The 144,179-nt window shown below is 45.9% G+C and overlaps 1 protein-coding gene across 2 annotated transcripts; it reads left to right on the top strand.

Moving 5' to 3' along the window:
• The first annotated feature begins 57,020 nt into the window (after positions 1-57,020).
• On the top strand, positions 57,021-140,268 carry LOC119175529 (uncharacterized). 2 transcript variants are annotated; one of them, XM_037426450.2, is made up of 10 exons: positions 57,021-57,958; positions 68,535-68,619; positions 81,994-82,179; positions 83,123-83,223; positions 97,821-97,972; positions 100,618-100,644; positions 119,770-119,796; positions 125,576-125,646; positions 128,413-128,523; positions 139,984-140,268. In XM_037426450.2, exons 2-10 carry the CDS (start codon positions 68,565-68,567, stop codon positions 140,184-140,186), a joined length of 933 nt encoding a protein of 310 aa, XP_037282347.1. In that variant the 5' UTR covers positions 57,021-57,958; positions 68,535-68,564; the 3' UTR covers positions 140,187-140,268. The 2 variants fall into 2 exon arrangements, with proteins under 2 accessions (XP_037282347.1, XP_075734224.1); XM_075878109.1 differs by lacking the exons at positions 125,576-125,646; positions 128,413-128,523 and having other exon boundaries at positions 139,984-140,207.
• Positions 140,269-144,179: the final 3,911 nt, after the last annotated feature.

Genomic DNA, 144,179 nt, shown 5'->3' with positions numbered 1-144,179 from the left:
TGTCATTGTAGATACGGCAACAACAATTGTCTGGACAATGAAATAGCTGTTGAAGCCGAAAACGGTGCAGTGGTGGATTCTCAATTAGGGGATCCCAGTTCTGAAGTCGGCAAAATACTTTTGTCGTGGCAGCTGTGGTCCAGCGTGGATTGATGCAGCCCCGAGCGCATCGAAGAGGCGTCGCTTCTGCCCTGCGAAGCCCCATTGTTTGTAAGATCTGTGATGCTGTAGGCATCTTTACTCGACTGAAAAAAACTTGCTGTAAAGAATGTACATGACTGTTCAAAAATCATGTTGTGCGTAAAAAAATTCTACATATCTTTAGCGTCATTTCAGATAATTTCACTCAACAAAATGTAACAACACAGTCAACTTCCCTCCGCATTTATTACATGACAATTCCCGTGGTATGTAGGATCTGCCTAATCTCTCCCCCTCTCTCTGCATTGAAACAGCGAAACACTTTTAATTTTAGCATTGGCTGTAGCCTCCAGAATTCAGTAACAACTGAGATTACAAGCAGTTTACACAAAATCAGCTTATGCATCGTTATTTCAGGCCACTGTCGATTTTTCTAAAGTGAGCTACCCAGCTCACGTTATTCAGTGTTTGGTGAAATCATCATGCTCACAGCCCTATTTTTTATGCACAAGGACATTTACCGGCCTCATACGGCATACAAACTAAATTAGCTGATAGACTGCAGACAAAATAGCTACCCACTGACTGCATTCCACTTTTTTGATGTGCACAATTTGAGACGTCTCTCGTAGTTTAAACATTGCTTATAGAAGACAATTTGGCAGGCACAAGTAAAGGTAGGAATCGTTTGGTTATGTTAATATACGTTTGCCGTTTCTGTGTTTAAGACGTGAAGTAAGCACAAAAAGCGTTGAATATCACATACTTTAAGGATCAGAAGTGATGCAGTTTTACTGTTACCTGGTACTTGATTAGGTTTTCGAGCTGAGCTAAAACTTTATACTTTGTAGAAAATTTCTCAATGCAGCTCACGCATGTGTCATATTGCCTCCAGTGAGATTGAGGTGCATAACGGGAATATTTCCATGCGCCAGCGTCTGAAGCAGCACAACTGTGAGGTGTAAATATCTGAACATTTTATGTTAGTTTTCTACTGCACATAAGTTTTCTAGCGGGAAGTGCTTGAAGAGGGCCATTCACATTATCACACGAAGCTTTTTGAATTCGGTACTGTACTGTTGAAGTACAATACGAGTATAATCCCAATGTGCACGTTTTTTCCCGCTAAATTCCACTGCCAAGATTCTGCTGACACCGCAAACTCTGTAGTTCCAGCGATGGCCACAAAGAGATAAAAAATTAACCACGCCGAGTATTATGGAGATGCTCGTAAAGTGGAGATACTCATTTTTTAGCGGCAGGATAAGGAAGTTTGCGCTATCCCAGTTGGGGCGCTGAATGAGGCAAAATTTTTAATTCATGCCATAACGTATCAGGAGATCATTAAAAACATAGTTACAATGTCGTTTTTTATATAAAAGTAGTGAAGATCTGCTTTCTGTCTTACTTCTAATAATAATACAAGAGCTTGATTGCTATATTGAGATTATCCGGATGCTCGAAAAACAGCTGTCCATTGGGATAAATGCGTTTAGGTCGGCCGGTTGATTCGACTTGTACCATGGTACTTTTTCTATCGGCATTACACAGCTCCGTTTTGCGTCGTTTTAAATCAGCTTTGATATATCAATGCTAGTTTGTGTGTCATATTTCACACGTCACTACAGCAAAATGGGTGTGTTTAAAGTCTGTAAATCATACCAGATGCGGCGCGTCACCGACATTATAAATGACGTCAGGCTGCGCAGTTTCTGGCGTGAATATTTAACGCTGGCAAATTGCTCAGGGACTACCTACGAATATTTGATAATCATGCTAAAAATCGGCGTGTGCACCGGTGATTGATTGATATGTGGGGTTTAACGTCCCAAAACCACCATATGATTATGAGAGACGCCGTAGTGGAGGGCTCCGGAAATTTTGACCACCTGGGGTTCTTTAACGTGCACCCAAATCTGAGCACACGGGCCTACAACTTTTCCGCCTCGCGTGTGCACCGGTGAATCAATATACACTGCTTTTTGTTTAAACATTGTCTTTTTCTGAAAGCTTGTTTGTGAAGCTTCTTATGTTTGCACCTTGTCCGGTGGCGTGGCTTGTACACTTCTCCGGTGATTGAAACAATGCTCAATCGTTGGCGCACCGCCCCTTAACGCGTCCTCTCCGGTCATTCAACCATTGCTCACTAAATGTCGTGCTGCAACTCAAGGCGTTGGCTTTCTGGTCATTTGAAGAATGCTCTCTAGATGTCACACCGCTGCTCAAATTTGCAGAGTTACTCTATACGCTACCTTTTGGTGGCATAGTTGCGCCACAAATGGAACCCGTTCCTCGCGCCCTCATTCGCCCAGCGCGTTCACGTGCGCAAAAAGCGGCTGTTTTAGGGAAAGCCTACTTTACGGTCACGCGGGTTCTGGCGACCGCCGCACCACTGGCACCACCTCCACAGCTGCCCGAGCCGTCTGGCGAAGAGATCACGCTGAGTACTACCACATAACACCTATATACTACTAACACCTACTTTGTTGGTGTTTTGATTGTGTCTTGTGTTGCCCTTTTTTGCAACGCCGTAACTCAGGGCTGCGTGGTTGCCCCGATCACAGAATGCCACAACTACGCATAGATTTGCTCGAAATAATCGTTTGCTTGTGCCATTTGTAAAACACGGAAGGACAGCTCTAGCAATTGCTTTATTTAGTCACCTGATTAATCTTTAGAGTGGCTAAAAACTGCGTGAAACGAGTGATTTGCGGAACATAAGTTGTCGCAAATTGTGTACACGATTCTTGACAAATTATGTCAAGGATTTCTTGTTTGCTATTTCAAACAAAAAATGTCTCCCTAAGCGGACTTCCAACGTTAGTGAATAAGAAATTACGCACCTGTCTCATGACCTTAAGCTGGCGAGTTGCAATGTCGAATACGTCATAATGAAAGTTCTGCTACACTTTGAAATACCGCAACCAGCGAAGAAACAGCGTATTTATACTCAATATTCACAGCAGTCCCAGGGACTCCCGACAGCAGTTTCAGACGATACTCAAAAAGTCCGTTGACCTGGCCGGTACCCACCCCCTTGTTGCCGTCGGCGACTTCAACGCCCCTTGTGGGCTATGGGGGTACGTCTACGACTTGAGCAAGGGCCGAAGACTGTTGGAGAACGCCAACGAAATGGATTTCACACTCGTCCCGGAGAAGGCATTCCCGACCATAATTGGCAACTCAGTGACACGAGACACCATCCCCGATCTGGCGTTTGTGAAAAACGTTGAGGGAGCAGAGTGAAATAAAACTGCCATGGATTTTGACAGCGACCTTTACGTACTCAAGACCCGCTTCGACATCAACCGAAGTAATTCTAAAGAGTTCGCCCTCACAGATTGGGATCATTTTCATGAGCTTTGTTGTAACGACATTTCATCCACCCCCGGAGACTTGGCAGCCTGGTGCGAACGAATCAAGAGCGACGCGGAGTAATCCACAAAGAAAATTTCCACCGACCTGTAGGTAGACATAATAAATAGCAGGCTAGCTCATCTGAGTGAAGTCAAGCAGGCGTTGCTACTCCGATTAAAGGCACAGAGATTCAACCGAAGGTTAGGGAGAAAAATCTCGGAGCTCAACAAGACTATTGAAGACCACTGTCGAACCCTCTGCAAGCAGCAATAGGACGAGGTATGTTACTCGATGGTTGATCATATGCGCAATGGCAAGTCCTGGGGCTTGCTCAAATAATTATTCAACGAGGGCAACACAAGGTAGAATCAGTGAGACACTCTCGCCAGAGCCCTCCACGAAGCAACCAGGTCGTGTTTCGGTGATGAGCTGGCTGCCAAGCTCATGACAGAGTACCTGCCCTGGATGCACGGAGACGAGGAGGTCCGATTTCCCGAGTACGTCGGCCCAGACCGTCCTTAATTGGACGAAGACATCACCATGGCGGAAGTCAGGCAAGTCATTTTTGCACTCGATGGCAAGTCAATGCTAGGTCCCGATGGCATCACCAATACGATGATGCGGAAAATTGATGATGATTTGATCGAATACCTCACAGAGAAGATCATTGAGACGCGAAAAAACGGCAGCATCCCAGAAAAATGAAAGACCACCACGACCATCCTGATTCCCAAACCAGACAAGACTCTGAATATTGATAACCGCCGACCCATCTCTCTTACGTCCTGCGTAGGGAAAGTGGCGGAGCACGTCGTCCTCAACCAATTAAGCTGATATCTGAAAGAAAACACTGTCTATACTTACAACAAGATTTCCTTCTGAGCCGGCTTGTCAACGCAGGACGCCATGAAGATAATCAAGTATCAAATAATAGACGTCAGTACCACGAACAACAGGGTCTTGCTCGGACTCTACATCGAAAAAGCGTTTGACAATGCTTTCCACTTATACATCCTGTCTTCTGTCGTGGACCTCGAGCTGGGCCCCAAACTATAACTACGTCCGTTCGATCATGACCGGGAGGAAAGCGAAACTGTGGATTGGTGGCTATATCTCTGACGAGGTGCTGCTGGGCCCATGGGGTACACCACAAGGCTCAGTCATTTCGCCCACTCTGTTCAACATCTGCATAGTCAGCCTTTAAAAAAAACTGGCCCAAGTCGAAGGTATCAACCACACCATCTACGCTGACGACATCACAATCTGGTGCCCCGGTGGTAGTAAAGGGCAATTAGAAAGTGACATGCAAAAGACCGTAGACGTAACGAAACAGTACTTCCTACCTACCGGACTCAGGTGCTTCTCGATACATTCCGAACTCCTGTGTTACAGAAAAGAAAAAAAGGGGCATACCTAAAGGTGGGAAGCCGGTCTCGTAAAGTGACATTCACCTGTTCACTCGAAGCAGTGACTCAATACCTAGGGTTGACACCACAAGTGCCCTGGGTATGTTTATAGAATCACGTGGCGGCAATGGCACTGCGTTGCGCAAGATTACTGAAAAGACCGCCACGCTTTTCGCCTCACTTGACGAGTCATGAACAGACGTCGGGGCCTCAAGGAGGACAACCTGCTTTGGCCCATCAACGCCCTTGTGCTGTGTCACTTCACTTACACAGTGGCTATGCACAACTGGCTCAGAAGAGATCTCGACAAGATTAATGCCCTCATGAGAAAAATCAGGGACCTCCTTCGGCTCGGCATACACAACACCATGGAGGAGATAACTGAGGCTCAAGAACGGGCCCAGTTAGCTCGGCTCTCTACCACGCTGGCCGGAAGGCAAATACTAGAGGAACTTGGACTCGCTCCCATGAAGAATTTGGCTAGTAACACAAAATCACCCACAGAAATAAGGGAGAAGCTAGTAGTGCATCCATTACCCCACAATGTCCATCCAGTGCACAACGCTGGTCGTCGCAAGGCAAAAGTGGCGACGATACTTCAGCAAATTTACAAGAACAAGATCAAGGCAAGCTTCGTAGATGCCGCCGAGTACCGAAATGGCAAGGCTTTTGCGGTTTCCGTTGTGGACACGCAGAGCAAGATCATCAACTGTGCCATGATTTGGACGACGGACCCCGAGGTGGCCGAGCAAAAGGCCATTGCACTCGTCATGCAAGATGGTCGAAGAGACAGCGTGTATAGCGACTCCAAACAGCCATCAGGGCATTTGAGAAAGGCCGGATAGCACAGCGAGTAGTTAATATTTTGAGAGGCGCCAGAAACAGTGACAGCGCCACACTAACATTTTATGGTTCCCTGCTCACGTCGGGCCAGTTGAGGGGGTTCCTCTGAACGTTAACGAGTCTGCCCACGAGGCTGCGGGTGGCTTCACTGACCGCGCTTCCCTCGGATCGGCTGACTCTCCTCCTGGACACATGGACGCTCCTAGCACGCACAAGGAGGTAACGAAATTCTTTTATTTAGAGAGAAGGCTTTTCCTGCCACCTCATACCAAGCTAAACAGATTGCAGGTGGTCACGCTCAGACTCCTGCAAACCATCCCTTAACCCAATCCTGCATTCCTTAATGATATCTATCCGGAAATTTACACAAATAGTTCTTGCGCGGCTTATGGCAACGATAGTTATAGCGCGAGAACAAAACGACGTCACAGAGACAAGAAGGACACGAAGGTGTCGTCGTTTTGTTCTCGTGCTATAACTATCGTCATGCCATACCAACTAGCCCAAGCTACCACACGCTTATGGCGAAGTTGCTACTTTGCCTCCCGTGCTCTGGGAGAGCGGGTCACTGGGCTCGGCGTTTAACAACGAAACGTGGGACACGCTCCTGTGAAGTCTCGCCTTCGAAAATTAAATTCTGGCCGTCGAGCGTGCCCGTGAACGAGCCGACAGGCTAGACCTGTTGGTCCCATCGTGGGGTAAGCCAGGTGTGCGTTTCATCGCGTTTTTTCGGACGAAATAACAGTTCATTCATTCACTCACTTCCATCGAACAAGCTATAGTACTAGTAATATCTAAGACCGTTATTTATTCTAGTTTTCCATTTTTTTGCGAAGTAATAATCATTGCGCCCGCGACAGGTTATGAATGAGCGAGAAAATGCAGGGTATTGCGTCGTATCTTACATTCGGAAGGTGTCAGTGATGTCCGAAATGAGAGGCTGACGCAAGGTTCGGTTTTAAAAAGTTACTCTACATTATATCGAAGTTACAAATGAATCCATGGTCACTACATGCAGAAGGAAACGCAGGAGCTCACTCGGATCCGTCCGACGCCACTCGTGTCTCGGCTCCTTCTCCTCTCTCTGGCTATGCGTTGCTACGCGTTCCTGGCTCACGTGCTAAGTTTTGTTCTTTTTTAGTGTTCGTGAAATCAACGCCGTATGGGAGCAGAGCGAGTGGACATGCTCTGGGCTCGTTTGGCGTTTTTAAAGATGATAGTCTTTTACACACGATAGTCTTTCTTGGGGACCTTCGACAAAAAATTTTGGTTTGTCTGTCTGTCTGTACATTTGTCTGTTTATCCGCCCTTACCTATACCTCAAAGGGCACCAAACGGCCAACCCTTTCCGCAGCGCCCACCAATATCGCTCAAGATTCAGCGTTCATACGTGTGCGATTGTCAATTAAAAATCAAATATTGCGCCGATGATAATTTGAGGCACCATAACAACACGTCAATGTTTTGTATGTGTGCATTTATTGATTTATTTATTTACAAATACTGCAGGCCCTGTTCGGGCCCAAGCAGGAGGGGGTAACAAATGTCACTGACGAAACACAATATAAAAATATAAGAAAATACAATAGTAGGTACGAAAATAAAAAAATTCTCAACATCAGGGAAAATATAATTAATACATAGCAACAATGGCATTCATACCGAAATACAAAAAAACTAAGCACTAATGAGGAACATAATATATTGCATATTGCATATATATTGCATATACTAGAGAAGGCACACAAAGACCGTAGCGTTTATCACGCTGCGTGGACAGTGCAACGTACGCGATGCTCAAAAAGGTAATTGCTTCCAATGCTTCGCTAAGACGACATGGTGGTGGCACCTGCCCGTCGCTTTGCGTTCTCCACCTTATCACCTCCGAGCCAGGGCGCATCTTTCTCCGCGGGCGCGCACGCCTTCCTTCGTTTTCGAACTGCCAGATGGCGCTCGTGTTTAACGTTCCTTGATGCGCTCGTTCGCCTCCACTACACGCTCGAGGCACTAACGCAGGGCCTTCAGAATACCATTCACCAATTTTCTTGCGCATAACAACAAATAAACGTTTTGTTCACTCTCTCAAGACGCAAGACTATCGTCTTTCGACGACAATTGTAGTGTAACATGCAGATTTGAGGCCAATCTTTCACCGTATGATTACTGTTTGTACGGACGCCGAGATGCTGCCGGTGAACTCGGTCGTGTGAACGCGAGTGCTGCTGACAGAAGAGATGACTTTCCTGCATGACATGGACGTCTCAGCGGGCGGGATGACAGACCTATGCGCAACTCTGCTACCTAAAGGTAGCATATAGAGTAACATTACAAAATGGCGCCCACTGTTTTCGGCACGTGCGCTTCTTTTTCTTCGCCGGGAGCTCACGCATTGAACATTCTCCTTTAGCGCTCGGCCGCATGAACAACTCAAGCCAAGGCAGAAGAGCAGAGAGCTCGCAACGCAGCAGAAGCTCAGGCTCACTGCCAAGACAGTGTGGCGACAGCCCGGGATATATAACGTTGTCACGTTTATAGATGATGGTAGGAGAAGTGCACGGAATATTTGCGGGTTACCCGATCATCTCCAAGCAAGCTCCTCTAACATTATTCACTTTGTTGATTTGCCAATTATATTGTGCATGCGCTACAGAACTGTACTGACATTTTTCTACAATATATTTTTTGTTCTCACATTTCCTGAAAATATGTCTACTGGTAAACATTGTACCACAGATAATATCACCACAGCATATTTTACCTATTTATGCACAAAACGAGTCTGCTTCAAAATGCCCTTATAAATGCAGTGCATGGTAGAGCGAAGTGAACTTGCACTATGGATACGCATTTGTACATTTTCAAGCGAATGCTGGTATGAAATCACAAGAGTCGCGTGCGCCATAGTTGTCCGTCACCGCCACCACCAGTGCCCGTAACCTTTATAGCACAAAACAGAAAAATAGGTAAATAAAAGCAACAAGGACCCTTTGGTACTCAAACTCGGGTCTCCTGCATGGAATCCCAGAGTTCTGCCACTGATCTACGCCGAGGCTTCGAACTCCTTTGCAAACTGAGCTTAGGAGAGCTTCTTGTTGAGAAATGAATGGCATAAATGTACGTATTAAAGCGTTTTAGAACAGCGAAAAAAGAACCACGCGTTACACAATGCATGCTTATTGTGCAACGAGTGGGTCGTGAAGTGGTTCAACCCATTACCATAGCGTCACAGCTTGAGGACATTGCAGAAAATTCCTTGGAAGTGTGTAGCGCGTATCACGGTTCGCCGAAGAATGTGGAAGGGTGGCATGGTGAATGCCTTCCTGCTGCACAAAAGCTATCATAATTTATGGCATAGTGGGTACCGCGCAAGTGTGCTTGTAGCATTTACCCAACGAGCGTTCAAAATAGGCTCTGAAAGGCCACTCTTCCATCTTTCGCTGTGACTGTGCTGCTTACTCCGCGCAGGCCTGGTGTTTTTTTTTTTTTTGTAAGTTCACAGCTAAGCATACCCGATTCCCATAAAAAATATAGTCTATCCTGTTGGGCAACATCTGCCAAGATCTAGATCGTCGCGGAGCATGAGAAGCGCAGTGCTCGCGGTGCCGAACGCAAACGCCTGTGCAGGCAAAGTGATACCGAACTCCAGGCCGGAGACGGTCTGGAGTTAGGTCTGGAGATGGTCTGGAGCTAGCTTTGTCCTCTGAAGCATGTCACAAAGACAAATCAACAAAAAACAGTGTTATGTCCACGCTACCTTTCAAATCAACCACACCCGTCAGCAATAAATTAGCCATATTGCCCCAGTGCATTGCTTTGATTGTTTAGGCAGCACTATCTCTAGGTCGGATACGTTAGTCCACAACGCCACCGCTACCCACATTTCTGTTGCACTGTGAAAGGTACAGTTTCTCTTCACTTGATGGAAGTACAGGTGTTCTGTGGTTTCTTGTTCCAGTTCTAATTAACCTCCTTAGCGAAATCACTATTACATCGTAATTTTGCTTGCAATTTTTTAGCGAAGAAATGCATACGCGTGACTATGAGACAGTGGCAAAAATATGCAACTAGTTAGTGTACATTGTTTGTGAACTGCTTCGTACTGTGGCATAATGACAACTGTAAAAGTGGCAAATGAGTGAAGTCTTGATAAGGGTTTCTATTTTCAGTGTTGGACTAACGTAGATACCTCTGTAAATGTTTAATTAGTAGCCTGGTTGCTGCAGAGTAGTAAATTAGCCGATGAGATACTGCTGTGAGCATCTTGCAGAGGGCTTTCGGATGCTTTGCACCTACCATACAAAAGCCATCATACAAAGGTCAGGCGGAAAATAGATGGTTACCTTTCGGACTCACAAACGGCACTATTGTTTGGTGCACAACCGATATTTCTGTACGTGAATTGATGAAAGCTTAGTTGGTATCATACAAATCCAACTTACCCTAGCAACAAATAACTGAGCTGAGCGGGCTTATCCACACTTAGTTTCATTTCCCTCATGAACTCAACCTATTGTGAAGGCACCGTTCACACTTTACTAGTATCGCTTTGATACGACATGAAAAAATTCTGTAAGTGTTACATACCCACATGCAGGGAATAATTTGGTCCTATTTAACTCACAAGCGTTTCCTTGAGTTTCTATATTCAAAGGGATCCTTCACAATCTCACTACATTTCTCTGAGGTGGCCATGATGAGGCTTATAAATTCTTTTTTGCAGAGCTCTGCGCTTGACTACAATATCACCCGAGCTTCTGTTGTTATTTAAGTGGCTGTTAACCTCCCTACTTTAAGACATCGTCTTCTTGATTTCCTGGCGTAAATAGTTTTCTCGCCAAAAGTGAAGCTTTCATCACTTGCAATGGCTGGCATACGTGCTGTGATTGAATGAATAAATTTGAAGTGATAACTAGAGGGTTTTATAAGTTGCAAGCATGTCGTGTCATGGTTGTCATTAAAACCTGTACTCAGTTGCACCTGAGCAGATAGCCGACTGTCCCTTTTCCATAACCGAATGACCCGCTATACTTTCGTGGAGTTTTGTCCTTGGGCTGTATTTTGAGCTCAATGAGATTGTTGTTGATAGTTTTTGCTGAAATGTTTAATGTAGTGAGACGCTACACTCATAAGCATTGTTCATTTGTAAATTTTTTTCATCAGTTATGCCTTATTATTTTCAATCCTCGACCATAAAATACTGCTTTTTTCATTATTATTTCTTATAATTTCGTTGAACATTCCGAGAGAAAACTGAAAAACAATTATTTTCGCACCACCTATAGGCAAGCTCATTAACCAAAGTTAATAAGTAATAGGTACCTGAAAATATTCTAACCGAATATTTTGAGCATTTGCTATCAAATGCATGAAAATTACATCATATCTCCATAAAGGCAACAGGAGGGGACGCGAAGCAGCAATGGGGGTGCACGTCAAGTTTGCGTTCGCGTTCACTCGGCGTATTCGTTTGTGTGTGCGGTTTGTACGAAGGCCTTGCTACCCTCGCCGCGTACTCGCGCTGTCTCTGTAGGGGAAGCGGTAGCTATACACCGACGCTTGGCTTCGACATCGGCGTTCCGGACCTCCGCGTTTTCAGCTCGACGCCGACGCTTTGCTTGCGCGTCTCCGGCCTGGAGTTCGGTATCACCTTGCCTGCGCAGGCGTTTACGTTCGGCACCGCGAGCACTGCGCTTCTTATGCTCCGCGACGATCTAGATCTCGGCAGATGTTGGAGTCCTGCTGCAACTGGCATTGACGCTACAACTTATCTGAACGGAAGTGAAGCGAGAATGACGCAAGCTGACGAAGCGCACGTGCTTAGATGAAATGGGGAAGGGAAGTAGGGAGTGGGTTCACATAAATTCCTAGAACTTATAAAGTAGCGACGTATGTGGTGTAGATAATATAAATACGAAAATGTTCAAGAATACTGGCAGTCATTCAAGCCCGATTCTTTTCCGCGTTTTCGTTAGTCACTCACAATAGGAGAAACTCCAGCAGACTGTAAAATTGGCAAAATAATCCCCAATTTCAAATCAGGCTAGAAAACTAACGCATTATTGACCCACACCATTGACACCAGTGCCATGAAAGATCTTCAAACGCATAATCGCGTCAAAAGTCGCACAGCATCTCATCACTAACGAATTTTTTTTCACTAATAAGCATGGTTTTAGGAAAGGTTTTCCGTGTGAAACACAATTACTAAAATTTACTAACGAGCTGCTGCAGAATACGGACGAAAATGTTCAGACAGATTGTGTGCTCTTAGACTTTTCAAAGGTATTTCACTCATTCACATTTAACCGCTAAAATCACTTCCCTTAATCTGCACTCATTACCAACATCTTAAGAAATTTTTTGTTTAGTCTCCATTATTTCACAGTTGCTAACAATCACTATTCTCCATTCAGCGATGTATTATCTTGTGTATTTCAAGGTAGCTTCCTTGGCTCCTTGTTGTGCCTCATTTACATTAATGACCTGCCATCTAACACTTCATTAAACACTAGACTGTTTGCAGATGACTGGAACATCTACCGCAAATACCACTCACCCGCAGATCAATCAGATCTTCAAAAGGATCTAGACGAAGTAAACGCTTGGTGCAAACTATGACAAATGTCGCTCAACACAGATAAGTACAAGGTAATGGCATAGGGCCACAAAAAGCCCAACTCATTCTTTAATTATTCACTGAATAGTACCTCAGTGCCCCCTGCCTGTTCCTACATATATATCGGTGTTCATTTCTTCGGTAATATCTGCTGGTGCATTCATATACAGAAAGTAAGAGCAAAAGCATTACGCACATTAGGTTATCCTAAATGAAATTTCCATGGAACTCCGGCAACTACGTGTAAACTCACATATCAAACATTCGTTCGCCTACAATCAGAGTGCGTACCACCCATTTGGTTACGCCATCAGGATTATTTAGTGAATTCTCTGGAAGCTATTCAAAATCGCACCGCACGTTTCATTTCCAGTAACTTCAAACATCACTCCAGCGTAGCAAGCATTAAACTATCGCTCTCTCTTCGTACCTTGCAATCACGCTGATTAATTTCCTTGCTTTGATTATTTCATAAGATTGTGTATAATGCCAATCAGTCGTCGCTGCCACTTGTATAACCTTTACGCACCTGACGCCATTTGAATAACTCATTAGGCTATCATCGCATTTCAGGCAGAACCATCGAACTTCATTCGTCCGCCTTGCCACAAGCAATTATTCATTGGAATGGTCTTCCGGAGCACATTGTTAGCGCTCGAAATGCAACCAAATTGAGGGCCGAGGTAACGGCAATAGTTTCTAATTATTATTTTATTTGCCTATTGTATAAGAGTTTTATTTGTTTTTTTATCTTCCTTTGTTTTTTTTAGTGTTCTGTACAACGTCAATAAGCATTTTACAAAGTTGTTCCCATACTCCACCTATTGTTATCTATACAAAGGTATCTCCCCCCTCCCCTCACGCAATACTCCAACGCAGGAGCCTGCGAGGTGACGCATAAATAAATAAATAAATGAATAAATAAACAATAAATAAAATCATACCTCCCCTTCTTCTGCCTTTCCCGACCTCTCCCCGGTTGGCGCCGCGTCGGTATTGGCCAGATGCCATCACGTGGAACCACCCGCGGCGCTTGTTTGTTATTAGTCGCTCTCGACTACCATCTTTGCTCTCGAAGCGCGGGCATGGTGAACAGCGCACTTGTTCTCACCGTCAGCGTCGGCCCCGTTGGTTGTGAGTGAAAAACTGTCTGTGCGTCTGTGAACGAAAACGGAAGTTACAGAGATCGCCGCGGGAGGCCGATACTTGTCCACGCATGCGCACGTGATCACATGAAAAAGCCATTCATTCGAAGAAAAAAAAAGTGCTCAAGGTCACGAGACGCGGTAGTTTCTTTGCCCCTACCACCCCTCCCTGCTTAGCTTCCAGCATAGAGTTTCCCGAAATTAACTAGAGGGCACTCTGGCGCTGCGATCGTCCAGTGACCATGGGAATGATGGGTAGTACACACATTTGCCTGGTCTTCGTACTTGTGGGCGACGAATCGTACTTGCGGCTTCGTTTGTTGCTGGTTACGGTTTTGTTTTGAAAGAAAGAACGAACCTTTTTGAACTTAGTGACTTGATTCGAAATGGTAAGCCTAAAAGAATAATGTTGTGAAGCGCAAACGGTGAACATTTGCTAATTTATGTTTTCGTGAAAAAAAAGCTCCAAGCCACACGAACACACACGGAGCCAGAAGCAGGCCAGAAAAACGAAAATTAGACAAATGTGTGTATACCCACCATTCCCGTGCTCGCTGAAGCGCCGTGTGTTGCGGCTCCCATAGACACTAGCGCCAGAGTTCCCTCTAGTGTATATTAAGAAACTCTATGGCTTCCAGTGCTTTCGCCGAGACGAGAGAAGGAATAGTGCAATTGCAGAATGCGACAAACCTTTGTAACTCCACTCGCATTGGACTGATTTGTAAAATTTTTGCGACGTTGAACTCGTGAGGCGATAAGCTCTTATAGTGAATTCATTACATGGTTACTTGAAAATGTGTTCCAGAACCTCTTTAACGCGTTTTGTTCGACTGGTGTCACGACGAAAATGAGCCCATTCGACGATTTGTAGGCGCACTTGGGAAGCCTCAAACTACGTTGACAAGGGCCTGGATAGTGCAGCCATTGCCACTAAAACACAGAGGAACTTTCAAACAGCTGTAGAAATAGACAACTATGCACATCTAGCGAAAAACATCATGCCTTTTCAGAGGTGTTGATGAAGCAAACAGGAAACGCTAGATATGGTGCTGCTATCTGTGAGGCATCGTGAGACTCTATGGCCTCCGAGATGGCGAGCGCACAGCGTGTATCTTGGACGCCATATGACTCTTGTTTTATATCAAAAACCTTAATGCACCATTCTCGCATGCGCGCGCTGGTACAATCTACTGTGTGCGTGTGTGTGTGCGTGCGTGTGTGTGTATGTACCAAAACATAGTATTAAGTATGCACTTATCGGTTGAAGGGCGCACTAGGGGCTGGATTTCACTATCGCGTTCAACTCCTAATGGCGAAGCTTAAGGTTTTTATTTTTTTATTTTTACGAATTCACGCTTGTCCTTTCATGCGCATTGGGCTGTGAAATACTTCTCATCCAAGAATAACGTTGCTGTTGGTTGCCATGGGTGGCTGATGCGCCTTCTGATGCCAGAACCAATCTTGTGATGTTCAAAGGCGCTTCATGACACCGCCCGTTAGCGCAACGATTTGCGACAAAAACCATCGTTGCAGCGAGTTGTATTTAGAAGTGTTTAAAGATTTAGAGAACTTTGTACTCCAATATGAGAGAGCACAAAGCCATCCCGGAAAATCAATTATTGATTGAAAAAACTGACTGCTTGCGCTGCACAACCTTTCACTGGCCATTCCGTAGATATAAACACTAGATATATTGACCTCCAAGGTAGTGCCGGTGGGAGGTTTCAGCTGCGTGTTGTTGAAATATAAAAATTCGCAATGTGCGCATTTACTGAAAGTTGACTGCAGCTATCTGTGTACAATCGGCGTCTGCGGTCTCTCATTGTCCATTAGCAGCGATTGGCGTGTTACAGCAGAAAAACCCCGTCCATCACTGCGTGCTTTGCGCCTCTCCAGGTTTCTCCGCTGCGCAACACCGCGATGGTCGCCAGCGTCAATGCCACCGCCAGTGTTAGTGTGAGCGCCAGCACAAGCATTCCATAAAGTAGACCCCTGACGCTCAAGCGCGCTCAAGCGAAATGCAGTGTGAGCGCCAGCACAAGCATTCCATAAAGTAGACCTCTGACGCTCAAGCGAACTGTATCCCCGCTACTTCGCATCCACACATGGTTCACTTTATGTGCAGATGGTGTCGATCCTGCCGTGTGTTCGCATATTTCAGAGCAAAATGCTTTCTCTGGCTCTGTTTCGTTGACCAATCACTCAACCTGCGATTCGAGTGCATCTATGCGAAGCGTGTTTGACCTACCAAGCGGTTAGTACGTTCATCATTCAGGAATTTCACGTGTACGTGCCATTCATGTGACGGTTTACAAGTTATTTCTCGTGAACGATTATATTCGCTATTGGAGCTCTCACGAAAGAATCACTTATGGTGGCACGCTAGTTGTCTGATTTCCTGGATCTTTTTTTCTGCAATATGTCAGATGTGTCTGGGATGCGAATTTGCGCAAATTGGAGCGTCTAACCACTGGATGAAACAACCACAGCTCTTCGAAGGTTTACACCATAAATGGTGTACGCCTTCTGATGCGCTATTGACGAGAAAGTATTAAATGCCTCACCAAACTCTATAAATTGATGTCGGCGATGCTGCCATCATGTGTGAACGCGAACTGTTGCTTCTACTGACACTCTTTGTGAGTGTTCTCTGCACATGTTGCCCGGACATCTTGCCCCCATTGAACTTAAGCAACCATCCCTATGCTCACAGGGCACGCACCATGTGCACAGAGGGTATTTTTGTTCCGGGCAGAGGCCATCGTGGCACGAGCACCTGGACGGACCCGGATCGTATGGGTCACGCGCTCACAGATAGCTGGCTGGCCATTTTGGTGCTCGAATGACTCTCAGCGTTACGGCCACACTCCATTTAGTTGTTGGCACAGGTTCATCCTTAATAAATGCATTTGTTTGACTCGTCTGTGTGCTTCAGCATCGCAACAATACTCCATACCCCATACAGCACTGCTGAGCTATCATGGGACAACGCTACACTCGTTTAGATAATTTAGGATGAGCCAGGCGGCTGATGCGAATGCTCTCCACGCGCTTCTCGGCAAGCAAGCGCTCTCTTCGCGAAAGAGCGTCTGCTACACAGTAGCAATGAAGGTGGCGCCACGTTTGAAACAAGAGGGCGAAGTAAATGAGCACGAGGAGAAATGAAAGCGGAGGAGGAGAGTTTCGCTACTGCGCGAAGTTCTAGAAGCTTTAGGTTTAGAGGCTGCCGCGCGAGCAAAGGAGAGGATAGAAAGCGACCGAAAGCTTACATAAAAAAGAAGAGTGCGCAGCTGCAACGCGGAGATTAAGAGAAGGCGTCAGAACACCTGCATAAAAAACGGAAGAAAAAAGAGAGTAGGCGCATGCGGCATGCAGCGCGGACGCCACTGGTTTAAGCTAGCTCATAAGATGCTTCGCACCTACAAGTGGTCAGCTCTGTAGATCAGCTGTCTCAATTTCAGCAAAACGCACAGCGCAATAACGACGAGAACGCAGGCATTGAATGCACACACTGATGATGTGACGCTGCGTGCATTTCCTTCTTGTATTATCGTCGTGTTTGCACCGTGTTTGCACTATCCACCTTGTTTCTCACTAATCTTCACCAACATGCTCAAGTTTTTTCTGTCTTAAACTCACGTCAGTTATCGGGCCGCACATCGAAACTCTTTTGGTACAAGGTTCGCGAAAATAAGCCGAGATGTAGACAAAGATTTGGTGTTGTAGGTCATTAGAACACAATGTCAGCGAACTTTTCACTCGAACGTTCGAAGCAAGCTCTTTCTATGGCTCATATAAAGTGACTGGACGCTGGTATTTGAGAAACATGACGACACTGATCTCCACGATGACATAAGTCTGCCCGCCCAATCTGAAACACAAAGATTTTGTTCCACAGCTGTTTGATTGGATAACAGGCATTGCATAACAAGACTGCATAACAGTCCTTACAAAAATAATGCTTTATTTCAGTCAAGTCGGTGTATGTACCAAACATACTTGTAAAAAAACACAGAAATATATATAAATTTATGCCCCGAGGACAGTAATGTGCAAACAGTCGATTGCATGTGGCCCATTAGTCGCGTGTTGAAGACACATTATGGCAACAGTGTGCTCTGTTTTCCATCGTCTTGTTCCCGTGTATGACCTGTGACCTAATGCTGCTGCACTAACTAGCTCAGACCCAGCCTCTGATTTATGGCCCAAGCTACAGATCGACATTAGATTGGCTCAGCAGGCTTCCAGGAGGGAGCGCCGCAGCATTTGATGCTGACAGGACTTAGAGGAAGTAGCTTGATGGGAGAGAAAATAGAAAAGTGCGTGGCCAAAAGATTAGCCATCGAATATGGCCGCAGCACTTGGATATATCTTACGTATAATTGTCACAGAATTTAAAAAAAATACTTGCAGTTCGTATGTGCGGAATCAATAGGTGCAAGTGCAGTTCAGAGAAACTGAGTCGTTTTCATTAGAGATAATCTTTTAGGGTTTTCAAAGGCGACCACAATTCTGTGCAATAACGCAGTCTCAATAGTTAAATCACTGGTTTACAGCATTGCTGATTCTATTCCTGCTGCAATATTGCACACTACTTTGGGGCCGCTTTGTCCAACTCCTGCAGAAACTGGTGACGAATTGAGCTGTATGCCATGCTTACTCAAGCGCATACCCAAGACTCGTGACAATAGGAATGCCTTTTTGAATAAGATTCTTGAAATGTATGCATCCGTACTAAGGTAGTGGGTGAATCGTTGTAATTAGGAGTGAAGGACTACTAAGAATAACGCATTTTGGCGTAAACCCTGCGGGAAAATTTCTGACGACGCTAGCTCCTGATCATGACGAACAGAACCGCACAGACAGAAAGGAATTCTTGGAACATTTGCTAGCGGATGATTTCCACCTGTTCACTGACTAATCGTTGAAGTTCACCATGAGTTCATTTGCAAAATTACACAGTTGGTATAACGACCAGAAATAATGACATCTGAAAGGTCACGCAGTTAGCACACGATGAGTGCTTTACTTAAATATTTCTTTACTTTTAAACGTTGTTTGAGAGGCCTAAATTGAGAAAAATGCTCGTCGTGGAATTCTGTGATGTACTTAAAATTTCGAAGTGCTTAAAATTGACACATCTGACTGAAAGTTCATTCAGATCTTATGCCCGAACTGTCTTAATAAATGATCTTAATAAATGATGTAGACTATTATTTTGTCAAGCATATTTAACCATTGAAAGATGGACACCTTCATCAAAGATCGTAAATTTCACAGTAGAGCACCAAGAGGATAATGATTACGTGAAGCTTGTTTTCATTTTCCGTTCAAGCCAATATACAGAGATAGTGGGCAGAGATAATTGTCATCAGTTTTTCCAGCAAACATGCTAAATATGTTGTGAAAACCTATTTTATCTTAAAATTCAGTAGAATCCCGATGATGTGTTCCTGACTGCTGCAGTCTCCCAGCCGTTGAGTCCAATAATTTATTTTCTTTATTATTCAATACAAGCCGCGAAGTTTGATGCGAGCAGGTGAGCTTGAAGCATTTGCCACTTTCCCCGCGTAGACTTCGCAAACCGAATTCTTTCCCTGCCCTCTTGGTATTAGAGCAACTAGAAGTCGGAATTTCGCACGACGCAAACGCGTGAACGCGCCATTTACATGCAATAGTACACACACATGACATATCCAAGCCATGCTGCTCACGCAAGTGGTGTTGTGTCATCTCGGCGTTGTCTGCAGTTTACTGCTTGTTTCTGCGGGGTTGATCTGCACGTTTAAAGAGGCTGGTGTGAATCATCACGCTGTAATAAACCCCCGATATACAGCGTAACCCCTCTGCAGCTGTTGTAAGTGACGATGTACCAAAAATATGGCAAGTGTGGTAAGGCCTGGGACTGACACGGCGCGAGAACGGCGAGAACACAAACGCAAACTAAATCGAGGTCGTTTAAGCTAGATTCACACGTGAGGGCAAAATCCCGCTGCTCCGTGGATCACCCAATAGTTTAGCAGAGGGGACGATGGACCTGAATAGTTTAGCAGAGGCGACGTCACATGCCCTCACCTGGAGCTACACTCACGGAATCTTCGTGCATAATCTCGACTCCTATGCTTATGCAGTGCGCTTATGTGGCTAAAAACCACTCGCCTCTTCCACTGTCACACGAAACACAATCACTCGTTGGCGCTAAACTAAAACACGTGGCTTTTAAGCCAGCAGCTTGCATCCTAGCCACGCCAATTCAGCCAATGTTGAGAGATTTGACGCTGAATCCTCTTGATAGAGGGAAGACGACCGTCAAATGGGCTGATCGAAATAGCGGTGACGCATACCCCATAATGGTGGTCTGCCCGCAGGGGCGCCTGCGCAAGTAGGCGTTTGGTGTGTAGCGACACCACGGACCCGAGCTAACGGGGGAGTTTTGACTCCCTCCCACGCCTAGCCGTGCGTGGCTTTGCCGTGTCCGGGGAAAAGGGGATCCTGGGGGTTGAGCCGACGCTGGGTGATTGGACCTTTAAGGCCCCCCGGCAGAGGCAACACACCCCTTTGGCCCCGGCTTCACGTAGACGGCACCCCTGGGCTGACCCACCCAGGGGAAATCGGCAGTCGCCTTTTCCTATCTCTCTCTCCCTACATCTTCGTCTTTCTTACTTTTTTAGCTTTCCTGTCTACTTCTCTCTTCTGTTTACTTCCAATTTTCCTGGCGGCAAGGGTTAACCCTGTGCAAATAGCCTACCTTGGTCTAGGCGCATTGGGTTATAGTGGCGTTGTACGGCTGGCGTCTGCAGGTTTCAGCATCCGCAAACTTGTAGCGTCCCCTCGTTGGGCTCCGTGGTGGGTGGCCGCCAACGCTGCTGAACAACATACAATTAGCATGCATAAAGCATTCCCTTTACTCAGTGATCGTGCCTCCTCAAAGCGGGTACGCACCGAAGACATCAATTTTTTCACCCGGCCAAGACAAATGTTTCCTCATTTCCACGTTATACACTGCGAAAAAACTAACAAGCAAGCCAGAACTGTATCCCCCTTCGTGGTTTCTAGATGCTTAACCGAAACTCTCGGTGCCGGGTACAAGGTTACCAAAATGGCCAGTGGAGATCTACTCCTTGAAATACGTGACAAAGACCAATTCGATAAACTGAACACCCTCACAACGTTTGGAGACACACCCATCAGTATTACGCCACACAGGTCTATGAACTCATCTCGCGGGGTCGTTTCGGACGCAGATTTGCTTGACCTGACCGAAGCTGAACTTCTTGAAGGATGGAAGAGCGAGAATGTGACAAACGTACAGCGTATTAAGATAAGAAGAGATCAAAAGGAAATACCAACAAAACACTTAGTACTGACCTTTGCTTCGAGCGATTTGCCGGAAACAATTCAGACTGGGTACACAAAGACATCTGTGAGGCCATATATTCCCAACCCACGCCGTTGCTTCCATTGTCAGAGATATGGCCACGGCTCGCAAAGCTGTCGTGGCCAGAAAACTTGTGCTATGTGTGGAGTCGTGGGCCATGCGTCCGACAACTGCGAAGCACCTGCACACTGTGTAAACTGTGGCGGTAATCATGCCGCGTACTCACGTTCTTGTTTTTTCTGGAAAAAAGAAAAAGAAATCATCACTTTAAAGATAAAAGAAAACATTACATTTAAAGAAGCAAGAAAAAGAGTCTCTCCATTTTATGGCCCTACATATGCTGATGCGGCGCGCCAGGGGGCAGTGTCGCACCAGCCCTCGCCACTCCTTCGGCCTGCGCAGAGCGAGCCATTGGCTGTGGCGCCTGCCCCCAAGGCGGCAGTAGTTGAGTCTACTCCGCCTACTATTGAACAGAGACCAGGGACTCCAGGGTCCTCGGGTCTCAAGGCCTCACCTCGCCAGGCGAGGCCCAAGCTTCGAAAAACCAGCTCGCATGAGCGGGCATCCGTGCCTCTGAGGAGGCAATGGATACGGCGGCACCTCTGGTGCCAAAAGAGCGGCGCGGCTCTCTGGAGCGCGCCAAGAAAACCAAAAAGCTAATAACAGGGCCTGATAATAGCCCTGTTACTTGAGCTCGACCTTTCAGCTTAAACAAGTCACTCCCTTAACGTACACACAGCACTACTTTACTTCCAATATGGAAACACAAATTATACATTGGAACGTCAGGGGCCTTCTCAGAAACCTTGACGACATCCATGAACTCCTACACGAACACTCACCAAAAGTGCTGTGTGTACAAGAAACACACCTTAATTCAAAACACACAAATTTTCTTCGCAAATACGTTATTTTTCGAAAGGACCGTGATGATGGCATGACATCAGCCGGAGGTGTTGCCATCATAGTGAATCAAGGAATTGCATGCACACACTTACAACTCCAAACACCCCTTGAGGAAGTGGCTGTTCGAGCGGTTCTCTTTGATAAGCTGATCACAATCTGCACTATTTACATTCCTCCTAGCTATCAGCTGCAAAAACGCGATTTACACTCTCTAATTGATGAACTTCCGGAGCCTTATGTTCTCCTTGGAGACTTTAATGCGCATAGCAGGCTATGGGGTGACTCTCGGTATGACGCGCGAGGTCGACTGATCGAACAGTTCCTTATCTCGTCGAGCGCGTGTCTCCTAAATCGAAAAGAACCAACCTATTAAAACCTCGCTAATAACACCTACTCCTCCATAGACCTGAGCATAGTATCTCCATCTCTTGTGCCTCTACTCCAGTGGAAAGTCGTCAGTAATCTGTACGGAAGTGACCACTTCCCCGTAGTTTTGAACACAACGACAGTAACTGAGTGTCCACCACGTGTTCCCAAGTGGCTCATAAACAGAGCCGACTGGGAACAGTTTCATACTATCGCTTGTCTAGGTTGGAATGACATCTGTACTCTGAACATTGATGGCGCTGTGAACTACTTCACAGCGTTTTTGATTGATGCTGCAACAAAATGCATCCCACAAACAAATGGACACCCTGGAAAACGAAGTGTGCCATGGTGGAACTCTGAATGCCGAAACGCGCGCAAACAGCAAAACAGAGCTTGGAGGCTGCTTCGGAACTCACCGACAGCCGAAAATCTTGAAACCTTCAAGAAAATAAAGTCTCAAGGCAGGAGAACGCGTCGGCAAGCCAGAAGAGAAAGCTGGCAGAAGTTTTTATCAGGGGTTAATTCATACACACAGGAGGCTAAAGTCTGGAGCATGGTCGATAGGATAGCAGGGAAACAAGTACACACACTTCCACTCGTAAACACTCAGGGTGATACCTTGGAAGATCAGGCAAACTTCCTCGGTGCACACTTCGAACAGGTATCCAGCTCATCCCACTATACTGACACCTTCCAAAAATACAGAACAAGAATTGAAAAGCAGAAACTCGAACACAAATCCACCAGATACGAGGCATATAACCAAGCTTTCAGTGTAGCTGAGCTCCGAACATCTCTAAACTCCTGCAGTACTTCTGCCCCAGGTTCTGACCGTGTGATGTATGAAATGTTAAAAAACCTACCAAACAAAACCCGAAAAACCTTTCTTTGTTTGTACAATGCTATCTGGTCTTCTGGCACTATTCCTACCTCCTGGAAAGAGGCTATTGTTATTCCCATTTTGAAAGAGGGCAAGGACCCTTCTTTACCCTCGAGTTATAGGCCTATAGCACTTACAAGCTGCTTGAGCAAAGTCTTTGAAAAAATGATAAACTGCCGACTTGTACATTTTCTTGAAACAAATAATTTGCTCGACCCATTTCAGTGCGGGTTTCGAGAAAGTAGATCCACCACAGACCACCTTGTTCGTATCGAGGCACAGATCAGAGACGCGTTCGTCCTTAAACAATATTTTCTCTCTGTGTTCCTCGATATCGAAAAGGCTTATGATACAACATGGCGTTTCGGAATTCTAAGAGACCTGTCCCACCTTGGTGTGCACGGAAGAATGTTTCATATAATCGAAAGTTACCTGTCAAACCGGACTTTCCGTGTCCGTCTGGGCAGTGTGCTCTCCCAAACATTTGTCCAGGAAACAGGCGTGCCACAAGGTGGTGTGCTTAGTTGCACACTTTTTATTATTAAAAGGAATTCTTTGCACTTGTCCATTCCCTGCAATATGTTCTATTGTACATATGTCGACGACGTCCAGCTTGGCTTCAAGTCATGCAACTTGGCCATGTGTGAGCGGCAGGTGCAGCTGGGTTTAAATAAGGTCTCCAAATGGGCAGATGAAAACGGATTTCGACTTAACCCACAAAAAAGCACGTGTGTCTTGTTCTCTCGAAAGAGAGGCATGCACTCGGAGCCTGACATTCAACTGAACGGGCAACAACTGTCCGTCAAAGCTGAGCATAAATTCTTAGGCTTAATCTTGGATAACAAGTTGACCTTCGTACCCCACATAAAGTACTTAAAAACAAAATGTTTAAAAGCCATGAATGTTATAAAAGTGTTGTCACGTACTACGTGGGGTAGTGACAGGAAATGCCTCATGAACCTGTATAGAAGCCTTATTCGCACCCGCTTAGATTATGGGGCCATTATTTATCAGTCAGCGACTCAAAGTGCTTTGAAGATGCTGGATCCCGTGCACCATTCGGGCATCCGCCTTTCTACGGGTGCTTTTCGCACCAGCCCCGTAGAAAGCCTTTACGTTGAGTCAAATGAGTGGTCGCTTCATCTGCAAAGAACCTACATGTCCTTTGTATATTTCCTTAAGGTGAAAGCAGACAAGAGGCACCCCTCAAACTCTACTATTAATGACTTGTCGAGCTACATTCTTTTTCAAAACAGGCCTTCAATGAGGCAGCCCTTCTCAGTTCGCCTGAAGGGTCTAGCTGAGGACACTGGAGTGTCACTCGAACACAGTTTAATGGCTCCTGTAGCATACCCACCACCGTGGCAGTGGCAGACTATAGATTGCGATGTGTCTTTTTTAGAAGTTACTAAACATGCGCCTATTGCCCATATTCGAACATACTTCTTGGAACTTCAACACAAATACACACGTCCTGAGTTTTTTACAGATGCCTCTAAGTCTAACTCCTCTGTGTCCTACGCTGCTGTTGGCCCTTCCTTTTCGGATGCTGGCCCTCTACATCCAGGCACAAGTATCTTCACAGCGGAAGCTTACGCGATACTTGTGGCAGCTAAACACATCAAACAATCACAAATACAAAAAGCAGTAATTTATACAGACTCCCTCAGTGTGGTAACGGCTCTGCACAGTCTTAAAAAACAAAAAAACCCTGTCCTAGTTTCACTTTACTCCATTTTATGCACCCTCCACACACTCAACAGACATGTTGTTGTGTGCTGGGTGCCAGGGCACCGTGAGATTCAAGGCAACGTGATGGCGGATCAGCTTGCTGCATCCGCCCACGAAAGCACTGCCATTACACCGACATCAATCCCGGCCCTTGATCTTAAGCCGTCTCTCAAACGAAAACTCGGGGACTACTGGCAGAGCAAGTGGGATACACACACACAAAACAAACTACACGTTATCAAGCCACACCTTGGCCATTGGCCACCAGTATCAAAATCACGTCTAACAGAGGTAATACTAACAAGACTCAGGATAGGACACATATACACGACACACACGCATCTTTTGTCCGGTGGTGATCCACCATTGTGTGACAGATGTGGAGAGGCATTGACAGTCCTTCACATATTAATCCAGTGCAAACACTTAGAAACTCTAAGAAAACGACATTTTTTATTACCCTACCGACAGCATATACCTTTACACCCTGCAATGTTCGTCGGTAGGGAACCGCTTTTTAGTCATAAATTATTGTTAGCGTTTTTCAAAGAAATTAATTTTCATATCATACACCCGGGCATTCCGTAGCACGACCTCTCTAGAGAGGTTTTTGCTGCGGCGGTTACACAAGAAAGCACTTGCCTCACGGCCCTTGGACGCAAGGGTATGAACCAGTGAGGCACTTGTGCTAATGCCATTCATATCCACCATCGTTTTTTATAATCACCAACTCTTGTCATCTATCCTCACCACACACACCTTTCACGGCATGGTCATGATTTTATTACTTGTATGTTTTTACCCGCCTTACCGCGAGGAATTTTAAGGCCTTTATACAGCCGCTTATCACAATCATTGTCCATATTCTTAGTAACATGAACTGGCGCTCTTTGGCCGTGAAACGGCCCTTGCGCCACAAAACTTCAAACATCATCATCATCATCATAATGGTGGTCTAGTGGCTAAGGTACAGGGCTGCTGACCCGCAGGTCGCGGGATTGAATCCCGGCTGCGGCGGCTGCATTTCCGATGGAGCCGGAAATGTTGTAGGCCCATGTGCTCAGATATGGGTGCACGTTAAAGAACCCCAGGTGGTCGAAATTTCCGGAGCCCTCCACTACGGCGTCTCTCATAATCATATGGTGGTTTTGGGACGTTAAAACCCACATATCAATCAATCAATCAATCAATAAATCAATCAATCAGCGGTGACGCATTTCAATCTGTGCCGCGACCGGAGGAGAGGGGAGGAAGTGGGGACGGCAAGTTTCGATGACGCGCACGTCACGTGATGCGCCATCCACTTCGAAATTTTCTCCCCCGTCCCCTTGTGTGGATCCACCTTTAGTCTCGCATCTGGCTCGCTTTAAAGTAAATAATATTAGTATTAAAAATGCACACTGAACGGAATTGTATGTTTAAATACTGCTATCGACTTTTATTGATCCATTAAAAGAACTGATTGCAAAAACTACGTGCCGTCTCTAATAGTTCTGGTGGTGTCCTGAAAGGCTTCGAAAAACCAATTTTTAATAATGCTTCTGTAAAACACGCGTCCCCATATAAACTACAAGGGGGAGAAGGATCCAGACACACAGCCCGTCTCCGTCCTCCTGGCTACGGGCCCGCGTCACCTCCTCCTTCTTAGGACACGTGCCAGTGAGAGGACAGGCATGCCACATTCAGTCTGATATTTCACCTCGTCACGGGGCGCGTGACTTTGTGAATTTTAGCAGTTGTGATGGTAAGTCCATGCGTTACACTTGGCAGTTCGAAACGCTTAAACCATATGAGGGGCCATTTAGTGTGTTCGCAGACAGCAGAGAAATTGACCCTGAGGGATTATACCTGGTCAATACGGGGCTAACAGCATCTTCTGGCTTTTTAGTGGTCGGGCTATTTGATCCTGCGCGGCCCTTCACACCCATGCCGAAACAAAAGAGACCCAGGAGCGTGTTTATTCGATGGTGACACTTAGCTCACAATGCTTGCCTCTAAATAGAGGGGGCGTGTTTTGAAACCTATGGGGGAAAAGGACAATCTATCATAGCCAAGGTAAAAGACTGGCATCATTATGCCATTATAAATTACATCATTTTCTTTTTGTTTTAGACGCAGGTTTTGCGCGTCTCTCTTTGGAAATTTCAATTTACCTAGAAGTTTATTGTGCCTCTATTTAAAAGCTTGAGGGCCTAAAACTGTGTTTTGCCTGCCTATTTTCGGCTCTTAAAACAAAATTTTTATCGCCCAAACGTCCAGTCTCTACTTATCACCATCGTTTTTTGGTGGAGTACTTGAAGCTACCTGGAGTCCCTGCGGTTCTTGGTCCCATTCATAGCAATGCTCGTGCTTTGTGCATCTATTATTTTACGCTTAAAAACGCTGGTGCCGAAAGAATCAGTTAGGAGTCCATATATGTTGACGACGAGTTTGTTCCCCATCTGCAAGATTTTTTATAGACGATAGTCTTTCTTGGGGACCTTCGACGGAAAACTTTGGGTCTGTCTGTCTGTCTGTACATTTCTCTGTTTATCCGCCCTAACGATACCTCAAACGGCACCAAACGGCCAACCCCATCTGGAGCGCCCACTAATATCGCTCAAGGTTTAGCGTTCATAGTTGTGTGATTGTCAATGAAAAAGCAAATATTGCACATATCTCAGGCGCCACAACAACGCTTCGATGTTTTGTATGTCTACCTTTATACTAGAATAGGCACACACAAGCAAATCTAAAGAATGTAGCGTTTAATCGCGCTGCGCTGACAGTGCAACGCGATGCTCAAAAAGGTGTTTCCAACGCTTTGCTACGACGTTACAGTGGTGGCACCTGCCCGTCGCTTTGCATTCTACACCTTATCACCTCTGAGACTGGTGCGCATCTTTCTCTGCGGGCTGCACGCCTTCGTTTTTGAAGATAACTGCCAGATGGCACATGTGTATAACGTGCCTCGATGCGCTCGTTCGCCTCCGCTACACGCTCGACGCACTCTAACGCAGTGCCTGCAGAATACCATTCACCGATTTTCTTGCGCAGAACCTCAAATAAACGTTTTGTTCACTCTCTGCAGACGCAAGAATGTCTTTCGAGGACATTTGTGGTGTAACATGCACATTTCGAACCAAGTTTGTTTCCTCAGCTCCACCATTTATTTTTCCTTTCAAGCTTGTGCCTGAGCGAGAAAACAAATGTGACTGAATAGATATTGAAAATGCTACTGTTGCACTATTCTAAGCCTTAAGATGTGCAAGCGCGCACACCCTGCTATTCCTTTCACCCTCTTTTCAGTATTGCTTTCTTGCTTTTGTTGACCCATTACGGACCATTGTACTTTACAAACTACGCTTCCTTATTCGTGAATAAAAATTACATTACACCATATCATGGTTTTCCTCATTGGAATTCGGATGCCAAGCAAGATTATGCTAACTTGGCATATTTACTTTGTCCTATTTTTTCTATTATATAAGTCGTTAAACTTTAGGAAAACGAGAGCAGGTCAAACGCACGTGGTCAGTACTATATTCCTAAACTTATTACAGGTTTCAAAGTCTAGACGTTGCAAAACGAATCACACGTGCTTCAGCACAAACAAAATAGCCCATTCACAGAGCTATAAGTGCACACAGTGCATAATTTTGCTGTAAGAGCTAATGAAATCTGGCTGTACTCTTCATAGTATAATGGGTCTTCCTGGGAGCACATACCTACGTAATGTTTTGCAGTGACTCAGAGATTGAAGCAGCTCATTTTTTTTCAAACAATACTGTTTTTCTCAGTTATCTGAAACCCACGTGGCTGCGACAGAAGTCCCTTTGAATATGCGAGAGACTGTTGAGGATTTCATTGTCGCTTTTGGTCCTGACATGGACACTTAGAAGGAGAAGGGAAATGATGATAGTATAAAGTGCGATCTCTGCCAACATTACAAAATATAGTACGATAGCGAGGAGAGATAAATAGTTTGTGTTTCCAAACCAGAGACAGTTTTGTTTCGTAAAAGCCATGGACAAAAGTATAGTTGCTATGCAGCTGAACGACGTCACAGTAGTTTATATTCACGTAAACAAGTAACCATTCAATGTTTGTAAAGAACAAAAAAAAAAATAAAAAATAGCGCCGTTCCCTACTCTCCTCAGCAGCTGTAGCAACGGCTTCGAAAGGGCTGAGCTCTAAACCAAGCTGTGAATAACTACAGACATTTCATGTCTGAGACAAAATAGTACAAGCGTGCATTTACACAGATGATAGAAATAGCCCCAGACAACGCAAAAGGGTCTGCAGCTGCACTGAATATTTTAGCAGACCCCCTACGTGTTGACTATTGCTAGTGAGCATGGCTCACTTGGCTTTGTTGTACCTAACAGAAGTATCAAGACATCTGTAGCCTCCACTGAGTTTGCTATTACACTCTATGCACACCGACATATTCACAAAGTTCGAAAAACAATGCTGGTATGCCAGAATATATTGAAAGTGTTGCAAGAAGCGTAACGTTACGCTTTCCATAAAGCGCTTGTGCTTCTATAAGGTGTATGGGTAGAGAAGATTTTGCCACCCTTTTGGTAAAGGCCTAGGGTAATCTTTATTCTTGATTCTCACCAACTTTTATATTGCTATCTCAAGGGACCGCCGTACTTTCTAAATCACATTGTCATATCTCCTGCAAAAACTTACAAAGCTCTATAAAAATATGCACGTGTTTTTTGTTCTTTGCACTGAAATAAACGAGCAAAATCTCAGTAAAATCCTACTCGTACTTCTTTCGTGATTCTTATGGAGTTAATGGTCCTACGACTTCTGTTATTGCAATGTGTGTATCATTGCAATAAGTGCATCCTGTGGTAATAAAGTTATGTGACGTCTGGTAATGTATAATGACAATCAGATGTGTTTGCATTTTCGCACAAGCGGGAGGCGCTTGTGTTGATTGGACTTAAACAACTGATTAGAAGTGCGATTGAATATTACAAAACAAGTCATTTTTCTCTTTGTTTGGCCTTTTATAAGGCATGTTAGCTTGTCTGTGTGGCTATTGCTGCTTTGGAAGTAAAATATTTCACTCAAATTAAAAACCGAGTTGGTGGTAATAACGTGATTGACCCACAAGAATAATAAATAAAGACCTTATCAAGTAACCTTGCCATTCACTACTGAATCGCCGGTAATTAAAATAGCTTGCATGACGGCGGCTCTGCGTGAATTTGGCATAGCTTTTTCTTTCGATAATACCGGGCCTTCCTTCACTGTCGCATCATCATCGCCATCGTTGTTATTATCACCAAAATTACTCTCGTTGTGCGCGATGTAGGTGAAAGGCTTTTTTTTCTGTTTTCTCAGGCGAAAGGTCCTGTGGATGCGCCGAATATCACCAAACACTGTCATCAATCAATCAATTATTAAATCAATCAATCACTTCTTTTACGTGGCCTGGAACAACCACAAGGTTTTTTGCAGGCTCATGCAAAAATAAAGCGATACAAATAAACAATAAACATAACTAAACCAATACAAGTATACAAATAAACAATACAATACAGACACTACTGAAAAAATCAAATGAAGAGTGTAAATGCACAGAAAAAGAAATCAGTGCAACATATGAGAAAAAAAAAAGCAAGAATCATTGGAAGTAATAGAAAAATAAAAGAGAATATTGAAATCTATCTAGAAACCTTGCTGACAGACGCAAAGGAAAGAATGTGCACATTGTGTAAAACTATGTTAAGACAGTGCAGAGCTGAGACAAAAACAATGACGGCGGACAGTGAAAAACATCAAGATCACAAAAGCAACCATTATGTAGGCTTCGTATTCTGTGAACAGTAGAATGTTGAAGGAAGTTGGCAGGTACATGAAATGGTCGATTCTCTTTCGTTAACTTACGCAGAATTTGAAAATTAACACAACTGAGAGCTAAAGGGCAGGATAGCATACCGTGAACGAGTTCGTAAACAAATTTAGGTCAGAGCGATTTTGTCGGCAGTAAGTGTGTAGCAATTAGAATAATCTTGCAGTGTTAGAATTATTTCCAGAGTTATTTCTAGCGAAACAATTATTGCAAATGCTTAGAATTTTTTCTGGAGCCGCCAAATGACGTCACTGCCAAACTTATCAATGTAATTCCAGATCACCGACGCATATTCGAATTGAGAAAGACATACGTTTGTGTACAATCTGTGTAGAACTGTAGCAGAACTGAATTTACGAGAGATTCTGCAACAGTGGTGTACAATCTGTGTAAAACTGTAGTAGAACTACATTCACGGCAGATTCTGCAAATGCAGCCGAGAGAACGAAGGCCACGCATGGTAGCACAATTAGCGCGTGAGCAGAAAAATTTAGCATGATATTAAAAAGAACACCGAGATATCTTATTCCTATACCATACATAGGGACATGGTATTGACAGAGTATGGAAATGACACAAGGGTTTTTTTTGCCAGATATACTGAATAATTCAATCTTTAAGGTATTCACACAAATTGTATTGTTATCACATCATTCGGAGAAAGAACACAAATATGACTGCAGTGAGTGATAGTCGCTAACTGAATGAATTTTCCTAAATATGTCAATGTAATCAGCCAACAAGAGAAAAGAAGAATAATGAATTGGGAAAGCACCTTTAGTGTAAATTACAAAAAAGAGTGGGCGTAATATTGACCCTTGAAGGACTTCACTAGTCACTTTGTACAAAGAAGACGTTTGGCGAGTAACGGGAACAGAACATAAACTTTTAAGCAGATAGCTGTGCAGGAGGTTCACAACAGATAAGTCAACGTCAAAGTTCGCAACTTTAAACAAAAACAGTGAATGGCTGACTATGTCAAAAGCCTTCCTCAGGTTAAAGTAGACTGCATCAACCTGTTCTCTGTGAGAAATAGGAGAAGTGATTTACGTCATGAAACTAGGAAGACTTGTGGTAGTTAGGTCACCAGGGAAAGGTTCACGTCGATAGGGATCTATGATCTATTGACGCTAACATACAAAATGTTGTGAAGAGCTAGCTTCGATGTGGCACACAGTAGAGAAATCTGGCGATAATTAAAAGCATCAGTTTTGCAGCCTGATGTAATTACTGGGAAATTCGAAAAGCCCGAAAGTTGCGGGATCAAATTCCGGCTGTGGCAGCTCCATTTTAAATAGAGGAAAAAATGCTGTACACTCTAAGTCAGGTGTCGGATAACAAATGGCGCCTAGGCGGCGCACTCCTGCGTACTGAATAAAATCTTGTCTATAGCAAGCCCAGCAATACAAAATACCCGTGACATCTGCGCGGTGCAGAAGTCACGCATAGAGCCGGTAAGAGCAGGCGCAAGAAGGAAAAAAAGAAAAAAAATGAGAAGAGCCGCCCTCTCCATCGCGCCAGCCTGGCGCCAGGAGCCGGCATCAACTTGCACAGAACCATTCAGTCACAAGTGCGAGCGTGGAAAAAAAAGATAAAAAAACGCCACCCCCCCTGCCGTCGCCACGCCAGCTTGACGCCCGGCGCCAGCTGATTTGATTGATTGATATGTGTGGTTTAGCGTCCCAAAACCACCATATGATTATGAGAGACGCCGTAGTGCAGGGCTCCGGAAATTTCGACCACCTGGGGTTCTTTAACGTGCACCCAAATCTGAGCACACGGGCCTAAAACATTTCCGCCTTCATCGGAAATGCAGCCGCCGCAGCCGGGACTGCCTGCGGGCGTGTAGTATAGCCAGGTGTGATGAGCGAAGAAAACGACAACGACGGAAGTGCGGGGCAAGGCGCGTTTAATGTGCGCGTGACTGTCAGCGAATCAGCTGATGACCAGTGGTGGCCCATAGAGGTGGCGTGCCATGATTGGGCCACGGGCGACCATCGCGTGGCAGTGGGCTTTGTGGCTGGGGACGAGCCGAAGCAGCGGCAGACTGGAGACAGCGGGCCGAAGCGTCGGACGCAGGCGATCGAGGTCCCGGCCAGGGAACGCGGCCGTCCACGCTGCTGCCGTCCAACCACCAGCTTGGGCGGCATTGCCGGCACGAGTGCTGCATCTCGGGGCGCGGCCTGGCCTGCTGTTCTCTTCCTTGCCGAGGGCATCGCGGATCTCGGCGAGGCGTCTCCACGGTCAGCCGTTCGACACGGCGATGAACGTGGCCTGGCTAATGGTCACGGTTGCGTCGAGCATCGCGTCTCGGCGCACGCTCTTCGCTGGACGGGCTGGCCATTCCCCGCATGGAGCATCGCGTCTCCGATGCGGGTTGACTGCTCCGTGGCCGCACCCATGCCATCAAGCGCCGGTGTCACCAGAGCGTCGCACTTCGGCAAGGGACGAGCGAGATGTTCTGCCAGGCGAGACGCGGGAGTGCGCACAGAGGAGCACGGAGCCGGGTGACCGAGGGTTCAGGGTGACCGAGGATCCAGGTGCCAGGGGAGTTGCTGGCTGAATATAGGATCGCCGAGCGGTGCCGAGCCGTACCGAGCGACGCGCCAGACTCGGACGTGGGCCACGAGCTCACGAGCTGTGCACCCGAGGGTACCTGGCTGTGCTCTGGCCAAGGCGAGGAACGCCGGTGAGTGAGCTGCCGCTCCGCAGCTGTAGTGAGCAGCATTTCAGCACGGCACAGACGGTGCTGTGCTGGCCAGAACCCGCACGTGGAACCGCTACGCCCGGAAGGTGATCAAAAGCTTGGAAACGAGGTCCGAGGTCGCGCTGGTCAAGGCATCTCCGCCACTGCAGATCGAGAGTTGAGGCCACGAAGGCAGACGAAACGGTGTGCTGCTCGAGAGGACGAGTTCCTGGCAGCGTTCCTGAGCCGGACGTGGGACCCGTACGTGTCGGCCAGGTCGAGCTCCGGTGTGTCTGTTCAAGGTCCAAGGCTGAGACCTGCTGAACGGCTCCTGCCTGGGTGCAGTGGCCGGGAGCAGGTTCGTGGCGAGGCCTACCGAGCGTGGTCCTCGTGAGCCGGGGCCTGACCCTGAACATCAGGAGTTGCGACCCTGACTGCTGGCCGCGACGTCTGACTAAACGGCGCTGCACACGGTAGCGCATCCGTGCGTCGTCAGCCGTTCCACCCATGCCATGAAATAAAAAGTTCATGTTAATCCTTTCTCGTCCGCTATCAACAAACATAGTGACGAACGTCCGTTAACCCCTACAATAAATGGCGAGCCTGCCAGGATTAAGCTCTCGCGTTACCTCTGAGAGCCTCACGTTGTTTGTGTGTGGCGGACGAGAATGGACGACAAGAGAAAGCTAGTTGAGCTAGGGAAGGAGATGGAACTGAGTGGAGAGGCTTTGCTGGCATGGGTGAGCGCGGAGGAAAAAGAAATGAGGGACCAGAGAGCTCGGAAACGAGGCCCGAGGCCGCGCTGGTCCAGGCTTCTCCGCCACCACTGCTCGAGAGTCGTGAGTCCACGGGACTGTTCTTCCTCATCACTGTGTATTGTGAGAAAAGTTGTTTGACTGAAACAACTTTCTTGTGCGGGGGGTTATTGTGATGAGCGAAGAAAACGACAACGACGGAAGTGCGGGGCAAGGCGCGTTTAATGTGCGCGTGACTGTCAGCGAATCAGCTGATGACCAGTGGTGGCCCATAGAGGTGGCGTGCCATGATTGGGCCACGGGCGACCATCGCGTGGCAGTGGGCTTTGTGGCTGGGGACGAGCCGGAGCAGCGGCAGACGGGAGACAGCGGGCCGAAGCGTCGGACGCAGGCGATCCAGGTTCCGGCCAGGGAACGCGGCCGTCCACGCTACAGCCGTCCAACCACCAGCTTGGGCGGCATTGCCGGCACGAGTGCTGCATCTCGGGGCGCGGCCTGGCCTGCTGTTCTCTTCCTTGCCGAGGGCATCGCGGATCTCGGCGAGGCGTCTCCGCGGTCAGCCGTTGAACACAGCGATGAACGTGGCCTGGCTAATGGTCACGGTTGCGTCGAGCATTGCGTCTCGGCGCACGCTCTTCGCTGGACGGGCTGGCCATTCCCCGCATGGAGCATCGCGTCTCCGATGCGGGTTGACGGCTCAGTAGTCGCACCCATGCCATCAAGCGCCAGTGTCACCAGAGCGTCGCACTTCGGCAAGGGACGAGCGAGACGTTCTGCTGGGCGAGACGCGGGAGTGCGCACAGAGGAGCACGGAGCCGGGTGAGGATTCAGGGTGGCCGAGGATTCAGATGCCAGGGGAGAGACTGGCTGAATCTAGGATCGCCGAGCGGTGCCGAGCGACGGGCCAGACTCGGACGTGGGCCACGAGCTCATGAGCTGCAGGGTGCACCCGAGGGTACCTGGTGGTGCCCTGGCCAAGAAGGAACGTGCGGAAAAGAGAGCTCGAGGGTGGAGGCCACGAAGGCAGACGAAGCAGTGCGCCGCTCGAGAGGACGAGTTCCTGGCAGCGTTCCTGAGCCGGACGTGAGACCCGTACGTGTCGGCCAGGTCGAGCTCCGGTGTGTCTGTTCAAGGTCCAAGGCCGAGACCTGCCGAACGGCTCCTGCCTGAGTGCAGTGGCCGGGAGCAGGTTCGTGGACGAGGCCTACCGGGTGTGGTCGTCATGAGCTGTGGCCTGATCCAGGACCTCCGGAGTTGCGACCCTGACTGCTGGGTTGGCCGCGACGTCCGACTAAACGGCGCTGCACATGGTAGCGTATCCGTGCGTCGTCAGCCGTTCCACCCATGCCATGAAATAAAAAGTTCATGTTAATGCTTTCTCGTCCGCTATCAACAAACATAGTGACGAACGTCCGTTTAACCATCACACCAGGATTTGACTAAGACTGTAGGCCAGTGTGCTAAAATTCGGGTGCGCATTAATAAACCCCAGGTGGCCATAATTTACGGAGCCCTGCACAACAGCGTCTCTCAGAATCATATGGTTGGTTTTGGACTGTAAACCCAACATATCAATGAACTGTCTAAGCATTTAGATAATTTTAAATATTATAGTCAGTATTTGGGCAATTATACTACCTGAAGAAGAAAAGGAGTCGTCGCTGTTGGAGTGAGTGAAAAAACAAAGGTTTAATAGCTCAGACGTAACAAACGCGTCGAGCCCGGCAAACGTTCCATTGTCGCCGCCCAGACACGAGCGCACTGCTGGAGCATACACATCGTTGTCTACTTTCCTCTAGTAAATATTACACATTATTTATTTCTACCATAAGATATGGTGGAAGGAATGCCATCTTCGCCACAAGATAAGGGCGGTTTTTATCGCTAATGCATGAATACATGAGCTTTTCATGCAAGGATAGACCACTAGATCCTCTAACTGCCCTGGGCTTTTGTACGATCTGACTCCAAGAGCCTGAAGTGTTATCAACAAGTGAAGTATGCGTGGCAAAACAGTCAGCGATGGCATGCACGTCGACACCATCCGAGTCCAGTACCCTGAAGGACTCCCCACTTTTGCAAGACTGTTTGCGTAGAGACTTCCAAAACTCCGCTGCCCCGTAAGAAAGATTCAATATTATAATAATAAATTTTATGGTTTAATTTGCCAAGATGCCGTAGTAGAGGACTCCGGAAAATTTAGTCACCTGTGGTTCAACATGCACCTAAATCGAAGCCCACGGGCATCGAGCATTTTCTCCTCCATCGAAAATACGGCGGTGGCGGCCGCGATATGATCCCGCGACATGTGATTTGGCAGCCGTATGACTTAGCCACTAGACCACCATGGCAAGCCGTTGAAAACTGTCATTGGCCCACATATCTTCCTGCCCTGTCCTTGCGCACTTGCTTTAGCTGAAACACACAAAGAAAATAAAACTCACATTTTTAGCAAATGGTGAAACAAACTAAAAGAATATAGTGAACTAACAATACACTCAACGTTTTTAGAGTTATCTTCATTTAAGAAACATGGAGTGGGTGGTTCCTGCAAGTTCCGTCACTTCATACGCGACATTGAGCATTCAAGTTCTCTTCTACAGTAGTTTGTCTATCCTTATATTTTCGCCGATTAAAGCTCACGAGATATCATAAAAGGGTTAACGAGGTATCACAGAAATGGCGCTAGTACTGCATGTCCTGTGTTTCTTCTTCGTAATGCCTTCTGTTATGCCACAGATATTTTCCTCGTTCGGGAGCACATCTCACGAGAACGAGCGCTGTTCCGACGAACTGTCTCCCCTCTCCCAGCGCCGCCTTCCGTGCAGAAAAACCGTGTAGTTCTGGGGAGAACGTCGCTTCCTCCACCGAACCACCTTGCAGTTCCGGGTATGGTTACGTCTCCCCCTCCAAGCCCGAGAACTGGTCTGAGAGAATGGACCAAAGACGTTATTTAAGGCCGAGCCGGCCCCATGTTAGAGGATTTGCCCCAGCCGACGTTGTCGTGCTAGCCGGCTCTGTACAAACGACAACCTGCTACAGTAAACACTCCCTTTTGTTGTTTTAAAAACGAATTGCCTCCCTGCTTCGCCTTCGGGCTAAGGCTTCAGCGAAGTCCGCTCGACTGCTCGCCGCTCTTCGCCACCGCTACCATCGCGACACAGCAAATTCCTAACAGTGGTTGGCAGCTTCGGGATACGATATCCTACGTTTGCCACGCCGGATCAGACCCCTGGAAGCTTGAGCACGACCGACCTGATATCAGCGTTTGGATACGCTGGTATACGCTACCCTGTTCTCATCGTTCGGCAAGCTGGGACAAGCAACCCCGGATCTCAACATTGGCAAGTTGGACCGGATCCCTGAATGCCTGACACTGTTTGACGGCAGCCACGAGTTGGACCATCGTCGGCTACATTGGTTGGGTGAGTGCCCAACGTTTACTGATCATTTCGCCAGACCTCTCTAGCACAGGCAGATGTTAGAAGAGTGTTTTGTTTTGTTTTGTTTGGGTGGTTATAATTTAATATTCACCTACTTTAAAACACGAGATTAGTTTAGAGTACGGTGAATATCAGTAGTAGAGCATCACGAGGGATGAGATCGCGATGGAGCAGTACCTGGTGCAGGACCTCCATGAAATTTGTGGAGCCATGGGGATTTCCGCCGGGTCCGCTAAAACAAAGGAAGCGATTCTCGAGGTGATGCGGGCAGAGAATGTGACGGCCGAGGAGGCGGACGAGTTTTGGGAGCTTGCCCCGCCGCGGTGGTCTAGTGGCTAAGGTACTCGGCTGCTGACCCGCAGGTCGCGGGTTCAAATCCCGGCTGCGGCTGCTGCATTTCCGATGGAGGCGGAAATGTCGAGGCCCGTGTACTCAGATTTGGGTGCACGTTAAAGAACCCCAGGTGGTCAAAATGTCCGGATCCCTCCACTACGGCGTCTCTCATAATCATATGGTGGTTTTGGGACGTTAAACCCCACAAATCAATCAGTTTTGAGAGCTCGTTTGTGAGCAAAAGCAAAAGGCCGAGAAAAGCCGCGAAGAGCTCGAAGCTCAAAGGCACGAACAGCAGAAGGCCGAAGAGCGAGATGCTAGAAGTCACGAACAGTGGCAAGCCGAGGAGAGTCGAAAATAGAGAGAACATTCTCTCAGAATGAAAGAGCTTGATCTTAAAATTCAAGCGCTTAAATGGGAGCGAGCGAAACACCAGCTCCATAACTTTTAGACAGGCGAGAACATCGCGTATTTTCTTGATGATTTTGAAGTTGTCTGCTGTAATGTTGGTGTTAGCCGCGACCTTTGGGTGGAGAAGCTCGCCACGCTGTTGCCGCGCAAGATCGCGCATGTTTTGAATTGCTTACCCTTCGAGGAAGCAGGAGACTTCAGTCATGCTAGATATGCCTTGATAAGATATTTTTTTCTTTCGAGTCCTGCTGACTGGGAAAGTTGGAGCGATAGAGACAGTGCTGAAGAGCGTCGAAGGGTGCTAAAGGTAGACGCCTGCCGAAAAGAGCGCGAGGATGAGGCGCGACGTGAAACGATGGAGGCTGAAGCCCGCCACGTGGCGCTTGATGATGTCGCTCACTGGAAAGGGTTAGATGATAAGGACAGAAGCAAAGCGCAAGACGCCGAAGCTCGTTGCTATGCGCAAGCCACTGAAGTGCGTCAGAGAAAGCGGGGTGCTGTGGAAAGTCACGAGGTATCTGACGTTGAGGCCCGTCACAAAATGCAGGACGCCGAAGTGCGTCTGACAGCCAGACGCTGAGGTACATCGCGAGGAGTTAGGGGCCGAGGCCCATCGCACTGCTAAGGACGCCGAAGCGCATCGTAGAGCGCTAGAGACGGAGCCGCTTCGCAGCGCACATGATCAAGATGCATCGCGTCAAAAAGAGCTTGACGACGAGTCGCATCGCAAGGCGCTAGAGGTTGACGCATGTCGACAAAATATTGAGCAGGATGCGGGAGATAAAGCGCTACAGAATAAAGCTCTTGAAAGAGAGCACGAGGCTGACTTCGAAGGGCAGAGAACAAGGGCTAACCACGACAGCGATAAACCCCCACCAATCGAAAGCTCTTCAGGAGCGTTAGTTGCATTTAAAGGCATCGGGACTCCCGTTCTGTCCCAAGCAGAGGCAGCTAGAAACGGGCCCGAGGATAAGCTAGATAACCAGTATGGAGTTTCGGGAGTACTTGTCAAAGGCAGCACACTTGGAAGTAAATGTGTCGAGGCTGCCAGTATTGCGAGAAGTCCCGACAGAAAGAGGCGTCGGCGTAAGCGTAACGTGGTCAAGACGACGGGTGCCAAGCGTGCTAAAGCTGCTGTTAGGTGCCATGACATCATCCGTCGAAACGCCATGTTCACGGCTAGGCGTAGGGTCGCGACAGGGCCCTCTGGGAAATGTTTGAAGCTCAGACCATCACGAGGATCGAGATTAGGCGGGAAGCGCGTCAAGAAAAACCGACCTTCAGGAAAATTCGGACGTCGAGATCTTCGCCTGGTCTCATCAATTTTGGTGCTGCGTAGAGGCAACCACGAGGGAAAGCATCGCGTACGCCTGAGTTGTAACAAAGGTTGTTGTTCCCCACCGTAGAGAAATGGTCACTGGTCGAACGGGCGGCGTAAACGACGCCTTGAAGATGCCACCTTGTTCGAGTTCAGCGGCTGCGGGTCAAAAGTCACTGCTACTCAGTTCTGCGAACAGGTTGATTCGTCTTCCTTTTGTCCAGACCGCAGCCCTCGAAACCTATGGAGTGCGCGACTCCCTAGAGTTCGTCTGCGCCATTATTCTGAGCCATTACTACTACACCGTCTTGCCATTACTATGAATGGACATTGTAATCAGCTTTGAAAATTGTTTTTCTAGTTTGTCGTAAGCCGTTCAGTAACGAATGTGTTTGAATTTTTGTGTTTTACTTTCCTTCTCATTAGAGAAGCAGGCATTGGTATGTTTGTTTCATTATTTTGTTTTCATAAAAATTAACAAGTTAACAGTCAGAGTGTTTTAGTTATAATTTATTTATAAAAGCCCCTGTTTAAAGTACCTTCTGTGTTTTGCATTACGTGTTAGTATGTACGTAAATGTAGGTCAACTTTTCACTTTGTTTTGTGTAACGCGCACAAGTTTAAATTTTAGTGTTACTTTCTTACTTTTTCAAGCGTGTTATCTCTTGTTTTGATGATCATTGGCGGAGCTCATTGAAGTGAGAGCTTGTAGGATGACGAACTTTGTTATGTTTAACAGTCTGACGCTTGCAAGCGACGCCAATGTGCGTGATTCATAATTGCTTGGTATTCTAAATTGTAGATTCGGGGCCAAATTGAGTTAAAACTCAGCAGCTTCGATCGTCCATAATCTGCCTAAATCATGACTGAGAATCGCTCAAAAAAAATTCTGTTTGGTTTAGCAGTGTCATGCACTGTAAAGGAGTGTCCACATTATGTATTGCTCCTCAGATACATTGCTCGTGATGCTATTTTTTCAGCTCAGTTAAATCTCGAGGAAATATTTTCGTTTCTGCTGGTCTGGCGATTTGATCAGCATTTGGAAGGTGCTTGCTTTGGCCGGAGTGGTTCGCCTTTGTGTTCGACTCCGTCGTTCCAGTGAACCTCTGCAGGCCTATGGAAGTCTCAACGGGCGGAGAGAGCGGAACGGCTACCGACAGTCAACTAGCATCCCTCCTTCCGAGCCGCGCTGACGGCTCGAAACTCCGGATGCATTGTCTGGTGGCGGGGGTCCTGTTATGCCACAGACATTTTCCTCGTTCGGGAGCACGTCTCACGAGAACGAGTGCTGTTCCGACGAACTGTCTCCCCCCTCACAGCGCCGCCTTCAGTGCAGAAGAACCGTGCAGTTCAGGGGATAACGTCGCTTCCTCCGCCGAACCACCTTGCAGTTCCGTGTATGGCTACGTCTCCCCCTCCGAGCCCGAGGACTGGTCTGAGAGAATAGACCAAAGACGTTATTCGCCACCGCTACCATCGCGACACAGCATATTCCTAACAGCGCTTACAATATTTACATTATTGTGTGCACATACAATACTATTTTTGTAAGCATATTACTATGATTTACACACCTGGCTGAACGCCCTACTTCAACGAAGTAATATAATAAATATTAGGCACAGGCCAAATTATCAGCACTTGTAGCCATCATCATGGCACAGAAAGAAAAAAAAATCCCAAAAAACACAGTCCCGCGCGCGGCATCGAGCGTGAGACCTCTGCGTCGTAAAAGTGAGGAGCCATCGCGGAGCACATCCTTTGCTGTTCAAACGGCAACCTACCTTTATCGACCACTCACCGCTACTGGCGAGCATCTCGGTGGTGGGGAATTGTGTTTCCAGCCTTACCAGCAAGATGACACAATGAGCGTGCGTTGCCACATCGGGTGACGGCGCCCGCTCTAATCTCCTATGCGTATTTTGCCCGGCTTAGAGAAGGGCAGCGACGCTCCCTCACGTGCCCTTATCTCCCGGAGGCGAGGAGGGGAAGGTTGTACGCCTTGGCTGGCCTCGGGCTTTACCTGGAACAATTCTGCTGTAGTTGCCGCGTACCCAAAGGTCACTGCAATCATGTCCACGTCACTGCAAAGGTGACTCTGGACATTACCTTCTGTACATAACTGTTACATGTTGTTTTTACATATACTTTTGAACTGTGGTAGCGGCTGTCTTAACTTGCTTCAATCATAAGGCATTAACGTGTCATATATAATTTTATGTTTCATTTGATATCAATTTGCATTATACATGAGAAAACTGTTGCTAAATCAAACCAACTTTCGTCTTTGGGTCTATGAACACAAAATTTGAATAGCAGATATGACAGCACTGGGTGCGGCCATGCAATCAGTCTCCTTGTTGGGAAGAGGCGAGAGGCCCAAGGGGCGTGGTTGCTTCACATCTTTTTGCGGCACCCAAACATACTACGCAATGATAAAAATGTCGCAGTTGTCAAACGTAGCCTAACATATCCTCTCAACCCGTTCACATGTGTGCAATGTGAAATTATTCACTCGTACAAAATCTTTAGAAATGTCACTTGCTAGGCCCTTGATGTGCACAACCACATGCATTTGTTCTCCTGAAACTACTGATCGAATAAGATGTGTGCAAGAGATTACAAATTATTTGGGACAATGACACAACCTAAGTATTCTTCCAACTTGAGTGTCGACGGAGTTTGTTCTGGGTTATATGGTCTTTCTTGCAAATAGGGTACAAGCACGACTAGGGCTGTCTCCGTTCATAGAACGTCTTCAGTTTGTATCAGACGCGAAATAATGACATTCATTTTCTGTCCATATTGATAAGTTATAGCTAATTAATTCATTGTGCCTGCATGCGTGAAAACGTTAATTTGAAAACAGCAGAAAAAACGATACACTGTACTTGCTGAGATGTTAGTTTAAAAGTGCACGTGACATCAGCAGCACATTCGATTAGTCATTCGTCTGTGACGTCGTGGGAGGGTGCTGCAGAAAACATCAGTGTTACGTTTTGTAGTGAATTACTAAATTATTTATATAATGTGCGATTTCGGAACAGAACCTAAACTGACCTGATTATTGTCCAGAAAAGCTTACTCCACCAGCAATAGGATCTTGTACAAAATTGTCACCAACTTTTTTGCATATCCGTGAGATGCTTTTTCACCACATGACCCAAACTTTTTCCCTCCTATTATTTTAATTCGTTGAAAAATAAGCATCCATTCGTTTAGTGTCATGTGTGAACGAGAACTGCAATAACGTGCTCATTAAAAAGATGACTTTTTGGCTGTGCGGTCAAGTTTGTCAGGCGTCGCCTCTTATTAGAACAGGTGATTCATTGTTCAGAAAGAAAAATATATAATATACATTTTGAATAGCAATCGGAGCATAGTGTTAGTTGAGGATGATTGGCTTTTAACAAGGAGTGTCTGTAACTTTATTCTTGACAAAGTGTTTTCAGAGGTAATCATAATAATGACCAAATTTATAGGCGAATGACTTTGTTGACTTTCTTGACGAACTAGGTGCGTTAGTTTTCATGAAAGTGCTTCTGCGAGAATAATTCTAGTGATTAAAAAGTTTATAGTATAGTGTCTGCTATACGAGTTTTATAAGCTTTTACTAGCGGGCCTTGACAGTAAAGTATAGAGAAATTAATTGATATGTGGGGTTTAACGTCCCAAAACCACCATATGATTATGAGAGACGCCGAAGTGGAGGGCTCCGGAAATTTCGACCACCTGGGGTTCTTTAACGTGCACCCAAATCTGAGCACACTGGCCTACAACATTTCCGCCTCCATCAGAAATGCAGCCGCCACAGCCGGGATTCGAACCCGCGACCTGCGGGTCAGCAGCCGAGTACCTTAGCCAATAGACCACCGCGGCGGGGCAATGTATAGAGAAATTGAAGACAGAACATATCTCTCAACGATGATACTGTTGGTGCGAAAGAAATCACGAAATAAACTATACAGAGAGCACACCATGTGGAAACACATGCAAAAACGCCGCATTGGTCCATCGTTTACGCATTTTTCACATTTTTAGTGACTGAGGAACTTAGCGGACAACATATTTTGTATTTGTGTTCAAGCACGAGCAAAATGGAACGTAGTGCTTGGTAAGATTGGCTAGTGAGAAACTTTGAAAGTGTGTTTTTTAAAGAAAACGAACCTGTCAAACATAGATGGTTTGTGTCCACGTGCTTAGATTTAGGTGTGCTTTAAAACCCCAGGGGGGGGGGGGGGGTGAAATTCCCACAGCGCTTCACAAGGGCGTCTGTCATAATCATATCATGGTTTTGAGACAATGAACCCCGTATATTATTATTTAAAACGGCTAATATTGAAGAATACTGTATACAGTGTATGAGTGAAGAACCGTTTTAGGTACATCTAAACAGTATGTAAACTGACGGTTGATGATTGATATATGAAGTTTAACGTCCCAAAACCACCATATGATTATGTTAGACGCCGTAGTGGAGGGCTCCGGAAATTTCGACCACCTGGGGTTCTTTAACTTGCGCCCAAATCTGAGCACTGTAATGGTTGAAGGAAGGAAGTAGGTCGCTGCTGATGGCATCCCGCTGCTGTCACCAGTTGTTGCGGGTCGGAAGGAAGGACGCTAGGAGGATACGAGAAACAAAACAGGGTTTATGTCACTATTTACATATATTTACAGAAAAGAAGAGATAGTGGTTTCACAAACCACGAGCGTGGTGGTTGAACGTTACATAGTTCAGAGCGACGTGCAGCACTCTGCGACGTCGTTTTAAGCCCTGTCGGGCTCCTCCTCTCCGAGTGGACCACCAATCACACACGCACAACAGGTGAGGGGGGCGAGCATGCCCGGTCCACGTGAACGTCACTGCACGGCAAGGTGGCACCAGCAGGGCTCTTCCTCGTCGTGTGTGTGCCGCTAGTCGAGAATTCCCACGATCCTGGCAGCATACTTCAAAGGGTCCGCCGCACAGCTCGCCCAATTAGCGGGGCGATCCGCGGCGGCCGCCGCGGTCTCCCCCAGGAAGACGCCGTCCCTGTTGTCTTCTCTATGGCGTCGCGGCGACACGACGTCTCATCCTCCGGCCAGCAGGGACAATGCCTGGCGGGCATAGGCAGTCGGCCGGTCGGCTACTTGACTGGGGATTAAAAGGGAGCGCCGCTCTCCTGTCAGCCCTGGCGCCGGCCACAGCAGCTTCCCTGTCGCCAGTGAATCACTGAGGTCATCAGGCACCACTGCTGCTTGAAAGGACGACAAAAGGGTCCGCATTTGAAGGACGGGAACTCACTTTTGCTTGCTGCTTGGTCTGGATAATTCCTCGAATCTTCGACAGCGTCTGTCGGACTGGGCGCCGAAGGGATTGAGAGCCTCACCAGTGGATCGGCTTACGCACAAAGGCGTCTGCTCAGACGAATTTCCAGGCCAAACTTAACAGCACACAGGCCTACAACATTTCCGCCTTTATCAGAAATGCAGCCGCCGCAGCTGGGATTTGAACCCGCGACCTGCGGGTCAGCAGCCGAGTACCTTAGCCACTAGACCACCGCGGCGGGGCGTAAACTGACGGTGAAGCCTTCATCGAAGCCCATGTGTGAGAAGTTGACGGCTCTTTAAAATCCTGGCTGTCTACGTAGCGCGGCGACAACTAAAAGCAAGTGAAAACTAAAACTAAAATATGGCATCCCAAATGCAAGTGGTAGTGACGATGTAAATATGACGAACTCGGCATGACATTGTCACTCTTTTAGGTAATGTTTTGTACGCACTTTCAAAAACTACGCATTAATTTATTTAGAGGTTTGCCAATAGTCGACAACAGATAATAAAGATAAAACGCATGACGAGTACACTAGTTGAAAAAAACTGATGAATAATCAATTCAAACCACTCGATAAGGAAAGCCACGAAAACATCACTTTGGCAACACTACACAGCGGAGCTTTTCTTTCATCAACGTGCCACATTCTTCGTCATTGACGACTATAAAGGCACGCGTGCCTCAAGTCAGCAAAACTAGTTGCCCATGACAGTAACGGTTATTACAGCTATCGTTAGCTAGTCTAACTTCTTTAGCGAACACAACTGATCTTGAAAAGACACGCGTGAAACTACCAATGTGCGCCCCTCGATATGTTCATGTTCGCCCCTCGTTAAACGCTTCCCAGCACATATATTTACAAACTGCGCGGATGATGAATAGCGAACCCTGTTTTATGACTCACCTTTTACTCACGTTAAACGTTTTACTCACGTTATGACTCACGTTAAAGAACCCCAGGTGGTTGAAATTTCCGGAGCCCTCCACTACGGCGTGCCCCGCCGCGGTGGTTTAGTGGCTAAGGTACTCGGCTGATGACCCGCAGGACGCGGGTTCAAATCCCGGCTGCGGCGGCTGCATTTCCGATGGAGGCGGACCCGTAAGCTCAGATTTGGGTGCACGTTAAAGAACCCCAGGTGGTCAAAATTTCCGGAGCCCTCCACTACGACGTCTCTCATAATCATATGGTGGTTTTGGGACCTTAAACCCCACAAATCAATCAAAAATCCACTACGGCGTCTAACATAATGATATGGTGGTTTTGGGACGTTAACCCATATATGCCTAAACTAAGGAAAATTAAGAAAACTAATTTATTTCCCCAAAATAATTGCTTCTACTTCTTCAGAAAACAGCATAAGGTTTTTATATGAGAAAAAAATTCTTCAGAACAGTAGTTTTGGAGCTGTCCTATATGTAGGACCCCAGTGTTTGACGCACCATGAACGAAAAACGTTAACACCTATCACTGTCATACGTCAGTTAATGCACACCCAATAACTGATGAACAATCGGCAAATATATCAGCAGCATCGAGAACAATTTGACTCGCTATTACTCATATTTTGTTTTTCGCGGTATGGCGCTCAGTTACACGCACGCGAAAGAGCCATTTTGTGGCTACAAGCGCACAGCTGTTTGTAACCCAGCGATCACCTAGAATTGCACGCGATGAGGACAGGGCATCATGAACACACCTTAAGTGGCGCTACCTTTTTTACAGAAAAAACATTCAAGTTACACTGAAAAGTTTCACCGTCTTACATATAGGACACCAGTCACATATGGGTTAAACCTCACGTAATATTCAAATAATCATTTCACTAAGTTTGAAAAGCGTCCGTGTTTTGGAAACGGGGACTCTGTAGCCAGACAAGTGACCTTCTTGCGTTCTATAACTACATTGAAGTCTTTCCGGCAAAAGCACAAACCTGCCCTTTTGCAAGATAAGCGTGCTCGCTCACGGCTGAAGAGGTGGCATCGATCAGAGCACACGTTTACAGGTGAATTCGCGCATTACACAAAGCGGGGCATGGAGTGCGCTCTTTGCACCATTTCAATATCTCGTTGATGACGCAGAGAACACGCTTACTCCATCTGATTGTGCCGACCAGAGTCCACATTGAATGGGTACAATAAGAGCATATAATCCGCATTTATAGCAGGACTGCAGAAAGTCGGGATCATTACGAATAAAGTAGTACTGACGGGCAATTTAAAAATTGTTGGATTGTTTTGATTGATTGATTGATTGATATGTGGGGTACGTTTAACGTCCTAAAACCATGACATGATTATGATAGACGCCGTAGTGGAGGACTCCGGAAATTTCGACCACCGGGGGTTCTTTAACGTGCACCCAAATCTGAGCACACAGGCCTACAGCATTTCCACCTCCATCAGAAATGCAGCCGCCGCAGCCGGGATTTGATCCCGCCACCACCGGGTCAGCAGCAGAGTACCTTAGCCACTAGACCACCGCGGTGGGGCAGTTGCTGAATTGTTGCTCAAAATAAATGTACAGTTGTCGAGAAAAGAAGAACGAAAATTGTGGTGCTTGGTAACACGTCAAATATATTTTTATTACCGCTACATTGAAAAGGCAAATTTGGTTTTGATATTGAGGTTGTGGCGTCTCAGTGACACTTCAGAGTAGTGTGACGCTACGGAAAAATAGTAAGTGGAGTGAAACATTTAAGGAGTGAAAGCTCGAACAATGTCCAAGGCGTGTTATGTTGCATCACGAATAAAAGTACGTACCAAGCTGCCGTTTTATTTACGTGTTCATTCGCCAAGAAGTTTGGCAGAAAAAGACGTGTTCCCGCACACATTTTATCAAAGGTGATTGTTGAAGATTTCCGGAAGACACCAGACATTTTCATCTGAATTATCATCAGGATGCCGGAACGCGCCGCAAAATTTTACCTTGTCTGGCATGAAAACATCACCTTTCATTGTGAAGTACGCATGCCTTGCATCAGGTCCACTGTTGCTGTCTGCTTTGAACGCCACTGCTGCCATCATATACTCTTGTTCTGGTTTCTTCGAGGTCTCGAGAGAACGTAACGTAGTAAAAGTTGGGGTAGGTAAGCAGCGTCTTGTTTCAGGGTACGCGCGCATCTCTGGAATCGATACCTTACGAACTGCGCATGCGCTGTTCTCTCACATGGTTGTGCTGTGTACGTGGGGTCGCTACGTACGCCCAACTAAACGTGTCTAATGACAGACACCATAGCAACGCCGTCAGAATACGGTGCCGTACTGTTATGTACAACGCTACAAATACTCATTAGTTAGGTGACAAAGAAAAAGATTGTCACATTTTTTACAAAAAAAAAAACAATACCGAATGAGTGCAATGGTAGCCAGGAGCACGAAAGTTTGTCTTTCGTGAGTAATCCGGGAAAGAAAACAATGTGGAGATGGCATTGCTTTGAAGGTGAGTTTTTAGAACAGGGTGTTCAAAACATTACTCTGAAAAACGGCCACCGCCGTGTTTGCTTCCTGGAGACGTCGTCTAGTTTTCTCTCTTTAAGTTATTGACTCATATCTCTTATACTTTAGAAGTCGAGCGTGGGAAACTACATATCAAAAAGCCAAACACCTTCAACATGCCTCGTTAAAAAAATAGGCAGTCAGCTACCACAATTTTTTCGCAGAATGCGTAAACAATAATATACATTCGAGGTACTCAAGAGTAAAATGGTGAAGGTAAAATGGTGAAGTAAATGGTGAAGTAAAATGGTGAAAGAAAATTGGTGAAGGGTATTCTGAAGGCGCTGCGTTAGAGTGCCTCGAGCGTGTAGCGGAGGCGAACGAGCGCATCGAGGCACGTTAGACACAAGCGCCATCTGGCAGTTATCTCCGAAAATGAAGGCGTGCAGCCCGCGGAGAAAGATGCGCGCCAGTCTCGGAGGTGATAAGGTGTGGAACGCAAAACGATGGGCAGGCGCCACCACCGTGACGTCTTGGCAAAGCGTTGGAAACAACTTTTTGAGCATCGCGTTGCGCTGTCAGCGCAGCGCGCTAAAGCACAACATTTCTTGTGGGGATCTGAGAAGCGCCCGCGACCATTTCGCGGGCATTCCGCCACACGGCCACACCCTTTTGCTTTTTTCTGCCCTGGTAACGGCGCGTGGCGATAGATGGCGCCACGTGCGGACGCGGCACGTGTTACGTGCGCACCGAGGGAGCTCGCTCTCCTCCGTGGTCGGCGCCGGGTAAGCACGTGTTTTCCTTCGTCTGCGTCCCCTTCGGGAATCACCGGACTGTAACCTGCCTGGGGTGACCTTTGGCACCTCGGCAGGCGTGTTTACTTGAGTGCTAGCTTCGGTACCGTACGCTAAGCCCACAGCGGTGCCTAGTGCTTGAAGTGGTCGTACCACACCGAGCCGCACTTGTCGTAGGCCTACGCGTACGAGGTTTGCCCTAACACTCACGACCAGGCCCAGTGGCCATCGTGAGAGTGCGCAGCATAGCCGCGAGGGACCTTTTCCCGACCGGCGTGTCAAAGCTCGCCATTGCCAGCTGCGACGTGCTTGCGGTTTCCCCTTATTGTGAACGTCCGCGTGCGGGGGTGCCTTTGCTCCCCGCGTCCCGGGAGCGGACGTTGTACTGTTGTTCGGGGTGCCGCCAAGGGCAAGAAAGTGTTGTGTATTTTTGTATTGGAACACGGTCTGTTTTGCCGCGCCGCGCTAAACGCCTTAAGCACGAGACAGACGTGCGATTTTCTCTGCGATTCGGCGTGCCGTGCGACTGCCGGAGTGGTGACGTATTGTGACGTTTCGTGACGTATCATCGCGTCGCACCGCCGCATAGCCGGTGCGGCGAGCATCAAACCGGCTAGAGGTCCGTTCGATTCGCCTGCACCACGTGAACCAGTTCACGAGGTGCTGCACCTTGCCATTCGTTTCAGCGGTGCAGCATTGACGACCGCTGAACCCTGCCATTCGTTTCGAAAGGTGCAGGATAGGTGCAGCACCGGTTCATGATTTTCTTGCACCTCCTTCGCTGACGGTGCCGGCTTGGTGCAGGCGCGCGTGCAGCTGAGCAGACGACGCAGCACTTAGACGTAGGTGGCTTAGGCGCCGTACCCGCCTCTACAAATGCGGTGTGTTTTGCCAAGATGTTTGCGCCTCATAAACTGTCCGCATGTTCGATTTGCCATCGGTCAGTGTTTGCTGAACGGTGTAAATTAAGCGAAAAGAAATAAGGCCTGCACCTTGTCGGCACATCGTCATTCGTTTCGGGTGTCGTGCTGTGCCTGCACCGCTGAACTCACGCTGCACAATTTCTGAACTTCGCGTGCACAGCCGTGAATTGGTTCCGACCGGTGCAGGTGAATCGAACGGACCTTAGATTTTTGTCGCACCATCGCATCGCCGCATGGCAACAGCCAATCAAAGCGCGAGCATACGAGTGGCGTCACGATGCTAGTGGCGCCATCTCCCTGTCGCCGCTTCCATCACCCTTGGTCGAAGGCTCCAGGTGAGTCGATGGAGTGGTGTGAGCGTGAATTTGCTAACATCGCCGACTGCGGCGGCGTGACAAACATCGAGTACATTTCCCTGGCGACGTGATATTATTACGGATTGAATAAAGTGATGCTTGAAGTGTGCCTTTTCTGCAAGACAACGCCCGTTTTGAAACCACTAGCGAGATCGGAGATCGTGAGCAGCGATGCAAGGTCATTTCGCAGGTAAACACAGCTACCAGCGTCTCTGCGCTGGCTCGCTTCGCTTCCACCTTTGCTCCTCACTTCGATGGCATCGATAAAGTAATAATGTATGCTAACGCATTACATACGAGCACAATGCTTGATAGTGTTGTCAAAAACAAGCGCTCGATGACGAGCTCGCGTGTGACCGGCGTAGGCGACGGCCGGCGCCCGCGATGCTAGGCCTACCTGTCGGAGTCGTGAATAATCAGCTGTTGCCGTGGTTACGACGTGCTTGTCGTTCACGAATGCGATTTATTAATTATTTTTGTGGAACGAAGCGTGGCTGTGCAATGTTGTTTGTTTTGAGCCTCATTACGAGGATACCAAGTCGTTCGACCCGGCATGCCGAGGCACCGCATGGGGGCGGAGCCTGCCGCGCTCCTTTGCCCTCGTGTGTGCCGAAACGTCGCATGCGGCACGCCGCACCATGCGATGCCGCACGCCGCATCGCACGGAAAATCGCACATCTGTCTCGCGCTTTATTAGTTGAGTGCGCGCGGAGCGGTGCGCTACACGCGAGTAGGTGGCGGAGTCGCGGCCCTGTGGCTCGCTAAGCGGGAACCCGCGGTGATCATTCGCTGCAGTTAGTAGCGGTGGCATCATACTGGCGCCCAACGTGCTATCAAAGGCTCGTTAAGCCTTTGATTAGTCTTAGGCGAGTCAGCCCACCTTTGCGAATCGGGCTCGCCGTGTTTATCCATGTTATAGCTGCTCCGCGTAAGTTCTGTCCTCTGACGCTTTTAGCAGATACCGCATTGCTCGAGAACAAGGCCAGTGCTCTCCTTGAGCATCACAATCGCGCACCCTCACTTGTCACAAGCACCGGTCGGGATGACACGAGGCGCTACGTAAGGACACGAGGCGCTACGCTACGATGACACGAGGCGCTACGCTACGTTCTGGAGAAGCTTCAAGCAATCCTCGATTTCCCCGCGCCCAAGGACGCGCGCGGCCTGCGCCGCTTTCTCGGAATGGCCAATTTTTACCGGTCGTTCATTCCGTCCTGTGCCCGAGTGCAGGCGCCCTTGACCAAGCTCTTGGGTAAGTCAGCTGAGTGGTGATGGGGACCTAAGCAGCAAGAGGCGTTTTGCCGTCTTTCTAGCGTCATTGCGGAGACGGCGCAGCTCAAGCTCCCCGACCTGACCAGACCGCTTGTTGTCCAGACTGACGCAAGTGATCTGGGATTAGGAGCAATTCTCCTACAGGAGTACGAGGGTGTGTTGCAGCCGTTGGCTTTTGCCAGCCGCTCGTTGATACCCGCGGAAAGGAATTATTCCGTGACCGAGAGGGAGTGTCTCGCCATCGTGTTTGCACTGCGGAAGTTTGAGGTCTACCTTGATGGGACAAAATTTGTGGTGCAAACAGATCACAGCGCGCTTAGCTGGCTGATGCGGCTCCGTGATCCTGCAGGCAGGCTAGCGCGCTGGGCTCTCCTAATACAGCATTATGACTTTTCAGTGCAGTATCGGAAGGGGAGCACTAACATGGTAGCTGACGCGCTATCTCGTGCCCCAGTGTCTACCAGGAGCATAGATCCCCGTGTGACAACCGCTAGTGGTGCCTTTGCGCAAGCGAGCGGCGCAGGCGAAACGGCGGCGGAGCCGCTGAGTGGAGAAAAAGGGTGAGTGCGCCGACGAGCGTACTCTTTTCACGGGCAAGGCAAGCAGCGCGCCGCGAAGTGGGCAAGAGGGGGAGCGAGAGAAAAGCGAACCCATGACGGCACTGCGACTGGAGGCGATTGCTGCAGTCCTGAGTGGGGACGATACCAGGCTCCCCTTTGGGAGAATGGGAATCGCTTTCAGCAGACAAGAGTTAATAACGGCTCAGCAAGATGATCCGTTTTGTCGCGAGTTGAGCGACGGTCTTAGGGAGATGGAGCGCCGAGACACTGCTGGTAGTGCGGCGGGTGCAGGGGGACGGGAACCGACGTGTGTCGCTGGGTCCCCAGCGGATAAATACTTGCTGGACCATGATGGACTCCTGATGAAATACATTGCCACCGATGAGGAGTAAGTGAACCCGTTTAAGGTGGTTGTGCCCAAAAGTCTGAGAGGCGCACTGTTGCGAGCCTCTCACGACAAGCCCATGGCTGGTCATCTGAGTGGCTCTAAAGTTTTTGCGATTCTGAGCAAGGTTTTGACTTGACTTGGCATGAAGCGTGACATTTTTCGCTATTGCCGTTTCTGCCATGTCTGTCGAGCGGTGAAATCAAGGGGTGGCAAGCCGCCCGGCTTGATGAAATCGATTGTCAGTGAGCGTCCGTGGCAAAGAGCCACCTGCGATCTAATGGGGCGTTCCACTGGAGTAAGCAGGGTTTCATACATCTGATGGTAGTCGTTGATCATTTTTCCAAATGGGTGGAGTTGTTTCCGCTGCTGAAAAAGACAGCGCGAGCGGTGCTAGAGAGGCTACAGGAAGTGTTTTGTCGGTTTGGTTTTCCGGAAAGATTGATCACGGACAACGCGTCGTATGTCACCGCTCGGGTGTTTGGTGATAGGTGCCGTTCCCTAAGAACAGATCACTGCACCACTTCGCCCTACCATCCCCAGTCCAATTTGACAGAGCGAACAAATCGTACGCTCAAACCGATGGGCGGCCTTTGCCGAAAATCAAAAGGACTTGGCAGACCATTTGAGTGAACTCGCGTTTGCAATCCTAACCTCCGAGAGTCGCTCTACTGGTTTCTCTCCCGCCTTCCTTAATTTCGGAAGGGATTTGGCAAATCTGGTGACCAGTGTCATGCAATGCCAGCTCGGGGACGAGGAAGAACCGGCAGACTGTTCTGCTTACACTTCAATACTTCGGGACAGGCTTTGTCGAGCTCTCAGTAAAGCGAGGTAGAGTTTGGCATCGGCCAGGGCCGAGCAAAAGGCCTAGTACGACCGAAAACGTCACCACGTTTCATTTAAGGTAGGTGACCTTGTCCTGAAGCGCAACCACGCTCTTTAAGACGCGAGCAAGGGTTTCTCAGCTTCGCTCGCTCCTAAGTGGCTTGGTCCGTACCGAGTAGAGAAAGCTTGGACTCCACTCGCGTACTTGCTGAAAGACCCGCTTTCGGGAAAACAGCCGTGCCCACATCGCAGACTTGAAAGCCTTTGCATCGAGGAAAGCCTTTGCGACGAGCCTGCGCCCAGTGGCTATTCGTGCGAGCAATGGCGCACACCCGGCGCGGCGGACCCCATTCGGACCACGCACCGGTGTAATCTGAGGAAGCGGTCACCTGAGTAATTTCGCGCCGGACGGCGGGCTTAATTCCGCAACCGAAGGCCTTCAGTTTTACTGTCTAGTATCAGTTAGCTAACTTCTTTACAGCCAGTGCTTGCAAAGAAGTCGTCTCCGCCCAGTTGCTGCTGATTTTCATTTGAGTGTTCTTGTTTACTTGACGTTTTTTTCGTGTTTACTTTTTTTTCGCCTCGCCGGAGGAGGGGATCTTGAATTGGTGCTTTAGCGTGAGGAGAGGGACAAAGGACACTTTGCACATTCCTTTGCGGCGCGCGTTTGGAGAGACCCGACCATCGGAGGTGTGTGTGCGTGTGTACGTGCGTGTGGCGACGAAAACTTAGGAAGCCACCGACCCCTACATCATCTTGGACTCTGGCAGTGTTCGGAGACCTGCGCTCGTTAGGCAGCCCGGTTGTGCCCTGCTCCCGACCGTCGCTGATAAGCTCTTCTGGCCTTCCTATCACGGCTCCTGCACGAGGCTAGCTGTCGCAGACGCTGTGCACGACTCGACCGACGCCAGGACGCCTCGCAGCCAGTAGATTTGGCGACCATGGTTCCAGCAGAAGGGCCAGCTGTGGCAACGGGGCCCATCGAACATCCACCGAGGCGGCGTTCGTCAGACTCGCGGGCCTGTCGTCAACATCGACGAGATGATGGTGAGCCCGTTCCTCGCATGAGGGCCTCAACCAGAACTCTCGACTTGCTCTCTCGCATCCACCCAGTCACTCAAACCAAACATTACGTGACACTTCCCCTCCGAGCCGTGGACGCTCTCTTGCGTGAGCACCATGAACTCCCGTTACCCCTCTTCCGCGGCGCCATGGTATTTCTCAAGTGGATAGTTGTGTTGTTATATTTTTTTCTTCAGCAGCAATTGCAGAGCGAGGCTAAGGCTAGCTGTTGCCCATTGCGGGACGTCTTTGCAAGCATGGGCGATGACCGGCTGCCTTTGCAGACGGGTATATATGGTGAATTAAGGAGAGGAGGATGTGGGGATCTGAGGTGCGCCCGCGACCAATTCGCGGGCATTCTGCCGCCACACGGCCACACCCTTTTGCTTTTTCTGCTCTGGCAACGGCGCGTGGCGATAGATGGCGCCACGTGTGGGCGCGGCACGCGTTACGTGCGCGCCGAGGAAGCTCGCTCTCCTCCGTGGTCGGCGCCGGGTAAGCACGTGTTTTCCTTCGTCTGCGTTCCCTTCGGGAATCACCGGACTGTAACCTGCCTGGGGTGACCTTTGGCACCTCGGCAGGCGTGTTTACTTGAGTGCTAGCTTCGGTACCGTACGCTAAGCCCACAGCGGTGCCTAGTGCTTGAAGTGGTCGTACCACACCGAGCCGCACTTGTCGTAGGCTTACGCGTACGAGGTTTGCCCTAACACTCGCGACCAGGCCCAGTGGCCATCGTGAGAGTGCGCAGCATAGCCGCGAGGGACATTTTCCCGACCGGCGTGTCAAAGCTCGCCATTGCCAGCTGCGACGTGCTCGCGGTTTGCCCTTATTGTGAACGTCCGCGTGCGGGTGCCTTTGCTCCCCGCGTCCCGGAAGCGGATGTTGTACTGTTTTTCGGAGTGCCACCAAGGGCAATAAAGTGTTGTGTATTTTTGTATTGGAACACTGTCTGTTTTGCCGCGCCGCGCTAAACTCCTTATTAGTTGAGCGTGCGCGGAGTGGTGCACTACACGCGAGTAGGTGGCGGAGTCGCGGCCCTGTGGCTCGCTAAGCGTGAACCCACGGTGATCATTCGCTGCAGTTGGTAGCGGGGTCACCATATGCTTAGAGTTACTTGTGTGTGACTCTTCTAGTATAAAGGTAGACATGCAAAACTTCGAAGTGTTGTTATTGTGCCTCAGATATGCACAATAATTCTTTTTAATTGACAATCGCACAACTGTGAACGCTAAAACTTGAGCAATATTGGTGGGCGCTGCGAAAGGGGTTTGCCGTTCAATACCGTTTGAGGTATCGTTAGGGCGGACAAACAGACAAATGTACAGACAGACAGACGAAAATGTTTCTGTCGAAGGTCCCCAAGAAAGACTATCGTCTTCAAAAAGAGAAGAGCCCACGTGCCCTCCGCAGGCGACAGTTTATGGTGGTGGCTTCCGGGACACCAACAGCTTCTTCCGGAGGCTTCAACCCTGCGCGCTCGATGTGCTATCCAGCTGTCTGTCTATTTGTCTGTTCACCCGTCCGTCCGTCCGTCCATCCGTCCGTCGGTTTGTCTGTTCGTCCGTCCCTCCGTTCATATATCCGTCTATCCATACGTCTGTCTGTCTGTGTGTCTGTCCATGCGTGCGTCCATCTTTTGAACACTCCAAGTACCACCATCTCGTATCTTTTCATCATATATTCATCCTATAAAAGTAACGTCATCTAGCGGACATTCCGAGAACTAAGCGAGAGGTGCCTGCCTACAACTCAAACATCAAGAACGCACGACCCATGGCTTATGGAGCTTCACCCCAAAAATTCGCAGTGTGCGCATTAACAAAAAGCTGTGGGTCGCAGTTTGCAATCAGCATCTTCTGCTTTTCGTTGTTCATTAGCAGCGATTAGCACGCACCACTATGAAACACCAGTTATTCACTGCGTTCTTGGCGCCTTCACAGGTCTCTATCTTGGGTAACGCTGCGATGACAGCCAGCGTCAAGGTCGCCTCAAGTGTAAGCGTTAGCGCCCGCTATTTCGCTTATACACAAGGTTCCGTTTGGCGGGAGATTGTGTCATTTTTTAGAGGCAAAGGCGTGGTCGTCCACCCTCTATGTATGTAGTAGCAGTGTAACCACCTCTCGTGTAGTCCTTAGATGGCCCGCTGGATGGCGGTACTTGTATACGATGAATATATGATGAAAAAATGTGAGATGGTGGTATTTGGAGTGTTCAATAGATGAACGGAAGGACGGACGAACAGACAGGCAGACAGACAGACTGACAGACAGACAGACAGGCAGGCAGGCAGACAGACGGATGAACGAACCAACGGACGGACAGAGAGACTGACAGACAGGCAGGTAAACATACAGACGGATCAACGGATGAACGAACAGACAGACAGACCGACAGAAAGACAGGCAGACAAGAAGACAGACAGACAGAAGGGCGGACAGACGCACGGAAGGACTGACGGACGCTTCGCCTCACTGATCATCATTCACTCCGTGGGTATGCTGTGATTTTTTTCCCTCCTCCAGGGTTTCAGGTCACGAATGGAGGGACAGATAGACGGGCTGACGGGGGACGTGAGCATGATACATTAATTGACTTTGTCTTATACACTTTTATTGTGTATTGTCGTGTTTAAATGGATACCCTTTAACAAACATGATATAATTTTATCAGGCCTTGGATGCACGAAAACAATGAAAACATTAAAATTACCTATCAAAACTCATCAGCTTAAAATGTATGTCGTAAGAGCTTCTAAGTCGAGGCAACTTGCGATAATGTTACTCGTGTGAAATACCTGTAAATAAGCAAAATTGTACTCTCAGCTGTTATCAAGAATATTAGTTTTTTATCTGAAACGCATTGTTTAGAAAGAACACTATGCTTGGAGAAAGCTAACAGACTAACCAAAATTTAGGTGATTGTGTAAATTTGATGGGATAACACAAAGCCTCACCATGACTGGCAAGAAGTTTGCTCATGATATTCAAATCATACTTCTCATCTATTCATTAAGCCAAATGATTGCTGTAGCTGTACAAGGTTCATATCAAGACAATAGGTTTTCATCCGACAATTAAAAAGTGTGTTACTAATAACCATGTGGATCTAAAAAAAACAGAAAAAAAACTGGACGCTCACGGCTGCAATACAGGCCGTTAATTCTTACCTACTGATAGAAGAAGCGGTTACCCGTTGTTAATTGGGTCTGCATTTTCTAATGGGCAAAAGCTGTCATTGAGGCCATCTCGCGTTAACATAGCCTAAAAGGTGATTTTGCATAAATTGTGTTAACGTACCTTATCAATTATCTTCGGGAAATTGTCTATAAAAGAGAAACCGTACCAATATTGGAATTCATTATTTATCAAGAGATAAGCCGTAAACTCTGCTTGCAAAGCGACTACGACTATTGTCACTACTACTTGGTCCCAATGACTGCGATGTCTGCTACAAAATCATTTGCGTAAGTTGTATTCCAAGTCCAACCTCTACGTTACATTTATGTGACACCATCACCGCCAGAGTCATCGCGTCTTAGCACAGCAACTCGAAGTTGAACACTCGATGTCGCTGTCGCCTTCATGTTGAACGTAAAGTCACTCCTATAGAATCGATTCCCGTGTCGTATGTTGTATGTGCAAGTGGATTGTTTGTGCAACCTGGTTGGCACTCTACATAGCACGAAGGTGTTTGGAGAGATGCCAGGGGGGCGGGGGTTCTACCCCGTGCTGGCAACAGCTGCAAAACAGGGCTGGTCGTGGGCCTTCGTGTGCCCGCTTTGTTGAAGGAAATAATTAGGCAAGTGGCACTACCTACATGCTATGCTCTCACCGCAAACTTACCGTTATAACTATTGACAAGACGAAATGGCTTGACTCGCTTGAGGAATTGTGTTTTGTGGAGCTAGCATTCCAAGAGATTATATTAGTTACAATTCTAAAGCATGACCGTGGTTAGCCTAGCTCGTTTGGTGTTCCAATTTTTCGCTATTTAAATAAGTGTACCAACTCCACCACAACAGTGTGCCTTTTCGGCGCTTTAAAAATGCATGTTCATTTGATTTTCACATTGACATTGCTCATCTTTTTCTACATTTTTAGTGTGATTGAAAGTACAGTTTCTTGATACTTCAGTCTCTATTCACTGCTGAGTGTATCTGTATTCACGAAAACTTATATCCACCCCTCTTCTATCTAGCTTACGACTTAGGTTGGCTAGTGTGCCCATGCGAAAGCTCACGTGCAAACACTCCGGTCTTATTTCACTGAACTTATTCACAACCACACCCATAAAAATAGTGGGTTATCATGAGCATTCAGCTCAATATGTCGGCAAAATTGTACATAAGCAGCTAAAAACAGCGCTGTCATAACTTGAAGTCAGCAAATGTGATTTGAACGCTCAATCATTGTGTCTGAAAGTAAGCTTTACTGGAAGGCTGCTTTCGTTTTTCATTTGAGCACAGAATTTTGAAGGGAACACGTCACATAGGCTTCAAATGAGTAGCTTTTAGATGCGACGAAGCTTATGGCAGAGTTAATTTCAGTGGTGTGTGGGGGGACCACCCTTACTGCACATGCGCAATGGCTGGCGCAAGCTATGCCCAAAAACTGCGAGAACGTGCTCGTGCGTTAGCGCATTCTGGTCTGTGCAGGGGGTTGGGTAAGACGCTGCGCCCTGTGCCCCTTACGCTCACTCAGAAATGATGTGATTGCGTCGCGGAACGAGATCCTGGAGCAACGCCTCCTAGAAAAACTATGCCTTGAACGTGGCTCTCTCTTCAATTCAGAGTTTGCTGGCAGCACAAAATCTTCATGGCCATGCCTCCTACCACGTGTTGCGACCATCTGCTGCGTGGGACCGCTCACCTCCGTTATGGTGGCTAGAAGGCCACCATACCTCCGTACCACTCTGTCACGTGACATCACAGCTGCTCGGAGGCAACTGTGAGAGCATTGCTGCGTTCGCAAGGGGGCGACCGCCACAGGCGTTCGCCACCGTACCGGAGGTGGAGGGTAAAATCTGAGGGTAGGGTGGCACGTTCGCGGCTCACGTTTCAGGCATAATTTTTCTATGAGGCGTTGCCTGGAGACGTGCGATGAGCGCACGTGTTGTCGCGTGGAGGGGCGACGAACCACCATGGCGTGCTCTAACAAGATTTCGGGACGAGTAACAGCAACAGAAACTACAGTGAATCCGTGGTGAGCTCCCAGTTGCAAGGACGCATTGACATCAGGCAAAGTGCTCGTGATAAACAGAAATTTGAGTCGGACTATGCTCTGAAGAATAATAATTGTAGTGGTTAACGTCCGAAAACCAACATATGAATATGAGAGACGCCGTAGCGGAGGGATCCGGCAATTTCGTCCAACTAGGGTTCGTTAACGTGCACCTAAATCTAAGCACACATACCTGAAACATTCTCACCTCCATCAATGATGCGGTTGCCACGGCCGGCATTTGAAACCTATGGGTCAGCACCCATGTGCTGCTTTACACGATATTCATGGTTGCCTTTAGTAAGAGATGGCGTATTTTTTATTTCGTAGCAATGGCAGGTACATAGAAATTTCCGCAGCAATTTTACCGTAAGGCTATGTTGTGACGGCGGTGTTCTCTGGGAAGTCCAAATAAATGATATGACCCGTCATGTCGTATGCTCTGTGTGCGAGTTAAGGCGCATCAAAGCTTCCATCGAGCACTGCTCATGCCGATAGGAAACGACCCAAACATTTCTGTATACACGAAAATGAATAGGCATACTAGCTCGAGTGCAAGCTGCATCCTTCCTGAAGATGGTGCTTTGACTTAGAGGGGCTGGTCGCCAGTAGTCGGGCGCGTATCCTTAGAGGCAATCAGCATACAATGAATGCCGTTGTGCGTGTTGAGTTTTTTCCCTAAGACTACTGTTGAAGCCATTGTTATAAGCAAAATAAAAAATAGCTTGCGAGAGCTGCAGGTTTTTGTTTCAGCCTCTTTTCCAGTTACCCCTGGTCGGACACTAAAATAGTGAGCTCTGTAGCGAAACCATGAGTTGACTGCACAACTCTTGCCTGCTAGTTCGTGCTACAAAAAAAAAATAAGGAAAGAAGGAAAATTTTAAAGGCTCGTCTTCCTTTATATGTTGAACGCTACAATATAATTAATCAGTAAAGAGTCATATGAAGATGAAACAAGCGTAAAAGCTACACGAAGGCCCCGTCGTGGTGGTCTAGTGGCTACGGTACTCGGCTGCTGACCCGGAGGTCACGGGATCAAGTCCCGACGGCGGCGGCTGCATTTCTGATGAAGGCGGAATTGCTGTAGGCCCATGTGCTCAAATTTGGGTGCACGTTAAAGAACTCCAGGTGGTCGAAATTTCCGGAGCCCTCCGCTACGGCGTCTCTCATAATCATAGGGTGGTTTTGGGACGTTAGGCCCCACATATTAATTTATGAAAATTGAACCATGCGAAGACAGCAAAAAACAACAACGCAAAAGCGCTGGCCATGCAACAGTATGTTTATACGTTGATTTCATCTTCCTATTACTATGAACCAACTGGCACACAAAACTACACGAGAGACACTGACGCCGAGCAAAGTAAAGGGGATTTTGTTTGTTCTAATAGCAATGCAAATGACAGGAAACAAAATGAACGAGTAGACCATTTGCTATAGTATACGACCGGAGCATACTACCTGAAGATGTGAAGGTAGTATGCAGTATTCCTTCAGGTAGTCTACGAAGGCTTATTTGTCATCTGTCAGCTCGCATTAAAATAACATGTTACATGATGCGCTGGCAGAGAAAAAGAGTGTTCCACACTCTCCACCGTGCATACTAGCGGCTCCATATCTGAAATCTTACTGAATAAATCACTTAGGAAAAAGAAAACCTTAAGGCTACTATTTTTGTTAGGCACAATAATATGGAGTACTAACAGATAATATGATGCAAGAAAAATATAAAGGTGGTCGTTAGTACTCTTTGTAAAATAAATTTGAATAACAAAAGGTCGACGATAATTTTAATTTGCTACGGCGCAGGCTAAATCTGCGACCTTCAAGTAACACGCCTGATGTTTTACCAACTGAGCAAGAGTGGCCCAAACCCATTTTTCGTTCCCTATTTTGTTTGCACATTCTTTTTAACCTCCATCTCTCTTTCCTGTCAGAGGATACCTTCTTGAGAGCTGAGAAGCCAATTTTTTGCTTTTATAATGAATAGATACAGCACTAGATATATATAATTGTAACTTTATTACACGTACCCGAAAACTCGCCAAACAATTTCTTGATGGCATAGCGTAGCACGTTAGTAGCGAAACCGGTCTTGTGTGTGTTGTGCCTACTTAAGGCTAAGGGAACAAAATGCGGTAAAACAATTCTAAATAGTGACTAGTTCTTTTGGGTAGGAGCACCGTAGAACCTAGCTTTGTCGTCGAATATCACTGCCCGCTGCCATGGTATATAAAACCTCTACAGTCTAACGACAAGTATGTTGCAATTACCATCCCGATAATAGTCCCAGGTAAGTATGATGCAGTACTCGAAACACAACAAATTTCACATTGAATAACAATTAATGGCATTATGTTTGAGAAATCTACACATTACACTATCACAATTTAGAAATATGTGCACAGTATTACAGGGAAGTTGTTGTGTCTGGTAGTTTGTCTTAAAACCATGAAGAAATGTTTTCGTTAGAGTTCGAGCCAACTATAGAAATCTGCTGTATTTCCTTCTCTAAACAAAACACACGTGTGTTGCGACTATGATTATGAAACGAAGTACAAGAACAAAACCTTTGTACAAGTCGACAATTTTAACACAGCATTATGGACAGACAAGATTACAGTTATATCTTGATATGCCCTATGACGGACTTCGTATTAGTGTAAACAACCAACAACCAATCAAGGAACATCATGCATAGGCCTTGCATGTGATAGCTTTAGATTAGCTACACTCGAAAAACGCCAGACAATACGTAAATAGTGACCAGAGGACAGAAATAGAGAAGCGCTAACGAAGAATCAAATAGATACGCGATATCATCATCATCATCATCATCATCATCATCGTCATCATCATCATCCTGACTACGTCCACTGGAGGACAAAGGCCTCTCCCATGTTCCGCCAGTTAACCCGGTCCTGTGCTTGCTGCTGCCAATTTATACCCGCAAACTTCTTAATCTCATCTGCCCACCTAACCTTCTGTCTCCCCCTAACCCGCTTCCCTACTCTGGGAATCCAGTTAGTTACCCTTAATGACCAGCGGTTATTCTGTCTACGCGCTACATGCCCGGCCCATGTCCATTTCCTCTTCTTTATTTCAACTATGATATCCTTAACCCCCGTTTGTCGCCTAATCCACTCTGCTCTCTTCTTGTCTCTTAAGGGGTCACCTACCATTTTTCTTTTCATTGCTCGCTGCGTCGTCCTCAATTTAAGCTGAACCCTCTTTGTAAGTCTCCAGGTTTCTGCTCCGTAGCTAAGTACCGACAAGATACAGCTGTTATATACCTTCCTCTTGAGGGATAGTGGCAATCTACCTGTCATAATTTGAGAGTGCTTGCCGAATGTGCTCCACCCCATTCTTATTCTTCTAGTTACTTCAATCTTGTGGTTCGGCTCTGCGGTTATTACCTGCCCTAAGTAAACGTAGTCTTTTACAACTTCAAGTGTACTGTTACCTATCTCGAAGCACTGCTCCTTTCTAAGGTTGTTGTACATTACTTTCGTTTTCTGCAGATTAATTTTAAGACCCACCTTTCTGCTCTCCTTGTCTAACTTCGTAATCATGAGTTGCAATTCGTCCCCTGATTTACTCAGCAATGCAATGTCATCGGCGAAGCGCAGGTTAGTAAGGTATTCTCCATTAACTCTTATCCCTAACTGTTTCCATTCTAGGCTTCTGAAAACCTCCTGTAAGCACGCGGTAAATAGCATTGGGGAGATTGAGTCCCGCTGCCTTACACCCTTCTTGATTGGTATTCTGTTGCTTTCTTTATGAAGCACTATGGTAGCAGTTGATCCCCTGTAGATTTCTTCCAGGATGTTTATATATACTTCATCTATGCCCTGATTGCGCAGTGTCTGCATGACGGCTGATATTTCTACTGGATCAAACGTCTTCTCGTAATCTATGAAGGCTATCTATAGTGGTTGGTTATACTCTGAGCATTTCTCTATTACCTGATTGATAGTATGAATGTGGTCAATTGTTGAGTAGCCTGTTCGAAATCCTGCTTGTTACTTGGTTGATTGAATTCTAATGTTTTATTTACTCTGTTAGCAATTACCTTTGTAAATAGCTTGTATACTACAGAGAGCAAGCTGATCGGCCTGTAATTCTTCAAGTCCTTGTCATCTCCTTTCTTATGTATTAAGATGATGTTAGCGTTCTTCCAAGACTCTGGTACTCTTCCCGTCAGGAGACACCTCGTAAACAGGGTGGCTAGTTTTTCTAACACAGTCTGTTCTCCATCTTTCAGCAGATCTGATGTTACCTGATCCTCACCAGCAGCTTTGCCTCTTTGCATGTTCTCCAAAGCTTTTCTGACTTCTTCTATCATTACTGTTGGGGTGTCATCTGGGTTACTGCTAGTTCTTATAGTATTAATGTCGTGGTTGTCTCGGCTACTGTACAGATCTCTGTAAAACTCCTCCGCTATTTTAACTATCCTATCTATATTGGTAGTTATTTTGCCTTCTTTGTCCCTTAGTGCATACATCCGACTTTTGCCTATCCCAAGTTTCCTTTTCGCTGCTTTGACGCTTCCTCCGTTTTTCAGAGCGTGTTCGATTCTCTACATGTTATACCTTCTTACATCGCATACCTTACGTCTATTAATCAACTTCGAAAGCTCTGCCATTTCTATTTTGTCTGTTGTACTTGACACTTTCATGATTTGACGCTTCTTAATTAGGCTCTTCGTTTCCTGGGAAAGCTTGCCAGTGTCCTGTCTAACTACCCTGCCTCCAACTTCCACTGCACACTCCGTAATAATACTCGTCAGATTATCATTCATTGTATCTACGCTAAGGTTGGTTTCCTCACTAAGAGCCGAGTACCTGTTCTGCAGCGACACTCTGAATTCCTATACTTTCCCTCTCAGTGCTAGCTCATTGATTGGCTTCTTGCGTATCAGTTTCTGTCGTTCCTTCTTCAAGTCTAGGCGAATTCGAGACCGTACCATTCTATGGTCACTGCATCGTACCTTGCCAACCACTTCCACATCCTGCACAATTCCTGGGTGTGCACTCATTATAAAGTCAATTTTGTTCTTATTTTCGCCGTTAGGGCTCCTCCATGTCCCCTTGCGGTTTTCTCGTTTTCGGTAGAAGGTATTCAAAATCCGTAAATTATTGCGTTCTGCGAATTTTACTAGTAGCTCTCCTCTGGCGTTTCTAGTACCGATGCCATAATATGCTACTGCGTGGTCTCCAGCCTGCTTCTTCCCTACCTTTGCATTAACGTCGCCCATCACTATAGTATACTGTGTTTTTACCTTACTCATTGCCGATTCTACGTCTTCATAGAAGCTTTCAACAGAAGCGTCATCATGGCTGAATGTAGGCGCGCAAGCCTGTACTACCTTCATCTTGTATCTTTTATTCCGTTTAATTACGATACCTACCAGCCTTTCAATAATGCTATAGTATTCATCTATGTTGCCAGCTATGTTTCTGTGAATTAGGAACCCCACTCCCAGTTCTGTTCTGTCTGCCAAGCCCCGATAGCAAAGGACGTGCCCATTCTGTAGCACCGTATAGGCCTCATCTGTCCTCCTAACCTCACTGAGCTCTATTATATACCATTTAACACCCTCTAGCTCCTCGAATAGTACAGCTTGACTTCCCTCACCAGATAAGGTTCTAGTGTTAAACGTTGCCAAGTTCAGATTCCAATGACGGCCTGTCCGGATCCAGAGATTCTTAGCACCCTCTGCTGCGTTGCAGATCTGACCGCCGCCGTGGTCAGTTGCTTCGCAGCTGCTGGGGACTGAGGGCCGTGAGTTATTTGACGTATGAATGTGGGAGGTAGTGGCCAGATACTGCACCAGGGTGGCCAATCGTTCTCCGCTGGGGGAGTGCGTTACCGGCGGTAGTCACCGGTGAGGCCGCACCCCAGGCCTCTTAATGCAGTTCCATCAACACGCCGATTTTTTTGTTAATCCGGTTGGGAACTGCGCGGCACCGGGATTAGAACCACGGACCTCTTGCATGCGAGGCGGATGCTCTAACCACTACGCCATCGCCGCACGCGTATATATATATATATATATATATATATATATATATATATATATATATATATATATATATATATATATATATATATATAAGGGAAAGAAGTGTATACCCAAGGGCTCGTTTTTCCATATTTAGACACAATATCAATGAGATCTAACAAACAATATTGCTAAGTTATGTATAGAAGAGTTATTAGAACCAATGTGAAGTAAATAGGAAGAAAGAAAAGTGGGTGAAAAAACTACTTGTCGTAAGCAGGCATCGAACCTACGACCTTCGAATAACGTGTTCGACGCTCTAACCACTGAGCTATCATGGTGGCTATTCCCTCAGCCACTTTATTGGGTTTATATTTGAATTTAAACGTGGGAGTGTCAGTCAGCGCCAGCTGTAGCCATGGCGGCGAGTGTGCAACACCCTTTTATGAGCCTGTGTGGCGCCACGTAGCACGTGAACTTATTACGAGCGGGCAGCTGACCAATAGTCCCACGTAAACAACCTAACGGCACCAAGCCTACCATTAGAAGACCCTCGTTAATGCATAAGGGAAAGAAGTGTATGCCTAAGAGCTCGTTTGTCTGTGTTTTGACACAATATAATAACTTCTTCTAATAACTTCCCCGATAGATTCCTTGGCATTACGGTCTGTTAGATCTCATTATATATATATATATATATATATATATATATATATATATATATATATATATATATATATATATATATATATATATATTATGTCACTTTATTTACTTTCGCTTTTGCAACGCGCGTGTGACAACTTAAACATAGTACGTTACTGACTGCCTTGTCATTCATCATGCTGCACAGTAGTGAAGATGCATTGATTTTTTTTCACTCCTGTCCGTTAACCATTAGCGTGGAAACTAATCTATGGGTATTACGTATGTGCAAGTACTATGGTAATGTGGCCACTGCGTAAAAGTTCTTTTTAAAGGGAAAAAATGTCACAATATGAATCATTTTTTCTCAACATATGAGCAAAACGAGACATTGTGAAATAAATTGTTTTTGCACTTGATTCGGTGGGCGGCTACGTAGTACTTATAGTTCACTCGGTGAGCCCCCATGTCGTCATCATAGGCGCACTCATTGCTTTCCACGCATTGAACTCAGACAGAATCTGCAGCTGTGTAGCTCCAAAACTCCTTGCAGATCTAACATCGCCAGTCTGTCATGGCGCTAATGCTGTGTTTTGTCGAACGTTTGCAGATCATTGGTTCATTGATTGACTAAAGCCTAAATTTGTTCTGATCAAACTTCTTCAGCATTTTGCCATTTTGATGCATGTTACACGACCATTTCGTGGCTGTCAGCTGTCAACCAGGTTTTTGAGGCGACGAATTTAATATTGTACTACATTCGGATTTCCTAGCGTTTATTTTAACATAGGTATTTGAGAAATACCCTTCAAAGATTTTTCAAATATGTCATTGAAAACTGCTTGACATGGGCATTTGTCTATTTGTGTTCACGTGCCTCTTAAGAACATTTTTGGGAACGCGAAAAACTTCGATGTAGCGCGAATGAAGCAAGTCCTGTCTTTAACAGTTAACAGTGCTTTTTTATGCTGTTTTCGTCCTAGGAAAGTTGGTATGATATTCTCCTAAAAGTTCAAACCTTTGTAAACAAAAATATCAAATTTGTGTAACTGTGTTCACCTGCTCAAAATTTTTAAGACAATTGTATGCCTGTTTGCCATGTTTTGCTTCTCTCACATGCCCGAATTAAAAAAAAAAAAATCTGCTTTGTCCTCTGGAACCAATTGAACGAATCCTCTGGTTGTGTTTAGCTAATAGTATGAAGTTAGAAAATTATCAGATGCGCTATTGTACTGACACCAGGGTATCTTCATGCATGAATGCGAAAATTTGGCTGAGCAGAACTTTGCCCTGTCTGGACGGGTGATGAAATCATTGGCACCACCTGCACGATTTTTCCCGTGTGAACGCGGCAAGAAATCATCAACTTTTCACATAACGAGGTGAACAACTGCCTGCACATATCGCTGAAAAGAAGAAAGAAATAAAAGCCCTTTTTTTATTAGCCACAAAGGTCAGCAACGTGAAAATGTTGTGCTTTGCTCTGTGTCTCCATTTACCCCTCCTTGCCTTAAAGGCGAGGCAGCTACAGCGTCAATGGAGGACAGTGAACTCAATACAAGTGTTTTAAATAAATGATTATTCATTTATATTACAAATAAGAAAAGATTAAATAACCAATATACAACATTCAGACTTAAAAAGTGCACAAAGCACTTCATGGCCATAGAGAAATTATTCGTCTAATTTCCATCAGTTTTATGACATGTCAAATGAAGGCCTCATAATAAACTAGGTGCCTTCAACCGTAGGTATTTTTGCTTAGCGGTAAACAAAAGAACTTGTTCCCTTCTGCCTTTGTATACAGCGCGTGGGTAACGTGAATGGGTCCTGACGTTTCATCACGCTTTGGAAAATAACAACGATACTGGACACATGAACAGAATCCAGCTGCAGTATTCAGAGACGTTGAAATAGTTTTTTATTCATTATCCTTTCTCTTTCAGTATATTATGATTCTAACTGCCCTCTTTTGTATACAGGTAATACATTTCAATTGGGTTTTATACGCGCGGCACCCGCGAAGCCGTTGTGCCAAAGCATTCACTGTGTGAATGTGACACCAATATGTTATTATCAGATTTTCAGTTCATATTTAATTCAAGTTCCGTTTCTATTGCTTCTATAGAAATAAAAAAATCGCTTGATCTGGACACTATTTTTTTTTTCAGGTAACATACATTCACTTAGAGCTGATTGCAATGCTACTGCATCTATTTATACTCCTTACGCTTCAAGTCTGCCATGTCGCTATTTGTAAGTTACGTGTTTTGTTATTAGTTATTCGCCCTAGTGTGTTTACGAAGATCGTCTGGTCATCTCACAAACCAAAACAGATCGTCGTATAAGAAAGAGTGCGTGATGTGAGATAAGCAGGGGACGAAAGCAGGGGACGAAGAAGAAATACATACGACGACACGAGCCATGTGTTTGTGTTCCTTTCTCGTCCCGTGCTTTACGTAAGTGCTTTCCTATCATCATGATCAACCACCGGCACCACCAATATTTATTAATAATTACCAAACTCAGCCCTTTTTAGAAACCCCGCGTCAATGACAGAACGAGCGTGACAATGGTGCGAGTGTTAACACTTAGATTGTTGATTGATATGTGGGGTTTAACGTCCCAAAACCACCATATGAGACGCCGTAGTGGAGGGCTCCGGAAATATCGACCACCTGAGGTTCTTTAACGTGCACTCAAATCTGAGCACACGGACCTACAACATTTCCGCCTCCTTCAGAAATGCAGCCGCCGCAGCCGGGATTCGATCCCGCGACATGCGGGTCAGCAGCCGAGTACCTTATCCACACGACCACCACGGTGGGGCAACACTTGGATTGTGTCGACTGCCGGGTCGTAATAACATGTTATGGTGTACGTAGTCCCGATATTATTATCGGGGGTTAAACGTTCAAAACAACCACCATATAGTTAAAAGATACGCCATAGCGGAGTAATGTGAAAATTTTGACCCTCTGGTGTTCTTTAACATGCGCTGACACGACACAGTATGCATGAGCCTCTGTGATTACGCTTCCATCTAATATGACTGCCGTAAACAGCATTGTACCCGCATCCTACGGGTCAGCAGCCGAGCACCTGGCAACTGTTCCGTAAATGTAGTTGTAGATGTAGATCCTAAACTTGTATATATATATATATATATATATATATATATATATATATATATATATATATATATATATATATATATATATATATATATATATATATTAAGGCATGGCAGGAGAAGCCGAAGAAGAGGAAGTGCTTAGCAGAATAAACGTGGCGTATGAGCCAGGCCACATCTCCCATTTATCATAGCGTCACACGAGTCGACAGGATGAAGACCTAGCAGCCACTTCATCAACCGTCCATCATCATCGAACACCTCAGCAAGACGCAGTGACCGAACGTGGACCACACAAGTGCATCCCAACTCTACACCATGACCAGCATAATGACAGCATCATCAACTGACCTTGACATCCCCAAGTACACCGGATCAGCGGACGACGGACCCGTACAGGACTGGTTCAACCTATTCGAGTTCCACGCCGCCACTGCATCCTGGCCGGAACGGGAGATGGTCATCAACTTTACCGACTACTTCTCCGGTGAGGCTTTTAAGTTACACCTCGCCCACATTTTTCTAAATGACGAGTCACGGAACAAGAATAAAGAGAAAGTGACCATCCGATTTCAAGAATACAATGACGACTATGCCAAAACTCGCTTATAACCAACCATCCACAGGTAATCGCACTCGGTTGTCACTTTCACAAGCAGTCTTCAAGCTTATGAACGCCCAGCATGAATCGACTACTCCCACAACACAGAGTGGAACATGAGTACACTGACAGGCGACCAATCGTACTTCGGGAAAAACACAACCATCGAGCGGGCCTCCCTTCTGCACGCAAGACGACACTTTCAAAGTCATCGCTTGAGCATGTGACACGAGACGTTGCTCAACTGTTTGATACTCTCCATTCTTCGTCTCGCATACACAGCCCGCCAACCGGTTTTACATCACGCGGCTCCTCAAGTGCTCTTAACGCTCACCGTCTGCCTCGTAAAGACATCATGTTCACAATAGATGTACCATCGACGCATCGGGAAAATACCCAACCACGCCATGACGACACGAAAAGGTGTTTTTCATCACAAGACTTTACTTATATGGCTCAGCAGACTGTGCAGTTCGAACCTATAATGCCACGTCACCTGTGGTATCCTCATCCAGTGCTCACAGCTCCAAGAATCGAAACAATGCAGAAATAATGCATACATCGAACCTCGCACGCAGCTGTCTGTCAGAAGCGTTCATACTGGACCACCTTACCGAAGCCTCTGAAGAGCATGCTAGCAATGATGGCGCATTACCAACTATGCCCGACAAGCAAGAGACCAGATCATCATGCATCAGCTGTATACAGGACACGTAAACTTGTGAAGGAAATGAATGCCCTATTCCAGAAGAGGCTCTACCACAGCCATCTGCTGAGCAACATCAGCAAAACAAGCACAGCCAAGTCCACAAACTTATGGGACAACGAGAGAGACTACTACAAAAGCATCGACGAACGTGAAATTCAGTGGATGCACACTCTCCAATCAAATAACATCGGAAAATAAGATCTCTAAACCAAAGACCTTTTAAACACACCAGGCACTTTTGCACAAAGAAAAGTTGCCAGAGACACTCCCTGCGCCTGCAAACACACCGACTGCAACACCACAAAAAAAAAAAAACGCCGAGAAAGACCTGGAAGCACTGCTTGCACGCCGCAAGCACTCAGGCACTCCGTCACAGTCTGTCAAGAAACACGCAAGCAAGAAGCACCGGGATTGCACCCTTCACGACAAAAAAATAACACCCCATTGACATCTGAGCTGCCGATGCAACAAGGCGTTCCAACCTTGCTCAGTCCCCGCAAGAGTCCAAGCAGTATTGTCATTATCCGTGTGTGGCCCACTCCGTGACTTACTCTGTCCGGAACGCAACAGTCAACCTCGCCCTTCAGAATTGTGATAGAATTCACCGGACTGCTCCCTCTGCCTTGAAGATTTAGTGAGATTGTGGAACTCCGTCGGGACGTGAAACTGTGAAATCGGGCATTAGTTTCTTTAATCTTTTCTCGAATTCGTTGTTGTTTGTAACCAGTGCCATCTTTCGGGGGGAGGGCGAATCATGTGACGTATGAAGGCATGGCAGGAGAAGCCGAAGAAAAGGAAGTGCTTAGTAGAATAAACATAGCGTCATTTTCCTAAATACGTAGTAATTTCGACGGACGCAATGCAAAATTTTCAGAAGGCTGGAGTAGGTATTTTTTCTCATCAGCTTAATTGGTCTTTTGCGCTCCGATTGCCTGACTTCACACCAATTTATCTCGCAGAATTCCTGGCTATTACATTGGCTCTTCGAAAACTAAATTATCAGCAATCAAAAGCTATTATTATTTCGGATGCTTTGTCTGTATGTACACATCTCACGTACGCAAAAAATTCCCCTCTTCTCAGGATATTTTGGTCTCTCGTACCGCATAGCCTATCGGAAGTTCGGTTTATTTGGGTCCCCGGGTATGCTGGAATTGAACTAAATGAAATTGCTGATTCGCTCGCTTCGGCATCTTTAAATTTCCCGGTGGTGCTAGTAGCTTCACAGTTTCCTTTTATTACTGCCGAACGATTCAAACGCCTGTTAATCTTAAAAATCAACGAAACGTCGCTTCTACAATCTGAAGAATTTCGCCACTTGCAATTCACATGGAACACCGCAAAATGCCTTTCTCGTCAATGTGAGGTGACCCTCACAAGCTTTCGATGTAGAGTTCCTCTGTTAAATTTTTATCTCAACAAATCAGGATTTTCATTAACTAACCTATGTGTAGTTTGCAATGAACCGGAAACAATAAATCACTTTCTTCTCACATGCCACCGCTTCGCCTCACTGCGCCGAATAATTCTTGAAAGACCGATTGGTATGCTCGGATTGCCAGTCAATACATCCACCCTATTATCGTTTGGAGCCAGTCAGTTGGGTGTGGGCCGCAGTGCTATTCTGTCAGCGCTACATAAATTCATTTAGGCAACCGGAAAGATACGCTGCTAGTGGTACTGCCAGATATATCCAATTCTTTCTCCCCCTTCCTCATTCTTGTTAATTTGTTTTATATAATCTGGTTTATCGCATTCTTCTGCAATTTTTCACGTTTTTTTTCAAAGGAACATTATTATTGTTCCTATCTAATTTCTCTTTATTTTTTAGCAAGCGTTGTAAAAAATGATCTATTATGAGGTACAGTGTGGCCAATCCCCCATGTGGGTATGAGCCAAGATCTCCTAGGAGACAAGACAAGACAAGACATAGCGTATGAGCCAGGCCACGTCTCCCATTCATCATAGCGTCACACGAGTCGACAGAATGAAGACCTAGCAGCCACTTCATCAACCGGCCATCATCATCGAACACCTCAGCAAGACGCATATATATATATATATATATATATATATATATATATATATATATATATATATATATATATATATATATATATATATATATATATATATATATATATATATATATATATATATATATATATATATATATATATATATATATATATATATATATATACTTCCCTAATTTGTTGACGAGGGTCTTACGAGGTTGTATACGACGAGGGACTATTGGTCAGCTGCCAGCTCGTAATAAGTTCACGTGCTACGTGACGCCAAACAGGCTAATAAAGAGTGGGCCACGCTTGCCGCCATGGCTAGTAGTGGCGCTGACTGACACTCCCACGCTTAAATTAGCATATACACCCAATAAAGTGGCTAGAGGGATGGCCGCCGTGGTAGCCCAGTGGTAGAGCATTGAACGCGTTATTCTGAAGTCGCAGGTTTGGTTCTTGCCCACGGCAAGTTATCTTTTGACCCACTTCTCTTTCTTTACATTACGATTCGGTCTCATAACTGCCCCTATACTTTCCTTGGCAGTATTGTCTCTTAGATCTCATTTATATATATATATCCGCATGTTTAGGATCAACATTTACATCTACATAGGTTCGGGATTCAATCCCGTTCACGGCAGTCATATTCAGAGGAAAGCGCAATCACAGAGGCCCATGTACACTGTGTCATGTCAGCGCATATTAAAGAACACCAGAAGGTTAAAAAGTTCCACAGTACTCCGCTATGGCGTATCTGACACTCCCACGTTTAAATTCACATAAATACCCAATGAAGTGGCTGGGGGGAAAGCTGTCATGGTAGCTCGGTGGTAGAGCTTCGAACGCGTTATTCGAAGGTCGCAGGTTCCGATCCTGCCCACGGCAACTTATCTTTTCACCCGCTTTTCTTTCTTCACATTTACATTACAATTGGCCTAATAACTTCCCCTATATTTTCCTTGGCATTATTGGCTGTTAGATCTCATTATTATTGTGTCTAAACACGAAAAAACGAGCTCTTAAGCATACACTTGTTTTACCTATATATATATTGAAATATTAGCTATTAGCGAGAAGAAATTAACAAAGATATTATTTTTGTAAATCATGCTTGAAACATTCTAGATCAATTACTTCCTCCTGAAGGAGCAGTAAATTATTGATATCAAAGAAAAATTTTCTCCAGCCTACATTGGTTAACTGAGAAACTTGTGGTATTGACATAATTGAGTAAGTCTGTTCGACTGTATAATGAAATCTTGCACGGCCTCGCTTACTTCGCCGTTGCTGTGCCGTAGGGTATGTGGACTTAATATAGTAAATTTGACGTTGTCGAAACTAATGCAAGGATTAGTAACGGTATTTCTAGTGATACCTTTCTTAATGTTCAAAACTTGCTAGAAGAGATCAGAAAGTGTTTCACTGTTCCCTCTTCACCACAAAATGAAAATTGCAGGGAGGGAGTCAAGTCTGCTCTAAACAAATAAACATTTAATGGAGGAATACGACAGCGTAATCGAGTGATTAAAACTTCCAGGCATTGGTTATGACATGAAGAAGTTTTCCAGGTGTCATTAGATGGTTGACGTCCAGAGAATTTTTTAAATATGTTGTAGAGTATTCTCGCATCATCATTGGCCTCCGCAATGTACACGCTACTATACAGGTTGTTTTAGGGAAAATATTGATAGCTGGTCTGTCTAACGCCACTTTCGCTAGTGCATCAGCTGCTTCATATAGAGTTATTCCTCTATTTCCTGGCACTCATACTAGTCGCACCTGAATTTAGTGATTCGGTACTACAAGTTGAATTCGCTTATTGCTTTTGAATCTCCGGATGCCATGAGTGCAGTGCAGATTGACGAGGATTTCATTATTATTATGGCGGAATTCATTGATGTTGGCAGTTTTCGATGGGCGAATACTACAGCCAAAAATTCTGCAGTAAAGATAGGTGTGAAATCTGGAATTCGGAGGAAAAGAGACCAGTCTAGGCCAAGGCAGAATATACCGATGCCACTCTTTGGGTGGGCCGTAGTCGCATCAGTGCAATCATCTTTTTCTTTTCATTTTGGGCTTCAGGCCGGCTTATTCTATAACGCTGCACAATGGTGAAGTCCTATTCACACGCGCTTTTAATGCCGAATGGTAATATAATCAGGTTTCAGTAACAGAAAATTTGAGGACCCTTAACCTTCGCCTTTAGGAGTTGAACGAGATAGCGCTATACTGTTCCTAGTGCGTACTTTACGCACTTATATATAAAACAATTTTAACCTTGCTGGGCACCCACTTCGTGGTAATAAAGATGCAGTAACGAGTTTGCATTATGTAGTGGGTGACTGGCTTTCATCTACGAAGTCATTATAAAAATCCCATGTTGCCTAGGCTATCGGTAATCTTTCTGTTATACCTCCGTCATTCAAAATCTGAACAGTAAATTTTAAAACCACTCGATTCTTGGCCAATCCCCCACAGTGGGTATGCGCCACTAACAATAGGAGAACAACAACAACAACAACCCATGTTCTGACACTCGATGTCAATGTACGCTTGTACCGCGCAATGTTACGGCAATATTATTTTATGTTGTATTGTGAAGCACGTATACAAGACGAGCGTGTGTGGTAAAGAATGAGTTTTATTCACTGCATTTCCAAGCCGAGCAAGTTACTTTCACGGCATTGACAAGCAGAGGCATGGCTGCGTGGTGGAACACCCGCTTGCCAGGCAAACAACACGCGTTTGATCCCCACGCAAAACAAGATTTTTATATATAATTTAAACTTTGCTGAATTTTCAGACGTGCAAACACAATAATTTTTCGCTCGAAAACATTGACGCCGACACCAGAATTTCCACGAAATGAGCTTTTTAAGCAATTGAATTAGGACAGTGAGAATTGGTCGGCGCAGGACACACCACAAGCTTGAAAATGTTCCCTACTTTTTGACTTCAATTAGTTTAGAAGAAGAAGGCGAATGGTTAGGTATACTCGAGTGCTTACGCGAGCACCAGCGAAAGCGCTGGAAAGTTTGACGGGTGCTGTATACACGATGCCGCGTTCCCCCGACGATTAAACTACTGACAGTTGAAGTTCTGTTCGTCTTAATTCATGTCCAGCGCGAATTGCTTGAAGTATGCTTTTTTTTCACTTTTCGGAGACAAGTTCACCCGTATAAAGGGCTTGTCTTTAAGAAACGGCTCAAAACAATCTGCCTTGTTGAACAAGCTGCAGGTAAAAGGAAATAGAGGCAATGTACTGGCTCTTACCCGGAAACAGCACGCAGTCTAGGACCGTGACCTGGACAGCTGGGATCGAGGCCACCCCTGTGTGGCCTACAGCGGTCGTGCTCCGCGCGCCGATAGCTCAAAAAAAAAAAAAACGCCACCACCCCAAACATATCATCAGTTGAAGCCCAGGAAACCTGGATAGCATAATGCGACCACGTCATCATTTCAGCCACTGACACAACAAGCTATGGCAAGTGTCCTAGAGGCCCATTTAAAGAAGCTGATAGGACGTTGTTCGAGAAGCGAGAGTAAACGCTAATAACTTAGGACATTCGTGTCTCCAGGTTCTTGATCACCATCACGAGCGTCATACGCAAGAAGGCCAAGAACTCCGTGCTCGTAAAAATGTCCTCCGGCAGGATGCACGAGCTCTTATCCCACTATGTGTCGGCTCTCGCATTTCACCTTACCAGAGCCAAAGAATTCATGCTTAGGAGGCTTCAGACAGTAGTGGCCCTTACACTGGTTTTTGTATCGTCATAGAACTAGTCACATTTACCATTTAGGGACGCATACACCTTATGAACAACACAGGCCTGAAGGCGTACATTTATTACAAATACACGCACAGAGTATTATGCCTTCAGGACAAGAACGTGGCAATTAACAAGAACGGTATGACCCATCAAACATGGTTCAGAAACGTCGCTCAGAGGCAACTGCGATTTATGACCCTGGAAATACGCACCGGCAATTCTAACGATGCTCGATGCCAGTAGCTGACGAAGATATTCTCTGCGCTCACACTGATGGGAGACCAGTATTAAATAGGTGGCATGTCGAAAAAGAGCCCCGGGCAGGGAGTTACAAAATAACTCAACTACTCTCGCACATGATTGGCCATGGTGTATCGCTGCGAGTGCTCACACGTGCGCCATTCCCGGGCTAAATATTTGGCAAAAACATCTTGGACAGCCCTCGCGCCCGTACTACTTCAACCTGGTTTAATTTATGTCTTCATTTGATATTGCGGCTACTTTCACAAGAAGGTAGTGAAAAACCGAAAGAACGTCTGCAAAGTGAATTACGTCCACGGGAGCGGCTGGATATGCGCGCTTTAACTATTGAAGTCACCGCGAAAACAAGCGCTGGTTACCTATTTTTCACGCGTTAAAGATCCATAGCTCTTTCGACTGCATATCAAGAACCGACAGTGGATCAAAAACTGTCACAAGCTCCTACGGCACCACATAAAATACCAACCCGGGACCATGTGTGGGCCTGGATGCCTAAACGCCGACAAAAAATTTGCGAGAAGCTTCTTCGACGGTATTTGAGTCGTATAGGGTACTTTGACGTCTTGGCGCACTCAACTAAAAGGTTGTCCCCGACGGGCCGCGGAATCACCCTCCGCGACACCTGCTGGTCATGTCACCAGGTTGCTCATGTCGTAGGGCTACGGTGAAGCTAAATCACTCTTAAAAAATGACATCAGAGCGTGTAAGGACCATTTCATCCTCTCTTAATTTGAAGAGAGATGTGAATGGTCGCAAAAGCAAACGCCAATCGAATTTTATTCAAACATTGAGTATGTAGCTATTGTTATTCTTTAGCGACGGAATGAACGTGCTGTCACCCTGTGTGCACCAAGTTATCTGCAACAGCAGCGCTGATCACGCCGCCTCTTTGATTAGGTCTGGGTCCGACATGTTGTGAATGATTCATGGCAATCACCGTTGAAGATGTGATATGCTTGCCCCGTAGCGCTAGGTTTGTCGTTCCCCAAGATGTCGTAGTCCCGAACTTTCAGCTTCGCTGTAAATCTTTAGGCCTTAGTGATTTTAACAGCGATCTTTCACTTCAGATCTGTTAGTGGCAGGAACTTTCTGTCAGAAAGCATCGTATTTCTATCAAAAGAATCGAACAATATTTGGGTTAGTACGCCCACACTTACAAAGTTCACAGATGGGCTAAGCGATGCGAAGTTTCCGTAGATTTATTTTAAGGTTCATATTGCAACAACCCCGGATAAAATTACGATATCATCACAATAATGTCACTCATTACTAACCACAAAATGTTATCAAATTCGTAAGCCCTGCTTCACGCTAAACCTTTGTATGCTCATTAAGATTGCGGAGAACTCTAGTAATTGCTTGCTTTATTATTGTTTCTTCCTATTGTGTACACTTTTAAAAACATGTAGGCTCTAAAGCTGGTATCGGGTTCATGCTTTTCAGAGCTGCCTAACCACGTGCTCGTAAAGCTCGTTTCAGGCATATTCTTATTTCAGGCACAAAAGCAATCAGCAACGCCCCACCCTGACGACGCCTCAATGCTGGAGAACTGCCTCGATTTTTAAGATAATTTATGTTGATATTATGCAAAGGGACGGAAATACAAAACTTCATTTGAAAGCTAACGCTAGTACCAGAGATAATGCTCCAAGGCTCGATGACTTATTTATGAAAGAAGCGCTTCCAATCACGATTGCCTTACTGACGGCTCACGCTCTAGTCACTGCTACTAATATGCCGCGTTGATTTATCTACTTTTCATTCGTGACTTTTCATTCTGTGGGCACAATTCCAGTCGAATGCAGAATTTTTTCTTCAGGCTGCAGACTGACACACTATTGTGAGTCATGAGTTCCTCTGCAACACTTGAAGCGGGGCTCAGCGCATCACAAGAACGAGTACAGCAAGTTGAGCGTACACCTCTCGCTGCACTCTGGCTTAGTAATTAGTTCAACGTGCTGTCTTAGCAGCAGAAGACAAACGCAGAGTGCACAACTTTCGACCAAATCAAGCCGATTTTGAAAGAAAATATTAGGTACAAACAAGCGCATTTCTCATGGCCTAAATGAACTTCTTACTTACCATTTTAACAATGTTACTCTTGAAGCAATGTTTAACAATGTTACTCTTCAAGCAAGAAGTACGCAGGTGTTTCTATTTCTTCTAACCTGTCCTGGAAAGCTGTCCTCGATCATAAGTAACGCTAAAGCCAAAGACGCAAATGTGTCTTCAATAACTGAAAAGAGATATAGCTCTCCTGCGTACGCTGTTTTCAAGGTGGTTTTGAAGTCACCAGAAATTATTATTGTTCCACCTTTCTTAAGTACCGGCACAATGGCAGCGGCGCAATCCGAATTTCGAACTGGAAAAAGTACATCAATTGCTATGAGCCGGTCCAGTTCTTGCGACACTGTCTCTCTTAGAGCATAAGGTATGAATCTTGCCTTACAGAAGTTTGGCATGGTTCCGTCCTTCAGCTGCAAGGTGGCTGGTGGCTCCTTGATCAGGCCGAGCTCCATGGAGAACACGTTGCTGTAGTTGCCGATGCTGTTGTTAACGACTTCTTTGGACTCTTGAATTGAACGTGGAGAGTCTTGTGGTGATGAGTGGAAAACTGGCATCCCCACTCTGTGAAACATGGAAATCAGGTCATGGTCACACAAATTATGTCCCGAGCAGTTGAGTAGATAGGGTCATTTACGAAAACAGTCCTGTGTTGGCACACGTGTTTTAATTTCCCTTGAGTGGAAGTGGTCCAGCAGACAGATGAGGCAGTATATCTACTACGATTGTAAGTTGCATACCACTCCACGTGAAATTGTGCTGTATAGGTAGCTGTAAGCGGCCTCGTTGAGCTCACGATGAGATTCATATGTGTGTCGTTTCACTGTCGTCATCTTTATTTTTGGATTCTTCGACAGTTGGAGCTTTTCTTTCAACATTTGTTTCCTGAGTGCAATGGAGCGTAGTCCACAGACAATGCGATCATTAGGCATGCGATCAAGCGACGTGATGGAGATGTGCTTGTCTGCTATTTGAAGAATAGGAACAGGAAACGTGCAAACACTATCGCCTGGAAGTGTGAGTGCTTGAAGAGCTTGTAGCTTTCCATTATCTTAGGCTTCTTTGGATCATAGTAATCATTGAAGCTCTAAATGGATTCCTTGTAGGTGAGCTCATTTCGTGCGCGTGGGGCTACACTACCAGCTAGCACCTCAACCATCTTGCTAGGCGAGGCCGAAACAAATAGTACTCACTTCTTATTGGCACCGTTACGCTGTTTTCCTCGAAATGCACTTCTACTCTGACGAGGTAAAACTTCACTCATCTTTAGTTTCGTCGTAATCCGGCAACTGCAAATGGGCTATCATGGCCTTTCTGAGGTCTTTTCACGGCAGGACCTTCGGCATTCCTCAGGTACCACGGGTGAAATACCTGAACTCTTCGCCACTATTACATAGTCGTTGGCTCAGCCACATCAAACATACGCAGACGACCGGTGACTTGGGCAAAAGAGTTGTGTGGTGCTTTTTGCAAGGTTATATTATAACCTTACCGAGGTACGTGGGTTCGGTGCCTTTTGCAGGCTTTTATTATAACTTAACCGAGGCAAGTGCGAGAGTTGAAAGGGTGCACATGTGGATAACTACTATAGCTTCATCGATCGACAGAAACACGAAAGGGGATAAGAGAAAGGGGAGTGGCAGAGTGTTGTTTGCAATAGCTTGAAGGGGTCGAGGAACACTTTTCATGTCACAAATCGAACACAAAACAACAAACGGGTGATGACAGTCACGCAATACGGAATAAAGCCCCTTTAGGAAGTCGCAACACTCTTTGATCTACGCCGTCTCACTCTCGCCGCGCTATCGACTTCCTCCCTTTTCACCCTTTCCTACGCGGAGACGGCACATCCGCAGCGCTGGATGGCTGCGAGGTGCACTGCCAGCTTGTCAGGTGACCCTGAAGTCACATGAAACGCGCGCAAACAAACTTTGCGTGCTTTTTAATCACCGCGCACGCCGTGAACCCTCCAGACTCCTCGCTCTGAATGTGCTTCAGAGATAAATTCCGAGCTTCGTTCTTCGAGGCGTTGCCTGACTGCTGGGCATTTCATTGGAGCGGCAGGTCAGAGAAAGGAGTAAAATCATTTTATATTACCCGAGACTAAACAAATGCCGTGCGTAGGAAGTATGCGGATTCAAAACATTAGGAGAAAGAACCTAGCATCTTCTAAGCACTCCGTTCATTGACAGGTAGCAATTTCCTTTTATATGCATTGATGTCTGTATGCAGTTGTATGGAGATTGTATGCATCTAGGCAGTACGTCGAGTTCAATAACGAGAATGTATAAATGTGAGTATAGCTTTTTCTAAGTCAGTCATTGTACAGACACCGATTATCAACAGGGACACGCGCCACCACCAGAAGATGACGTCACCACTAACCCCTGTAAACCTAACACGCCAAGGATGAGATGGTGCCTTTAAAAAAAGATCGGTCATCATGTCGAAACGTCGGCCAGCCAGCCAGCCAGTCTGAGGAACTTGTACTGTTCAACCTGATTATCCCACTATCCAATGTTATGTGGCTTTACCAGGCGAAACTCCACGAATTAGTGTCATCTATACATATTCGATTGAACACTTTAGGGTTTGATTTTTCTTTCAGACCATTCGCCTTACGCTGTCTAAACTTTAATACTGTGTTGATCCAGAATATATCATACAACATATTTTCTGCAGAGGGTCAAACACATCTTTATTTAGTGAACTGACCAAATCTCCAACTGGAAAGCCTTTTTTCATTTTGCTCTAACGACACCGAGCCATGATCTCACGATTCAGTTTTCTTATATGCAAAGTGAGACGTTCACGGGAGCATTCAGAAGATATGGTAATCAGCTTGAAATATCTATGTGAGAGAAGATCGTGGAAGTTCATTTTTGAAAATGGGATATATCATCAGATACTACTGAATCAATCAGCATGCAAAAGACAGCAACCTGTGAAACTGCAGTAGTGTGTAAATGTGTTTATTGAACTTCATTTTCTAGAAAATCTGATATTTCTTGACATTTTCTTGAAAATTCTAGGCTAAATTTGACAAGTATTTTCACCGTTTCATTCATCAGCGTGTCCAACTAATGAGAAACTAGGTGTTTGCGATGGTGGGGCTAATTTCCCGCAATTATACTGCCCTGGTGTGGATATAGAAGTGAATAAATGGACTTGCAAACCAAGAAAGAAAATAAGGTGTGTGTGCAGTGGTGAACTTCGCAGAAGTATGGATGGAAAATGCGTCCGTGAGGAGCAATGCGGTAAGCACAAAATTATCACGAAACCTTTCCAAATCTGAAACGCTTTGATAAATGCATGCCATTGTTAACATGTAATCTCCGGTTTTCCATCGCTTGTTGTTTATGTTGTGATATCCGAAGTGAACCGGAAGAACCATTTTCAGAGGAACATAATGCTTCCACCTTTAGGGATTCCAGTGAGTTCTGGAGTCACCAACACTCACTGGAAGTGAGTGGTGGAATTGTAAGCTCGTGTGGCATTTTCATGAATGCGTTTACCTAAAAAAAATACCATAATAACCTACGTGACGGATTTCTTGTAGGGGGCAGCATGCAAGATAGCATATGTAACTATGAAAGCACTCACACGTTATTCTTGCAGCCGTCGTAGCACAATTGTAGCCTAGTAAGTTTTCGTCTACAGCGAAAGCTGCTGTGAGATTACAACAGCCGCTATAATATTCACTCTCGACAACTGTTGTCACTTGAAAAAGCAAAAACAAAAACAAATAAGAAAGATATATTGAGGGCACATTGTGATTACTAGCAGCGCCATCTGCGTAAAGCCGCGCATTCTACGATAAATCCAGGGTGGTGCTTGAAACATTTTTTTGTTAACAGTTCCGACGCAGGCTTCACGACGGGAAGGATTCACGTTAGCATGTGCAATATATCATCATTTCAGAAGAGTAAAATAGCAATCAGGTGTCAAACATGATGAATATAAAATGAGGGGGGGGGGGATGGGTGACGAAATGGTTAGCTTGAATATTTTATGCACCTTTTGTTCGCATATGAATCGAGCAACTATTTTCACTCGCTGTAGGTAATATAACCGTGTGGTAATGTAACCATGTCACTGTAGGTATTATAGCTTGTATCGCTCATATTTCTTGCATTTGCTTATTCTCCAAAAAGTTGTAGCTTTGACAGTATCATGGGTTCTTTTTTTCAATTGTGACAGGAAAATACACCATGCTAAAGGCAAACACACACCAGTCAGGAGGGAAATATGGGGATACATCCCAGCTTCTACCAGTTGACAACTACGAAAGAACTATATCGGTATGTAAACCTCCAAACACTGCTGCGCCAAATGATCTTACTCTGCATGATTACATGTTTAGGCTGGTAAAAATGATGGTACGTGTGGAACTTCTTTCATCATTTGTGTTAATTTCTAAAATCAATGGTTTTAAAATGGGGCTTCACGAAGCTATTTTGGAGGCTCCGCGTCTCTAGCCCTCGAAACAAACAGCACCTTTTTTTCGGTACACTAAGCCTTCTGAGAATAGCTCTTGGTTTAATTTCATTTCCCTTTCTCCATAATATTGTCACGACGTCGAAACAGAGGTCTTGCGGCAGAAACTGAGACACCAGAAGCAGGTAGGTTCTTTTTAATAGAACGCGCAAGCGAGTTCTTCTTTTTCATCCATTTCATTGTACTTCATGGCACATGCACAACTGTCATTGTCTTTCTTTTCGACAATAACGTGACATTTGCCTCCCTCCGAAAAAGGCATCGTCCCGATGCGCAACCTAGGTGCTCTACCAGGCGTATGAAGTGGTCGCGTCAACTGGATAAATACGGTTTCATACGCACGACGTGTACGACTTCGGGTAAATGATTTTTACGCTTAGAACTACAGTAAGTGTCGGGAACAACTTCATAGTTCACGTCGTTTAAGCGTCGCGTGACGCTGTATGGGCCAAAGTATCGTCTTAGCAGTTTTTCCGACAGTCCACGTCGACGTATCGGAATCCAGACCCAGACCTTGTCGCCTGGTGTGTAGCTAATAAACTTGTGTCGGGGGTCCTACCGTTGTGCATCTTGATGCTGTTGATGACAGATGCGCACACGCGCGAGCTGTCTGGCTTCCTCGGCGCGCTGAGTTAACTCTTCGGCGTTCACATGGATGTCATCACACTCATGCGGCAACATGGTGTCCAACGTTGTCGTGACTTCGCGACCATAGATCAGATTGAACGGTGTCATTCCAGTGGTTTCTTGTCGAGCGGTATTATAGGCAAAGGTCACGTACGGCAATATCTGATCCCAGTTTTTATGTTTCGTGTCAACGTACATGCTGATAATGTCTGTGAGGGTCCTATTGAGGCGCTCTGTCAGTCCGTTTGTCTGCGGATGGTAAGCAGTTGTTCTCCGGTGAGCTGTACCGCTGAGTCTGAGAACCGACTCCAAAAGTTCTGCGGGGAAGGCAGGTCCTCTGTCTGTGATCACTGCTGTCGGAGCGCCATGCCGACGGACGATGTTTTCGATGAAGAACTGAGCGGCCTCTGCTGCTGTGCCGCGCTGCATAGCTTTAGTCTCAGGCATAACGGGAGAGGTAATCGGTGGCCACGATTATCCATCTGTTACCTGTTTTGGAAGTTGGAAAGGGGCCCAGGAAATCCATTCCAATCTGGGTGAACGGCTTCGCTGGTGCTAGGACTGGATGTAAAAGACCGGCTGGCTTGTTAGGAGGTGCTTTGCGTCTTTGGCAGTCGGTGCAAGTTCGCACGTGATGGTTAACATCAGCGGGTAACTTTGGCCAGTAGTACATGCATCGCAGTCGGCACAATGTTCGGGTGTAGCCTAGATGACCAGAAGTTGCTTCATCATGGCACGCTTCCATAATTTCTTTTCGAAGAGAGGCAGGCATGACGAGCAAGTGCGGGTTGCCGGTTGGTGAGAAGTTTTTCTTATAGAGAACATCGTTTCACAAGCAAAAAGATGGCAGTCCTCTGGCAAATAACCGCGGCACGTCCTTACGTCGTCCTTCTAAATATTCAATGAGTGGTAACAGCTCGTGGTCACTGCGCTACTCCTGTGCAATAGTGGCCGTGTTGACGACTCCCGAGAATGCCGCGTCGATGTTTTCGTCATCACGAGTGACAGTCTCCACTGGCGATCGTGAGAGACAGTCGGCGTCGGTGTGCCGCTTCCCAGATTTATAGACGATGGTCATGTCGAACTCTTGAAGTCTTAGGCTCCAGCGCGCCAAACGGCCAGATGGATCTTTAAGGTTGGTGAGCCAGCACAAAGAGTGATGGTCGCTAACAACCTTGACGGAGCGGCCGTACAAATATGGACGAAATTTGATGACCGCTTACACCACGGCGAGACACTCCTTCTCGGTAGTCGAGTAGTTCTCCTCCATGCGAGAGAGAGTTCTGCTGGCGTAGGCTATTACTCTTTCACAGCCGTCTTGCCACTGCACCAGAACGGCACCCAGACCTACATTGCTGGCGTCAGTGTGAAGTGCTGTAGGGGCTTCCTGGTCGAAGTGCGCGAGGACTGGAGGTGTTTGCAGGCGTTGTCGTAGTTCATTGAACGCCATTTGCTGTTGTTCACCCCAAAAGAAGGGGACATCCTCACGTGTGAATCGTAACAATGGCGCCGCAATAGACGAAAAGTCCTCAATAAATCGCCGGTAATAGGCACACAACCCTAAAAAGCGTCTCACGGCCTTTTTGTCACATGGTGCAGGAAATTGCGCTACGGCGTCTATTTTGTCCGGGTCAGGTCGAACACCCTCGTGACTGATGACGTGGCCTAGGAAGCTGAGTTCGTTAAAACCAAAATGACATTTTTCCGGTTTTAAAGTAAGGCCGGCCGAACGTATGGCTTGAAGGACGGTGAATAAACGGCTGAGATGTTCCTCGAATGTTGCTGAGAATACAATAACATCGTCCAGATAGACCAAGCATGTTTGCCACTTCAGGCCTGATAGTACGGTGTCCATGAGACGCTGAAGAGTGGCTGGCGCCGAGCACAACCCAAAAGGAAGCACCTTAAATTCGTATAGACCATCGGGCGTGACGAAGGCCGTTTTTTCACGATCTCTCTCGTCGACTTCTATCTGCCAGTAGCCGCTTCGGAGGTCCATTGAAGAGAAATAGCGCGCATGACGCAGCCGATCGAGTGAATCGTCTATGCGGGGCAGTGGATAGACGTCTTTCTTCGTGACTTGGTTCAACTTGCGATAATCAATACAGAAGCGCAAGCTGCCGTCTTTTTTCTTGACCAAAACCACGGGGGACGCCCAAGGACTTTTCGAAGGTTGTATGACGTCATCCGCGAGCATCTTGTGTACTTGCTTCTGAATCTCCTCGAGCTCTTTCGGAGACACATGGTAGGGGTTTTGCCGAATCAGTCGCGTGTTGTCTTCAGTAATGATGCGGTGCTTGGTCAATGGCGTTTGTTGTACCTTTGACGTACGCGAAAAGCAGTCTTCAAATTGGTGTATAAGTTCAAGCAGGCGCTTCCTATCAGAGGGCGGTAGCGTAGAGCAGATGTCCACCGACAAAGTTGTCAAGGCGGGGACAGCTGCGTCATCTGGTTGCAAGGTAAAACAATCCCCGGCTTGGTCTACATCGTCGTAGTAGGCAATTGCGGTACCTTTCTGGATTTGACGGCGCTCGTTGCTGAAGTTTGTGAGGAGCACTTCTTCCTGTCCACCAGTAAGCGCCAGGACGCCCCTTGCGATGGAAATGCCTTGCGTGAACAAAAGAGTGACTATGTGCTCCGCTATCACATCTTTATAGCTAGGACACCCACTGGACACCGACACAAGGCAGCAGGATCTCGGTGGGAGTGTCACATCGTCGGCTATTCGCAAACGGCCGCGTGGTTCTTCACTGCTGTTGTCGGCATAAGGATGAACGCAAAACGTCACCATACGTTGAGGGATTTTGATAACAGCGCCATGATCTTGAAGAAAATCCATGCCCAAAATTAACTCTTCACAGCAGTCTGGCAACAGGACGAAAGTGGCCACGAAGCTAGAATCTCCGATGCGAAGTCTAGTGGTGCATTTACCCGTGGGTGTCATCAGCTGACCACCAGCACTCCTTATGTGCGGCCCTGTCCACGGTGTCTTGACCTTTCTGAGGTGGTCTGCGAGCTCTTGTCGCATGATTGAGAAGTCGGCGCCAGTGTCGACCAGTGCTGTAACGTGATGTCCGTCAATGAGAACGCTCAGATCGGCACGTACAACTTCATCAGTATTATTATTCGTCGTCGTATTCATCGTCGTTGTCGTCATACCTTCTTGCGATGATTGGGGGAACTTTTCAGTGTGTCGACGATTGGCAACCTTGCCCCCCGAGGTCGCTTTAGTTAGTTTCCCCGGCGCGGGCTAGGCGAACGGCCTCTGGTGACGTCCGCGTAGCTCTGAGGGAAGCCACGGTGACGCACAGGTGATGGAGATCGCCAGCGACGCGGTGGGGTTGCTTGAGAAGGCGATAGTTGATCGGCATCATGGGCACGACGGTCTTCGGAGCGGAAAGAAGCGGGACGAGAAAAGTTCTCGAACCCAGAATCGCCGTGACGGCAATAGCGGGCAATGTGACCGGGTTCAACGCAGCGGTAGCAAATAGGTCGACGGTCGGCCATGTGCCACAAGTCAGTTCGGCGAACTGGTGGTCGTCTCGTAGAATCTCGTTGCCACCAAGGTACGGCAGTGGGTCGTGTCTGGAAGGGCGTCGCCACAAATGTCGGTGGAGGACGACGGACCACATCAGCGTAGCTCGCTGGATGTGGCTCAGGATTTGGCGTGGGTGGTGTAATGGCTTGCCTCAACTCCTGGCGGACTATTTCGGCAACAGATGCGACTGGAGGTTGGGCAGGAGGAACGCAGAGGGCTTGAAGTTCCTCACGCAGTATTTCCCTAATCATTTGTCGCAAGGAACTTTCGCATACGGCAGTGTTCTGAGCTGCAGCACTTACTGCCGTGTGGTTCTGCAGGCGGTCAAAGTGTCGGCGTCGTTGTTGCAGTGCGCGCTCGATGACTGTCGCCTCTCTTATGAATTCATCTACAGTTGTAGGTGGATTTCGTACGAGGCCCGCAAACACTTGTTCCTTAACACCCTGCATAAGGTGACGCACCTTCTTCGCCTCGGGCTTGTCAGGGTCAGCTCGTCGAAACAGACGTATCATACCCTCTGCGTACATGGCGGCTGTTTCATTGGGTTTTTGCACGCGTGCCTCAATCACTTGCTGTGCGCGATCCCGTCGGTTCAAGTTCAAAAATGTAGCGAGGAGCTTTCGACGGAAGTCTTCCCAAGATTGGAATGTAGCCTCGCGGTTCTCATACCACGTGCGAGCGCTATCTTCCAGTGCGAAATATGCACGGCCAAGTTTGTGCTGTTCGCTCCAGTGGTTGGATACAGCGACCCGTTCGAACTGTTCGAGCCAGTCCTCGACATCCTCGTACTCTTCCCCACGGAAAACTTCAGGAACGCGAGGATGTTCAAGAGTTACCTGCGAGGGAAGAGTGGTCTGCGATGGCGGGATAACCGTGGATGTCGTAGGAGCTGCCATGCTGGAAAGAGGCGGAACAGGTGCGGACTCTGGACTTAGGCCTAGTAGGCGCCGACTGAATCGGTGCACTGGAGTCGTGACGAGGGGCTGAGTCTCTGGACTAGGTGAAAGGGTCCGAGCAAGACTGTCCTGCATCAGGTTGTAGGCTCCAGCACCTCCACCAGTGTCACGACGTCGAAACAGAGGTCTTGCGGCAAAAACTGAGACACCAGAAGCAGGTAGGTTCTTTTTAATAGAACGCGCAAGCGAGTTCTTTTTTCATCCATTTCATTGTACTTCATGGCACATGCACAACTGTCATTGTCTTTCTTTTCGACAATAACTTGACAATATGGCCTTATGATCCCACCCAAATTCTCTCATTGCTAGGCGTCCCTGATGACCAGCACCTGCCTCCAAGGGGTCTCAGTGACATTGAAGGTCCGGCCAGGGGTTAAAGCAAAAAAGATTTAGGAGCCAAACACCTTCTAGGTTTTTCTTTTGTGTGCTTTGTTCGGCAGGGCACATGCAAGGATACCACTATACGCCATGACGATGAAAACGACGCTGATCGCGGAGAACAAGCGCATTCCAGACCACACATTCTGTCACGGATGAATACGTTGGTGAAGGCGCTATTTCTCGTGAAAGGCAAAATTAGAACACCGACAACCAGCTATGACTCCAGAGGCAAGAGCGCGGCCGGCGGTGGCTTAACGTCTATGCAGACGTGATGCTACCTGGAGGTGAGGGTTCGGGAAGCGGTGGCTGAACGGCAACGGCGAGGGTGTGGGAGTTCAGGATGTAGAAAGAGGCAGCTGAACTACATAAACACATTGTTTGTACTTTGAACACGTCTTGTCACTCATTCGCATGTGCGTGTGGCTAATGTCACGTATAATTTACGGTTAGAACAATCAGCAGTGCTTTGCCCACCAACCATGAACCATTTCATGGTGATGGAGGGGGGGAGATATTTTCATGATCTGGAGTGCGGGCAAGACAGCAAGTCACGATCTAGTGTCATCAAACAAATTTGGAAATGGTCAAGCACCCGCAGCGTGTGCTACCTCCTGGCTACGCCACTGTGTTGGATGACTTATTACATGGCAACGGAGGTGAGGTTGTTTTGCAATCCGTCGTCCCCCTCAATACGCCATTTTGGCTTGGATTAGAGTAAAATCTCTCCTGCGCAGCAGCACTACGTTACGTGACACGGCGAGCCACACGAGCCACCACTTCATTGAACCTAATGAATATTGCAGATCACTTAACACTAATCACAAAAAATATTTGTTGATCTCTAAAGGTGGTGCATTTGTTAATTTCCTTACATAAAATAACACTTTTCTAAGTGTTTATCTTACCGCTTACATCTAAATTCATCTAATATACGTTGTGTGGAAAATACATCGTAAGCAATTATTATTCGGACGTGACTTTTAGCAGTTTATGATCTCTCAACGTTTCCAGGCTAAATTTACTTACTCTTCCGTAGCGCAGGGAAGACCCCCTATGTGATCATTTTCCTCCAGTTCATAAACGACGGCGTATCAAAAAGACATGACCTTCTCATGCGTACCGCGGGAGTTTCATAACCACTTTTGACAGCGCGGAGCATGCGTTACTGCGTGTAATTGCGCGCGTCTCTCTAGCGCGCCCGCATAAAGCTCAAATATTTCGAGCTGCTGGTGCGGCTGATATGTGTTTTGTCAGAACAGGTTGGGTTCATGAATAAAGGGTTTCAATCCATGAGTGTTGAGTTAATTGCATCTCTGAATCATGTTGGATAGGCATAAGTTTAACTCCCGCCATGCCTTCGACTGCAATCATATCAAGCTGGCTCTTCCTTGTTTACTCTCCCATTGAGCGGCCAGACCGATGCACATGATTGCAATCATCCAACATATATAGATACCTTGTGCTAACGAGCTGAATTATAAAGCAATGTGAAGAATACCCTCTGCTGTGAGAAAATTAAGCTGTTTATGAATGTTACTGATTGGTTCTCGAGTTTTATGGCTATATACTATACTTCGAGGCAGTGCAACAAAGTCTTTGCTACGTCGTCGGTACCAAACCGACTGGTGGCCAAGGTGACACTTACGGTGGCGATGTTCTCAGAACTGCCAACGGCGACGGTTCCTTCTTGGAGGGTCACTGACTCCTTATCAGGGCGGTAAGAAGAAAGGCGTTGCTGCGTTGTCGGTGTAAAACCGGTCGTTGGTGAGCCCGCCCTCCTCGCTGTCAGAGGTTGGTTTCCGGCGTATGTCCGGCCGCCACTTAGCTCAGTGAAAGACTTCGTCCCGAATTCAGCATCCGGCTGTTCTACCGGTGGTTGCTTCAACAACTTCTCAGTCGAGGCAAACTCAGCAACGAGGTCTAGTGGTTACGTTTCTCGACTGAATCCCGGTCATGGCAGCCACATGTTCAATGGAGGCGAGAATGATTGGACACTGAACTTCGAATTGGGTGCCCGCTGAGGAACCTCAGGTGGCCGAAATTTTCAGAGTCCTCTGGCATGGTGTCTCTCATAATGATATCTTGGTTTCAGGGTGTCAATGACCAGCGTTTATTATTATATAACGGCGAATAAAGCTACGTTTACCGGAAAATAAAGGCTGCTCGAATATATAACATTTATTTGTTTCCTTGCACCTTGCGGCCAACGCCGTGACATAATGAACGCGATAGCCAGCACCAATACGGGGCATTCTCAATCACAATGCCACCACCGATCCACTGCCCCACAATACGAGCCGCCTAGTTCCTCGTACGTCAACTCCTTTCGTAGCTGAGGCACCATAAAATAGTGGTCACCCGTTTCATATTAAATGCGAAGTATTTCGTAGCAAACTGCAGGCACTTTTAGCATTTCTATCTATCTATCTATCTATCTATCTATCTATCTATCTATCTATCTATCTATCTATCTATCTATCTATCTATCTATCTATCTATCTATCTATCTATCTATCTATCTATCTATCTATCTATCTATCTATCTATCTATCTATCTATCTATCTATCTATCTATCTATCTATCTATCTATCTATCTATCTATCTATCTATCTATCTATCTATCTATCTATCTATCTATCTATCTATCTATCTATCTATCTATCTATCTATCTATCTATCTATCTATCTATCTAATAGGCCCCCTACGTCTGGGTGCTCACGCGATTGCTTCCTTAACTTGGGGTAGAGAAAAATTAGTAAATGAGAGCAAGAAAGTTTGACGAATATCTCTGGTTGGTCATTGTATGAGTAACACGGATATCTCATGCGTTATTGTCAAACCCTTTTCTTCAGACGCGAATTGCGGAACGTTCATTGTCATTCCATTGCCAAGTATATTGTTACGGAAAAAAAGAGACACCGTATCGACGAGGCTGTGGATGAAATATATTTCAACCAGCAGCAGTGGCGTGACCGGTTCACCAGAAACCGAGTGGAGATCCCTCTTCACCCTCTTCGTCCGGCACACATGCGCATCGTCCAACAAAATATCAACATGCATGTAGCATAATCCCCAACGGCAAAAGCGTCGTCTCGGCGCATCTAGATGTCAACGTCAGCGGGAGAGTGGTCAGGCTCGAAGCGGGCTACATGTACGATATCGGTGATCTGTGGGGCAGTTCAAGGTGATGAGGCAGCAGGGGCAATTTCAAACGTCACAAGAGTAACCTCACGAAGGACGGCATATGGACCTGTGTAGCGGGAAAAAAGTTTTTCCGACAAGCCGACTTGACAGGTCGGTGATCATAGCAGCACCAATGAACCGGGTAAGAAGTGCACGTCGCGGTACCATTGATCGTACAAACGCCACTCGTTCTCTTGAGAGGCCAGAAAGCGAGTGCGGGCGACTTCGCGTGCGTGGGCAGCCCGAGTGATAGCGTCAAGGACATATTCGCGGGTCGGTGTCGCGGTAGATGAAATAACTGTATCTAGGGGTAATGTAAGTTCTCGACCGAACAACAGCAAAAACGGGGAGTAAGCGGCAGTGTCACGGCGAGAAGAATTATATGCAAATGTCACGTATGGCAATGCAAGGTTCCAGTCAGAGTGGTTGGAAGAAACATACTTCGCAATCATGTCTATAAGTGTTCGATTCAGACGCTACATGAGTCAATTTGTCTGAGGGTGGTACGAGGTATAGTGAGATCGTGCCTCGTTTTAGATGACTGAAGGATATCGGCTATAACCTTTGATAGAAAGGTGCGGCCACGGTCTGTAAGCAGCTGGCATGGAGCTCCATGTTGCAAGATCACGTCCTTGAAGAGGAAGTCGGTGACGTCTGTGGCGTAGCTTGTTGGAAGTGCTCGTGTGATGGCGTAGCGCGTGGAATAGTCTGTGGCCACAGCTATTCACCTGTTGCCAGAAGAAGACAAGAGAAAAGGGCCCAGGAGGTCTAAGCCAACGCGGAAGAAAAGTTCTGACGAAATGTCAAGTTGTTGAAGGTGCCCGGCAGAAAGCGTCGATGGTGTTTTGCGGCGCTGATATTTATCACAAGCCGCAACGTATTTTCTGACTGAGCGTGAAAGCCCTGGCCAAAAGAAGCGTCGGCGAATCCGGTCGTAAGTGCGTGACACACCAAGGTGACCGGAAGTTGGAAGGTCATGGAGTTCGTGGAGAACTGCTCAGCGGAGGTCTTTTGGAATGACGAGCAGCTGGGCTGGTCCATCTGGGTAGACGTTCTGGTGGTATAGGACACCATCGCGGAGGACGAATGAGGGCTGGGACCTGTTGGAAAATGGTGATTCAAGATGTTCAAATATAGCGGACAAGGATGCATTATGGCGTTGCTCGTCACCGATGCGGGTCAGTTGCGAAACGGAGAAGACTTAAGTATCGGTGTTGGTGTCAGGGATGGTGCTCAGTTCATCGACCGTGTAGCGGGAGAGGCAGTCTGCGCCCTGATGTAGGCGTTCCGACTTGTACGTGACTGTATAGGTATGTTCTTGCAGTCGCAGAGCCCAGCGCCAAGCCGGCCAGTAGGATCCTTCAGTGACGAAAGCCAACATAGCGCATGGTGGTCCGTTGTTACAGGGAAACTTGTGCCATATAAATATGGGCGAAACTTCGTGACTGCCTAAACAAGAGCAAGACATTCACGCTCTGTTATTGAATAGTTGCTTTCGGCAGCTGTGAAAAGGCGGTTAGCGTAGGCGATAACTCGGTCGTGTCCCCGGTGGCGTTGGGTTAGGACGGCTCCAATCCCGTGACCACTTGCATCGGTTAGGACTTCTGTCGGAGTGGACGGGTCAAAGTGGGTCAATATAGGTGAAGTCATGAGGAGGGTGACGAGGTTTGAAAAAGCGGCAGCTTGAGCGGAGCCCCACGTAAAAGTCGTTTTCCTTCACAAGGTCCGTGAGTGGTTGAGTGATCGTTGCGAAATCTTTTACGAACCTTCTAAAATAGGAACAAAGTCCCACAAAGCTCTGGACGTCCTTGACAGTCTGGTGTACAGGAAAGCTCGTGACGGCACGCAATTTCTCCGGGTCAGGCTGCACACCTGATGATTCGACTAGGTGGCCCAACACCATAATCTGCTGGCGGTCGAATTGACAGTTCGACAAGTTTAGTTGTCGAGAACCGCTGACAAATGCTGGAGGTGTATCTCAAATGTAGGCGAATATACCGGAACATCATCCAGGTAGCACTGGCATGTTGACCACTTAAACCCTTGTAATAGCGAGTTCACCATACGCTCAAACGTAGCTGGGACGTTGCATAGCCCAAACGGCATCACCTTGAATTGGTATAGGCTGTCGGGAGCTACAAACGCAGTATTTTCTTGATCATTCTTGTCCATCGCAATCTGCCAATAGCCAGAACGAATTCGGGGCAAAGGATAAACGTCCTTTTTCGTGATTCGATTAAGATGGCGGCAATCAACGCAGAAGCGCCACGTGTCCTCTTTCTTTTGAACGAGCACAACAGGAGGTGCCCAAAGGCTCGAGGAGGGTTCAATAGTTCCTTTGTCTGGCATCTTGTTGACTTCTTCTTGGACTACCTTACGCTCTGTGGCAGACACCCGGTATGGTCGGCAGTGAACGGGAGGAGAATCAGCAGTATTAATGCGGTGCTTCGCGAGGGAAGTCTGACCGAGTGGACTGCTGGCGATGTCAAATATGTCGAGGTAGGAAGCCAGAAAATGGAATAGGGCGTCGGATCGCTCAGGTTTGAGTTTCGGGTCGATCATGGGGCGCAAAGCCGCATCGAGGCATGTGGTATCCTGAGGGCGACATGGAAGATCGGAGCATGCGTCTTCCGCAAAAGCAGTGACGTGAGCATCTAATAAGGGTCGAAGCGTAGCGACTGAAATTCCGTGTGGTAGTACTTGCTGCGTGAAACCGAAATCGATATTGGGCAGACATGTTCGGTTCAAGGCCAAGTTGCAATGGAGTGAGGTGCAGTGATGTCGCGCGCCAGGACAACATCAAGAATAGGCGTGACGACATAATCACGGTGAACAACGGGTGAACTTGTTGCGAATTTAATGAATTTGAAGGCTTTTGGCGGTATCCGACTGAAGTCTGTGGTACAGCGGCTTTTCGGCAGCTCGAGGTGAGAATCTGGAAGAGGAAGTTCTAGACAGAGAGTGACGTCGTAACAGTCAATAAGGGCAGATTGCGTCGATAAGAAGTCCATCTCGAAGATGAGGTCATGAGCGCAATTGCCGAGCATGGTAAATAAAACAGAAACATGGCGGCCGGCAAGGCTAATGCGAGCGGTACACATTCCAATGACAGCCACAGTTCCACCATCGGCGACACGGACGGCTTGTGTTGCGGCAGGCGTGAGTACTTTTTTTGAGGCGGTGACAGAGACGAGCACTCATTATTGACACCTGAACTCCAGTGTCAACTAAGGCCGGCAAAGAAAGACCGTACACAAGCCCTTCCAGCAAGTTCCTAGTAGTAGAGAGCGTCAACCGAGGATTTAGCAGCAATATAAATAAATAAACATTATATGTGCCCTCCTATGGCACAGGCTTACGTAAGGTTAACGTCAATTTTATACCTAAGCGGCAACCAATGAAGCTGGACTACGTATCACTATCCGGGGCTATCAACCTCGAATCACAAGTCGTACATTTCAGCGTACCCCTTCTGGTGTTAGTAATACCTATTTTGCTGTTGGAATCGTTGCGCATCCATAGACTGGTTGTATAAAATATATGCCACTGTTGGTTTTATTTTTTGTGTGAACAAAATTTTAATATTCGTTTAGCGTGAGTTAGGAACGTTTCACGCCAACCACACCAATCACCTAGTGTAATCTTTACAAGTGACTATATATATATATATATATATATATATATATATATATATATATATATATATATATATATATATATATATATATATATATATATATATATATATATACAGTTTTACATCAAATGATACCAGGTTTTTACACCTCCACATGCTTTGCGGGGTAATGATTGTCATGGTACGCGGGATCATCGGAAGTTTTTTTTTTTCATAAAACGATGAATAAAATTTGGTTTGTGGTCGCACGCGGTCGCACATTGTATAGCTATGCTCCAGGGAGATGCCTAAGAGCGGCGTCAGCAAAAGCCGGGTCGCAAACTTGAATGTGGTAGCTTGTTGATTTTTTATGCATGGCTGTCCGTAGTTTTGTGTAAACATGTTAGTTTTACTGACTGCGCACCTACAACTAGGGAGAATTTGACATATATACAATAGTGAGTCAGCTGATAATGGAGATCGATATTTAACAAAGTCTTCAATATAAGACAGGCTGATATTAGGAGATCAGAGTGTATCAAGGCAATCTAATTCTACCCTAATTTGCATTTATCTCATATAATAATTGTTTAATGAGACAAATTTGAAGTGTCGCAATGAAGCTACACGGGATGTCAAAATGCGATAGAACTATGTGTATACTCTGTGACTGGTGTATCACTGTGCAGCTTGCTAAGCCGTCAGTGTGTGTGCTGTAACACCAAATAAATCTTATGTGCATGTTTACGTATGCGACTTCGATGTTTTTTTGCGTAAATGTTTTAATCATATAGGCATTTTTGAATGTATGTCTATATGTACACTAAAAAGCAATAGCTATTTCTTGCTAAATATTAATATATATTCAAATTGAGCCCCCCGGAAAGCTCCGTCAACCTGGAAAGTAAATATTTCACTCTGCCTTGTCGTGGGAAATTTGTCGTGGAAAAATTATGAAGATTTCGTTGTTCCCGTGGCTTGTAAATATGTTATCTTCTTCTACTTTATACTTTGTTATACTCAAAGTAGTGCTCAAATTCTCGCATATAATACCATACTTCGTACAAACCTGGAGTGCGTCGGAGGTATAAGGAACACCCACTTGCAATATCTAATCGGCAAATTAGAGTCTTTGTAAAACAAGCAAGCGCGTTTCACTATAAGTAACTGTTTGCAGCAATGAAACATCTCAAAAATAAATGTCTATGTCGCATTCTATTGTAGAGCAGAAGAAAAATAAGCTTAAAAACATTTTTTACCACATTTTAATTAACCAAGTGCTTTCTCTTAAGAATAAATTTTAACAAAAAAGGATTTCGCCAGGTATCCAACAAAAAAATATGGTTGAACAACCTTTTGCACGATCTAACTTATGGCAATTATGATGCCTACAACTAGCTATTTTATGATGAAATCATCTCCCAAATATTAAAGTTGAAATATCTGGCCACGCTGTATCTAAGGACACTTTACACGAGTACTCTGAAAAAAGGGAGCATTGAAGCATTTACAAATATTTTTATTTCTTACGAACATTTTCACCTAATCATGTTTCAAAGATGCCTGAAAAAGCAGGGTGCATGATGTCTATTTTTTGTAATGTATAATGTGTTGCTGCACGACGATGTAAGTTAAGCAGCAGTGAATTACTAAAAATATATTTATTTATCTTTCCCAATTAGGATGTTTGCAACTTGACATGAATATCGTATACTACTTAATGTGCAGTATTGTACCTGTCTGTTTCAGTTCCAGGTGAAAAACCAGGAAAACACTCCAGCTCCCCATTAAAATATTCTCTCTCTCTTTGTTGCATTTTTTGAATGTTCACATGAGTTGTTACTACCCCACTCCCCTCCCCCCCTATATATTGGTAATTTCGACCCGTATATAGGGTAAATAAACGGAAACGAATGTGCGGGAGGAGGCTGCTACAGAAGGGTCAGCGGGCGGCGTATTTGAGACCTCTGAAGAAGAGTATATATGTGAAGAAGCCAACCAACAAATCGTGTTTTAGTTTTCTTTTCGATGAACCTTTGAACTTTTCTTCCAAGTAATTATAGCAAATATGAAACACTTCACCACGCTTGTTTTTCAGCTGCTTAAAAGCTTTTCCACTATAGAATTGTTGATGATGTCAGAAGAAACATGGGTACAGGGTGACTGTATATGCATGAAGTCTGTATTCCTTGCGGCTGGCATTGAAGGAGCCGAAAGGACGGTGGAATGTTACGCCTATCGCAAAATAAGGTCAGTACATCATGGTGCGCAAAGAATACATGTTTCGCATGCAGTTAACCTAGTAACAGCTTATCATATTAAGAGTCACGTTTGTCATAGTAACTTAATATATTCGAATGTTTTAACGTGACAGCCACCCTTAGCTAGTTTGACAAAAATACGCACCCCCAGCGATCACTGTCAGTGTACCTGGAACGTGCGCAATCTTTCCCATCGGAACTGAATAACTTGGATGCACGCAGGTGCCAACGTGAATGCTGACGTAAATGGAGGTAACTTCAAGGCAGCATGTACCGGCTTAAATGAGTATTCAATTGTCCAGCCTAACACAGTGGCGTTAACTTCTTTGGAGGGTGCCGCATGAACACGCATAGCGGCGTTTGTTGAGGTTACACCCCTCGGGTTGACACAGGCTGAATAGTTGCCGATGAAACACATCACTTACGACGAAACTCACAAAATGAGCCTTAGTGGACATTTTTATGGCGAGCCCAGCGCTTCTAGTGGAGAGTGCCTGAATCAAACATCACAACTTGCTTTCTCTGACGCTTTATCTCGATTGTTTGGCACGCACGGCATTCAAGTGATATCGTTTTTCATGAGGTTTCGCAGACGTGATGACATAAATGCTACAATAACAGGCGAGTGATTGCATTGTACCCTCGCTTTTTTGTTGTTATTGTGAGGAAGATTAGTGTTAGTATTAGGCAGTTTTAGAGTGGCGGTGGATCTAGCTTTGTAAAATTTTTAGGCGAGTGCCCCAGCCGCTATCCTGTTTTCTAATCGTATCAAACTAATGTCCTTTATAAAACTAGAAATCAGCGAGCTCTTGGTAAGTCGCGTGCAGAGTGACGACATTCTTTTTTGGCAGGTGGCTTGTGAGCTACTCCGCGTATAGAGTGTGCACTAGATCCCTATATCATCACACTAGACAAGTGTACGTTAGTGATAATACCTGAAGTGTCACGCATCACCAGTGGCATGCCAGGCAGTGAGCATTATAACAGTGGCGTGCAAAATGTACCCGTTAAAGAAGCGGTAGCGATGGTGAGTGCATTAATGACACTCAGCTTGAACAAATGCCTCAGCTGCACGAACGCGTCTTAAAAGTCCATTTCACCTCATCAAATGTGTCGCATGGCATGAAATTACTTTTCAAAGCAGAAAAAAAGCATATTTTTTAGAATAATGTGTATTCATTGACACGCTTTTTTTTAGAGGGTACTTCTGAAAAATCTACGCATATAGTCAATGACAGTTGGCTATAAGAGGAAGCTTTCCGCTCATAAAAATACAGAAGCTAGTCACATTTTTTGAATTCACTTCGACCTCATCTTTCAGGGATACTCGATCAACTGTAGAGTACTCTAAATGCAATCATTGTTCTTCAGCATTCTTTGCAAATTTGGTCAGATGGCTTTCCAAGTCAGGAAAACATGATCAGAGCTGCGAATTGGGGAAAAGGACAGCAACAACCCAATATTCATAATGTGAATATGTGGCCGCAGAGCCGACTGTTTAGTTCTAATGCTTCCGGGCAACTGAAAGTGTAGGCTTCTCATGGGGAACTCTCGTGAACCCTTGCAAAATTTTCAGCAAAATAGTGATATTGCCAAACATGAGGACTCATATTTCAGACAATATACATTCGATACACTCAATATGAGTGATTAACAATGTAAGGTAACAATACTAATGTGACAAATCCTAAAGCTGTGATGGTTTTTTCGTATTAAGGCCTCAAGTTTTCTCATTTCACTTCCCCGACTAATTTCGCTAATCAAAAGCTAATTATTTAAAATTTTCTAATAATTGAACTAATTGATGTCTTCAACCAGCTTGGATGGCTGGTAGTAAATAAAAGCAATGATGAAGACAGGAAGCAAATTCTGCATTCACCTCTTTTTTAAGGATATTGGAGACATTGATTGAAACACCCAGTTTAGGTTACCTTCACCGGTAATAGGGCGTAAGTTTTATCAAACATAGCAACACCGATCTGCCTGACGACTACAGGATTGAAAGAAAGTTTTTATTCCACGATGATGTTTCAACTAGGTAGTGACTAACTTGGGTACCTTTGAAAAAACAGGGAATGCTGGAGATAAATCCCGGCTCTGTAGCTATTACAAGCGAGGTGTTATTGTTTGCAATAGATGAGATAATATTGCGCATACCACTTACAGTGTGAAGAAAGTTTAATGCATATCAAGCGGCAGGCCAGTCCCTAAGCATTTGTAGGCCGATACAGCGCTCGGTCCGCGTGTTTGATACCCCAGGAGCCGAGTTTCACTGGCCCTTTTACATTAGCAGTTACAAATAATGATGGAATAAATGGTATAAAAGCGGGACAGTTTTTTTCGGTCGAAAGATGTCATATAAAGTTACAGTAAAGATATCTTTAAAATGTGACTGTTAAGCAAGTTTAACTAAATGTGCAAGATTTATATCCTTCTTGTTACCTTAAAAGCCTGGAGTAACACCATAAAGTTTTAAACATATACATCTGGTAAATCAACATAAAGTATGAATGCCTCAAATGTACCCAAGATTGATATTAAACACGGCATTATCCAATATAAACTTTTCGTTGAAATTGAATAATTTTATACTGTGCTTCACTACGTACAAAAAAATATTTTTGCTTATTTCAGTGGGGCTCCACCAAAGCTACAAGGCATGTATGTATACTTTCAATCATTCTTACTTTGAACAGACTTTTATATTGTGTATGGAAGTTACAACATTGTTAAGTGGTGCGCACATATACTTAACAAATAATGGAGGTATTCAATTTTTTACTTTTCTAAGCGTTCAGTACTCTACTGCGTGTTTACCACACAGTTTACCAAATACGACACCGCGAGCTCTTCTACCACTGTTTTTGCACAAAGTAACCATGTCGGCAGAAACTATTACGCCCCGCAAACCTCAAACACGCGATATTACTTTTCTTCTTGGTGCTACCGCGATTCTCGGCTTGTGATTGAGTGTGCCGTGATTTTCTGCATTCTTTGAGATTTTTCAGCTATTTAACTTTCAGCATGATGTGCTCTTGCAAAATTCTTCCAGCATCATCCTACCTAGCGTTTTCTTAAGACGAAAATGTTTTCGGCCTAACTCCACCTTGGCTGAGCTGACGTGTTACCATCACTGGTATGATGTTGCTAAACATACACTGAGTGATTGCAATAAAAGTCTCAAAAAAGTTTCGTAGCAAGGAGTAAGATCTACGACCCTTCACTACACAGAGCGCGGTGCGCATTGCCACAGTAAAATAGAGTACATTCATCAGGTTACTAGCCATTAACATAGAGCCTTTATGTTGCTGGTATTCAGGGCTGCGTGGCTTTAGTGTGTGATTGTGATCGCTGGTGATATAGCGTAGAAGTCGCACCTTAAAAGTCATCACCTCGTTTTTGTGGGATGCGAGCGTTTATCTTGTGAGGGGTGGTTTGTACGTCTCGTAGTTTCACCGCAAGTGTTCGTTTAAAGTTACAGAGCACATGAAGGTAACTTCGGTCACTGAGGGGCACGCATTTGCGAAAATAAGGCCACCCGCGGTGGTTCAGTGGCTACGGTACTTGGCTGCTGACCATCAGGTCGCGGGATCGAATCCTGGCACGGTGGCTGCACCTTTGATGGAGGCTAAAATGCTGTAGGTCCATGTGCTGAGCTTTGAATGTAACTTGAAGAACCCCAGGTAATTGAAATTTCCAAATCCCTTCACTATGGCGTCTCTCATAATCACATGGGGGTTTTGGGTCGTTAAACCCCACATATCTAACAATCATTTGGAAAGGAACACGCTGCTCACACATACAGATGTAACTCCGAAACTCATTCATTTCGTGCGTCCTTCAACGTGTTTGGGCAGCACGCTTTAAATGTCAAGCTGTGACAGTAGTTAGCTCACGCTCATCCAGTATATGTTTGCTTCGTGCGGCATTTTTGCTTGAGGAGCTCGCTGCATAGCTCCAGCTGCTTGGCGTTTTTTGCGTGACATTAGGATTTGTTGACATAGACATATTCATTCACCATTGTGAAAAAAGTGGGTACAATAAGCACGCAGCTGCCTCGGTGAATAACCCCGTCTCAGTAGATTAGTTGATAAGGTACTCGGCTGCTGACCCGCAGGTCGCGGGATCGAATCCCGGCTGCGGCGGCTGCATTTTCGATGAAGGCGGAAATGTTGTAGGCCCGTGCGCTCAAATTTGGTTGCTCGTAAACAAACCTAAGGTGGTAAAAATTTCCGGACCCCTCCACTACGGCAACTTTCATAATCTTATGGTGGTTTTGGGACGTTAAACCCTACATATAAATCAGTCAAATACCTCTGTGAAGGGATGTTCAATTCTCATGTAATTACGGATTGTATGGCAGCGTGATCACCCATGTTATTTGTCTCTATTAGCACAGCTCCTATTGCTGCGACTCAATGTTACGCAGAGGACAATTTCATCTCGCAGCAATCAATTGAACTCGTTACTACAACTGCTATTGTCCAGGATTTCTAGTTAGGAATTAGTGAACAGACCCTCCGTTAGGGTATACGTGATTGGCAAAATTTGGTTTCTCCGCAAGGACGAATCATGGGATCTGACTGTCATGAATTGCAATTTACGCAAAATATGGCCAGCAGTGAACTCCAATGGTGTTTCATCTCTTCGCGTTAACAGCAAAAGCTAATGGGGCCAATAGATTGCCTGATGATATCCTCGCATTGTCTGTTGTGCCAACGCGACGTAACATTCAGATAGTGGCATACACTGAGGTATGAAACGTGTTATGAGTTCTCTTGAGTTAGAATTCACTGAATAACTGCCGCAGCACTTGTCACTCTCTCTCCATCTCGTCACCTTTGCATAACTCCTAAACCGATGAAGCCGGCTAGAAGCGCGCGTGTAGACAGCATTACTTTTCCCATGCAACATACGATTCACGGCCTATGTCATATGTTAGGACGTTCCACGGGGCGTGGCTGCTTTGGAAAAGTCGACAACACAATTTCACTTCCCCTGTCCATATACTTTCTCTCGCAGTGGATTAGTAACCTTACTTATGATCGTGGTGTTTGATATATATGAGATCAAAAAACAGAAGCTTGTTCAAGTTTTGCTACAAGTTTTGCTACAATATTACCCCGGTAACAAACTATAGAGTGCACAAAAGATACGACCCTACATCAATGACGCGTCTTGCAAAGATATGTCTACAGCTGCCAGACAGAACTATTGACATCTAACTCAATATATATATATATATATATATATATATATATATATATATATATATATATATATATATATATATATATATATATATATGTATATATATATATTGGGAGTAATAATGCAATGGGCCAGTTAGTCTTCGTGAAGGTATGGGATATGGCACAACGGGAGCGTTGTCAACAAGAATAAATATATTTATTTCCCAACAGTTTCGGGAGAGGTCCTCCCTTCATCAGGGGATGAGTTATATATGATAACAGCCGTTGTGCCATATCCCATACCTATATATATATATATATATATATATATATATATATATATATATATATATATATATATATATATATATATATATTGTGACGCGCCAAGACCCGTAGAGACATGACAGAAACAGCGGGGCGGACAGACACGAGCGCATATCCTAAAATGAAGCGCGAACACACACTCATTCGTTCTCTTTGCCCTTTTCGGCTGGCTAGGGCTTGCCGGCTCACAACTCTAGGTGGAAATATTCCCCTACGATTAAAGCAGCGAATCGACGCCATACACAAGGGGACAGCAGGGCCCATAAGAAAAAAAAGGGAGAAACGATATAGTGCACAGGGCATATGCAGGTGCAAAAAAAAGTGTCTGTGGTTGGTCATAAGAAAAAAAAAACAATAACACAGTTCACAGTTGGATACCCAACGAACAACGTTCAAAAAGTAAATGTTTGCTGCCCGGCCACAATAAGCCGAGTATCCCCACGTAAGATAAGGTTTTAGGTGGACGACATGCACAATCTCTGATCGTGGTGAGTGGCACTGGGTTGTTGCCCAGCCTCCATTTGGAATAACTTCATAGTTGACCTCGTTCAACCACCGTAACACTTTGTAGGGTCTGAAGTACTTGCTCTGGAGTTTTTTACTGAGACCTCGCCGTCTAACAGGAGTCTAAACCCCCACTTGGTCGCCGGGTTGATAGGTGACTTGTCGGTGGTGGATATTGTACCTTCGGACGTGTTCACACTGCTGCAATCTTATGTGCACGTGAGCTAGTTGACGTGATTCTTCTGCACGCTGAATGTAATCCTCGGCATCAGGAGTTATCAGCTCGTGGTGGTCAATGTCACAAGGAATCATGGCGTCTAGCATGGTTTGCACGTCTCGACCGTAAATAAGGCGGAAGGGTGTGAACCTTGTCGCTTCCAGGGTTGCAGTGTTGTACGCAAACGTTACTTACGGCAATTATCGTCCCACGTTTTATGCTGCACATCCACGTACATAGAAATCATGTCCGCCAGCGTTTTGTTTAGCCATTCTTTCAAGCCGTTACTCTGGGGGTGGTATGCGGTTGTCTTACAGTGGGTCGTGTAACTAAGCTTGAAGATGTCGTCCAGCAGTTTTGCCGTGAACGCTGTCCCTCGGTCAGTGGTAATGAATGACGGGGCGTGGTGACGAAGCAAAACGTGGTGCATGAAAAAATAGGTGACTTCAGATGCTGCACCGCATGGCCGTGACTTCGTCTCAACGTAACACGTCATGTAATCAGTTGCGACAATGATCCATTTGTTTCCAGAGTGAGACAAGCGAAACGGTCTAAGGAGGTCCATCTCAACCTGGCTGAACGGCGTACGCGGTGGGTCGATGGGTTGTATGAGGCCTGCAGGCTTTAAAGGTGGTGACTTGCGATGCTGACTTCGCGGCATCTTTTCACGTAGCGTTTGACGCAAGCTGCGAGTTTCGGCCGGATAAATAGCTGCCGTACCCGGTCGAGCGTCCGTGAGTATCCCAGATGGCCGCATGTCCGCTCATCGTGGCAGGCTAATAGGATGTCATCACGAATGTCTTGAGGAACGACTAGAAGATAAAATCTGCTGCCGGTACCAGTGTTTTTCTTGTATAATATGCCGTGCCGTAAACAAAATGATGGCCACGTACGGGAAAGTTGTCGAGGAACCGACACGGTGCTGCCTTCTAAATGGTCGATGATGGGCCTTAACTCGGGGTCCGTGCGTTGCTCACTGAGGAAGTCCGCCCCACTGAGAGTCCCCAGGAAGGCACTGTTGTCTTCTACAGCTGTATGGTCGGATTCCAGAGGTGCTCGTGATAGTGTGTCGGGGTCTTTATGCTTTCTACCCGACTTGTATACGATGGTGACATTGAACTCCTGAAATCGCATACTCCATCGTGCTAATCGCCCAGAGGGGTCTCGGAGGTTAGGCAACCAGCATAAAGCGTGGTGATCAGTCATAACTTTAAATGGGTGCCAATGGTGATAAGCCTGTGCTTTGTAATCGCCCATATTACCGTGACACATTCCTTCTCTGACATTGAATAGTTGGTCTCGGCAGGTGATAGAGTGCTGCTCGGGTAGGCAATCACACGTTCGGTCCCATCTTCTGTTTGCACCAAGATATCTCCGAGACCAATGTTGCTTGTGTTAGTGCCCACCTTTGTGTCAGCGTCCTCAATGAAATGACCAAGTACAAAAGGAGTAGACAATAGATGTTGCAGTACTGCAAAGGCAGTCACTGGTTCTTCAGTCCACAGAAATGGGGTGTCGTCACGCGGAAGTCTGATGAGAGGCTCCGCATTCTTAGAGAAGTTTTCAATAAAGCGGCGATAGTATACGCAGAGCCCCAGAAATCGTGGATGACTTTTCTTGTCTGTCGGAGCTACAAAAGCAGCCGCAGTGGCAGTCTGGGATCGCAGTGGCAGTCTGGGAACGCCTGCAGCGTTAACAACGTGACTCAGGAACTTCAGTTCTTTGTAGCCGAAATTGCACTTCTCAGACTTGAGGGTATGGTCAGCGGATCGTATAGCTTCAAGAACACTCCGAAGGCGGCGAAGGGGGTCGTCGAAAGTTTCTGAAAAGACGACATCATCTAGAGAGACGAAGCAACTTTTACACTTGAGGCCAGTGAAAACGGAATCCATCATTCGTTGGAATGTGGCCGGAGCGGAAGAGAGGCTGAATGGGGGCACTCGGAATTCATACAGGCCACCAAGAGTTACAAAAGCCGTTTTTTCGTGGTCATGTTCAACGACTTCAATTTGCCAATAACCACTTTTGAGGTCGATTGAGGAAAAGTACTTTGCTCGCCTCAGCCTGTCAAGAGAATCATCCACTCAAGGCAACGGGTACACGTCTTTCTTTGAGACGTTATTCAGCTTCTTATAATCGACACAAAAGCGAAGTGTACCATCCTTCTTCTTTACAAGGACCACTGGCAATGACTATGGTCTGCTTGATGACTGTATTACACCGTATTTATTCATTTCCTTCACTTGCTTTTTAATCGCGTGTCTTTGGGTTGTTGAAACGCAATAAGGCTGTTGCCGTATAGGAAGCGCGTCGACGTAGGTGAGCATACGGTGTTTGGTAATCGATGTCTGACGGATTCTCGATGAGCGTGCAAAACAGGCATAGAAGTCTATCAACAAGTCGTTAAGCCTTCGTTTGATTTCGTCAGAAAGCGTTGGATGTATGGCGACGCCCCGGAGAGATGCTTCGGCATTATCACTTGCCTCGGAAGCAAAACTCTCTGTCACAATGGTTAATGTGTAAGTATAGGCGATGACAGTACCAGGGAAAAGGTGTCGGTGCTCGTAGCTGAAGTTTGTAACAAGAACCTCGCAGTCGCCACCCTGGTGGTCTATTAGTATTCGTTCTACGCAGACACCTTGGGAAATGAGTAGGGATCGATTGCTCTCCACCACCATTTCACTGTGTGCTCATTTGTTGCACGCCACTTGAACCATAACACATGAGCGCAGTGGTATCATCACAGCATCGTCATTTGCACGCCGACATACTCGATTGTGGCTGAGATTATGCTCTGGTGTGGCGCTGTTTGTTTAAAACGTGACGAGGCGTTGTCGAATGTCATTGATAGCACCGTGCTCCCTCAGGAAGTCCATGCTAATGATCAGGTCTTGAGAACACTGAAGGAGAACGCTCAAGCTGACAACGCAGGTAGAACCACGAATCTGTATTCGTGCTGTGCAAACGCCGAGTGGAGTGACGATGTGCCGGCCAGCAGTACGAATTGGCCTGAGGTTCCAAGGCATGGTCACTTTTTTCAGGAGAGCAGCCTGTTCATTTACTTAATATAGAAAACTCCGCTTCCGTATCAACTAAAGCGTTAACTTTGCGACCGTTAAGCAGCACTGGAATGTCTAATGAAATATTTGTGGAACCAGCTGGTGTCGTCGTGGTCGGGGAATCGTCAGTTTGCGGAAGCGTCAGTAGGAGGCCTTGAGCTTGTCCAGTATGAGCGGCCTCGGCCCTGGAGGTCACTGTGGTTATTTTTCCCGGCGTGCACTGGGTGACCAACCCTGCGTCACGCTCAAATAGATACGGCGATTAGGAGAAAATCGCCGCGGTGATGGGGAGCGTGACTGATGCAAGGATGACGAAGTTCCGCACTGTTGAGCCACATACTATTCAATTCCAAGGGGCCGCTGACTGAACCTGGGTGGTGGGGAGTTCGTCGAAAATCCGCGTAATCTAAAATGTCGGTAAGAACACTGTCGGTATAGATGCCCAGCTTTGCCACAGTGGAAGCAGAGAGGACGTTGATCTGGCACACGCCAGACGTCTCATTTCCGCGAGATAAGGCGAGGTGCGTTGCAACATGGCGCCGCTTGGACCGTCTGCAGCATGGCTGGGGCTACGGTGGTATGCGGAATTGCAGGTGTAACAGGTTGCCGCAAAGCTTGAGCATAGGACATGCGGGAAAGTCACTGGGTGGTTGATAATCCCGAATGAAAGGCGGTTCTCTTAAGGCATGCTGGACTTTATCTCGGACAACGCTGGACAACGAGGAGAAAGTGGGCTGCGAGGGCACTGACAGCTTCTGGAGTTCTTCACGGATGACTAAACGAATGAGCTCTCGGAATAAATCTAGTTGGACACCGAAAGCTCCCAAGTAGTGCATAGTTGAAGCGTTTACGTGCTGTTCGTATGACGGGGCCCGGTGCCTAAGAGTGCTTTCAATGGTGACGGCTTCTGTGAGAAATTCTGACACAGGTTTGGGTGGACTGCGCACATGCCCACCGAAAAGCTGCTCTTTCACTCCGCGCATGCGGTACCGTACCTTCTTTTTTTTCTGGCATGCCGGGGTCAGCCCGGTAAAAAAACACGCGTCGTGTCCTCCACATACGTCGCAACCCCTTCGTTCGGAATTTGTATACGAGACGGCAGATCGCACACAGCTCTCTCCCGAAGGTCAGGGCTGGCATATATCCTGAAAAGTCGGTGTTTGAAGTCTTTTCATGATGTGGGACTACCTGCCCGGTTCTCATATCATACACGTGCGCCGTCCAAATGACTGAAATAGACTTGCCGCAGTTTGTCAGCGTCGTCCCACTGGTTGTGCACGGCAATGAATTCGTAATGAACAAGCCAATCTTCGACATCCTCAAGTGCAGTGCCATGAAAGGAATTTGGCGTTCGCGGTGTAAATAAGGTGTGGTGAAGCGGCGTTGTGCCGTTTGTATCGATCGGGTTGGTGTCGGTAGGGCTGGTTGGAGCTGCCATAGTGTTTGCGAGCAGTCCAACCTTAGGGGATTGCCCTCGGATTCTTCTGCTGGCGTGGTGCACAGAAGTGACCACCACTACGACGCTTGAGTTCTTGCTATGTGGAGGGCTATGGTGCGTAGCTTACCCAGCACCTCCACCAGTTTGTCACGCACCAAGAGCCGTAGAGACAAGACAGGAACAGCGAGGAGGAAAGACACGAGCGTGTATCTCCAAACGAAGCACTAACACACACTTCGTTCTTCATCCTCATTGTCATTTTTGGCTGGCTTATATATATATATATATATATATATATATATATATATATATATATATATATATATATATATATATATATATATATATATATATATATATATATATATATATATATATATATATATATACATGCGTCCCCATTTGGTTCTTCGTTAGCGCTTCGCTATTTCCGTTCTCTGGTCACTATTTGCGTATTACAAAAAGTAAGAAAAATGGGTATGAGATTCTCACTCAGTGTTCATTGGTCTTCTTGGCTTTTGATTAAAAGTTAACAGAGACGTTTTCCAGTCTAGTGGGAGGGGCGTTTCTCTGAAGCAGATCGCATAATTTTGTCGAGAAGTGACTGGTGCGCTGCATCGGGTAGATTTGCCAGGATTTTAATGGTAATTTTGTCTCGCTCGGAAGCCGTACCTCACCTCATTTTGGCTAGAGCTGCGCGAAAGTCGTGTAACTGGAAAGGAGCATCCAGTGCCGAGTTCTCTCTGTCTGCATAGCGGTACGCAGAGCCTTGCATGTCCAGCTGAGTGCAAAGATATCGGTCCCGTAGCGAGTGGGCTAGTTGTGTTTTGGAGCCGTGTAAATTGTGAAAGGCTTGGTGCAGTTGTTTTGATGTTTCGCCTCGCGTTCGAGAGGGATCAATCAGACTGCAGAAAAGTTTTCATTATTGCGACTGGGCAAGTGCCTTCTGGCAGTGTTACAACGTTCTACCCAATTTTAGTCGGCGAGCTGGGCAGCGTACTTGGCCGCCTTCTGGGTGAGATCCAGTAACCCCATGCGGAGTTTGAGGTTGTGTTTTTGTCGGCGCCAGCTCTTTGTGAGGCTGCGACGGGCGTCCTAAAGATGAAGTAGATGGTTATCTACATCCGGATGACTGTACATGAGTTGTATTTTGTTCTTCTGTTTTCTTAGTGTTTCGAGCACAGAGTGAGCCCACTGGGAATAACAGATATCCAGGATGGGAGAGCCAAGTAAGGGCTGCCGGAAGGCTTCCCAGTTTGGTAGGTGAGCCTGTGCGATGCGGCGTTGTAGGTGTCGTGTAGAAAATGTAGTGTTGAGAATGCAGTGGTCACTACCGAGGGTTACCTCGGTACTGAACCAGTCTGCGTGTCTGATGTTTATCGTGAATGTTAGGTCGGGGCAGGTGTACCGGCTGACAGAGTTACCTACACGAGTTGATTGCACGTGGTCTCTGTGAAAAGTCATATTGAGAATTTGGGGTAGCTGGGAGGGACTCCACCCCTACTTCGGTGCCCTCTGCAAGTGGAAGTTCGGAGTTTCAGCGAGGTGATTCAGCGAGGTTTCAGCGAGGTTGATGGAGTGTGAAACCTTGGAGGGTCGATTAACGTCTTTTGGAGGATTAGCCCTTCGGCTTTGAGGGTATACGTTATGGAGCCAAGCTTTAATGTTACTCATCACCTGTTGGATATCAGTGTTGGAAAAAGTTTCCAGGCTTTTTCCTATGGTAGTGAATTATGTCATTAAAGCAGCCATAGTACTTTCAATAGCCTGAAATCACTGTTCACTGTTAGAAGGCTCCGAGATGGATGTAATGTTGCACATGAGCATCAGTTCTGGAGCGGGAATGGTAATATTGGTGGGGAGTGACGCGGGCGGGGGGGGAGGGGACTGGTAGACTACTTTTTTCTAAGGCGGCAATTTCGTCTTGAAGCTGCGAGTTCTGTGCCCGCAGTGCAGCAAGTTCTCATTTGAGCTCGAGATTCTGGGGAAGAGGCAGGAAGCGAAAAGCAAGAGGAGGAGGAGGAGGTAGCCCTCGCCCCGTTGCCTACCTGAGAAGCTGTTTTCTTCTTCGGCCGCTTAGGGGCACCTGCATCAGTCTGAGGTGGAAAGTCCCTAGCTTGGAGCAAGGGGGCATCTTGGTCAGGTGTCTTGGATGACGTCTGGTGAGACGGTGTATTTGGTGGAGGTGGTGCTTGTTGACTGATCTCTCCAGTAACAGGGTTCTTCGTGGCTTGGTTGCTAACTCCCGGCTGACGTTCTTCTGGCTTGACGCCAGATGTCTTGGGCATTGACCACTGCTTCGACGAGTAGCGGCTGCCATGATGCCCGCCCGGCTGCTGCAGGTGGCGAAACCTTGTTTTGCAGGCCTGGAATTCAAAGAAGTGTCCCCCGCCGCACACCAGGCATTATGGCTTGTATTCGTGCGTTGCCATCTCCTCCTCAGAAGTACCCATAATTTGACCACAATGACCGCGGCGTTGGTCGTTCGGGTTCAGACACAGTTCCCCCAAATGGCCCACCGTCCTACAGCGGTAGCAGGCTGGAATGGTGCGTTTGTATTCGCGTACTGGTGTCGCAACACTGTTGTATTGCAGAAAACGTGGCACGTGGCGGCCTCGAAAGTTATAAGGGCCACCGAAGTCTTGCCAAGCTTGTTGATGAAAGCGATGTTTCCACCACGTCAATGAGTTTTTGCTTTCAAGGAGGCGGAGGTCTCCTGCTCGTGCACCGCAATGACACCACGGCACACTTTCCCACTGATCTTGTCGTGGCCAATCATGGTTAAGGAACTCTGTGATGTTTCGAGCGAGAATTATCGTGAGAAAAGGTTCGCAAAGTTGATGTTTTCGGTTGCGACAACAATGATAGTTTGCTCCCACATGGGCCACACACTTATAGAGTCACTTGAGGTGGCGTTCACGTATAAGGTGCGCTTGGCACCTAGTCCATTCCTGGTTGAAAAGTAGGTTTGAGATCTACCGTGACATGAGGCTTCAGCACGATGGTGAAGTCTTCTGCAGCAGTTCGGGGCATAGCTATCGGCCGCCATGATACACGGGGTGTCTTCTTCTCGGGCGGAATGTTCACGGACGTGGCCTAATTGGTAGACGAGCTCGGTCGGGCGAGCGTAGCTCCCGCGAGGTCAGGTCAACAAGTGGACATATAATGCCCCAAAATTAGCCCAACTGGATGAGAGAGGTGTCTTCTGGTGCAGAACGATTATACAAAGAAGATAGAGTCAATCTTGATGAAGTGTGAAGCAGTGTTCCACCGGCCCTCACAAAAAGAGCGGGAGCCGATGCGATGCGCATCCACTCTCGTCGCGCGCTCGTAGCGTCGCCAGTTTCGAAGAAGATAGTCTTTCTCGGGAACCTTCGACGCAAAAATTTTAGTCCGTCTGTTTGTCCACCCTTAACGACACTTTACACGACACCAAAGTGACCAAACGATGCTCCAAACGTTTGACCCCATCCACAGTGCCCATCAATATTGCTGAAGGTTCAGCGTTCATACTTGTGCGATTGTTAATTACAAAACAATTATTGCGCTTATCTGAGGCACCATAACAACACATCAATTTTATGTATTGTATTTTTTACTAGAAAAGGCATACATAGGTAATTTTAGGGATCGTATCTTTTATAATGCTGCGCTGGCCATGCAACGCTTGCACAAAACGGCAAGTGTTTCCAACATTTTGCTAAGACGACACGGTCATAGAGAAACATACTATATAAAGAGTGGCCCCTGGAGCCTTTTCGCGGCCCAGCAAGAAAGGGTCTGACCAACCGCTAGATGGCGTACCCGTCCTCGCTTTTACTCTTTTGTTAAGACATGTAATAGCCTCCGCAGGAGGACAATAAATACCCAAGTTTGGCATCAATTTTTGCAAAGAAGAAAATTTTATAATATTTACAATTTTTTGTATCTGCTCTATCATGTGCCGCTGAGGACATTTAATGCCTTACAACTTTCACGTCTATCTGCGAAATAGACACAGCGACACATATACATAATGCTCAAATGGTCCTCCGAAAGAAAACACTCTCGTATTGCACAACAATGAAGAATGCACTCAGAATGAAGTCCACAGGTCCAGTCAATTCGCACTAGCTTGACACAGGGCCCATGCGCCGTGCATAGTCCTGCGGCTATTGTCTTTTAAATTCACCACACCACACCACACGGTCATTGTCCCAACACGTGAGACCAACTCCATGCGCCCTCCAGGCTCCGCATAATACACTCAAAGAGAGCGATGGACCCAGCGCTATAATTTAGTCTCAACGGATCGCCCAAGAAAAAAAATATAACGAACAGACTTCACAAACGCTACGTTATTTTATCTACAAAACTATTCCTACACAATACATATAAGATGCCTAAAAGCAGTTCTACCACTTAGAGGCAAGCTCGTATCTCAAAAAAATCAACAAATACAACAAAAATGCCTAGTACAACAAACAAAACGTTTTCACATAACACCTGAACTCAAGTGGCGAACTGTAGCGCTCAACTGCAGTTCGAAGCGGAAGCCCTCTTTGAGTCTATCCTCGGTAGTGCTGAGGTTGAACTGGGCAGCGGCAGAGAGGTGGGAGGGAGCCCAGGCCAACGCAGCTATGACTTTGCGCTGTTGTGTCGGTCTCGCTCTTTACAATGGCTTAGTTCGACAATTCAGCCGTATGACTGACGCAAACTGCACATGTCGTCGCCATTATCGGCAACGTGAGCTTCTGCATCCGGGAACACAGTCCACGATTCCTTGGCGATTGAGTCATCAACCAGAGCGCCGCTTCTGCTGACTCAAAATTGGGTTCTGTCACTGGGCCTGCTATTCCTCACAATATATAGAACTGTCAGCCCCTTGAAATGGAATGCCTGCACAACTGGTGACCGAACGATATTCCTTTTTCTAACGTCTCAGTGCTATTCCAATGGTGAATAATACTGCACGAAATCTTGTATCAGCTGCTTAATAGTGTAAAAATATTTCATTGTTGAACAGCGTCACACAAATTCTACTACATAATTTGTTGATTAAATGCTCTGGTCGTCTCACTTTTACTAGTTGATTTTAGCTATCTTTTAGACAACTGACACTAAGCTGAGCGGCCTGCCTTTTTTTTTAATTTCTGGCTGCCCGTTTGATTGCGAATTAAAAAACACGTTAACGCTGTTCTGTAACTCGGGTGCCCCCGCCGCCAAAAGGCACTTCACACATATGATCCTCAATTTTTCTAAAAAAATCTGCTCCTGTTCTTTCAGCACATCTAGCATTAGATTCTCACGAGCGCCTTCACCTGTTACCATTTCTTCGAAAATATGTTTTACTTCTCTGTGTTTACTAGGGGAATATCTAAATATTGTGAGTTATTACTACCTCTAGGCTATTACAATATTGCCCTGGTCATGTGGGCTACTGTAGAGGTCTGCGAGAATCCTCGGCTGCCTTAAAAATGCCCTATGAGGAAGAGCTTTTTTCGAGAAGAGCTCGAGCTGGCAAACACTGATGATGATATCTACAGGTGAGCAAATTATACAAATAACGATGACACGTCCAATTGATAAAAAAGAGCTTGTGACTGCGCTCGCCCTAATTATCTATCAAGCTGGAAGTGGCGTCTTGGCCGCGCGAGAGACAATATTAGGAATTGCATCGGGTATACAGATTCAGTCGATAAACGTGCACAATTTCTGTCCCACAGCAACGGTGGTCGGAGGGGGCGTTAAGTGTGGAGATATGGTAATTAATGGGGAACGTTTGTTCAATCACCATATAAGGTCCTATAAAACGACTGAGGAATTTTTCACATAAGCCGGGCACACGCACGTGAGTCTATAGAGGACTTCGTCTCCTGCGGAAAAGATGACAGCACGGTGAGTTGAGTCGTAGCGAGACTTGCGAGCTTCCTGAGAGATGTTGGTGTTGATTCGGGCCAGATGACGGCAGTGCTTGAGGCGAGACAAAAATTGTGCGGACAAAGGGCCTGCTAAGGTCCAGAGGACGTCTCCAAGGAAAGAGACGTCCAGAGTTAAACTAGGAGAGCAGCCATGGACCAGTAAATAGGGAGAAGAGCCGTACCCTCATGAACCGTAGCCGTACCCTCATGAACCGAAAACGAGTGTCTTTATCACTAGGCTACACACCAATGCGTCCACAAACTTATTAATTGTATAGTGCATCTAAACCACATAATTTTGCGGGCTTTGCGCAAAACACATACAGAAAGACAACACTTTCTAGTCAGATTTTACGGATTTTTTTTTGCAAAGCATTGAATTCCTCCGAGGGACAATGTGTAGAGCGGGTATGAAAAATACACAAATCAATAGATTTTCTTTGCAGAAATTTGATGCCGATCTTGGGTTTTTATTGTCCTTCCGAAGTGGCTAATACATGTCTTGAAAAAGAAGTAAAAGCGAGCACGGGTACGCCATCTAACGGTTGGTCAGACCCTTTCTTGCTGGGCCACGAAAAAGCTCGAGTGGCCACTCTTTATATAGTATCTTTCGCTATGCGTTTAGTGAATGTATTGCATCCGCTTCAAAAACCACGCAAACCCCAACCGTGAAGAACTGCATTATAACGGACCACACTGGACGGTCTGTATTACAGCACGCCTACCGCGTGTCGCAAAACGAACAAGAGGTGATACGTTGTCAGGTGAAGCAGATGTTCGACGGCGACGTCATCCAACTCTCGAATAGTCCATGGGCGTCGCCGTCATACTTGTTAAAAAGAAGGACGGCACTCTTCGACTTTGCGTGGATTACCAAAAAATCAACAAAGTGACGAAGAAAGGCGTCTACCCTCTCCCACACATAGATGACTCACTGGATCGACTTCGACATGCCCAATATTTTTCATCAATCTATTTTCTCAGCGGCTACTGGCAGATCGTGGTCGATGAATGCGACAGGGAAAACACAGCGTTCGTAACTCCCGATGGCCTCCACAAATTAAAAGTGCGACCATTTGGATTGTTCTCTGCACCGGCAACGTTTCAAAGGATGATGGACACCGTACTAGGGCACTTTGATAAAAATTCCGCCAAAAAAGTGCCTATTGACGCAAGCGACATCAGCCTTGGTGCAGTTATTCTCCAGTGGCAAGATAGCGTCAAGCGTCCCATCGCTTATGCTAGTCGCATTCTGTCATCTGCGGAAGTTAACCACTTGACCACGGAGAAGGAAGGCCTAATGTTATTTGGGAAATATCAAAATTTCCACCATAGAATCCTCTCTGTATGGCAGTTCGTTCTGATTCATTACAGATCATCATGCCCTGTTTGGCTGGCCAATCTCAAAGACCTCTTGGGATGCCTCGCGAGAGGGAGCTTGCGCCTTCAAGAATTTCTTCTAACAGTCATCTGCCGGTCATGCCGCGGGCGCATTGATGCCAATTGCCTTTCGCGTGCTCCACTTGCAACGAAATCGAGCGATGGTGACACTGACGGCAATTTTCTTGGCACGTTCAGTGAACCTGACTTGGCCGAACAACAGCGGAATGATTCAGAGCGTCGACAGCTCATCAGATACCTTGAAGGCCATAGCTCAAGTCCACCACGGGTATTTGCGCGTTCAGGCTCATTTTGTCTCCGTAACAGAATTCTCTACAAAAAGAACTTCGAACCTTATGCGACTGAATACCTGCTAGTCGTTACACCAGGACTACGTGCTGACATTATATCTGCCTGCAACGACGAGCTTTTGTCACACCATTTGAGATTGACACGTACCCTTGCCCGGATTCTTACTCACTACTACTGGCCAAATATCATCCAAAGTATCAAGCATTATGTTAAAACAAGTAACGATTGCAAGTGCCGTAAAGCCCCCCCTCCCCTCCCCCCCCACTCTGTACGCCCCACTGGTTTTTAAAAGCCAGTGGTGCACCATCACAACCCTTCCAACAAATCGGCATGGAATTTCTCGGGCCCTTTCTGAAGTCACATGATGGTAACCGCTTTACTGTAGTCACTACTGACTATTCCACCAAGTAATGCGAAACGAAAGTCCTACAAGGAGGCACCACGAAGGAGGGTTCGTACTTTTTTATTAACAACATCTTCCTCCGCCATAGAGCGCCAACAGTTGTCATCACTGTCCATCGTACAACCATGAAGCTTAGCAAAACCACTTATCGCAAAACAACCGCATACCATTCACAAACCAGCAATCTGGCATAGATATTAACTAAGACCATCGCTGAGAAGCTCTTCATGTACGTTAATTGCAATTACAAGACCTGAGATGGCGTTCTGCCATACATCACGTTCGCCTAAACACTGCGGTTCAAGATACCACAGGGTTCACCTCTTTTCGGTTGCCTCACGGCAGAGAAGCAGTTATGATGCTGGATACCACGCTCTTACCTGATATGAACTACACTACTACTGATGCGAATGACTTCATCCGGCTCGCAGACGCGGCCCGCAAGCTTGAAGCCGAGCGGATTAAAAGAAATCACGGCATGTACATGCAGTGTATGATGATGAGTGGTGCAAAACGTCCATAAGTCCGTCCACGCTTTCGTCCGTGCGACCATGCATGTGTTCGTCCGTCTGTCCATGCGTCCATCCAACCATACATTTATCCATCTGTGCATCCGTCCTTCCATCTATGCATACATCCGTCCATCTGTACATCTTTCCGCCCGTTTGTGCATCCATCCATTCGTGCGTCTGTCCCAGCGTCCATCCGATTGTGCGTCCGTCCATTCATTCGCGCGGCCGTCCTTCCGCACGTTTGTCCATTCGTTCGTCTGCTTGTCTGTCTGTCCATTCATGCGTCCATCCGGCCATCTAGTGAACACTCCAAGTACCGCAATCTCGCATCTTTCATCGCGATCATCTAACTCCTTCCCCTGTGGCACAAACCCATCCATCTCCTGTGGCACATACCCGCTCTCTCGGGTAAGTGCCGTACCGGTGGTTAAGCACAACGACAACAGGAGACGCACAAGCCACACCATAAGGAGCTTCGCCCCTAAAACAAAAATGAATCAACTCGCAGAGGTACAATTCTCGTCATCGCCATTTGATTCACCAACACGGGATGTAGTGTGGCTCTGGATTCCGATTCGTCAAAGGGGCCACTCGGAAACGTTACTCTACCAATACTTCTGTCCCTACAGTTTTACGTTGCCTGAGAGACGTCAACTACGAAGTTCAGCTTGAAGAAACACCCCAGTGATCCCATTGTTCCAAGGAGATGGACATTGTTCATGTATCGATATTGAAGCCACATTACCCCCGAACAACTTAACACTGCAGCACCATGCGTGTTTGTGCGTGTGCGCAACTACTCTTTCTTCTATTCAGCATTGAGCATCGCGATGTTCTGTTTTTTTTTTTCAAAGGTAGTGATGCCATGGGCATGGAATGAGATTGGGCTATGCCACTATGTGTATGTACCTTGGGGTGAAATCAGTAAGGACAAAAAAGAAGATTGGATGATGAGCTTGTGTCTCTGGTGATCGGTTAGGCTCGAAGTCCGGTGCTCTTGTGAAGAGATGTTGTGTTTTGTTCGTAATCACGTGACATTGTAGTATTTTGCCAACTACTCCTAACTCCTTCACGATGCCAGGGTGGGCGTGCAAGATTAGGCCTATTTTATTTTTTATTTCACGTTAGGCCTTCATAGGTCCTCTAGCTCTGTGGCAAGTACTAGCCCACTACTCTGCCACCAGCACCGCTTACCTCTCACCCACTCCACCACAAGTCAGCCTCTCTATATGCCACAGTCATGATGAAATACAACATCGGGTTATTTTGCCCATGCAAGGTATGCATTGGTTAGTGTGCAATCATGTCGTTTTGTGCCCACCGTATTCCTGTGTTTGACTGTGCTCTGCGGTTTATTGTTTCCAATCGCCACTGTAAAATTGAAAGTCTAACATTGACAACTTAACGCAGGCTGGGAAGCTCATTGAGTGGACGGCCATCGTTCATGTTAATATTGAAAAACAGAAGTTGGTCAAGAGCAATTGTGGTTACCTGAAGTTCTTGACGTACTTCCTCGTTTACGCATATTTCAATAAACCTAATTCATATTCACTCTCACCCGGTGGCGTCCGCATGTCACAAATGAGTTTTTTTTCAACCGTGTCCATAGTGGCTTCAAACGGCCGTTTTCTTTTATTTTACCGATGGTTTTGATGATGCTATACTTCTTGGTATAGGTGATATATGTAAATAATTCTAAGATAGTAGTGTTTGCTCAGCATCTGTATTTATTTTAGTAGCACTCACCAACGTTTCAGCCACAGTGGTAGTGCACTGCATTCACAGTGCCTCGTTACCGACGAACAAAGCAGCTAGGCCGTCCTCAATTCTAGAAGAAGCATTTGAAATGATGTAAGAAGCAACGCAACCGTTCAGTTGAATGTCCGTACGTGCTGAAGAGTCAGAGATGGTCAAAATCACCCGCAGCCTGCCATAAACTCTCCTTCATGATAACATCAGCTTTTGAAGTTTCTTTGAAGTTTCGTAGTATGAAAGTGCAATGTGAATGACCATGGATGCTGCCTCATAAAACGGTAAGCATTTTTAGAGAATAGTATGTTCACTGGGATAGCCTACAGTATGAGACATATCAATTCTACACACTGTATTTCTCTTAAGGCGTTTTAAAGAATGAAACTTTAGAATGCTACTCATACGCACACTTTTTTTGCACTGTATTCATATAGGATCCGCCGAAACGGCGCGAGTGATAGGCAGAAATGTTCCAATGCTTGTCCACCTCTCAGATCTCAGAGCAAGTCACTCGGCGTGGAATTTCAGGTGCCGGCATAAAATTATTCTCTTTCGCTCAGTTTGCCATAACTTTAGGTTGCCATAAAACGCCGCGCGCATTGAAACGCTTTAGCTAACAAACACGGTCATGATGAGTAACTTCTTTTCTGCATAGAGTCAGCAGTGCGCTCCTTATTGGCACCATATGTTAGGAAAAGCATATATAAGGAGACATGACTATTGCAAGAAAATTGTAGTTGGTATTTTAATGTAAGTCAGGGCCCGAATATTATACCTTTCTTTCTTGCAGAGTTGGTATGGAGAGAATGCTAAAAATGTAAGTAAGACGCCAATTTTTATTATTATATTTTCTCGCCATACAAAATTTTGATGACTTCTTTATCAGCTGGAGTGTTTTAAGGGTGCACAAAGTAAGTTTTTGAATATGTCATGGCCTCTACTTCGACAATCGAAACGAAAGCAACTTCCGTGGTCAATTACCGTGTCCCAGTCTCTTTATTGCGAGTACATAGTTTAATTTCCACCAAATTATGTGCATATGGCATACAGATGATCACCCAGATATAATTAAACACAACCAATTTTTTGTAATTGCTGTGAATTTGTCGTACGTGATGCCATTTCTCGGCGGTGGTAAAAGCGTCGTGCCTTATTTTAATCTGAAGTATACTAAAACGAATATCATATTGAAAGAAGTATACTAAATATGAAACACAACTACCAGTCATCTGCTGCCGGTACATTTTACAGGATTATGCTAACATTGAGTATCGCACCATTGTACATGTGGCTTACCAGGAAATTTCGATACCACTCACGGGAAACACATGGTGCCCGATTTGAGAATATAAAAAAATTCTCAAATTTGTTTGTAGTATAATTGTGTAATTCTACAAAAATGTGCCTGTAGTTCCCGTCACTATATAGGCGGAAGTTTTTTTTTTGGTAACTAGTTTTTTGTCAGATCAAATTGTTTTTTAGGGGCGAAGCTCCTTAGGGCGTGGGCTGTGCGTCCCCTGTAGCCTGTATGTAGCCACCTCTAGTTTAGTTCTTGCAGTGTTCACTAGATGGCGGTACCGTCCCCTGTATGTAGCCACCTCTAGTTTAGTTCTTGCAGTGTTCACTAGATGGCGGTACCGTCTCCTGTATGTAGCCACCTCTCGTTTAGTTCTTGTAGTGTTTACTAGATGGTGGTACTTGTAGCTGATGATGAAAAGATGCAAGATGTTATAAACTAGAAAGCGGTGCTTGTAGTTGAAGAAAGACGCGAGATCTTATAAAATAGGAATGATGTCACATATGGCGCGTGTCATTGGTTGAAGGCAATCGTTCGATTTAGTGCGGCGACGTACGCTAGGGGGAGCGTTGTAATAAAATCCGTTCGCTGTTGGCGCGCGCTCGGAGTCGCCGGATGGATAAGGCTGCACAGCGGAGAGAGCGCAAGGCGGCAGCAGCGCGCGCTCGCAGACAGAATCCCGATGTGCGAGCGCGCGAGGCAAGGGACATCGCAAGCCATCCATCGTCTAAGAACAAATAAAAGTTGATTTGTGTATATACACACACAGCGTTTCTCACGTCTTTACATGATGATCGACTGGGCGAATTACACGGAAGATTCACAGTTTACCGATGAATCCCTCCGGAGCTTCGCCCATTCATCATCATTCACCCCGTGAATATGCCATAATTTTTTTTTAAATTAAAATGCAGTTACACCAGGCTACCGCTGTCACCGACGAGACATGGGGACACGCAGACATGTCCTCAAATGCAGGTCATGGGCAACAGGGGTCAACATAAACGAGGATGGCACTCGGATATATTATAGCCCATCGCAAATATTAAGAATAAATGGCCATAATAAAATATATTAGAAGAAGTTGACGGCATACTGTCAAACAAGTTTAAAACTATGCAGTTCATACTGAAGTGGGACATCTACAATGCAAAAAATATTTCACTACATAATCGAGTACAGATCACTGCACGTGTAGTTGTCTGAGTATTGTGCTTCAGCAGATTCATGCGGCACAATTGCAGTTATAAGTTGAGGTGTTCTTGACAATACAATAATCGAGACAGGTATGCCATCCGCGCAGTTTTGCAGTTGTTAAAGTTATGTCTTCATGGCCACATATATCAGATGGCAATCAAAATACTGAAGCCCTTTCGATTGATTTGTCTAAATGTTGCATATTTCGGTGATAATAGTGGTGAAGTAAATTGACAAAAAGCCAGCTCCGCTACGTGTACTGGCATGCGGGTGCACACAAATAGGTCCTTGAAGGTGCGCCTGTCACATGTTTAGTTTAATGATCTCTTTTTGAATAGCAAAATTGCTGCGAGGAAATATTTATGATGTAAAAAGGTAATGTTTTTTATATAATCATAATTAAGAAATCGGAGAACACAATAAATGACACAGCCACTTAAGCTGTGCGCGTAATTTTGCAGTGGTTTACAGTTTTGTCCCAGCAGCCACATATATAAGATATCTTTTGAAAAACAGAATTCCTTTCGGCAGATTCTTATCAGAGTTACTTATTATTGTGATGGGTACGTAATTATAGAATATACCGGCAGCGCCAAGTCTAATATAATGTGGGTTCACACAAATAGGCCTTTCTTAGCGTGTGAGACACATGCTCAGTTTATTATCTGTTTTTGAATCACAGATGTTTTCTTGATAGCGGGCTTGGCCTTTTATATAGTGCCTAACAAAAGAAAAGGAGCCCACAGTACTTCCACAGTATTATATTTTGTGGTCATAGGACAGTAATTTCAGCACAATAGGAGTGGCAGGCCTTGTGGCCATTAAATACCTGGGGTCATCGTTTTTGGGCAGCCACTTTTTCTGCCAAGCACGCTGGATACAATCGCTGCCGCCGTTGTGTATCTCTGACTGCAGTACGACGTGTTGAGTATGAATGAGCTTCACTGCACCAATGTTCGACAATATTAGCGAGAAAATCCCTCATTTTTACGTCATGCTCGACGTTGGGCCCAAACGCGCGCCACTGAAGCGTTGTGAGCGATATCGTTCAACTATCCGCAGCCGCTCCACCGAGCACGCGCACATCGGTTTAACGGAGTGGCTTTGAAAGAGAAAAAAAAAGAAAAAAATAGAGCGTGCCGTTTCTCCATGGAGATCATCTCAACAGCACTGCACATACATGGGTAAGGGTAGAGAAAAAATTTGTAAAAAGATGGGAAGGAGTAATGGGGAAGGAGGTAATTGGGCCCCACCATTCACTAGGGCGCAGAGCTTCTCACCTAAGGAAAGCTATCAAACAAGTCGACAGGCAAATGGGGGATGTAAACAAGCATCACAAGACAAGCTCAAGGTCACGTGAAGAGTTCGGCGCCACAGGAGTATTCAAGTTAACGCTTCCACATTTATAGGATCCTGTGAACACCGTAACAATAGACAAATTTCGAAGAATTGTACTCACGACACTGCAGCCTTCCGTCATCATCATCATCATCATCATCATCATCATTATCATCACCAACGGCCTGCCTACGCACACTGCAGGGCAAAGGTCTCTCCCATGATTCGACAAATCAGCCCGGTTGTCTGCTTTCTGCTGCCACGTTATACCTGCGAACCCCCTAATCTCATAGGCCCAACGAACCTTCTGCCCCCCTTCATGCGTTTGCCTTCTCTGGGAATCCAGTCAATTACCTTTGATGACAAGCGGTTATCCTGCCTACGTTCTACGTCCTAAGTAGACATATTCCTTTAAAACGTCAAGCGTTTGTCCACCTATCGCAAAGGCCTCTTTTCTGCCGAGACTGTTGGACAGTATACTATAGTTTTGTGCATATTTTTTATACCTACTCTTCTGCTCTCCGTGTCCAGTTAAGTAATTATGAGCTGTAATTCGTCCCCTGACTTACTCTTCAAGGCAATGTCATCAGCGAATCGCAGGTTACTAAGATGCTCTCTATTAGCTCTTATCCCTAACTGTTCTTAACTTAGGGCTCTAAGAACATTCTGTAAACACGCTATGAATACCATTGGAGAGATCAGGTCTGTCTGCTTACACCCTTCTTTACTGGGATTCTGTAGCGTTTTGATGAGAACTTTGGTGGCTGTGGATCCACTGTAGATTTCTTCCAGTAATTTTAAGTATGGTTCATCGATGCGCCTATTTAGTAGGGCCTTTATTTCTGCTGATGTCTTGACTGACTCAAACACCTTCTCGTATTCTAAGAAAGTTATTTATAGGGGTTGGTTGTATTATGTGCATTTCTCTATTACCTGATTGATGGTATAAAAATGCTCTATTGTGGAGTAGCCTGTATGTAATTATGCTTGATCATTTGGACTATTTAGCTCCAATGTCGCCTTCATTCTAGAATCTATTACTTTTTGTAAATAGTTTGTAGAGAACGGACAGTAAGCTAATCGGTCGGTAATTTTTCAAGTGTTTGACGTCTCCTTCTTGCGGAGATGATGTTGGGCGTTATTCTAAGATTCTGGGGCCCTTCCCGTCAAGAGACACTTTGTATATAAAGTTGGCAATTTTTCTAACACAATTTTTCTGCCATATTCCAGCAGGTCTGTTGTTACCTTAACTTCACCAGTGGCGTTGCCACTTTACATTTCTTCTAGGGCATTCCTAATTTCTTCACCTGTTATTACTGGTAAGATTTCGAATTGCTCTGGGCTATTATTGCTTCTTACGATATCATCCTGGTTGTTTTGGTTTCGGTACAGCTCTCTGTAGAATTCCTCTTACACATCATTTATCCTATCCGTATTTTTTATGAGATTGCTAGGCATGGCCGGAAATAATACTTTACAAGCCGCGGTAAATCGCGAAGAGGAACCCAAGTTCCAATGGCGGGCTGATGCTTCTAATCACGACTCCCAGCTAAATCAAGATACTAAATTCATGTCACAACGCTGAGCCTAGGAAACGGCGTTGTGAGCAGAGCAGCGTCAACTAAGCAATGAAAGAAGCGCGTTCGTCGGAGCCGACCCCTGCTTTCGGAAGGAGTTTTTACTTTGGCGGCGACGTTTTCAACCGAAGTTGGCCGCAGTTAACCACCTGAACGGAATGGTTAGGCAGTGATTGTCAAATTGCTGCACTACACTTCTGACCGATTACCGCCGTTGTTTCAGGTAGCGAAAAAAAGTACTGCTTTGCTTAGCACGAGGGTGAAAGCGAATTTCATGGCATGAAATCAGACACGTGGGAGGCCCATATCACTCCGATCACGGTACTTTAAGTCACTTTCTTAAAGAGAAGCTGTCATAGGACGCAAAGCTCAACCAAAAACACAATGATGAACTGACATAACGTTATGAAATTTATTCGTAGTTAAACTCGCGGACTATATAAACATCTAGAATCAGTTTGGGATTGTAGTGGTGTCTTCAACCCTGATAGAACTTGCTTGTCGCTTCAGGTTTTTTGAACGTTATGCGTCCGGTATCTTTACTACGTACATTTTACACGGCCGTGATGTTCAGGAAGACTGTAGTAAGACTGGTAATTTTGTATAGTTTTATTGGGTATCTTGTCTCTAGTAAGTAGGTTCACGGTAAAAGCCATGCATGTGTCCACTGATAGCAGCACGTACACTTATCAGCCTTCAGTAACCTATTATCACCAAATAAGCCGTCTCTATGCATGATTGATAAAAAATTGTAGCGTTTGCTCTGGTACTTGCGTGGACACCAAAAAGAGCTCGACGACGCGTGTCTTCCACGAAATATTTTTGTAATAGGGTCTCACAGTCAACGATATTAAGTATGAACAATTGATCATGTTCATAGGACATAAAGAATGTAAAAGCGCAACAGACTAGGAGTACAGAAAAACAAGAAAAAGCAAGGAACTGTGTGTGCATTCTTTGCCACCGAGGTTTAAGGACATTACACCCCACATATGAATCTTTGCAACTCTTGCCTGATGTGCTGTTAGAATCTAGAATACACTTTTCCAACACAATGGGGCGCAGCGTGTGCCTAGAGGTCGGAGCACAGTTTTCGTGAATGAAGTTCAAGCACATAAAAAAGTAAGGGCACCTAGCGATGCACACAGTGTCGTAACAAGCTTTTATTTTATTCACCTATTTCATAGAACTAGGAATCTTGACATCGAAGCGAAAAGACAGGACGGTACAATAATTTCCATTTGGCTTCTTGAAGAATGTAAGTGCTTGCTTCTTTCGTTCAGTAGCAATATGTTTACGTCAGTGGAACAGATTGCATGTATGCTGTAAAGCACCGCTGCGCTGACACGCTTCAGCACAACGGGGGAGCTACAGTTTTATGGTATGTTAAGGAGAAGTTATAATTCGAGTGTTCAGCTTGATATGGTGTAGGTGGACGTTGATTAACAAGTAGTTCTCACAAAAGCATTGGATACGGACAGAAATATAATTCGATGCTGGATGAAAAGGCAAGGGGAGATGATTAGAAGTAAAAAAAAATGGTGCTGAAAAGGTTTATCAGGGGTGAAATTACATCTTCAGCGCTGTACTAGAGGTATACTAGGAGAGGCAGGCGCACGGTGTGCCTCTCCCTGGTTAAGTCAATGGACAATCAGTCCCTTAATCTCAGTATAAAACTGTATCTAGGTTGTTTAGTCATCTCTAAAGAATCATCCTTGGGAGAGAAAGAGTCACCTGTAGTCAGCTGGTAGTAACATTGCCTTCATACTTCAATTATCGCAAAAGTCATCGCACCGCTTCTGAACTTTTGTTTCTTATACCGTGCCCCAAAGAGGTCTACATCATAGAGCCCCATAAGACATTACGAGCGCTATACGATTTAATCAACTATGCCATTATTTCTGCAGTTCAGTTTTATGGGCTTGAACGTTGAGATAAACATCTGATTGATTCGAGCGTGAGCTGTTTTAGACATGTCGTAACAGCCTTCACGTGATCGCATTTGATCATTAGCACAAGCCAGTGAAAACACAGCTCACTGCTTTTCAGGTGTAATGATTAAGAATGACATGGCTTGTTTCGAACACAAATGTTTTCGAAATGTGTTTCGTGCAACATACACGGAACTTGCTAGTCATCCAAGAAGCTTAATTGCACCGTGACGCAAAATCGCTGATTTTTCTATTGGGAACAGTGATAGCACATTAGAACTTTCGTAAATCTGGAAGGGGCACCTTAATCCGCCATACAACTAGGATGTTCGAATCACTTTCAAAACGGAGCACTCGAACGGTTTTCTTAAGCTCTTCCTTCTTCGGGCACATTACTACCCACTTGTAAGCATTTCTAGGTTGGTAGTCATTAGTGCATCATAAAAAAGAACCATCAACGTTTAAGGAAACAAACTTCTTCTGGTTTCATTGCCCACAAGTGCTTCCAATGAACGCCTGCTTGGCTTCTTAGGCATTTTGTTCTATGTCTTCAGCAGTACCTTAATATATGTTTATTATGCAAACCTTATCAACTCTCTATTAGGTAAAAATAACACGCACTGTCTATGCGCACATACATGCAAACACAAACGTGTGTTCATCTGAAGATGTACACTATTTTCAGGAAGAGAAATGTGGAATTGAAATTCTAAATTTGTGCAAATTCGCGATTTTTCGAACATGGCAGTTAGAGAGGCATGTACCTTATTTACGAACCTGGGCAACGAACGTGGTTCCCAAATAACCCACAATGGGGCCTCTAGAGGCAGAGCTACAAGGTTTTAGAGGCAATCTCATCTACCTGCTTCCAAAAAACCCTCCCTTCAGCGCACTAGCCAGACTTAATTATTGTAATTTTGTTTGGGACACCACTACTCAAGGAAATCGACACACAATACACGTCCTTCAAAAACGTTCGTACGCACAATTGAAATATCTTAAGCTTTTCCGCACATTCGAGTCTTTCTTAAAATATAGGATACTTCCAGCCACAACACTATATGATTACAATTTATGTAAGGCGTATAAACAAGAGTTAAAAACCATTTAAGATTTTCTTAGGCACCTTTTCAGGTTACAAAAAAAAAAACAGCCCTGTATATGCAATACGTAAAAGGAAATACTGAAACATACCAACAGTGCATATGGAAAACTAACACTTTGAAATAACTTACGAAGAATAATAAATAGACTAATTTGCGAATAACTACAATTACAGAACATGCCTTTTAAAGCACTATACTGTTGCTTTGCACTCACGACAGATAATTCCTCAAAAAGATTCTTCTGATGCCTCTCGCTTCTAAATCTTGCACACGCGTATGTTTTTTTCTTTTCTGCAATAATTTAGGTCACGTGTGAGGAACGTTATTATAATAAGCTCTTTTTTGTCTCTGCAAAGAATTTCAATTTTGTAAAGTTAGTCATTATTCTGCTTTTTATATATATGTCTTGTGTTATATATTGCTGAATTATATTGATTTATTGTTACTGCATCGCTGCTGTTAAGCGCCAATGAGGGTCCTAGAGGCCTCGTAGAGCTGTGCGAACGACAGCTTTTTCCACCCACTCCTTCGTATCATTCACTGCAGTGATGCGAAAATAAAGTCATTGTCATGTTGTCATTGTCATCTTTAAGGAAGTGTTGCTCGTGCAAACTCCTCCTCGAAGCACTGATATATAAAACAACCTGATCCACTTATTGAAATTTTGCTTATCACACACCCTAGCGTCCTTTGTTGATGAGTATTTTCACACTCATTTTGAAGCAGCTGATGTATGATTAGAATGAGAAATACCAGCAGACTATAGTTAAATTTAGCTTCTGAAAGTGGTGTGGAGTCACGAAGTCATCTTCATATTCATAAGTAAAATAGGTTTCGTATAGTGGGGTTATCCTTTGTTTCTTGGGTTAAATTGCGGTTTACAACAAATTTGTGCTTACTATTTCTTCGACGGCCTCGTATGTACCGTAATTTAGTGATACCGACATGTCAAGCTGCAACAAGCTTTCTCTTTTATGATTCTTTTAGCGAACAGTAGAGCAAAAGAAATTGACCTGCCATTTGAACTGAAACATCAATACAAAGTTCATACAGCCACGCCGACGTGTCTTCTGTTAACATTTGAACCATATGTAGATGGTAAGTATGTAAACATGAAAAAAGATGAAAAAACCCTATGTAATAAACTGCAATATGTGCATTTCGCCTCATAGCTCGCTAGAGGAAAACGTTTTAGAGAGCAGCTCTTCGGAGCCCGTTCATGCGTTGAGTGGTGACGGCACTTTCAGCGTAACCAAAAAAGTGAATGAGGACACAAAAGAGTGGTAGGCAGACTGCTCCAATCAGTCTTCAAGTTTGAGAGTTCAATAAGCCGCTTTATAAGCATCTGCAGTGCCTCGTGCCTGCTTTATTCAAAGGGACACTTATTGTGGAGAATGCTGAAGCCTACTCTTAAGGGTAATGATATAAATGTAGCACAGTGCTTTATACACAAGGTGAAACAAAAGAGGAGCACAAATGGCACTGACGAAGCAACTGGGTTCGTATAATAAGGCAGGTTTTTTCTCAAGCAAAAGACCTAAAGTGAGCACGCCTTCAAATTGATAAAAGCAATAGATTCCTCACTTTACGAAACACCGCCTTTTGTGAGCCTTGTAGTCACCCCTAATCAGCCAAACAAATTTCTTTGAAAATAACGCCCGGGAAGGCTGGCTAACGCAACGATTTGCTGTCGAATTTCACAGCCATTTATTTTTTGTGGCTATTGTTGTGACAATGTTCTGGTGTCAAGAAAAATAGAACCCTCTGTCACTGAAAACGATGCTGGTCAAAGCTAGTCGATCGATTTTATAATCAATACAGTGCTTTTTATAACTCAAAAACTTACCGACCTGTTTTCCTGATATATATATGGCCGCAGGATAAATTTGTTATGTACACAGCAGCGATTTTACGTGGAACCATGTTGGTCACTTGGTTTATAAGGCAGCCTGTGCTCACAATGCTTCTCTGTACCTTTAAATTGAGCCCCCACAGTGTCAATTTACTATAGTTGCAAAAAACAGCACAATAACACCATAGCTGGTTGCCAGTTACCTAACTTTCCGCGAAAGAGAATGCACGTAGGCATTGCCGCCAATTTGTTATTGCGGTCATTCGTATTGCTGCGCGACTGCAGGTTATCTCAAGAAAATTTTTTTTGGGGGGGGGGGGACGAGTTGGTTTGTTGTGAAGTGATGGCATAACAGCGGCAACACACACCAACAAGAGAGAAGATACGGACACACAGGTGCCTTGTGTCCGTGCCTTCTCTCTTGCGGGTGTGTTTTGACCGAGCTCCCTTGCTCTAGGTCACAATTTGAGGGTTTCAATTATCTCAATATTCTGCTCTAATAATCTACAATAACCATGTTCTTGTAAGCGGCTTCCTTGCATTGTAGCACTTGGACCTAAAACTAGCTACTCTTGTGAGTACAAGAGGGCCCCTGTCACACTTGGCAACCTAAGTGCACTTTGAGCGAGTAAACTTCGCCGTGAGTGTAATTTGCGCGCTGTCACATGAGAAAGCTTAGTGTCACTTGCTGCAAAGTACACTTGCCGGCAAGTGTGTTCGCCAACCTGACTTCGCTGCGACGGCTGCGACGAAGTGTGTAGCCTCGGTACCAGTGGCTTGTACAGAAATACGCTGTTGCCTAAAGCAGCGCTGCTACTATTTTAAACCATTGTTTTTGTTATGAGGAATACTGCTATGTGATAAAACAAGTCTCAAAATAAAACAAAAAACCTCGCCACTCTCAACATTGGGCAGTTTGCGGCCACATACGCTAGGGCGATTCAGCGGACATGCTGTGCAATGGCTGCGTTCGTCGTGTTGTTAACTTCCAGGCAAACTTTCACATGTGTAGGTGAGTTGTTCACTAGTAATTTAAGATGGCGTATGCCACAGGTGCTACTTCCACGACGACAGCGTGCTCTGATGATGAGGCACAGGTGCTAAAATAACAAATATATGTTGTGCTACAAATTCATCAATCGTCACTGCCATCATTTCCAAAGTACACTTCGCTTTTTCGTGTGGCAGCGCACCCCCAAAATGACACTTCGTGAGCGTAAGCACACTGGCTCAAAGTGCATTTAAATTGCCACGAGTGACGGGGGTATTAGAGCGCCATTCTTATCCAGCCCATGGCAACTCCTTCTTATACAATTTTTGAGTGACAAAACTGACAACTCAGATTATTTTGGAAAATCCGCTGCTCGTCGTCGTTTCTGATGCGTTGACGAACTTGTATCAGCCTGTGCGTAATTTGCTGTTTAATATATTTATCATGAAACCTGATGAAGTCGCTAAATATGCCTGTCTTGGTAAAGGTCGTTGATTGACAGATGCAACGTTCCCGTGTTCAAGCGGTAGCTAAAATTACGTAGATAGCAAAATCCTGGCGCACGCAAAGGATTGTGGGCTGCGGTGCCCATTTGCATTGACTTCTGGTTCGAAATGCCATGGTACTGTAGGGGAATGTTTGCCAGTGCCATCACTTTCTGCATGTTCCACCTGGCTGTCACGGTGACATTTTCTCAGAAATTGCTACATATTTTTTTGGAGCGCTACGTAGCTTAGTTGAATAACAATGCAGTGACTGCGACACAGTGATAATCGTGGGAGTGGTCATTTCTTGATTCAAACGCAATTAAACTTCAGACACATGCTTGTAGTTTTGTAGCAAACGGTGTTATCGCGCATGTTTTGATTGATATATGGGGTTTAACGTCCCAAAACCACTTTATGAATATGAGAGACGCCGTAGTGGAGGGCTCTGAAAATTTCGACCACCTAGGGTTCTTTAACGTAAACCCAAGTCTGAGCACAGGGGTCTATAGCATTTCTGCCTCCATACAAAATGCAGCTGAGACAGCTGGGATGCATCGCGCATGTTTTGTCACATACAAGTAACCACCTTTTTTTTCATGTTGCTCGCTCTAAAACGTATTTATTTACTTTTTAGCTGCTAGGATACATCCTTGATTTGGTAGAATGAATGGCAATAGTAAACTGTTTCTCACTCTATGAAATGCGCACTTGTAGTTTTTTGCCTTTCTTTTAATTTTTTTCATCAGCTTTTGCGTGAGATAATGTTTCCTCACGCAATCGAACTTGCGAAAGCACCCAGAATAAAGAAAACATCACATCAGACAGTCAGGCTTGCAATACTGATGTAATACAGAGGTGATGCCGTGCTACTAGTTTCTTCAAAAGTGATTTCAATCGTTTTGCTTCACACCATACCATCAACAGAGCGCCATTTTATGCGCTAAGCTGTTTCCATAAATTTGACAGTCAGTTGGAGATGCAGAAAATACAATGCAAATACAAGAAATCATCGTACTTGGGCAGAGTGCGCGTACTTGTGATATCATCGTACTTACGTCGACATTCGGCAGCTTGTGCACACATGTTAGAATGACTTTGAAGTAGACATCGTTTATGCTCAAAAATACTGAATTGAAGTGGTTTTGCAAAATATTACTGTAGTGGCGGCGTGAGCCGCCGGTGAATGAACGACTAGACAACTTGAGTGACCATCGCAACAAAAGCCCCTTCATTCCAACTTGCGCATGCTTATATATATATAAACAACACTGGCGCCACCAGCGGCAGTGATCGTGGAACCGAAACCAAACAGACCAATATACAACACATTCCCTTCCTTAAAAACAGCTATATAGATTAGTGATTTAGTAGTTGAGTGTGTTGGCACATACGCAAAAAAAAACACTATACAAAAATACAACCTGTACAATGAACGTAACTATTTAGTACAACAAAATCACACAGTTTACAAAAGGAATTCACCGCACGGGATACGTCCGTTTCATTCACTTTAGCACAACTTCTCTTGCTACACCTAGTAGCCATAATGCTCTGGTGGTAGTCTCTTTCTTGGTCGTTGCACCCTGCGTTGTTGTGTTATCACTTCTCTTGGGTGGCTGAATTCGAGGTTGCCTTTAAATCTAGTTGTGGGTTTCTTCACTCTGACGAAGTCACGAACGTGAACTCTGGTTTCTCTTGCATCCCTCCGAGCGTCCGTGTATCATTTGCTGCTCTGTTGCTTTTGCTTTACCCGCTCACGTAAGCGCCGGAGTTCTGAGTTAGGGTCGTCAAAGAAGGTTACCGACGGATGCCCGACGACCTACAACCGAGTTCTAGGCAGCCGCCCGTGTATCAGAAGAGCTGGAGCCCTTGCCGTTGTAGCATGCGGTGTGCATCGGTAAATACCCAGATACTCTGTTACCACTTGGCGCAAAGGTCGCTGCTCAAGAACCGCCACATGAATGAAGGTTTTTAATACTCTGTTAAAGCGCTCCACTTGGCCGTTTGCTTGTGGATAGTATACGCACGAATGTTTGACCTGGATGCCGCGATCTTGAAGAAATACCTCCAACTCCCGAGATGCAAACTGTGGACCGTTGTCGCAAATAACCTCTTCTGGGTGGCCTTCGCGCACGAACACAGCGACTAAAAAGCGTATTACTGTGCTGGTTGTCGTCTCGCTACAGAAATGCACTTCGGGCCACTTGGAATAATAATCGACAAGCGTGATTGCATATCTGCAATCGTAGGGCGCCCTCTCAAATGGGCCTACAATATCCATGCCGAGTTTGAGCCACGGCTGTTCTGGAAAGGAAACCGGTTGCAAGGGTGTAGCTCGCACCTTGACGCTCTTGTCTGCTTCCTGGCATATGCTACACATCTGGATAGCTAGCTCGACTTGGCGGTCTATGCCCGGCCACCAATACTTTTCTCGCAGCCGCGCTTTTGTTCGCCCCACTCCGGGATGCGACTCATGTGCTGCAGCGATTACCTGCTGCGCAAGTGAAGTGGGAACCACAAGCCGTTCGCCACGCAAGATAAGATTGTCTACCCCAGAAAGTTCGTCACGTACTTTGAAGAATGGCTGAAGCTCGGCCGATAACGATTTGTGTGCAGGCCACGACGATTGCACATAGATTTTGCTTTGTTGCTGTGCGCTATTTTGCAATTGGGACTGCTCGAACTGTTCTCTGGTAATGCAGGAAGGAATTTCGAGAACTGATACAACCTCATCAAACAGCGTTTCTTCTTCCTGGAAAGAGGACGTGGGCAGGCGTGAGAGTGCGTCCGCCACTTGGTTTTGCGACCCCTTGCGGTACTCGACTGTATAGTTTTATTGTAGTAGGCGCTCTGTCCACCGCGCTACCCGCAAGGGGCGCCTTCCTGTTCCTTGGGTTGAAAGCGATGCCACCAAAGCTTGATGATCAGTGAGCAACCTGAAGTGGCGTCCCCACAAGTACACGTGCCACCACTCGCACGCCCAAACACAGGCCAACGCTTCCCGTTCTCCTACCGAATATTTCCTCTCAGCTGGCGAAAGGACTCGAGATGCGAAAGCAACAGTGTGCAGTTTATGTCTGTCCACCTGCTTCAGGACCGCTCCAACTCCACACTCTGATGCGTCCGTCGACACTAAGACTGGAAGAGATTCATCAAACATTCTCAGTTTAGAGCTAGATACCAGCGCCTCTTTGGTCTTTCTGAAACCACCGTCTACCTTGTCAGACCAAACGAATCACTGCCCCTTTTTTAGCAGGACACGCATTGCTTCAACCATGTTAGCAAAATTGGGAATAAACCGAGAATAATATTCGACCAATCCCAGAAGTGATCGAAGGCCTGCTGGATCCGTAGGCGTTGGAGTGTCTCAGATGGAAGCAACCTTTTCCTTCAACGGCACAATACCGTTTGCGGTGATCCTGTGGCCCAAGAACGCAAGCTATGGCGTATCGATGACGCATTTCGTGTTCAATTTGAGTCCTGCCTCTTATATGCACCTCAGCACTGCGGCAAGATTCGCCATGTGCTCCTTTCTGCCCTTCCTAAACACTATGATGTGATCGATATAGAACAGGACCCTTTATTCTAATTTGCGCATGCTTATATACATAAACAACACTGGCGCCACCAGCGGCAGTGATTGTAGAACCGAAACCAAACAGACCAATATACAACAATTACCACGTGTTTTAATGCTTCCCCGTTTGCTGCACTCTGGACAGCCTGTTACCGTTATTCGTGTTTGCTCATTTCTACTTCTCGCTACGTTATTTGAAATGCAATAAAAAGTGTTTATTCATTCGCAAAAAAAAAAAAACATTGAACACAAATATTGAACAAGGGTAAGACACGCGTCACAGAATTGCAGGTGATTTCTGTACGATTACACTGCGCAGCAGGCACTTTGAAGCAAGGGAGGGAAAGGCCTTGAACCAGGAGTACCGTAGCGAACGACGCGCCATCTTGCTATCCGCCTATTGTCACGCTACATTCACCACGCAATGTTCACGCAAAAACTGGGCGTTCTATAGCATCACACGTGCCGCAACACTTCGCTTTGGTCAGTGCGCAGTTTGCAAGTGAGTGCAATATCAAGTCATCTTCACAGCTGCGCTTGGAGTTTGAACCACGAAATATTGTAATCATCACTATTTTTTTAATTTTCCTGTTTTGGATTTCTTATTCGAGCGTTTTATATAAAGACGTTTTCTTCAATCTATCCTTTCAATGTAGACACACATGGAAGCATTCTTAACCTTAGGCAGGGTAGAATTTCTGGCACCTCCAGAGATTAGATGCCTCAACGGTGGTGAAGTTGTACCCTGTTATCTTACCATATAGCTCAACCACGAGGTGAACATCGTCCTACAGTCAAGCGGATGACATTCAAGGTTGGACTAGGCTAATGAAGAGGCACATCTAGAGCTGGCGTGACACCTGTAAATTTCAGTTCATGATCTCACAGGTTAACAGCTATCAATAGGAAGGCTTGGATAAACGATCACTCAGGGGCTTTTTCTGTCGTCAATGTGCCCTGTCATGCAATCGGTTTTGGTGCAGTGTGGACTCTAAAAGGGCCAACTCTGCACCGGTGAAGGCATGACTGGAAAGGAGCTGTTACAAGATAGACGGTACTGTAATTGCATTCAATTGATCATCCTGCTGGGGCTGAAATATTGGTTCAGCGGAGCTCCCACAAGCTTATGTCTGATTAGCCAATGCAGTAGTTTGGACACCTCGGTAATTCAACTTGATGAGAGCTAAACGTGCACTGAAAAAATGACGAAGACACGGGTGAACAGACAAATATAAGTACTATATAAAGCTTGCGTGTTCTTGCAAGTAAAAAAATGTCTAGATGATCGAAATGGATCTTCTCAATACCTTTGATCATTTTTAATTGAGACCATTGCAAAGCATCCAAGACGCAGGCCCTACATTTAGAAGCAATACATTTCTATGACTGTCACAAACAATGCATATGGCTCCACTCAGCTTTTGCGAAGTTTAAAAGCAAGGAGGATGGCAAAGCCGCCTTGTGCTGGCAAGACACAACGTGTAATCAACTCAAAGAATAAAAGAAGAGAGAAGAGATGTTTATTTACAAAGAAAATTTTGGAGATCGGCTTGAATCCACGTTCTACCCTGCTACCCAACATGAAGGAGGAGCGTGTGGAAAAAAAAAGAAGTGAAAGAAGATGTTCATGATGATGAGGAAGTGCCGATGAAGGAAGACCTTGGATCAATTATAGTCTCTTGTCGAGTTCTGCATCTCTTAAACACTTCTCCAGCACTTTCAGAATATTGTGTTGATGACGAGGTGGTGGTCTCACCTCAACTTTTTTCGCAAACTTGCTGCTTAGTGCAATTCACTAGGATGGTAGTCATAGAATTTCTCTGCGTGATATATTGTGGGCAGACGGACAGAATATTATCAGTTGTCTCAGGGGTGCCACAGGCCTCACAATTGGGGCTGTCTGCACTGACGATAACTTGTAAGTAATGACGAGTAAACGCCCCACCTAATCGTAATCGGTGCAATAAGCTTGTACTGCACCTTTTCATGGTTGGTGGTAATCTAACATGCATATCTGGGTCAAGTTCATGGAGACAGTAGTGATGGTGGCTTGGTAAGAACCAATTTGCTATTGTAGTTTTTTGAAGGAGTGTATACACAACAGAGTTAATATCCGGTCGTGAAAACAGAATAGATAATATTGTGGCTTTATCGTAGGCCATATTTGCCTCCGCATCAGCTTGCTGGTTTCCATGTAGGCCAGGGTGTCCTAGAATTCACTGATACCTTATACAATGGCCACTTTTCAGGGTTACATTGTGTTATTCAGCTACTTCTTAAGCAAGAAGATGATATGGCTCCCATTTAGCAACCAAATTTATAACCTGAAATCCTTGTTTAGAATCACAAATTATAGTCCAGCTGTGAGGCGGCTGCGTCGATATATATTTAATTACCTCGAGGATTGCCAGAATTGTTGTCACCACTGATGTTGTACGATAGTCTAGAGGGAAGCATTTGGTGGTCTTTAAACTTGATATGACGAATGCCGCTGTTGAAGCAGTGTGTAACACAGACCCGTAAGTAAAGACATATGTGGAAGAGGCATAGGTTGTAGATATAAACAATAGCGTTAGTTTTTTCAGGCAACAAGGGGGCATACGCAATTTCTCGCCCATTTCTAGAATTGATAGGCACACCTTAGGTCTTGATAACGTACAAGCTGGTGCCTCAGCAACTTTCGCCGGAGCAGAGCCTGAGGGTATAGTGCTTTCATGACGCGAAATTGCTTTTACAAAAGTGCTGTACAGTCGGGGGGTAAGTATCGTGGGTAAAGAATGACGACCATAACGGCTCAGCAGTCTGGTATATACTCTTAAAGGTTCACTAGAAAGATAGCTTTCTATGGGAGTTATGCGTGCTTCCGCTGTGACTCCTATCGTTGAAGTACAGCGTGGTAGTACCAAACGTGTTTTTGACGCCTGAGCTTGAAAGCTTTGCAATGTACGCAGGCAGGAAGAGCGAAAACTGATCATAATGGGTACGCTATATCGTAGGTAGCCTACAAAAAGTTCCTCATACAGTTAGATAAATGACCTTTCTGATCGGCCCCATTTCGTGCCTGCTATATAACTAAGCATATATACAAAGCTGCTTAGTTTGGATCAACCATCGATAGATGCTTCGACCAGGACAAGTTTCGGTCGATCACGAATCCTAGGAATCGGCGATGCGTTACATACCGTACCAAAGTATCATAAATCGTAATCAGGTAACGTTGCATCGAATTGCGCGTAAATGCAAAGGCCGCACACTTTGCAGTTGCCAACTGTAGGCCCCGCAGTCGCAAATATTTGGAGCTGACCAAAGTTGCACATTTTAGTCTTGCAAGAAGTTGTGGCCGTGAGAAACCAAGAGCACATGCGCAGATGCCGCCTTTCTTGTTGACATATGTAGATGTCGATCTGTATCCGGCGGTTGTTGTGGCCGAGCCACAACAACCGCCAGATACAGATCGGGCAAGTCACTCCTAGAGGGCTCCCGACGACCACCGCACAACCCACGGAATCTGCATTGTGGAACTCCATGCAGAGTCCAACTTCTAGCGCACCAACCGACTCAACGACTACAGCAGCCACTATGACTACAGCACCAACTACGACTTCACACCAGGACACATCCCCAGCAAAGCAGAACACATAAGTTCAAAGCAAGCTCGAAGTCATGCTTCAACGAAGCGGGTGTGTGTGACGTCTACCGGATAGGTTTAGATATGAGGACTCTAGGAATTGAAGTGCGGGCTTAACCTAAGCGGGAAGTAGTGTCATAGCGTAAGCTTCGTGTGACGTCTTTTGTGATAACCTGTGACGTCAAAGCGTTCTTTTGTATAAGAAAATGTCATTCACGGCAATAAAGACAGTTGCCTTTCTGTTCGTGAATTGTTGTCGCTCGTATGCGTTAGTTTAACCTCCCTTTGCGAAATCTTGTGATGATATTTGGTTAGAGGTTGCTTTTTTTTCAAGAAACCTATCGAGCCTGACCAGCACCATTTTCTCAATGACCTTTCCTACACCACTTGGCAGGGAAATCGGTCTGTGAGATGATAAAGCATGACGTGTTTTTCCAGGCTTCAGAAGCGTGACAATATAACCACTTTTTCTTTGTCTGGCTCTGTACCTGTGCTCCACGATGCATTGAACGTAGAAGAAAATTGCGTGTTTCTACGCCCATACACGAGAACGTAGCGTACGTGATACCATTTGGTCCCGGTGCCGATTAGCGTCGAGTATAGGCAAGTGCGGCATCTGATTTTTGTATCGTGAACATGATGTCAAGACGGCCTTCTGAGGTTGGCAGGACTTGTCAGTAATTTTTTATGGAACAGCAGTAGCTCCAGCTACAATATATTTGCAGTACCCTTCCGCAACGTCTACTTGGCTCCTACGTTGCCCAATCGTCAGAGCTTCGAAAGGGCACTCAAAGAAGGAAGTTCACACTAGGTGTGTACAGTAGGAACACAGTGAGGCTCGTCAATTATAGGGATTTAACGTTGCCTTCTTTGTCTATGATAATGCCTTAATTTGCAATGACAGAGTAGTCCAATGACAACCTGTCGTGGACCTTACGAGAACGTCCAAATGCCAGTGCGTGCAGCTAACACGGAAACCTGGCTATGGCACCCCCGGTATGGGCGTGGGCACCTGTCGTACTTGGTTCCCGCAGAGCCAGAAGAAACCCGCATGTCTGCTACGCGGCCTGTCTTCGTCAGTGCGCGTGACTTGGCGGGGGTGGAACATCGGTGCATGCATACTTGGGCGAAGTGCTCGTAGGGCTTTTTGCATATGACGCACGTTACAACTCGGGCTATTAGAGCCTTGCTCTAAAAGTAAGCTACACGCTTCTTCTGTATTCTTTCTTGGTTGTTCTCAAGCGAATGCAGAATGCAGCCCCAGATTCGGTGGTACCATGTATCTCAATCGCTGATATTGGAGAAGCGGCTTCCCATACAAATGGCTTTCTGGCCATGCTCAGCAAGTTTTTTTTTTTACTTCTTATATTCTGTGTCTTATATCCTGTGCGAAGCCAGTTTCTCTAAGGTGGCCGTGAATGCCTAATCAATTAGAGCATAATTTAACTGACATATTACCTTTTTTTTTCACACCGATTGCATGGACCTTGAATCGGCTAGCTTTTACATCTCTGCTCATTTCGTCTGCTGTTCTAATATTTATGAGGTTTGTTGAATGCATCATAATCGTGTATGTTTTTATTGTGTGCAGCTTTTTATGGTTTTGTTTGTAAGTGAAAAATGTTTTCCTTTTAGTTAATTAGTTAAATAAATAGATTTCCTAATTGTATATGTTGTCTCTTCTTCTAGCATCATGAATTTCTGCTGTCGATCTTTACGTGTGGTAGTGTAAGTGTATTTAATTTTTTTTGGGGGAACAAACGTGAATAAGAGTGTTTCTAAATTGTACGTGTTGCACATAAAATTCGAAAAAGTGCACAATCATACGGCGAACCTAAAATTTTCTTTACCGACTCACAAAAAAAATCATCAGTAGTAGTAAAATACATATTTCAACTTAACAATGTTATTATCTTCAGCATAAGCACCGCCAACGTATATCAACATTTTTTTTCTATAGGTACGAAGCTGTTAATCATTTCAATACTTTCACAAACGGCCTTTTATGTTTTCTTCTTTCAGGAAAGCCACAATGCATGCTATGGGGAGTACGTGATGGTGATGATGTTACAAAGAGCGAATGCTACAGCGCGTCCTTGTCTTGCGCGAATATGACCGACACTTTGGAATCACCAGATGATGATCCTTGCTATGCGTACGACCAGTATGAAAAACGTGGCAATGAAAAAGCGCTACAGGAAGCACTAGCTAAGATACAAGATTAAATGAGTGGGTTGCTTTCGACACTCACAGTGTGTTGTGTGGTTCAGAACATGAGCGGAATAAAAATAAATGATAATGATCCTATAGGACCTCTTTTTTTTCTCGTACAGGTGTCTGGCACCAAGAGGTAAATATTACCGTGCTGCTCAACCAAAGCTGTGCTGTTCAACGTCGGTCATAGAGATGGTTATGCACGTCATTTTCCTTGACTAGATGTGCGTTTTCTTGAATTTTTTTTATTGTGGTAGCCACATGTGAGCTCCTTGATCAAAACAATCACTCTAGTCAAAACCAGCTCTTCTGAATGATAACATTGGCCCACTTGTCGAATACTGCAATATTGCCGTTTCTTTCGCAATTATTACGATCACGAAGCCAACAATGATGTAGAGTGGCACTTTAAATTAGCGGCCTTTATCAAAGTCCAAATATTTGGCACTGTATCTAGTATCGAAATTCCATATGACTTTTTGGTTGTGCGTGATAGTTGTACCAAACTGGAGAACTGTTCAGCAGGCGGAACTGCGCTCGAATGTATGTTGTGCAACAATGAACATGAGCACTAGATGAAAAAGCGTTCTCACAATTTATCCGAGCTCCCTAATGGAAGGCCGTGGGTCTAATTCGGGCTTTTGTGGTGACATTTCAATAAAGCCATGTGCTAGATGACCATGTACATTAATGCAACTGCGCTTTAAGCAACAACAGATAGTCGGAAGTGCCGAAGTCCTCCAAAATTACGCGCCTAATAGTAGAATCGCGATTCGGGCATTAATTAACCCTGATCCAATTTACTTCGTTTCAATTTTACTTTCTTAAACTGTTTCATCCAGGGCCTTTTACGTGAGTGGTGGTGTTACAGAATGAAAAAAGAACAGACACAGATGATTCAGTTAAGGTGCAATTTGAGGCTTAAGAGGCAACTTTTGAATTACTGCACTGATTTTGATGAAAATATCACAACTTGCTTACCTTGCTGTTTAATATATTGCCACTAGTACAAGTTCTACAAGTATTGTTGCCATAAATGCTGGCAGGCTTGCATGTGCCGCTGTTCAAAAGAGGACCAAGATGCCCTTGCGGAGAAGACAATAAAGTTGTATTGCCGTTGATCGAATCAGTCTGACGTCCTTGTGTGGTCTTATCTACAGGTTCCAGTTACGGTGTAACGTGGCACTGGTGGAGGTGCTGGGTAACAGTGTAGGCACTGTTACCACGAGGAACAAGCACTCTCAAATTATGACAGGTAGATTGCAACTATCCCTCAAGAGGAAGGTATATAACAGCTGTATCTTGCCGGTACTTAGCTACGGAGCAGAAACCTGGAGACTTACAAAGAGGGTTCAGCTTAAATTGAGGACGAAGCAGCGAGCAATGGAAAGAAAAATGGTAAGTGTAACCTTAAGAGACAAGAAGAGAGCAGAGTGGATTAGGGAACAAAAGGGGGTTAAGGATACCATAGCTGAAATCAAGAAGAAGAAATGGACATGGGCCGGGCATGTAGCGCGTAGACAGGATAACTGCTGGTCGTTAAGGGTAACTAACTGGATTCCCAGAGAAGGCAAGCGGGTTAGGGGGAGACAGAAGGTTAGGTGGGCAGATGAGATTAAGAAGTTTGCGGGTATAAATTGGCAGCAGCAAGCACAGGACCGGGTTAACTGGCGGAACATGGGAGAGGCCTTTGTCCTGCAGTGGACGTAGTCAGGCTGATGATGGTGATGATGACCACGAGGAAGGTCTCAGCCCCAACGTCGACGCCTTGGTAGAAACAGCCGAATTTCGGCGCAGTTGGCGGCAACTAGGCCTACCACCCCAATTTGGCCCACTTCTGGGACAATCCATAACCATGGAAAGTACGACAACTGCAAGACAGACTGAACAGATGGTCTCCGCCAGCTCTATGGCCACCAGCCCCTCAAACCACAAAGCCCTTCTATGGGGAGCCCTACGAAGACGTTGAAGATTGGCTGGACCAATACCATCGAGTCGCGGTGGCCAACGAGTGGGACTAGCGCCGGAAACTCCGGTATGTCTACTTTACCTGGAGGATTCAGCCCGTATTTGGTTTGAGAACCATGAGGCTGCCTTGACAGCCTGGCCGGTGTTTTGCACTCACCTGCGAAACACGTATGGTAACAGCGACCGGAAGGAACAAGCAGAACGTCTCCTCAATTCTCCCAATCAAAGACCGAATGAAAGCGCGGCCATGTTCGTTGAGCAGATGTCTCGTCTGTTCCGTCGAGATGATTGCACAATGACGGAAGACAAAAAGGTACACTTTCTGATGCGGGGTGTCAAGGAGCAGCTCTTTGCTGGACTTTTGCGAAACTCACCAGCTACCGTGGTGGAGTTCCTCCGTGAAGCGACAACAATGGAGCGAATGCTAAGACAGCGGTCTTCACAGTATGACCGTTTGGACAACCTTGCATGTCTGTTACCACCCTTGGCAACACCCGACGTCACGAGCAAGAGAGACCTTGCTGAGCTATTTCGTGGCATTGTACGCGACGAGCTGCAAAAGCTTCGCGCAGTGCCTTCATAGATTCAAGTGGCTGCTCCGACAGACGTCGTCCGTGAAGAGGTACGGCATCTGGTACGACCATTAGTGGCACCTTCAGCCGAAGCTCCTCTGCTAACGTATGCGGAAGCTGTACGCACTCCAGCGCCGGGAGCCAGCTATTTCCCCCGACCAACCAGCCTGCAGACGCTGCAACACTTCTCGGGCCTGCCACGCTATGAAAACCCTCGACCGCCTTGCCTGCATATGCCGCAGTATTTCACGGGCCCGCCACACTATGATAATCTGCGACTATAATATGCGGAAATCTAGCGTGTGGCACGCTTCCGACAATCGGCCACTTTGCTACCCCTGTGGTGATCCAGGTCACTTGTACCGGGAGTTGTTGTACAGACAGATGGGCCTGTCTGAATTTCGACCCGACGCTCATCGGCCCCAAGATGGGGAACGACCCTGCGCTATTGCAGAAGATTTGGCAAGCCTACCGTCTCCAAATCGTCAGCGACGCCAATCACCCTCTCCGTTTCCTCGGCGCTCTACGTTCTCGAATCAATACTCTACTTTCGCCGATAGGTCGGCGGGACGATCCGCTAGGTCCCCAAGTCTATGCCGGGGAAACTGGGATCAGCGGCCTCCGGGGGTGGGACTGCTGTTAAGATATCGTCAAAACAGCCTCCTTCGACTCATCCGTCGACCTTCGACGATTCCTTTCAGCCGACACCTCTCATCGCCGACGAACCCCATTCTGCTGACATTGCCGTTCTTGTCGACAACCATCCAGTAACTGCTCTGGTCAACACCGGCGCTGACTACTCAGTTATCAGCGCTGAACTTGTGGCTGAACTCAGGAAGGTTACGACTCCTTGGGGGCATGGACCAAACCTTTAGAAAGTAGGTGGTGATCTCTTGACACCAATAGCGAGATGCACCGCAAGGCTGCAAATACGCGAGTCAACGTTCATTGATTGTTTCGTTGTGCTTCCCGAATGCTCCCGGAAAGTTATCGTTGGCATGGATTTCCTTCGCGAGCACCGCGCTGTTATAGATCTTCGAGACTGCCTCGTAACGTTTGCTGACCACTATGCTCGGAAGCCTAGAGATACCGATCCGCAGAGCACTACGCTTCGCATGGTCGAACACACCATCACACTTCCGCCACAAACCAGTATGTTCGTTACTGTACAGGGCGGCATAGATCATGACAGTATAGTGGTATCGCTGAAGCCAACCTTTCGGTGCTCTTGTCTCAGCAAATCTGCGTTGCCCACGGCAAAATCCAATTTAAAAGTGGGATGATGAAGTTGTTAGTGACCAATTTTAGTTGAGCATACCAACAATTGGCTAAGCGAAACCTATCTCTAATTTCGAATCCATTGCCGATGAATCGTGTACGACAATTGCCCCAATTTCTGCAGCCGTTTTAAATGACGCAGTGGTAGCCTATACAGCCGATGTCAATCCCAAGCTGTCATGGGCA

The sequence above is a fragment of the Rhipicephalus microplus genome, chromosome X, assembly GCF_043290135.1.
Source record: "Rhipicephalus microplus isolate Deutch F79 chromosome X, USDA_Rmic, whole genome shotgun sequence".
Classification (NCBI taxonomy): Eukaryota; Metazoa; Arthropoda; class Arachnida; order Ixodida; family Ixodidae; genus Rhipicephalus; species Rhipicephalus microplus.
Note: the sequence above shows the minus strand (reverse complement) of the source record. Positions and strands in the feature narration are given on the sequence as shown.

What these genes read in the sequence shown, in the direction of transcription:
- LOC119175529 (XM_037426450.2), top strand. Translation starts at nt 68,565, where the DNA reads ATGCTACTGCATCTATTTATACTCCTTACGCTTCAAGTCTGCCATGTC. An exon ending in AGTCTGCCATGTCGCTATTT is followed by an intron (nt 68,620 to 81,993) that starts GTAAGTTACGTG and finishes TTCATTCATCAG; the next exon opens with CGTGTCCAACTAATGAGAAA. An exon ending in ATTTGAACCATATGTAGATG is followed by an intron (nt 128,524 to 139,983) that starts GTAAGTATGTAA and finishes TTCTTCTTTCAG; the next exon opens with GAAAGCCACAATGCATGCTA.